The 144,179-nt window shown below is 37.9% G+C and overlaps 6 protein-coding genes and 2 pseudogenes across 13 annotated transcripts; 4 read left to right on the plus strand and 4 right to left on the minus strand.

Annotated features, from left to right (window-relative positions):
• Positions 1–2,193: 2,193 nt before the first annotated feature.
• On the plus strand, positions 2,194–32,577 carry LOC147506456 (GDSL esterase/lipase At1g31550-like). 2 transcript variants are annotated; one of them, XM_086558607.1, is made up of 5 exons: positions 2,194–3,423; positions 3,538–3,750; positions 8,596–8,744; positions 8,978–9,251; positions 10,341–10,796. In XM_086558607.1, exons 1-5 carry the CDS (start codon positions 3,162–3,164, stop codon positions 10,598–10,600), a joined length of 1,158 nt encoding a protein of 385 aa, XP_086414733.1. In that variant the 5' UTR covers positions 2,194–3,161; the 3' UTR covers positions 10,601–10,796. The 2 variants fall into 2 exon arrangements, with proteins under 2 accessions (XP_086414733.1, XP_086414734.1); XM_086558608.1 differs by lacking the exon at positions 10,341–10,796 and adding an exon at positions 32,306–32,577 and having other exon boundaries at positions 3,084–3,423.
• A 16,442-nt stretch (positions 32,578–49,019) lies between these two features.
• Positions 49,020–50,296, plus strand: LOC147506457 (COP9 signalosome complex subunit 6 pseudogene; annotated as a pseudogene).
• A 1,837-nt stretch (positions 50,297–52,133) lies between these two features.
• LOC147506458 (transducin family protein / WD-40 repeat family protein) lies at positions 52,134–73,073 on the plus strand. Its single transcript, XM_086558609.1, has 4 exons — positions 52,134–52,882; positions 66,878–66,979; positions 67,692–68,327; positions 72,572–73,073. The coding sequence occupies exons 1-4, from the start codon at positions 52,214–52,216 to the stop codon at positions 72,731–72,733; spliced, it is 1,569 nt and encodes a 522-aa protein (XP_086414735.1). The 5' UTR covers positions 52,134–52,213; the 3' UTR covers positions 72,734–73,073.
• A 1,846-nt stretch (positions 73,074–74,919) lies between these two features.
• Positions 74,920–81,335, plus strand: ALE2 (Protein kinase superfamily protein). Its single transcript, XM_086558611.1, has 9 exons — positions 74,920–75,440; positions 76,961–77,053; positions 77,139–77,252; positions 77,516–77,611; positions 77,727–78,095; positions 78,175–78,432; positions 79,421–79,810; positions 79,889–80,129; positions 80,247–81,335. Exons 1-9 carry the CDS (start codon positions 75,383–75,385, stop codon positions 80,947–80,949), a joined length of 2,322 nt encoding a protein of 773 aa, XP_086414737.1. The 5' UTR covers positions 74,920–75,382; the 3' UTR covers positions 80,950–81,335.
• Positions 81,336–81,855: 520 nt separating this feature from the next.
• Positions 81,856–88,532, minus strand: LOC147506460 (uncharacterized). Of its 4 annotated transcripts, none has more exons than XM_086558612.1 (12): positions 88,313–88,531; positions 88,142–88,231; positions 85,220–85,297; positions 84,986–85,060; positions 84,622–84,674; positions 84,296–84,446; positions 83,977–84,087; positions 83,519–83,645; positions 83,301–83,401; positions 82,524–82,662; positions 82,320–82,372; positions 81,856–82,234 (listed from the first exon to the last, which is right to left on the minus strand). In XM_086558612.1, the coding sequence occupies exons 1-12, from the start codon at positions 88,475–88,477 to the stop codon at positions 82,151–82,153; spliced, it is 1,227 nt and encodes a 408-aa protein (XP_086414738.1). In that variant the 5' UTR covers positions 88,478–88,531; the 3' UTR covers positions 81,856–82,150. The 4 variants fall into 4 exon arrangements, with proteins under 4 accessions (XP_086414738.1, XP_086414739.1, XP_086414741.1 ...); XM_086558613.1 differs by having other exon boundaries at positions 83,301–83,398; positions 88,313–88,530; XM_086558615.1 differs by having other exon boundaries at positions 82,320–82,360; positions 83,301–83,398; positions 88,313–88,507.
• A 3,075-nt stretch (positions 88,533–91,607) lies between these two features.
• Positions 91,608–98,153, minus strand: LOC147506461 (uncharacterized). Its single transcript, XM_086558619.1, has 7 exons — positions 98,080–98,153; positions 94,669–94,751; positions 94,505–94,582; positions 94,355–94,429; positions 92,324–92,406; positions 92,015–92,142; positions 91,608–91,810 (listed from the first exon to the last, which is right to left on the minus strand). Exons 2-7 carry the CDS (start codon positions 94,747–94,749, stop codon positions 91,782–91,784), a joined length of 474 nt encoding a protein of 157 aa, XP_086414745.1. The 5' UTR covers positions 94,750–94,751; positions 98,080–98,153; the 3' UTR covers positions 91,608–91,781.
• LOC147506462 (2-(3-amino-3-carboxypropyl)histidine synthase subunit 1-like) lies at positions 94,993–97,882 on the minus strand. 3 transcript variants are annotated; one of them, XM_086558616.1, is made up of 2 exons: positions 97,630–97,882; positions 94,993–96,482 (listed from the first exon to the last, which is right to left on the minus strand). In XM_086558616.1, exon 2 carries the CDS (start codon positions 96,445–96,447, stop codon positions 95,086–95,088), a length of 1,362 nt encoding a protein of 453 aa, XP_086414742.1. In that variant the 5' UTR covers positions 96,448–96,482; positions 97,630–97,882; the 3' UTR covers positions 94,993–95,085. The 3 variants fall into 3 exon arrangements, with proteins under 3 accessions (XP_086414742.1, XP_086414744.1, XP_086414743.1); XM_086558618.1 differs by having other exon boundaries at positions 97,621–97,645; XM_086558617.1 differs by lacking the exon at positions 97,630–97,882 and adding an exon at positions 96,847–97,388.
• A 26,768-nt stretch (positions 98,154–124,921) lies between the features above and the next one.
• On the minus strand, positions 124,922–132,822 carry LOC147506463 (uncharacterized; annotated as a pseudogene). Its single transcript, XR_015193761.1, has 8 exons — positions 132,699–132,822; positions 132,501–132,609; positions 132,010–132,070; positions 130,522–130,574; positions 128,803–128,895; positions 128,050–128,113; positions 127,595–127,702; positions 124,922–125,495 (listed from the first exon to the last, which is right to left on the minus strand). The product of XR_015193761.1 is annotated as an uncharacterized LOC147506463 (transcript).
• Positions 132,823–144,179: the final 11,357 nt, after the last annotated feature.

The raw sequence follows: 144,179 nt of genomic DNA on the forward strand, positions 1-144,179 counted from the left end.
TCTCCGTTCAGTTTTTGTGTTATGTTTTCTTTTTCTCTGTCGTGATTTTTCTCGTACTGTCGAATTTTCAAATTGGTTAGATATCATTATATTCATTTGCTTAATTAGTGAAACTATGGAAATTTAATCTATTGGAGCTCGGACGAGGCTGTTAATGGCGGTGCAAAGAAATCGCCAGTAAATTATGTGAACTGTTATTGTTGTTTTTTTTTGTTGATTGATGATTGGTGGTAGTAAGAGGTTGATGTTGGTTGTTGATGTTTGGTTGGGGTGCAGTTTGAAGCTTTGGATCCGGCGTTAATGGAGGTCGCGATCGAGATCTAGTTTTGATCTAGTGGTGGAGGGCACTGATGAGGAAGATGATCAGTGAGTTTTTGGTCTTGTTGGGCTTGGGCCGAAATCAGTTTATGTGGGCTTGAGTGATTTTTTTTTGGTTATTTCACTTATGGGCTTAAGTTTAGTTGGGCCTAGGAAAGACTAAACACTTTAGGCCTTAGTCTTTGGGTTTTTGGTTGGATGAGTTTAGGACTAGTTGACTATTGTTGACCCTTGGCAGGTTGACTTTGACCAGTTGACCAAGTTTGACCTTTGACTCGGCAAATGATTAGGTTTATTATGATAGGATTATGGCTATTAGCGTGCTTGGCGTTAGGCTAAGACTTTATATATATATACGTGTGTACGTGTATTAACTATTATGTGATATATCAGTCTTTTATGATATACGACGCTATAACACTTAGACATCGATATATTAATAACGCATAAACAATAATACAAGAAACAAGATACTCTTCCGTTCTTTGAAATAATATATGCAATAAAGTTCAATAGTGTTCTCAACAAATTTACCACATCCTTTTTGAATCTCTCCACGCCTCAAGTTTTGGAAATGAGATTTTATGACTGAAGATGTCATGTAATAGGTGGACATTTATTGAATGTGCCATAAATGGCCCGTTAGCGTTATAACTGGGTATTCATTGACTGTGCCATGAATGACCCGAGTATTCATTGAATGTGGCGGGAATGACCTAAGGTACATAGGTACTAAAGGGTGGGTGTATAAGAAAAGTAATTAATTAATAAGAGAAATTGATTTTGTGCTTGGACTTGCATTTGAATACTTAGTTATTAAGATGAGTTAATAGAATGGAAGTCTTGCTTGGGAAGAAACTATGCCAGTTGAAATGACGGAACTACATGTCTTCCAAGTTGATAATGATTAAGTTATGGGTACATACAAAGTGTGGTTTGGATAATTAAAGTATGGAATTATTTTTATGTTGTTAGTCTACTCATACTAGCAAATTTCATTTTGCTGACCCATATTTGCTTTGTTTTGGCAATATGAGTGTGTTCTTGAGAACATAGGTGAAAGGTGGTGGAACCACGACATTTGATTTGGATTCTTTCCTGGAGCAGTCCGTTAGTTTTTTTATTAGGTCTAATCTTTTTGGAAGTATGTAATAACGTAGTTTCATATTCAGTATGACATGAGAATACAATGTTGAAGATCTTTTATTCTTAGAGTTTTATTTTGATAATTTTTGGACGGAAGATAGTCTTTTAATAAAGTGATGGTTGAGAAATTTTGGAGATTATTGTTGTTAAGTTGATTCTTTATGATGTGGGTTTTCGATTTTGGCATGTGTTGTATTTATCCCGTCATAGCTTGAGTTTTTAGACAATTGAACATAGTGATGTTTGAGATATTTATATTTCAAATATTCACTTTGTAATTGTTTAGAAATTCGGGGTGTGACATTTATCGTAAAACCCGCATCTTTATATCTCTTGCTCTAAAGAGTTTTGGTTTTTCAAATATAAGTGGAAGATAACGTTTTTAATATATTTAAAAAGTGGGGGATTGTTGGTGTTTTTAAATATAATTAAAAATATTTGTTTCTTGAAATATATTTTAAACATTCAATTATTGAGAATTGTAACCAATTTTGTTGACTAGTAAAATTAGCCGTTAATATATATATATATATATATATATATATATATATATATATATATATCTGTTGGAAGATTATTTTTGTGATAAATCTGTTAGCCTTATATAATCGTTGGAGGTAATTTATTGTGAAAAATAAATTATTTTCTTGATCGTGATTGGAAAATAATTTCATAACTGATTTCTTTGATGTGTTATAAAAAGAGGATTAACTTGTTGAAGAATGTAATGGAATACAACAATGGAGTTTTGTATTTTCAGTTTTTTCTCTTTAAAATATTGTTTTTAGCAAGAGATCTAAGTGTAGTAATTTACCGATTTTTTCTCTGTGCAAGTGCAAGAAAGATTGAGACAGGACTACAGGAGAATTCTAGGCTGTTTGCAAAATAGAGAGCAGAGGCGTAATGTCTTAAAGAGAGCAAACTAGTCGGCGACTCAACCCAAAAATAAAATAATTTGGTTTGCATTTTCTACTGGTTTTCTCCTTTTGATAGGTGATAGGTTGATATCAAACTTGTCCACAAGTGCTGTTTGATCAGTGCATCTACTCCCTGTCTGTGGGACCTGATTTTTGACAAATATTGGTGGGTTACTTATTGCACAAACGTGGCATTTTCACCGAATTTGAACTATTGGGATTTGGGAGCAATGATTCTAAATTTCTAATCCCCGGCCTGTACTGGGTTATTGAAGATCGACTGCACGGTAAAAAGTTTTAAAAAATAACTGTGAATGAAACGAAATTATTTTTGGTGAAGAAAAAAAATTGTGCTACAAACGAAAGAAAAAATAAGACGAAACTTCGCAACTCTTACATACAAAAAAAGAAAAAGGTTTCATGCCGGGAAGTCAAGAACGAATTTGCATGGTCATGCCAAGACCAAACTTCACAACTCTATGGCACACCATTACTGGTATTTTATATTAATTACGTGAAGTTAGGTACTTAAACGCTTTCAGTCAAACACGTGAAAACCGACGTTTTAGGTGTGTGGGGTTTTTCAATGTCGTTTCTCTATTGATCAATCACCAACCGCCTTTTTTTTTTTATTTAGATAATAAACCACCACAAGTCCACAAGAGCCTTGCCCAAGTGCTTACCAAATCCGATCCACTTGGTCTATTATATATAGTCCTTCAACTTAATTTCGAACTTCACTACTGCAGTACTACTTCTACACTCTTACATTCCTCTTACATGGCTTCACCATCTGGCTCTACGATCATGTCTAAACCAACTTTGGTCACTGTTTTACTATTACTTCTAGTTCAAATTAATACAATATCAGGGTGCTACACATCCATATTCCAATTTGGGGATTCGCTTGCCGATACTGGAAACTTACTTGCCGCTCGAAATGATGAGCACTCTTTCATGCGTAACTATCCTTACGGAGAGACGTTTTTCAAGCGACCCACTGGACGTTGCTCTGATGGCCGTTTGATCGTCGACTTTATTGGTATAAATAATACACACGTCTTTTACATATAATATCGTCATATAAGTTTATGAAAATGCAAAAATATAGACTCAATGACGCTCTGTTTGTAACGAGAAATTCTTATATATGCAGCGGAAGCTTTGGGAATTTCTTTAATTCCACCATATCTAAGACACAGTAATCAAGATTTCAAGCAAGGAGTGAATTTCGCAGTGGCTGGAGCTACAGCACTTGATATTGCAGTCTTTGAGGAGAAAGGTGTTCATGCCTACACTAACTACTCTCTTGGAGTTCAGCTTGAGTGGTTCAAACAACTATTGCCTTCTCTCTGTGCTTTGCCTTCCGGTAAGCGAAACAAGTTAGACCATTTTTTTTGGTTTCATTCCCTTGGCTGAATTTGTTTTGTCGTTGAGAATGTCTTCAGTACGTTGAGACATACCAAGAACATATATAGCGTGTGTTTTTTTGCTTGGTAAGTTTAAATTCTATTAAAAGGAAAAATAGAAAGTACAAAAAGATTAGAGGGTATAGTGCAACAATATTGTAGAGAAAAAAGTATTTTTTTCTCTCTCTCACGTACGTAGGGGCCCCACCACTTTTGTTTTTGTCTTAAGCGCTACCGTAACGCCCATTTTTTAAATAACGATTTTTCTATTTATTTATTAATTAATTTAATTATTTATTTTCAAAATTCATTTGATCGATTGGATTTGGAATACGCGGGCCGGATTTCGGGCCCGAATCAATGTTGAGAACTTCGGTTTCGGACCCAAGTATATAAAACATATCGTTCTGAAAATAGGGTTGCAGAAAAATAAAATATTAAAATGGAAGCGAGCTGTAGCTTCGCTTCTTTGGAAGAGGAAGCCACGATCTTGATTAGGAGGATTCGGCCGAAATTTCGCTCATACACAGGAAGAGTAGCTATTTTGCTATTTCACCGGATTTATTACGTTTTGGGTGTCGGTGTATATTGTCTAATGTTTATGTTTTGTATGTAACCGCTTCATTATCCCGTTGTATTGACTTCGTGTCATTTGTATTATTTAACTTTGGTTGAAATTTGTTGAATCACAAACTCATTATGGGAATTAATGTCCGCAAGCCCGCCCGAAACGAGAATTGTCCGGCATATGACTTGAACCGTATAATAGGTATACCGTTGTGGTTGGTGGATGTCGGCTGAATTAGGGGTCGTTATATTGGTTGATTGGTTGAAATTAGCGGGATGTTGAACCCCCGTCAAGCATTTAACAAAGCGCAATGGAGGCGCGACCTCGACTTGGTAATCCCCTTCTTATTGTTGTTGTTTGTTTGGTGGGTTATGAGGTTTGATTGAGGGATGAGGACCGCCGATTGGGCCGGAGAGTGGGGGCGATGAAGCTTGGAGGCGCTAATGGCGCTTAGGTGTTGGCTTTTTTGGGTTTAATTGGTTGTTGTGTTTTGTGGTGATGGGTTGATGTTTGGTTGTGGGGGGTGTGTTTGGGTTGGCGTGGTCGCTGAGCTGGTCATTGGAAGCTTGAGGCCGACCATTAATGGCGGCAAGAAATTTCCGTGATCTAGATTTAAGAAGAGTTTGTGTTTTTATGATTTTCGGTTTTTTTCTTTGTTAAAGCTCTATTGGTTTTGATTTGGTGTAAAACCGATGTGATGAAGTTTGGAATGGGTGGAGGCTTGTGGTGGCCGGAAATTTGGGTCACAAAGGGAGGAGCCTGTTGGAGAAGATGACCGGCTGGGCTTGGGCCTGGGTCGGTTTCTCTTGAGGCTTGGGCTGGAGGCTTGGGCCTTAGCTTGTTTTGTTGTTGGACCGGTTTGGTTTTAAGTTTTGGGCCCGATTTTGGTTGTTTTGTTTGGGCCAGTTTCTTTTGGTTTTGTTTGGGCCCGGATTCTATTTTAAGTTGTTGGGCTCGGTTTAGATTAAGTGGTTGGGCCAAAATCTAACTAGTTTTCTTGGACCAGCTTTAATTTAAAGATTTTCGTGCCGAATCCAATTATGTTTTCGCCGCCTCAAGATAAGTTTTTGGGCCTAAACACTAGTTAGTTATTGGGCCGGATTAATCCGTTGTTTCGGACTAGTTCCATATTAATTTGTGGACCAGTTCAATATAAGGTTTGGGCTTGGTTCTTTGGGCCCGGTTTTAGTTGTGATTAGTTGGGCCTTAGTTGGTTTGTTAGCTGGGCCGAAATGTTTAAGTTGTTTGGGCCCAGTTTGTTTTAGTTGTTTGGGCCAACCTTTTATTTGTTTTGTTTGGGCTATTTTAGTTTAAGTTGTTTTGGACCGGACCACATTAGTTATTTTTTGACCGAACCGCTTAACTGTTTTTGGGCCATTTAATAGTCTTGGGGCAAGTCCATAGACTTAAAATAGATCTCTGGGTCTTTCAACTTTTAGACTTTTCGGGTTAAGGTTTGGGCTTCTTAGTCCGGTCCGAACGTTTCAGAATCATGAGCCTACGAGCCATGCATTACATTGACCTTAGCCATGAACCATGGCTATGACTCTAAACTTGTCGAACATGAAAATGCCAGTTTGATTTTGACCATGCCAGTTTGACTTTGACCGTTGACTTTGACCTTTGACCGTTGACTGTGGAATGTTGACTTTTTCAGTTTTTCACACATTTGATTATATGGACAAATATAGTAATAAAATATTGTCGGAAATTGTATAACTTGGTTGTCATTATATAAGAAAGATTTGACAGTGATGTTGTGTATTTTTGACACGTGACGATATTGAGATGTTAGAGACATTATATTCCTAATACGCCATAAAAATGTATCGCTGTACGTTTGAAGTAATTGTGACATGATATAATATCTTTGGGATATTTATATTAATGCAATATTTTGGAGAAATTTATATAAACGCTCCATTATTATATATGTGAGATGCTACTATGAGGTAGTATAAGTATTGGTGAATATTTGTCTACCTGGAGTGTGGTGTAGTCTTGATAATATATTGGCACGTGAAAGAATGAAAGTGGTTATGAGATATAATTGAGATATTTCTAAATATTGTGTGCTTTTATAATAAGGTAATTGACCGCATACGATATAGTAGAAATGATTATGAGTCATTAATGGATGACATTTGAATAAACTACGAACGAAAATCCTAGAACCTAGCTACCACAACTCATGTGATTGGCCCTTTCCGGGCGCTTCGCCAGCTAAAATTTGCGAATGGCCTTCGGGCGAAGATGTGATTGGCCCTTTCCGGGCGCTTTGAGAAAAGTTTCCAATGGCCCTCCGGGCGAGCCGAATAGTGGCTTGATTATTCCGTCGCGAAAATAGAACGATGACGCGATATTTTTTTATGCCGAATAGTGGCATTACTTACATAATTGCTTCCGCGTGAGGATTTACCCGTGTCGCGCATCCCGCCGGGGTGGTTATTACGCCGGAGTGGTTCATTATGTAAGGAGGCATGTGGATGTACATGTTCGGGTAGCGATTGTGGTAGCCGGAAACTAGGTAAGACATAGATACGACGTGATTTTAGGGACACACACAGAAAACCTTAAATAATATAATTATGGTAATATGTTGGCTATTTGTTTAGTTAGAACCTAAGGCGCCTCAATGGAGGAACTACATGCCTTATTTATGATGCGTATAGTTTGTGGTGTGGTTAGTGGGAAGTTAAGGCGCCTCAGAGAGGAACTACCTGCCTAGATTATTGTACTTAAGGATGTTGTATTAGTCGTTAAAAGTTAAAGCGCCTTCGGTCGCGGGAACTAACTACCGTATGGATTGTGTATATATATGTATATTATATGTTGTATTTTAGGATTACTCACACCAAAGATTATTTATAATGTCAATCCCGATTTGCATGTTTGTTTATCGGGTGTGTTCATTCAATGAACATAGTTGATAAGTTTTGACAGTTTAGTGTTGAAGAAGGTTAGGTCTGCTTGTGGTTTTGGTTTTTCGTTAAGCGTTGATCTCGTGATATGCTTTGTTTTCCCTCGAGGTGATATAGAGTTTCACCAAGACAAAGTTATTTGTATTTTCATTTGTAAATTTTGTAATGAAGAAGACTTTTGTTTAAGTTAAAAATTTTATTGGTTTTAATTATCCGCATATTTAAACCGCTTATGGGTTTTGGAAGTTGAGAGTCGTCACACACCTCTAGATCGAGAGTCGGAACAAATAATGTTTTTCCAGTCGCCGAATTGTGGGTGTGACACGCCACCCCCATGCTTTTCGTGACCTCCAAGCGCTTAAGCGCGACCCGCACTCAGTTTTGCTTAGCCAAAGGGCGACCAATCGCTCCACCCGTTTTCAAGATTTAAATTCACTGTTTCGGAAGTTTTTTTGAAATAGTATAAATAGATGTTTTTTCTGTAGAAACTTAACTTTTCCAAAACCAAGAAACAGAGAGATTATAAGAGAGCAATTTTTTGTGAGTTGAGTGTTCATTCTTTGTAAGTGGATTAAGAGACTTGTAATTTGTTACTCCGGACATCTAGTGAAGCTTGGAACTTGCAATGTAGAAGTAGGCAAATTGCTGAACCACGATATACCTCGTCTTGTGGTTTGTTCTTCTTTTACATTAATTGTTTGACTTTATATGCTTGTTATTTGATATTGAGAAGTGTTGGGATATTGCTTGGAGGGTGTTGAAGTCTTGTATGGTAAGAAGGATTGATCCTTGTGTAGGATTGATCTATTGTAGTGGATAACGTTGTTTCTGCAGTATTATATTCACAACAAATATGCTCCCTTCTAAGGTTCAATCTAAATAGGCACTAACTACTCTCCTTCACAAACATGGGGTAGTGACAATTAATCAAACCTAAAGAACCTTTGAAAAGGTGTTTCATATTGTGTAACCAAGAAGGTTTTCCCTCGGTGATGATTGCTGCATTTACTGGAAGAGCAGCTCCTATTTTGGCTAGCGAATCTGAACTGCCATTGCCCTCTCGCCAAATAGTGTTAAAAATGCTGTTATCATGAATAAGTCGTTATGATCTATATGTCAACTTCAATTGTGATATCGAAGGGGCTTTATTCTGTAAATAATGAAATCACTTAAGTACAATATAGTATCCAATGAAGACCTTGAATTGGTCTTGATACAATATATAAAGTGAAGACATCTTATTTTTTATTTATTTTCATATGATCGAACAGAAATTAACTAGGTGAGTGATATATTTTATTGATCTAATTTGGCAGGTTGCAAAGACATGTTGAGTACTTCTTTGTTTCTTGTGGGAGAGATCGGAGGGAACGATTACAACTACCCATTTCTTCAAGGAAAAAGTGTACAAGAGCTTCGGGCCATTGTTCCACATGTTATTGATACCATCTCTTCAACAATCACAGTAATTTTCTTTCCACAAATCTTCACTTCAATACTTCAATAAGATGTTCCCCCAATTTAGATAGAAAGAAAAACATAAGAAAAAAAATATTGGTTTTAATTTTCACTAGGCTTAAGTCTAGGATATGTGTGAATGTGTGATCATGGACTCACAACTTGTCAACATAAGGTAAATTTCAAATTAACTGTCTTTTTGATATGTCTAACTAACTAATAAATTGTGTACGAATGCAGGAGTTGATCGATGAGGGTGCTGTAACGCTCATGGTTCCGGGAAACCTACCAATCGGTTGCTCACCATCTTATTTGACTGTTCTTCAGAGCCAAAATAAGGATGATTATGACACAAACGGGTGTCTAAGTTGGTTGAACGAATTCTCCCAATTTCACAACCAACTTCTTCAGAATGAGTTAAATCGATTGCGAGAAGTTCATCCTCATGCTACCATCATCTATGCTGATTATTACAACGTTGCAATTGAATTATACCAATTTCCAAATCAATTAGGTGAGATTTTAGTCCGTTGAGTACTTACTTTTTTGTTACACGAGCCTTGTTAAACTGGTTCCAAGTCCGCGAATGAATATGGATAAAATTCAACACAATACCAAACACTATTAAGTAGTGACCTTCCAATACCATCACATGGTGGCCCATTTGACTAATCCTCCGACACCTAGCGTAGTTGGTTTGTATTGGAGAAAACGATACCAATCGATTCCCACTAAGATAATTTGCACTTAGACAATCTACTATTCCAATCCAAAAATATAAATTTTCGCTACAACCAACAACCACAACCTAAGTTATGAAATTAACTATCACAAATAAGCAATATCAATGTAAAGTAACTTACCACACAATGAGACACAAGATGTAACGTGGTTCAGCTAATGATGTCTACTTCCACAAAAACAAATCTTTTTATAAGTGTGGGAAGGAATATTATAATCACTTCTTTCAAGTCTCTCCAAACTTACTAGATCTCTTTTATCTCCTTACAAGCTTTTTCTCTTTGCAAGGGTTTCTTATCAATTTTAGTTGCTCTCAAAATTGGTTTCTCTCTCAGACTTCTATTACTAAAAACCTAACTTTGGTTTTACAGTAATATGAAATTTCAGCGCGTCTGTGAAATTTCGGTTCACTAGAGAAAAATCGGAACTCGGTATGTAGAGGCAAGGGTGTGGGCGCCCTTTAGAACAGATATAGGAGGGCGCGCACGCCTCCTTCTTGACCAAATTCCAGTCGCAAAAGGGAGAAAAAAAAACTATCTTCTTTTTCTTAGGCAAAGGTCGTCGCCCTTTGGGGCGAGATCCGGGGTTACTTCTTCTTCCTTCACACGAGCGATTACTGTTTTTCGACCCAAAACAACAAAGAGACTTGGTTTTTTCAATCTTCCTCATGTGAGAGATGATTCCCAACAATTTGTCTCAGGTACAAGTTTTATCGGGGACCCAAGATTCTGAGCAATGGTGCCACGGATAGCCCCCAAGATTCAGACAAGTAGCGAGCTGCTACATTTTGTTGTTTAGCCAGACACTATTCATAATCTACTGTTAATTATGTCATAATATCTTTGATATTATGCAAACGCAGGATTCACTGGGGGAGCTCTTACAACATGTTGTGGAGGTGGGGGTCCATACAATTACAACGTGTCCGCCAAATGTGGGTACCAGGGATCCACTGCTTGTGTTGATCCGTCATTGTTTGTGAACTGGGATGGTGTTCACTGGACGGAGAGAGCGTATAATCATATAGCTACCGGTATATTAAGTGGACCGTTCACTACTCCTCGCATCATCATTGGATGTGTATCATCAAAATCACACAATGATGATCATTCGTCTTCTTGATTGAAAGTCAATTTCAAGCCAATGTCTTTTGTTATCCTCCTTGTGAAGCTCCTTGTACATCCATACAATGCCATTTGCATTTTTCCTATACCAAAGTAAGTTAGGGATTTTTTCTTACCAAATTAATTATTTACTAGATTTCATACCCGTTCACTGAACGGGTGCTGTTAAATGAAATAATTTTTTGGACTTAAAACTATTTGTAATTAAGCCATAGCATAAGCACATATTAAAAAGGTTAAACAACACAATTTCAAACATGTTTGTTAATGTTAATAGGATCAACCTTCTCCAAGTCATATTTTTGAAAGAATAAATCCCTCCTTGATAATCAAAATTAATTCTTGTTTTTTGAATACTCAAAAAATATGAAGCCATGATGATACTACTATAGCGGATGAATTATATTAAGTATTTCATCCTAGTTAACATTCTTAGTGAATTACCATGGTTGATACTTTCTATTAGTTTAAAACTCATGCAACTTGCACAATCTATTAAACTTTAAGTAAAAAAAGCTAGTTTTTCTTGAGTTAACATTCTCTAATAGTCCATTTCATAGAATTTTTATTAGTACAATTGATGTTATATATGAGACTTTCTCTATAAAAAAATAAAATTAGCCATATACGTATATGTGTGTGTAACTCTGAATTTGGCGAGCATTTCCTAAAGTTCTTGAGCACACCAACTCCTACTTATTCAGATCTTTACACCTTCACTCATTTAAGGTAAAATCCATGCTCAGTCCCAAAGAATTGACGATCTTTCCACCTTCACCCATACTTGGAAATAAGAACCAAGTTTTTCAACCGCTTCATTTATTTTTCTTAATCTATGTAACTGAAATTGTGAACCTAATCTAGCATTTCATAGCACATATCATAATTTTTGAATATTTCATCAAATATGTCAAGGTAATGAATGCCTTAAAACCCATTAAGCCAAATAAAAAAAAATGAATTTGTACTGAATAATGAGATACAAAGACACATTCACATGGATGGTTGACTAAATTGGCATGGTTATACGCAACCACTATGATTATCTTCCAAGTTTGACTTCTTTTGTCTCCTTGGTTAGCCAAGTACTCTTGGAGTTTGAGTTCTCGGTGGCATCTGGAGTTGAAGGTTGGCTCCATTTCTTCAAGCATAAGGTACATGCTGCTCGATCTGAAGATCGTCATAGAAATCTACCGCTTAAAGAAAAGCTAATAAGAAACCTAATCAAAGGATACCAAATAAGGATATATTAAATTTAAACATAAATAATTTTATCTATGATTTACAACTGGTGAAGCACCTACAAATTTGGGTGTATATAAGCCTTATATAACTTTGTATAATGTTCAGGGTATGTCTGCTAAGAAATCAGCAACGACCTGGCCTTTGCAAGACGTTCTAGGAATGAAGTCGATGTGATGTTCTTCGAGCTCTTCAACCTATTTGGCCATATGGGCTGTTTTGTTGCTAGAACTCAAGACCTGTTTGATGGGTACATCTGTGATGACTTTGATGTTATTGGCTTGGAAGTAAGGTCGAAACTTTCGAGCTGAGTACATCAAAGACATCATCATTTTCTCCATTGGAGAGTAATGCTTTTCTGAGTCTGCCAACGTCTTGCTGGTGAAGTAGACTAGCTTTTAGATTCCTTCGTGTTCATGAAAGAGAACAGAGCTGATAGCAAAGTTGGTAGTTTCCAGGTAAAGCCCCAGTGTCTCTCCTTCTGTTGGTTTGGACAGGATGGGAAGAGTTGATAGGTAAGCCTTCAGGTCGTTGAAGGCCTGGTGGCATTCGTCTGTCCATGTGAATGTTGCACCCTTCTTCAGTATTTGCAGGAATGGTCTGCATTTGTCAAATGCACGTGAGATAAATCAGTTGAGGGCTGAGACCATGCCAGATAATTTGTAGATTTGTTGCTTGGAAGTTGGTTCTGGCATTTCGAGGAGAGCTCGCATCTGTTCTAGGTTTGCTTCGATGCGCCTTTGTGGAACGAGGTACCCTAGGAATTTCCCTGAAGCTACCCCAAATACACATTTTGTTGGGTTGAGCTTCATTTTGTTTTGGCGCAGTCTTCCGAAGGCTTCTTGTAATTGGGAAATGTGATCTTTGGCCTTTTTGCTTTTGACTGTCATGTCGTCTATGTAGACATCCATAGTGTCGCCTAGCAAGTCTTTAAACATCTTTGTGACCAGTCTTTGGTAGGTCGCGCCTGCGTTCTTCAAGCCAAATGGTAGGATGTTGTAGCATAACGTTCCTTGTTCGGTTATGAAGGACGTCTTTTCCTGGTCTTCCTCTGCAAGTGGTATTTGATTGTACCTACTGTATGCATCCATGAATGAAAGGAGTTCGTGGCCGCAAGTTTGATCTACCAGAATGTCAATTCTTGGTAGGGGGAAACTGTCCTTGGGGTAGTGCTTGTTGGCGTTGGTGAAGTCTATGCAAAGTCGTACCTGACCGTTTTTCTTGGGAACAGCTACAATGTTAGCTAGCCAGGTTAGGTGTTCGACTTCTCTGATGAATCCAACATTTTTTAGCTTTTCTATCTCTTCATTGATTGCTTTTTGAAATTTGAGTGCAAGCTTCCTAGGTCGTTGTTTGATAGGCTTTACATTTGGATTGACATTTAGTTTGTGGCAAGCAACCTGAGGGTCGATTCCTGGCATATTGATATACGACCAAGCAAAAACATCTTTATTGAGAGATAAAAATTTGGCAAGTTGCTCCTTGAGCTTAGGGTCTAAATCAGCCCCTACATAAACAAACTTTGGGTTATCATCTGTGCCCAGATTGACTTTTTCTCTTGGTTCTATTTGAGCTTATTTCCCTTTGAGCTTGTCTATTGTTATTGTTGGAGGGCTGTATGCTTGAGGATTTTACTTCTTTGGGACGTCCTTGTCTTCCACGACCTGAGGCTTGGGCGTGGTGGTTATGCTGATGTGATTGCATCGGTGAGCTTCTAGTTGGTTGCTTCTGAGCTCTATGATGCCGCGGGGTTCAAGGTACCGCAGGACTTGGTGTAGGGTTGATGGGATTGCTTGGATCTTGTGAATCCATCGGCGTCCTAAAATGGTAGTGTAGGACGACTTGACATCGATTACACTGAAGCGTGTTGATGTTTTTACCATGTTTTTTTCCCCCAATGGAGACTGGTAAGATGACATCTCCAATGGCATATGTGCAGTCTCCGTTGAACCCATTAAGTGGTGCATTTGACTCTATCATCACCAAGTCTGGCAGGTGCATGTCCTTGTATGTTTGATAGAAAAGTATGTTGCACGAGCTGCCTGGATCAATGAGGACTCTTTTAACTGTACACCCGTTGATTTTGACGTGCACTACCAGGGAATCATTGTGGGATAGGCACACCTTGTCTAGATCTTCCTCTGTGAATGAAATTAATATTGTTGTTTGAGGGTTAGTAGGATTGATCAGCTCAGCTTTGTGGGAGAGGTGGTAGATTTCTTGAAGCGCTCCTACTCTTCTGCGCTTTTTCCGACCTGAGATTTCGTCGTTAGAGGTGTCTGTAATCATATTGATTACTTTTTCCTCATCATGGTCGGAGGAGTGTTGTCTTCTGTTGTGCCTCGACAGATCTGGAGATTTAGATCGTCGGGCTGTTATGATCCTGCTTCTGTTGTTAACAGGTCGTTCATGGTTGCGGCTCCTACTTCTGTGGCGTTTGGCATCCAGCTTATGCCTGAGGTCGGTTTCTGGCAGGAATTCTTTCAATTTGCCCTCCTTGACTAAGTCTTGGAGGTAGTGCTTTAGGCTCCAACATTCATTGATGTCATGGTGGTGGAGCCTGTGGAAATGGCAGTATGGACGTTCTGGAATGGCAATCACCTTGTTGATGTTGGGCTTGAAGTATGGCGCAGTATATATCTTTTTCAAGATCTGCCTCGACGTCCTGGAGAAGTTGAAGAATTCCCTCTTTGTGTAAGAGGGTTTGTGGGAGCTGGAGCTCTTGTTGTTGTTGTTGTTGTTGTTGTGGTTACCAAAATAGTGGATGCTTTCTTTGGGCTCTTGTTTGTCGCTCACTGTGGGGACTTCTTTGCCTTTGCACTGGGCCAACCATTCTTCGTACTTGATGTACTTGTCAATTACGTAGTGGTAATTCGCCTAAGCCGTTACGGTTTGTTGGCGATCGAGAGACCACTGCTAGGTCGGAGTCGTCCACGAGAGCGTTGGTGAATGCAGAAGTTGCAAAGTTGTCCTTTAAGCATGCCTCCATTGAGAGGAGCTCCTTTGTGAAACGTCCTAGGAAAGCTCGAATCGACTCGCCTTGTGCTTGCTTGAGTTGAAACAAGAAGTCCAAGTCGGCTTGCTTCTTTCTGTTATGGACGAACTCTGCTGCGAACATCTCAGCTAGCTTGTCAAAGTTGTTGATTAAGTCAAGAGTGAGTGTGTAGAACCATTCTAGAGCTCCATCCTTCAAGCTGGCTAGAAAAAGCTTGCACTTCAGGTAGTCATATTCTAGAGCGCTGTAGAGTGTGAGGGTCTGGCTGAAATGAGCTACGTGCTGGCCTGGACACAAGCTGCCATTGTGCAGCGGAAACCTTGGTTGGATGAAATCTGAGGGAGGCTGCTTGTCCCTGATCTCAGTTGTGAATGGTGATGCCTTATATGTCTTGAGTATCCTCTGGGCGATCTGGAGTGCGCTAGCCTTGTCATTTGACTTCTCCAACCTTTGGGCGAAGTCTTCTAGCCTTTGATTTGTGGTGGTTGTGAGGGCTGTAGCAGCGTTGTTCTCCACTGCTTCTGTGGTGCCGTTGTTGGCATTGGAGGTGGCTTGGTCGCGCATTGTTTGATTCTCTTGTTATAAGGTGAGGAAAACGTCTTGTAGCGTCTTCATTTGATCTGCCAACATTTGAAGTGAGGGATTCATGATGATTTTTACCAGTTTTGTGGGCTTGAGAAAAGAGTAAGTGTGCTTTTCTTAAAGAAATGAACTGGCAGACGGCGCCAATGTAAAGATTTGGTATTCTGGAGGTGAACGACCTGAGATTCTGGTTGTTAGGGAATGACTGTCACTACAACAGAACTACCACAAAAAGACACTTTCAAAGCGTCTTTTATGGAGAAAAACCACGCTTTTTGAGTGTCGGATGGTGACCCGTTTATAGGCATGTCTTAATTTTTAAATGACGCTAACCAAAGTGTCTTTTATCTTGGAAAACACACTTGCCACTTGAAAAAAAAACCACTCCTAAGATAGCGTGGTTTTTTTATTTTAGTTTTAAAAAAAAAAGAAATTCGACTGGACATTCGAGGGCTCGCCAGAGCTTTACGAAAACAATTGATAATGCAATTTCTCAAAAAAACAATTCCCCGGAAAGTGTAGGCAAAATCATCCCACGACTCACCATTCCAAAAATGATACAATCATCGGCTATTCTAGTATATGCAAATCAACAAACAACAAACTAAATGTATATCATTGTACATCATTGACTAATAACTATCAAGTCTTGTATATCCTTGTGTGAGTATAAGATGTCAAGCTAGAAAGTGCCTCAAAGTCCCGCAAGACAAAAATATATACGTAAGTCGATTAAAGAACTTGAGTAACAACTCCACAACACCAATCATCATGAAACACAATACTGGGGTTCGCACTTTGGACAAGGTATTTGATAAGACAAGATGTTCAATGTAATCGATAACACCGAGTCAACAAAATATTCTCCCAAAGTGTTCTCATGATGCTAATATTAAGAAAGAGTGAAGTGAGACAAGATGTGTGCCAACTGTAGGAAATTCAGCCATATGTCGGAACCGCACAGAAAACAATATAGCGAGCAGGGGCTGTAGAGATAAAGAACAATGGAAACAAAGCGGTGACATAACCGTAAAAAGTAGTTGTTTGAAGACCGATCACGGTGTGGAAGTGTGGGGCACAACACTATCGAGCATGTGCCTAAATAAGAGCTATTTAGGATCCTTTGTGTTTAGAGACTTGGTCTCTTTCACCCTCATAAAAAGTTCAACTCTATTCCTCCTCTTCATATGACACCTAAATAGGAAACTGCAATTTAATTTCAAATTGAATTTACCTTCTCTAAATATTCATTCACGTAACAGTAGCTCAAGGAGTGCAACTTTGTCCCATACTCCTATAAATTACATTGTGTATGTTACATAAGATATAGGATCAAAAAGAAATTTTTTGACCTCTCAAGAACAATTTTGATATAAACATAGGAATTGCATAGAGAACTTCATGGGAGAATCCTCCTAGCTTGCAGTTCTGAAGGTGTGGTGAAAGTTTCACCGTTCTCATTTACTAAAAAGTGAATTTACAGGAAAAACTTTCTTTGTGCTATCAAACACATCCTTGAAGAAAAGATTTCTCTTGGTGTTTACTATTGAAGATTTTTCCAATAGTCCATCTCATTTTTATACATTGCTTTTCTTGCCTTAGACTTGGTTCAAAACTTATACTCGTAGCTATATCATATCACCAAAGATGAAGAATTCTAGAAGTCTACAAGAAGAAACCTAAATAGCAGTTGTACAAGTTACAACTTACAAGTAGGCTGAATATGATACAAGCTTCATTGTTAGAATAGAGTTGTCCAAGTATGCTAAGAACTAAACACGTAATAAAGTGATGCCCATAAAACGTCGGGGGATAGCAAAACCAAAGCTCAAATACAACATGGAAGCAATTAAAAACAGAGAATAAGACCATATAAACTTCCATACAGCTAAACATCCCCCTGCTAAAGTCATGGATAGAAGATAGAGATCCATGAACATCCATCACATTTAGAGAACCAACTATATAATGTGAATCCAAGACAGGGGAGAGGTAAGAAAGAGACCTTTCCCCACCAAGTTAGTGGCTCATTATAGTTTCAAGTCATATTGATGCAGGAAACAAGAAATATTATCTACCCTTTATCCGTTCTTACCAGAGAAAATTTCCTTTTATATCATAACCAAAGATATACATCAAGCACCACAAATCCACGATAAACCATACTATTATAAATTCACATAAAACAAGTTCATACTTTATTGATTTAGACTAAACTGAAAGAGGGATTACATTTACATAACATGGAAGTATTGCCCCGAAAGCACATAAACAAGCCTTATCACCAAACATTCAACAAACCCCAAAAGGGGCATTTCTTAAAATCTCATAAAAGAAGTCCAACAAAGTTCCAAAACTAAAAACAAACAGATCTGAATATAACCCAAGTAGTATGAACCAAAACAAAAGTATATATACTTTTAGTCACTTCTTAAAATACCATCTCTTTATACTTTATCACCTCACAACAGACAATAATCCATCACTCTTCTCTCGCCAAAAAAAAGAAAAAAGTCAAGAAACATATACAATTTAAAACCAACATAAAACAACCCCTTCTTCCTAAATCAAACACACACCCAAAAAATCCAAATGTAGGAAAACAAACAAACAATCCAAAATAGAAAAAATAAAAAGTATACTATTTTGTTGAGTAAAAAAAAAAGCGAGACTCACTTGTTGAGTTTGTTGAAGAGAGAAAGCGATGAAACAAAACTAATAAGGCGCTTTAAAAAAAGAAGATATTCCGAGAGAGAGAGAAAGAGACAGGGAAGAGAGGTGGCATTAATACTCCTCTCTATATAACCCTAACTAGAGGAAATGCATTAAAGTCAAATGTCTCAAATTCTATGTGTTAATGTGTGTATTTATTATATTTATGAACGGCTCCTTCCACCAAAACATTAAAAAAAAAAAAAAAAAAAAAAAAAAAAACTATTGCTCTCCAAATAAAGCGGGGTTGTTTTCATGCATTTAATATCACAGCTGAGTGAGTGAAAAACAAAATAAAGAAAATTGGTTTAGTCCTCTTTATGACAGCTGCCATTACTACTTACTCTCAATCAGTAATCTCTATTCAAGACCATATATAGCGGGACACCAAACAGAATCGAGAAAACTTAAAATTGTACCTAAACAAAACAAGTAAAGATTGTCGGCCATTTCATCACAGTGGGCAAATGAAGCTCTCAAATGTCCTTTTCGACCCAAACAATGGCTCACTACGATCAAGGATGAGAGATACTTGGACATTATACATCTCCATTGAGGAATCGACATCCGGATCAGAAAAAAATGTTTCCTTTCGTTAAACTCTTTCCCTTAGCAATCAGTTCTCTATGCATGTTGAACATTTCACACAGTTGCATACCTCGTGAAGGTTGTGTATTTACTGGTTCCCTTACCTACAAAACAAATAAAAAATTAACAACGAAAAACAAATTAAGCAGCTAAGCATAAATTTATTGCAAAAAGCAGCTCAAGTAATTCAAGAGATATAATTATATTACATTAGATGTTGTTGCATTAGCAGTAACACTCTTTTGTGAATTTGTTTGTTGGTCTTTCATTTCCACCAAGATTTGGGTGAGATTGATCATATGTTTCTCTAGACTCATAACCCGCTCTTCAACCATAGTGCGTTGTTGGTACTCTTGGTGAAGCTTCTCTTTAGCGGAGCTGATGATACAAGAGAAGTCTTCGCGATACCAAAGACTCATACCACGCACCCACCATATTTATTGAGACCAAACACTTGCGCAACCAGATCATTATCCAAGTCTAAGTCAACGCTAGATGGATCAACTTCAATTATAGCATTAATTCTAGCCTGTTACAATGACACAAAGAACAAAACGAATTATTTGTACATGCACACAAAAGCAAAACATATAATATTTAAATAGCTCACCATTCTTTCGGGAGCAATGAAAGAACCATCTTTGCGTGTATGGATAGCTATGTAAGAATCTGTTCAGGTGAACTTAGAACCAGGGATTCCTCTTTTTTCTAAAAAACAAATAATAGAAGAAAAGTTATAAGAACCAACTTACTATTTTCTCGACTTCTCATACATTAAGATGCAAAATAACATACCAACTCATGGATTGTTCTTGCTGATCCTCTTCGCTTTGATGTATGCAAAGACTTTCTTGCTTGTCTTGATTTCTTGCCAATCAACCGCGATTCGCTTCGAAAGGTTTCGATTCATTGTCTACAAATCTCTCCCACTCTTCCCGCTTTACTCCCTTAGGGACGGTTCCTTTTCCTTTTGTCATCATTTTTGTACTTGTCATAGTGTTTTAACTCTAAGGCGATGCTTGTACTCCCCGAAAGACTTACCAACCTTCTTGAGTTGACATTTCCTATATGTATCGGAAACATGGTACTCTTTCTGTATAAGAATGAAGTCGGATCAATGTTAATCTTATATACATACAAATAAATAAAATTCATTTTGATGTATTTTCAACACTAACCTTGATACTCTTCCAAATTGCATTCTTAGTTTGATCGAGAACGTTTTGTGAAACTTTCATAGAAAATTGGACAATGAGTTTTCTAATTCCACCAAGTGTACTAGAATAGCTACTTGAATTATCTCCAACTGGTTGTCCATCAGCGTCAAATTCAATAAATTTCTTTCCTATATTCAACAAAAACTAAGTCAATGAACCATAAAATAAAATGGAGGCTTAAAACAAAATGTAAAAACTCAAAGGCTAATAAATCAAAACAAAAAAGTACAAAAGATAATAAATCAAAAGTGTATTACCAGAAGGGTTTCCATCATGTTGCTCAGAACCTTGGGACGCATTTGATGATGAGCCTGAAATTAGGAACATGTATCAAAAAATCCATGCACTAACTTAATATATTAGCTTGTTTCTTACATTTGTTTCTCAAAAAGTCATTACCAGCAAGATTCTCAAATAATCGTGATATAAACAAAGGCATTGACCTTTGATGACTCACCCTAGCACTTGATCCTGAAATTGAGCATAAGAACAAGGAAATGCACATTTAACACTTAATATAGTGTAGCAGGTAAATTGTTCAAAACAAAATATTTTTTAACCTGGATCAACACTAATAGCTCTTGAATCAACAAACGTGCTCCTCCATTTGTATCTCTAGTTAACGCGGCATGTATGGAATCCTTTTCTTTCTTAATCATTTTCTTCCCTTGTTTTGAGCTCTTGAAAATAATACAAACTATTAGAAATTGACATTTTCAATGAAATTTATATACCTTTAGATTTTAGTAATGACATTACCTCCGCCATTGTAGGCATAACATCATGCATCACAGCTTTTCCCTTCTTGGCCTTTTTAAACAAATCATTAGTACACAAAAAATGCAATGAAAGTTATACACCTTAGTCATGAAATTACCTCAACCCTCGAAAGTATTTGTAGGCTTATCATCATGCATCACAAATTTTTCCCTTCTTGGCCTTTTTAAACAAATCATTAGTACACAAAAAATGCAATGAAAGTTATACACCTTAGTCATGAAATTACCTCAACCCTCGAAGTATTTGTAGGCTTATCATCATGCATCACAGCTTTTCCCTTCTTGGCCTTTTTAAACAAATCATTAGTACGCACAAAATGCAATGAAAGTTATTGTAGAGTTTTTTCTGCTTTTCATTCTCGAGGGCGCCAGCCACAAAGGAGCCGACCACCAGCCATGGTCCAAGTCTTTAAGCGACCAGCCTTCGAAAAAGGCGGCGCCAGCGCTCAGTCTTTTTTTTTTATGCCTCGCTTCGAATCGCAATTTTTGGTTTTGGTATAAAAACAAAATCAGTTTTTGGAAAACCTAACTTTTCCAAAACCAAGAAAGAGAGATTATAAAGAGAGCAATTCTCGTGAGTTGAGTGTTCATTCTTTGTAAGTGAATTGAGAGACTTGTAATCATTTACTCAAGACATCCAAAAAAGCTTAGAACTTCATGCGATTGTGGAAGTAGGCAAATTGCCCGAACCAACCATATATATCTCGCCTTGTGGTTTGTTCTTCCTTTACATTAATTGTTTTACTTTATATGCTTGTTATTTGATATTGAGAAGTGTTGGGATATTGCTTGGAGGGTGTTGAAGTCTTGTCTAGTGTGAAGGATCGATCTTTGTGTAGGATTGATCCGTTTGTTGTGGTAACGCGTTGTTTCCGCACTTATATATTCACAACAATTGGTATCGAGGCGTAGTATATCGACCTAGGATTTTGAGTTTAGTGCTCAAAATTTGTGTAGACAAGGTGTTCGATTAAATTCCGAGGTGAAACTATTTCTTTTGAGTTATTGTGTGTAACTTGAAAGATGACTCCCAAGATGTCAAACGCAAGGTTTGAAGTAGAGAAGTTTAATGGGAAGAATAACTTTGGGATTTGGCAAGTCCAAGTAAAGGACATCCTTATCCAACAAGGTTTGCACAAGGCTTTAAAGGGGATTAAATCTAAGGCGGCGAGTATGAGTAATGATGATTGGGAAGAGTTCGATCTTCAAGCTTGTTCATCAATCCGGTTATGTCTTGCTAATGAGGTTATGTATAGTGTGATGGGAGAAAATACCGCTGCCGGTATTTGGCTCAAACTAGAGTCTATGTATATGACCAAGAGCATGACGAACAAGATGTACCTTAAGAAGCGTCTTTATCGGTACATGATGGTCGATGGTTCAACGATGCAAGAGCACGTTAGTGAGTTCCGTCGATGTCTAGCGGATTATTTGAATGTTGGTATGAAGATGGATGATGAGGATCAAGCGGCATGTTTAATATTCTCCTTGCCAGAAAGCTATGAGCATCTAATGACTACATTCATGAACAGAGAAGTCGTCGATCTTGACGAAGTTCAAAGTGCACTTCTTTCTTATGAGTTGATGAAGAAGACGGTAGAGAATAGCATTGATGCGCAGTCGAGGGCTAGTGGCAAGAGGAAATTCTTATGAACAGAATTATTCAAGTAATGAGAATTCTAGGTCCAAGTCAAAGAAGCCTTTAAAACATGTACAGTGCTACAATTGCAATGAAAAGGGACATTATGCAAGTAATTGTCCTCACCCGAAGAAAGAGAACAAGAGAGATGGTCAGAAGAAAGGTAAGGCAAAAATTGAGGCAAATTATGCTTCAGGCTCTGAAGAGGATGAGTTCAGTCTCTGTGTGTCCACACAAGACTATATGACCGAAAAGTGGATTCTTGATTCCGGATGTTCCTATCATATGTGCCCGAATAGAAAGTGGTTTACTTCTTATGAGAGCATTGATGGTGGTTCCGTTTTAATGGGTAATGATGTTGCTTGTAAGACGGTAGGAATTGGAACTATACGGGTCAAGATGTATGATGGTGTAGTGAGGACTTTAACCGATGTGAGACATATTCCTGAGCTAAAGAAAAGTCTTATTTCTCTTGGTACCTTGGATTCCAAAGGCCACAAGTTTGTGGCTGGCGGTGGAGTCCTAAATATTGTTAATGGCTCTTTGTTGTTATGAAGGGTCAAAAATATGGAACCTTGTATACTCGATAGGTAGTAATGGTGATAGCGATGTAGCGATGGGTGCATGTAGTAATGATTCGAAAGTGCACTAAGATATGGCATATCGTTTAGGGCATATGAGTGAAAAGGGTTTGTCCGAGTTGTGCAAAGCGAGGGTTCTTGAAGAACTTGAAGAAGCCAAGTATGGGGTTCCGTGAGCATTGCGTCTATGGGAAGTAGTCAAGAGTCAAGTTCAAGTCAAGCAAGCACCGACAAATGACATATCCTTGATTATGTGCATACGGATGTTTGGGGACCTCCGGGTGGCTTCCAAGGAGGGTAACCGCTATTATGTCTCATTCATTGATGATCATACTCGCTATGTGTGGGTGTATATGATGAAATCGAAAGATGAAGTGTTTGAGACATTTAAGAAGTGGAAGGCAAAGGGTTGAGAATCGCATTGAGATAGGAAGGTAAAGACATTACGGTCCGACAATGGTAATGCTTGAGTATACCTATGGACCTTTCCAAGAGTTCTGGCGCGAATGACGAATTGCCGGACACCGGATGATCGAGGGCACGCCACGCCAGAATGGAATGGCGAGAGGGATGAATAGAACTTTGATTGAAAGAGCAAGATGTTTATTGTCTAATGCCGGTCCAGGCAAAGAGTATTGGGCGAATCACGGTGTCCATGGCGTGTTTACTTGCATAATAGGTCACCGCACCAGCCATAGATTGCGGGACACCTTATGAGGTGTGGTCAGTAACCCACCTGATTATAGTATTTTATGCGAGTGTTTGGATCGACAAATTACTACCATGTGAGGGACGACAAAGCTAGATCCTGTGAGCTAAGAAGGCCATATTCTTAGGCCGCGCAAATGGGGTAAAGGGATACAGATTGTGGTGTCTAGAAGACCACAAGTTCCCCGGTCGCCAGAGATGTTACCTTTGATGAGACTTCCGTGTTATCCTTGATGTTTCCAAGTAGGCGGACGAGAATGGTGAGTCTATAGAAGTTCAAGCTAATGAGCTTGAGTTGTCGATCAGCGGAGATGATCGGTTAGATTATGATGAGGTACCAAATCATGGAACCACACAAAGAAAAGTGAAGAAGAAGAGCAAGAGCATCCGCGAACTTGTAGTGGCTAACCCTAGGCCACGAGAGACAAGTTAAAGAAGTGCACAAGTATGGGCACACGAAGCCCGTGAAACACTATGGTCGTGGATTTAGTGGCATATGCACCGAATATCGAAGATGATGAGCCGGATAGCTTCAAGGAAGCTTTAGAGATGCTCATTCTGAGATTGGTTGGTAGCTATGTAAGGAGATGGAATCTCTTGATAAAAATCACACATGGGACCTAGTTTTATTGCCAAAGGGCAAAAGGACTATCGGGCGAAAATGGGTGTTCGAAAAAAAAAGGTCCTTCCCGAACCGACAAAGATCTTGGGTACAAGGCAAGAGTGGTAGCAAAGGGTTTTTCACAGAAGGAAGGAGTTGACTACAATGAGGTATTTTCCCCGGTGGTCAAACATACGTCCATTCGTGTGTTATTAAGCTTAGTTGCTCACTTCAACTTGGAGTTAGAGCAACTTGATGTGAAAACTGCTTTCTTGCATGGGGACTTGGAAGAAGAGATCTATATGAGACAACCTGAAGGGTTTGTCGTTGCTGAGAAAGAAGATTATGTATGCAAATTGAATCGGTCATTTATGCGGTTAAAGCAATCGCCTGTGCAATGGTACAAAGCCGCTTTGACACATTCATGATGCAACATGAGTACACCCGGGTAAGTATGACTCACCGTGTCTACTTTAGAAGGCTTCGTGGTAATGACTTCATCTATCTCCCCGCTTTATGTGGATGACATACTTATTGCTTCCAAAAGCATGGTGGAGATAGACAAGTTGAAATCTCAACTTAGCTCGAAGTTTGAGATGAAAGACTTAGGTGGAGCCAAGAAGATACCGGGCATGGAGATTGACAGAGATAGGAAGAAGCGGCGGATAGTTGTATCTCGGAAGAAATACATTCGAGAAAGTAATTTCGATTTGGTATGGAGAATGCAAAGTCGGTTTCTACACCTTTAGTCGGGCATTTTAGGCTTTCAGCTAAGTTCTCCTAGTTCAATTGGAGGAACAAAAGCATATGGTAAATGTTCCTTATGCAAGTGCCGTGGGCGGCGGTTGATGTATGCTATGGTGTGCATTAATGACACATTTCCGCGCAGTTAGTGTTGTCGCCAGGTATATGGCAAATCTCGGGAAGCGGCATTGGGAGGCAGTGAAATGGGTACGGGGTACTTGAAGCGGTACTTTGGATGTGGGATTAGCTTATGGTGGAGGCACTTGTTATGTCGTTGGGTTTGTGGATTCTGATTATGCAGTGATCTAGATAGACGACGATCGACTCATCGGTTATGTGTTTATGATGCATGGTGCACCGGTTAGTTGGAGGTCTATGCTACAGCTACTGATTGCTCTATCTACTACCGAGACAGCGAGTATATGGCGCTGGCAGAGGCAAAGAAAGAGGCACTATGGCTTCGAGGTCTTCTAGATGATTTGGGTATTGAGCGTAATCGTTGTTGCTGCGGTATTGTGATAGTCAGAGTGTTATTCATTTGGTGAAGAACCAAGTTCATCATGGTCGGACCAAGCATATTGATGTCTGTTATCACTTTATACGGGATGTCATTGAGGATGGTGATGTAGCACTTGAGAAAGTACACACCCATGACAACCCCGGCGATATCTTGGACGAAAGTTGTCACCGGAGTTAAGTTCCAACAATCGCTTTGGACTTGCTCCAAATGCTACATGTTTGAAAGAGCCCCCGTGGGCATAGCCCTTCGGGGCGGTTGACTGCGAGTCTTCCTTGCTGGAGGTGTTCTTACTGGATGTGATCTTGCTGGATGTGTTCGGCTTGGTTTTATGTGTTAAAACCTCACCGAGGTGGAGAATGTAGAGTTTTTTACTTTTTCATTCTCGAGCCCGCTGGCCAAAGGCGCGACCAGCCATGGTCCAGTGCTTTAAGCGACCAGCTTCGAAAAGAAGCCAGCCCAGTCTTTTTTTTTTGCGGGCCTCGCTACAATAACCGCGATTTTTGGTTTTTTGGTATAAAAACAAAATCAGTTTTTTGGAAAACCTAACTTTTCCAAAACCAAGAAAGAAAGAGATTATAAGAGAGCAATTCTTTGTGAGTTGAGTGTTCATTCTTTGTGAGTGAATTGAGAGACTTGTAATCTGTTACTCAAGACATCCAGTAAAGCTTGGAACTCGCAGTGTGGAAGTAGGCAAATTGCCGAACCACGATATATCTCGTCTTGTGGTTTGTTCTTCCTTTCCATTAATTGTTTTACTTTATATGCTTGTTATTTGATATTGAGAAGTGTTGGGATATTGCTTGGAGGGTGTTGAAGTCTTGTCTAGTGTGAAGGATCGATCTTTGTGTAGGATTGATCCGTTTGTTGTGGGTAACGTTGTTTCCGCACTTATATATTCACAACAGTTATACACCTAGTCATGAAATTACCTCAACCCTCGAAGTATTTGTAGGCATAACATCATGCATCACAACCTTTTCCTTCTTGGCCTTTTTTAACTTTTTCCTTGAGCTCTTTATATAACACAAACCATTAGAAAATAGCATATTCAATGAAACTTACACATCTTTAATCACTAAGATATACCTTTGCGTTTTCCTGGTCTGCCATATCCTAAAAAAGCAAACAAATTATTGGCTCAAATATTGTACAATGGAGAAACAAAGTCTAAAATGTCTTAATGACTATACTAGACAAAGTAATGCTAGACAAAGTATCAATCTTATAAATCTTATGACACAACATCTTATAAATCATGCATAAAAAGTGTACAATAACAAGTGCTCAAGTGTCCAGAGCAAAGTATCAATCATTGGCTAACAGAAAAATCATTCAGAAACATCCATAAAGAAAAAACATGTACTAATTTGACTGATTATAGGTTACAAATGCATATATTTCTCCTGCCTTTTACAATGTCATTGGACTAGGTTACAAATGCATATCATTCATTCACCATTTTTTTTTTTCAAAATACGAGAATTTTTTGGTACACAATCTGCACCTATTTCTCCAACATCTTCTAAATGTGATGTATGTAAAAATTCTCTAGGCACTCTATACTCAAAAGTCAAGGGGTCTTCATAAGCATCCATATCTCTAGTTAGTCTCTTTGGAGCATCTAACACCACATTCTAGCCACTCCTTGTTGGATCTTTACAATAAAATACTTGAGAGGCCTGAGATGCTAGGATAAATGGCTCATCTTCAAACTTTGAACTTCTTCGGAACTTGCTAAAATTCACAAAAACTAAATTAATATCAGGGTCAAAGTAACATCCATTCGCTTTATCCTCAATTCGAACCCAATCACAGTAAAATACAGTTTGAGTGAAGTCAAAGCAGTTCAACTCGAGAATTTGTCTTATGACCCCATAATAGGTAGCTTCTTCATCGATAAGATTCCTATCTTTAGCACTCGAGCGAAAACTGGTCATCGCGTTCATTTTAACTCCGGAATTCTGAGTTGTCTTGTTAATTTCCCATTCAGCAAGAGAAAACACATATCCACTTGCTTGATAGGAATTATAAGATGTTGCTTGAAAGTCGCGGACCATCAAAGAAGTCTCTTGATGACGCACATCTCAATTGTTTTCAAGTCATCAAAAACCAACATATATATATATATATATATGATATTAATTGAACAAAACTACCTAATATTAATTGAACTTTAAATGTTGAATTCGTTGTCAAGATGTTTTACTTGTTGCCTTAACCAAAAATAAAACTCATCGGATCAAGCTTTTACGCTTATGCATCACTGGATTTGAATCCATTGACGTATGCTTGGTATTTCCTAAATAGGAAACAAAACTAATACAAGTCAAATATATGCCTCCCCAGCTACGTAGTCACAAATTAAGATAACCTTGACTAGTTATACTTACTTTCTCCATGGAATCGCAACTTTTGAACATTGAAGCACCCATTTTCGCACTTGTTCATATTGCACATTAGTTAGTGTATGTACACCTTTTTTGTTAAGGGGTTTTTCGCTTACAAATTCACCATCATCATCAATATATCTCTCCTTGCCTCGTTTGTGGCTTCCCTTTGAGCCATCAGGCATGTGCTCCATGCAGTAAGTACATTATTGATTCTTCAATGACATAACGTTCAGCAATACAACCTTCAGGGTGTGCCGGATTCTTTACATACTTCTTATAAGATCTCAACATCCTAAGACATGTCATCACCAAAATATTATTTATAACCAATAACAAAAAATAAGCATGATTTGCTCAAAAGACTTACACTCAAAATGTACATCCACCGACTCCAAACTGGTCCACAAATTTCTGCTTCTTCTGCCAAATGCACAACAAGGTGTGTCATGATAACAAAGAACGAAGGTGGAAAATATTTCTCAAAGACACACAATGCTTCGACTACTCTTTCTTTCGCAATACGAAGCTCATCACGATAAATTACTTTGGAGCAAAGGATTTTAAAGAATGTTGACAATTGCCCAATAGCTACACGAATGGCTTGTGTTTTTAAAAAGCATGCATTAGCAAGAATGGTAATAATTGTTGCATCAAAATATGATAATCATGTGACTTCAGTCCTTTCAATTCAAAATCTACCTTGCTTGCATGTCGCCCAATTAGAGCTATATCCAATAGGTACCTTCAAAGTGGACAAAGTCTCTAAGAAGAGTTTTTTCTCAACCCGATAGAGCAAACTCGGCCTTTGGTAATAGTAACTTATCTCCCGATTCTATGGGCCACAAGTGTTGCTTAATTTTCATCTCTTTCAAATCTAGGCGTGCTTTCAACCCATCTTTACTCTTGTCCAATTCCATAATAGTTGCAATGAGATTCTCCGCGACATTCTTTTCTACATGCATCACATCCAAATTGTGAAAGACACACAAGTCCTGTGCATTATACAAACATTCAAATGACAATGACACATGATAAATCATATTCAAAATATTGTTAAAACATTACTTGCCTCCCAATATGGCAACTTAGTTAGAATTGAGCATTTGGTCCACGCACTAGGACCATTATCTGGTGCCCCCTTTCCATACACCGTTTCAAACCCTTCTACTATGCTCAACACCTGAGTATAGGTCAATCGGGATGGAGCAGTCTCAAGTTCTTCCTTTCCATCAAACGGTTTCTTTTGATGCCTAAAAGGATGATCTTCAGGAAGAAATCTTCTGTGACCCATATATGCAGTCTTAGACCCATGTTTCAATCTAATTGAACACGATTTTCGCACAAACAGACAACCACAAGTTCCACCAATTCTACAACCCGAGAAAGCATGCCATACGCGGAAAATCGTGAATAGCCCATAATAAAACTGCTTTCATGGTAAAAGTAGACCGAGTATAAGAATCACAACATGGAGTGCCCGTGGACCACAACTCTTTCAACTCTGCAATCAAAGGTCGCAAGTAAACATCAATGTTTTTCCCTGGACTACTCTTCCCGGTATCAACATAGACATCATAACAAATTGCTTATTCATGCAAAGAGATGGAGGTAAGTTATAGGGAACAACCATAACAGCCAACAAGTATACTGAATTGCTCGATGAGAAAAGGATTAAACCCATCCGTTGCAAGTCCTAGACGGACATTTCGAGGCTCAAAAAAAACTCCGGATACTTAGCATCAATTGTACTCCAATTAAGAGAGTCGACCGGATGACGATTCTATTTTCATCGACAACCACCCTCGAATGCCATGTCATTTGCTCCATGAATCCAAGGAACACTACGAAAACATAAATATCTTAATTGGCTATGTGTTAAAACCAAATGGAAATGTGTTATAAGTATTTAAACAAGAGGGTTACCTATACAATCTTTGCAACCTCGGTATCAAAGGGAAGTATCTCAATACTTTCACTTAATGAAGTTTTTCTTCTCTAAGAGATCATCACCTCTTTCATTCTTCCATCTACTTACACCACATCTTGGACAACATTGTAGACTTTCATCATCTTTCCAATATAATATGCAATCATTTGGACAAGCATCTATCGTCTCATACTCCATACCTAAGGACTTGATCAATTCTTTGGCTTTGTATGTACTGACTGGTAAGGTATTATCTTCAGGGAGAATTCCTCTTAGAGTGTTCAATAGATCGGTGAAATAGTTGTCTGACAGCTGATGTTTCGTCTTAAGGTTAACCAGCTCAACTATTACAAATAACTTCGTTTGATTGTTCCTACAAGATGAATAAATAGGCCTCTTCACATCTTCCCATAAATTGTTAAACTTCGTTTCCTTCCCTATATCATTTGGATTTTGATGACAGTGGTACTCATTATGAGAATTTGAATCATCATCCAAGCTCATCTCATCTACATTTCGATCTTCATCTGAAGTACTCCCATCCATGGACTCATCCAAACCATCAAGATGAACATATCATAACTCTTCACTAACTAAATCAATGTCTCAAGAATAGCCATCTTCATATTGGCTATGGGTGGAAGGACCAACAGTCTCAACATTGATTGCATCTTCTTCAAATGATTCCCCATGAAAATACCAAGTCGTATAGGATGGGTCTATTCCAATACGAATTAAATGGTCAGCCACTATTTTCGGATCAACCCTTCCACTCACATTACGACACCTCACACATGGACAAGAGCACCAAGTTCCTTTTCCTAATCTATCGGTCATGAACTTTAAAAAGGATTCAAGTCCATCCAAGTATTCATCGCTATTCAATGGTGTTGACATCCAATCTTTGTGTGGTGGTAATAAAGCCATTCCTTTCACACATAAATGGCTTTGGTTTGTGAGATTTATTCCTGCGTGCCTATTGAGGACACAAAAGATGTGTTGTAGTGAGGATACAAAAGATGAAACAGACCAGACACTCTCAAATTAACAGATAAGTGGACATAATAAATGCAATTATAAACAAATAATATCAAAGGACAACAACGATATCGACAATCATAGTTGTTGGGTATTAAATACAAAAAGGTGGCCATAAGCAGAAAGCTATAATCAAATCAAGTTTATCAATAGCAGCCTTCAAACTCAAAAAAACACTAACAAATGTCAAAACAGGGAGACAAACAAAGACTACTACTATGTATGGAAAATTGTGTATCCCCGACTTCCCCACTAGATAGTCCCTCTGATTATTCAAAAGCATCGATTATTTTTTTTAAAATTTTACAAAAGCATCGATTATTCAAAAATACCTAAAATATTTACAAAAGCATCGCTCATTCAAAAATATTTCTCAAATCAATGTTAAAATTCAGGTAAATAAGATAACTAAATCAAAATTATTCAAATCAACAAAATCAATGAATTTAACAATTCGATTTGAGGAGAACGAAAATATAATGATAAAACTAGGGTTTCTAATTAGATTTGAGGAGAATGAAAACTCGCCTTATTTAGTAAAACACCTTTGACAACGAAAGAGAGTGGAATCGCCTTAATCTTTTTTCGTAAATCACCTTTGAGTAAATCACCTTTCTGAGAAATGAAAAAAAGAAATGAAATGAAAAAAGAAAAAAGAGTCGGTGGTTTTTATTTCGTTTTGGGCCGTTTATATTGGGCTTTTCTTTTTTAAGTATTTCAAACAAAAAAATAAACGAGACTTTTTGTAATATAAACGGCGCTGGTTACGGGTCCAAAGATTCGGCACTAATATTCACGTCTTTTAACCTGTCTTTTATTAACCAATCTGGTGTAGTGTGCACTCTTCTCGGGATAAGAGTTGCCTACGTATCAAGTTTCTTGGAGTAAACTTGAATCAAGCCTTACGTAGTTCATCTCTCTCTACTTATAGATATTTGAGCTGACCTTCCTTATTTGCTCTAGACCGTTATGAAGTGTAGATCCACATTGTGTGCTATCTTGATGATTCGTCATTACTCTGATGTTACAAAGTAAATGGTTCCTTGATTGATGTGTTGACTGTGCTCCAGGATTGCGCTAGATGATTTGCTTCTATATATGACTGTAATTGATGTTGGGATGACCAGGGTTTGGGACATACGATACGTTATGTGGGTTTGGTACGAGCTGATGGAGAACAACCTGGTGTGTGAACAGGTGTACTGTAGTGTGGAACGGAGGGTACTTACACCAAGAGAACTTATCTGTTAAATAACTTCATTGCCAAGGAAACTAGTTGATTTCCTCCTGCCAGCTTAGGAGTCCCCTTTTATTGTTTTAATTAGTGAACTAATTGAGCATTAGACTTACTACGCAGATCAGGTTATATACCTCAACTTTTGGTACTGCGCCGTGCGGGATACTTTGTAGGAAGCAATTTGACCTTTGTATTCTCTGCAGGAGGGAGATAGTTACAGAATGAAGAACATCTATTCTTTAACGTACTGTGTCTACTCACTCAGTATGGAATATAGTGTTTAGAATGGCGAGCTATAAAGATAAAGAAGTGCAACTTGGCAAGATGAATTGAAATAGAAAGAGAATCATGGGTTAGGCAAAGTAGGCAAGCAAGAGACATGTAGACTGTTGGTTAATTCTTTTTTTTTATTGGATATGCATGGAAGGAAATAAATTAATTAAAGCCTTTTTCAGAGCACACAGAAATTGGCAAGTAAGGTGGCAGTGGTAATCTTTAAAGATGTACAAATCAAAATGCATTCTCGTAAGTTTAAAATGAAGGATGAGCACAGGAGAGAGATAGAATGATGAGGATAAAGGAAAGACAGCAATCGTGCCAACCAAAAGCTTAAAGATGAATGTCATAGATCAACTCATAGTACGTGCAGTCCACTGGGAAACATAACTCGCTATCGATCAGACGATCACTATGGAGGGAATGACATGGATCCAATTTTTTAACAAATAACTATAGAATCAAAGAAGGAAATTAACAAGAACGTACACAAGCGAAAAAACAGAAGGAATCAAGTAATATACCTGTGTAGCAATATATCAACTGGTATGAGTGACCAGAGAACCTTCAAAAGCCCGCTATATATCTTGTCAAGCTCAGACTCGATCTTGCTCTTGTACATCAGAATCATTCGGACATGTTCACTTCCTTTATTATCTTCCTCCAACTCAACAGACTATACAGCATTCCAAGATACCCACGCACCTAGCCTCAGTCACAGTCTCATACGCCACCAACAATAGGTTTAACTCGACTAATGTAAGCTCTTCAACATCCACAGATTCTGCAGCTGTTTTTATAAACTTAAGAATTTCCTCATGCCGCCCAGCCCGTCCAGCTAACTTAGCCGTGTACACATTTTGCTTGCGTGAGGACTCAACTACCATCTTAGCTATATCAAGCTTTGTCGCAACAAACTCATCGGGGAATACAAAACGACACATAACAAATACCAAAAAATCAGAAAATGCACATGCCATGGTCCAATTAATCCGGGAAGCCTAATGGGGTATTAATAAGAAACCAGTGGAAAAGGTTGAGAAGCGAGTCACATATCGTAATAGTCTGGCTATCAACATGGTCCCCAAGATATACCTACATTTTGAAGCATGCGAGCGGTATATGTATGAATTGTTTTAGGATAGAATGTTGAAGTTAAAATGGCCGAGTCGTAGTCGCGCAACTTTAATAGCTTCCAAAGACTACTACAAATTTTCCAGATCTCATAACCAATGTTATCACGATACTTGCTAATCCTTTCAACACGGTCTTGGTTTCCCATTCTTATTTCCTTTCGGTGAAGTGAACTAAGAATTTTCCAAGAAGCCCTCTTTGCCCCAATAAAATTCTTGTAAGCCACACAAAGTAGGCGCTTCTCATGTGCACTTAGTTCATTTACATCAACTGTTTTAACAACTGGATATAGAAACCGAGCCATAACTTGATACCTCATAGCCACTTTAGCCAATCCAGCTATGAGGGAGCAATATTCACATTTAATGAAAATCATTCACATTTAATGAAAATCAAGCACGCGTCCAACCTAAGCAGGGATCCTACCGACCTCATGTCATCGTCCTCCAAGCTCGCTTCATAAGCAGCTCGCCTCATATAGGTGGTCTCCTCCAGCTCGCTCCAGAGCAACGCAGGTCGAACAAACGACCTCAAGTAGAACGCTTCACCTAATGACACCATCCCTTATCCAGATACAATCATTACTAGGGCCATACATGTACTACCAATCACCGTAATGTACGAACCACTACAACCACTCCCCATCATCACAGAATTCCTACCAAAACCAACCTAACATTCATCCTTGATCTCAACCAGACATCTATACATGTCAGTACATGTCTCACGCATACCTTCACGCTCTATGGCTATAAATACCACCTACATGAACTACATCAAACCTGATTCAACTCTCCCCCCATAAGTAAGAGCTTGATACGTAGGCAGTTCGCTCAACAACAAACTCGATCTTTCCCATCTCCAAACCCATTTCCCCCCTAAACACATTTATAAGGCAGAACTAAAACACACATTTACATTGGCCCGTTTGTGGTCTCGATTTCTTGAGAAACCACTTCAAATCAACAAAAAACCTCAAGCCCACGAAGCATGGCAAGCCTCGAAGCTCAAATCCAGAGTTTAGCAAGCCAATTAGGTACAATGAACGAGCACATCACCTTGCTCAGGCAGGAAATATTGCTTTGCGCACACAAGTGGACGCGCAAATCCCACCTGGTACCTTAGCAGAGGACGAGATCAACGAAGTCTATCAGCAGATTAACGAGCTGTCGCAAATAATCGATCAGAGTGCGGTTAAGAATGACGCCTCCCAGATCGTTCAAAAAATGCTCAAGATGTACCGAAAGCATCCCCTTTCACTGCTGAGGTACTCAGTAAACCTTCTCCTCCAGATTTCATCCAACCATGCTTTGCAATGTACAATGGAAATATATGTCCTGGTCAACACGTGGCTCGCTACATTTAGAGCCTCGCACTTTATAGTGCCCAGGAGTTCGATCACCTCCACTGCCGGTTATTTCCAGCCAGTCTTAAAAATGGCACTCTCGATTGGTTCTTTTCACTCGAGCCAGACTTCGATAAAGAACTTCGAGCATCTCACCGATCTGTTCGCTAGCCAGTACATCCACAACAGGCGTAAAAAAGCAAACCTTGATTCACTTTTCCAGTTCTCATTAGGCAAAGATGAAACCATCCGCGCCTTCTTAGGTTGGTTCAAAGCCGAACTACTAGGCATGGAGAGCGACCTCAAAGAATCGTTTGCCACATTGGCATTCTCCAACACTTGCCTTATACGCAACACCGCACTCTCCAGATCACTCTTGAAAGAACGTCCATAAACGTTATCTGAGCCCTATGCTCGAGTTGACAAGTATATCAAGCTGCAAGAAGGCCTAAAACTTCAAGGCCAAGCAGAAGAACAAGAAGTGGCAGCGATCTCTGATGACGCCCCACCTTCAAAAAAGCGAACCAGACAACAAGGCCAAAAATCTGGAAACAGAACGAACAACAGCCGTGAGTTCGCTATCCTCATCCGATCTCCCAGTTACATTCTGGAGAAGATCAAGCAAGCTGCGTATTACCGGCCTGTAGTGTGACAGCCAGAAGATCGTCCAGGCAAGCCCTACTGTGCCTTCCATAGAGCAAAATGTCATGATACCAATGAGTGCTGGGGGCTCAAGCACTACCTCCAAGACCTCATCGAGTCAGGTCATATCAAGTATTACACCAACATCACTGATGGCGACCTACGCCATAAACTCATGACTCGCAAAGAGCGCAGCAGATCTCCAGCACGTCACCATAGTCAAGCTCGCTCCCGCAGCAGAGGGCATCCCAGCGACCGCTCCCGTCATGACTGTCGTCAACACTCCTCAGACAGAGATAATGATAGAACGATCCACATGGTCACGTTCCAGGACGATTCAATGACGTCCACAAGGGAAAAGCATAGACGAGTGGGCGTTCTCGAGGAAGTCTATCAATTCTCTTCGTAGGCCGCACCTGCTCAACGTACTTCAAGTCGCAGTGCAGGTGACATAACTTTCACTGAGGCCAACCTAAACAAGGTTTGCCTCCCCCACAATGACGTCATGGTTGTTCATTTCAAAATTAGTGACTGGACAGTCAAGCACGTATTGATCGATCATGGTAGCTCCTGTGACATCTTATTCTATCATACCATCAAAGAGATGAACCTGCCCAAGTCGGTCTTCATCGACCCAATTGCTCCTCTCTATGGATTCAATGGCTCTTGAGCTGACCCAATTGGTGACATCATACTCCCCGTCTCCGTTGGGTCTAGGGAGGACAAAGTTAGCTTCAACACGCGTTTCAACGTTTTAGATGTCCAGTCGTCCTACAATGCCATCCTAGGACGTCGCTAGATCCATCAGATGCAAGCAATACCATCAACATTCCATCAAGTACTCCACTTTCCGGCCCCAGAGGTCTCATGGAGCTTCGCAGCAACCAGCTCGAGGCTCACCATTGCAATCAGATCCTCTCAGGCAAACAAGCTCGCTGGGGCTTCAGTTCACCCCAGCCCATGTTAATCCACCGGTCCGGATCCTAGAAGTCGCACTAGCCCCTGTTATCATGACCATAGAGGTCGCATTAACCCCTGTTGTCATAACCACAGAGGTCGCTTCAACTCCTGTTGCAAAGATCTCCAGTCCCCAGATCGACAAAGCATCACCTGCAACCTACTCCAAAGTCGCTTCAGCTTCAAAAGCACCAGTTCAGACTGAAGAAAAGGAAAAAGTGAACTTAGGAACAGAAGATGATCCTAAGTTTGTCTATATAGGGGCTAACCTTGACCCTACACTCAAGGCCCACCTTGTAAACTTTTTATCAATGAATAAAGACGTTTTCCCTTGGTCGTACATCGATATGCCTGGTATAAATCCTAGTATTGCATGTCATAGGTTAAATGTCAACCCTAATACTAGGCCAATTTGCCAGCGACCTAGGAAGCTATCCCTGAGATTTCAAAAAGGCAATCAATGATGAGATCGACAAACTCAAACAAGTCGGCTTCATCCGGAAGGTCGATTACCCAGAGTGGACTGCTAACATAGTAGCAATCCCAAAAAAGAATGGCACAGTTCGCCTCTGCGTTGACTTCACCAATGTCAAGCAAGAAACACCTAAATATAGCTTCCCTTTACTTCGAATCGACCGACTTGTGGACCAGACTTGTGGCCACGAGCTCTTGTCATTCATGGATGCATACAATGGGTTAGAACAAGGAATCTACTGCTACAACGTCCTCTCGTTCGGCCTCAAGAACGCTGGAGCGACCTATCAACGGCTCATCACTAACATGTTCCAGGACATGTTAGGTGACATCATGGAAGTCTACATAGACTACATGGTGGTCAAGAGCAAGAAAGCGGTTGACCACCTCACTCACCTTGAGCAGGCGTTCTCCAGATTGCGCCGAACTCAAATGAAGCTGAATCCAGAAAAATGCCTTTTTGGAGCGTCCTCTGGGAAATTTCTAGGATATCAGGTATCACAACGAGGGATCGAGGCCAATCCATACCAGATCCGAGCGTTCTTGGAAATGCCCGATCCAAAGACAAAGAAGCAAATACATAAACTATCAGGAATGGTTGCAGCGTTCAACCGATTCATATCAAGGATGTTAGACAAGTGCATACCTTTCCTGCAGCTTCTCAAAAAAAGGGAATAGTTCTCATGGAGCGACCAATGCCACCAAGCGTTCTCTACTCTCAAAGAGTACTTGACAACACCGCCCGTCCTAGCAAAACCAACAAATGGTGAAACGTTGGGGCTTTACCTTGTAGTGTCTGACTTTGCTATCAGTTCAATTTTCTTCAAAGAGGACAACAACTCAGAGAAGTCGATCTACTTCACAAGTAAGACGTTAACACCAGCTGAAAAAGAACTACTCTTACATTGAAAGAGCAGTACTCACATTGCTATACTTTGCAAGGAAGTTCAGGTCTTATTTTCAAGCACATCCAATCAAAGTACTCACCGACCTCCCCACTAAAGAAGATCCTTCTCAGAGACAACAAGACAACTCGCATGGTGGCCTAGGCAGAGGAGCTCGGAGAACATCACATCAAGTTCGTCCCGTGAACTTGCCAGAAAGGACAGGTCGTTGCTGACTTCCTAGCAGACTTTCCTGTGGACGACCTGAACTGGGAACCAGAAACAGATATCATATCCACCAAATATCCCGACAAGTCAGCCTAGTCGCTTTTTGTAGATGGTTCTAGCAATCCCAGAGGAAGCGGGATAGAGTCATTCTAGTGTCTCCAGATGGCACTATGATTGAGAAAGCAGTTCGCATCGATTTCATGACCCCTAACAACGAAGCGGAGTACGAAGCCTTAATTATGGGACTGACTCGTATGGTGTTACAGCTCGGTGTGCAGGAACTTAAAGTATTTAGTAACTCACAACTGGTTGTTCGCCAGATTGCTAAAGAGTACACTACCCATGAAGGTAACCTTTCTAAATACCTTTAAATTGTTTATCAGTTACTTCCTTCTTTTAAGACAGCCACCATACATTACTTCTTGCGTGACAAGAATCGCCACGCGGACAATTTAGCCTATCTCGCTATTCAGACACCAAATCAAAACCCCCAAGACAGCTTACTCATCGGCAATCGATCGACTTCGCTTTTACATGTTGAGCACATCTTGGAAGTCACCGACCTATGCCCACTCTCTAACATTCAGATGAGTCAAACATTAATGCAACCCATTATAGAGTTCATCCAACATGGAACAATCCCAAAAGACCATGCCAAAGCCAAACAAGTTCAATATCAGGCACGTCGCTATTGCCTGGTAAACAACAAACTCTTCAGAAAGTCTGTTGGCGGTCCACACCTGAGATGCATCAGCCCTAGAACAAGGCCAGATGATCTTTGCAGAGATCCATGAGGGAGAATGCAGAAACCATGCTGGAGGTCGCTCCTTGGCTCACAAAGTGATCTCCCAAGGCTATTTTTGGCCACGAATGCAGATCGATGCCAAAAAGTAAGTCCCGAAATGCATCAAATGCCAAACATTTGGCCACAATATCATCCAGCCAGCTCGTGAATTAATCAACATCACCATCCCTTGGCCATTTCACATGTGGGGCTTGGATATCATGGGTACATTCATCCCACAAAAAAGCACTGGCTTTCAATTTGTCTTGGCAGCAACTGATTACTTCACTAAGTGGGTCGAAGCGATCCCCTTTGCTCACATCAAAGAATCACATGTTAGAAACTTCATCTAGACACACATCATCACCAGATTTGGCCTACCCCACACACTGGTGATGGACAATGGATCCTAGTTCAAAGGAAAAATAGTCAAGAAGTTTCTGGCAAAGTGGAAGGTCGTTCATGCATTCTCCACTCCCCAGTACGCCCAAAGCAATGGCCAAGCAGAGGCTAACAACAAAGCAATTCTGGAAAATTTGAAAAAGAAGATTGAAAAGAACAAGAGCCAATGGCCAAATCAATTGGAGAATATTTTATGGGCTCACCGCACTATAGCTCGCTCTAGCACAGGCGAGTCACCATTCTCACTGTTTTGGTATGGTACGGACCGTTATTCCTACCGAACTGACAGTTACAACGACTCGATCTAAGATCGTTGAATCAGGACATAATGACGCCATTCTCGCTCGAGAGGTCGATTTACTTGAAGAACACCGTGACCTAGCAGCCAACAGAGTGGCAACTTATCATCAGACTCTAAAGACCTCATATAATAAGAGAGTCAATCATCGATCTTTTCAACCTGGCGACTTAGTTCTGAAAAAAACTCAAGATGACTCTAAACTGGCACCAACATGGGAAGGCCCTTACATAGTGGAACGAGTCATCGGCAATGGAGCATACTGGATCAAGACCCAAGAGGGAAAAACATTACCATGTCCTTGGAACACTTATTTGTTAAAGAAATTTTATCAATAAAAGTGTCATGTGTTGAAATCCACACTCTTATGTACTGGCAAATTATGTATACTTTACTTATGCATATCAATACCACCTGCTCCATCCAAGTCGCACCAACAGACGCGGAACTCACTCTGAACGAGCCACCAACATATACGAACTAAAAACACTCTCATGAGTTCAAACATTCCCAAGCACATAACACGCTCTATTGAGCTCATAGGCTCCATAGCCTCTCCAATTCTCACTAGTTGAGGACCTACAACTCTAGGATCAACTACGTGAGAACGCTCTCTACGAGCAGCATGCTTTCTTAAGCTAACACGCTCTCTTGAGCTCGTAGGCTCCATAGCCTCTCCAATTTTCACTAGTTGAGGACCTACAACTCTAGAATCAACTACATGAGAACGCTTTCTACGAGCAGCACGCTTTTATAAGCTCAAACGCTCTCGACGAGTAGCACGTTTCCATAAGCTAAAACGCTCTCTACGAGCAGCACGCTTTCATAAGCTAACACGCTCTCTACGAGCAGCACACTTTTATAAGCTAAAACGCTCTCTACGAGCAGCACGCTTTCTTAAGCTAACACGCTCTCTTGAGCCCATAGGCTCCATAGCCTCTCCAATTCTTTCTAGTTATTGACCTACAACTCTAGGATCAACTCAAACGCCTCTATGAGAACGCTTTCTTAAGCTAAATCTTAGGCTTCTTAGCCTCCTCATACCTTATTTATTGTAGACCTACAACCCTAGGTTGCAACGATAAGATGACAAACCATATGTACAAGCAGATGGACATAAATAACTACATGCATTCCATATCATCCATAATTTGAACTGCCTGAACAAACTCAAGAAACCAGTTCACAAATGCACCGATCTGCTGGGCCTACCCAGAAATCCAGATCGGTCTGCTAACAACTTTTGAAACTGTCGAACTGCCACTCACGTGGAAACTAGTTCGTTCTGTATCTGCGTAAGCATAAAGAAAGGCAAACTGCCTAGGCAAGCCTAGGAAACCAATTCTAGTGTTATTACATCTCTTACTGAGATAGGAACAGACAAGACATCCAAAAGAATTCAACACTTACATTCAAGAAGCAAATCCACTAGACATAATCAAGCACCATAAACAAGATGTTTATCCTCAGCAGGCATGACAGGAGCAGCACTGGTAGAAGCAAGGTTTCTCGTATCTCTGGGTACGACAAGCACACTCGTACCCAGATCCCCACGATCGTGCTCCTCCTTCAGCTGAAAGTACTCCTCCTCCAACATGGCATAATCTTCACATACTCGGTCATATACGCCCTGTGCTTGTCGTGCAACTGCCTGACAATTCTTAACATACTCAGTTACTACAGCCAGCTTTTCCTGCAAATCAATCATGGAACTTACCAAGACTTTCCTCTCATTAACAGTGTCCTGATGTCTTTTCCTTATAGCCTTCAACTTCTTCTTGTTAGTCTCCCATGCAGCCCGTATGCATACCAACTCAGCCTTATCACTTTCACCATTGTCAGTACGTTGAACAATATCTTTCAACTTATCATACCCAATAAGGAACTACAAATAAAACACCAATGTTAGATTCGCCAATCAAATGACAAGAAACCAAACCAGATGAAGACTCACCAAACAACAAGCCTTATCCATGGTCCCCAAAATTGTCCCCATATATTCGTCTTCAAGCTTTGCTTTATCACCATTCAATACAATTCCTTCCAGAAGGCAGGTCGCTATGGGTGCCGAGTGGAAGCTACAGTCAGAACGTTTGATCATACGCTTTTTCCCCGTCCTCCCAACGTAGAAGAACTCGCTCCCCACGTCACCAACACGCTGCGCAGAGTTTTCACCAGCAGCACTTCAGCCCTAACCCAGGTCGCTATGTTCCTCAGCAGTCAAGTCGGCCCCATCCCTACGAATAGGGGACCTGAACACTATGCATCCAGTTTGCTTGCGCGACCCGGTAGCAAAGCGACCTTCAGCTTTAGCCCGTTTGCTACTCTTGGAGTCAGAAGCCACAGCCTTCTGTTTGCCATGATCGCATTAGCGATATGGCACGAATTATATATCGTCCATCACTAGTGGGAGGATTCCTCCCCCTCCATTATTAGAAGCATCTCCACGTCGTCTGGCCATTGGATATGTTAAGAGACAACTCAACGATCAACAAGGTTGTAAAACATAAAGAAAAAAACAATGAAGGACACCTAACTGAAATGATCAAAAAGCTAGCACAAAACCCTGGGAGAGTTACTCGAAGAAGATATAGAACAAATGCCCTTCAACTTCTTGCAACAGTTCAGTTTACATTCAAATGGCGCCCCTTCCCAAGACATACCATAGATGGTTGCCATAAATACATCAAAACGCCAAAAGACGCGCCACCTAGCGAATACCATTTTTGCATCTCCAACTATTCGTATTCTCACACGTGCCACGCACGTGCTAAAGTCCTCCGATATGGACAACGCTCCATACGCACAAGACGTTCTCCGACTTCCCATTATTTAATGCATTCGGAACCTACAATGCTAAGACTGACTAAAAACTAGGACGCTTGCTCAGACTCACAGGCTACTTAGCCTCATCCACTCTTACTAGAGGTTGTATACACAGCCAGACAATTACAACAATATCAGGAATATCACATTCAAAACATCAAGAAATTGAGCAAAAAGAATAAACATATACATTTCATAAAGACAAAAGAACGAACTGCCTGAACAAACTCAGGCACCAGTTCGTCTACTAACCGAGCTACTGAGTATACTCAGGAAATCCAACTCGGTCAGCCAACATTCATCACACCACAAGCTCCCCAGAACAATCTAGGAAGCCAGGTAGTTTGTAGTACAACAAAGACAAACTTACTAATTAAGACGAACTGCCCAGCAGAAACCAGTTCTATTGTTTCAAGCCCAATGGCCATACCAAAGCAATTACATATACAAGACATTTCTAAACAAGATGATCAAAACCTTCACTTTGAAGCGGAGCCAGCACTTGAAGAGAGGCAAGGTCTATGGAGGTCGCATTGCGGTGAAGTCAACAATGGCCGTTTCGGGCCACCCCCTACCTCGCGGCGATCGGTAGAGGCGAATGAGGAGGAGCTACTTCATGAACATTACTAGCATCTCCGAGCGAGTCGTTCCCTCGACCACCCAAAGCCCCACGTTCATGTTCCTCCTGTAACTCCTCATATTTTTTCTCCAGATCCTCTACCTCAAGACACATGTCATCATATGCCTCCTTCGCCAGTAGCGTGACCTTTTTGTACTTCTCAGCGAAGTCATTTGTCGTGGTCAACTTTCTCTTCAGGTCGTCCACCTCATTGACAGCCAACGTCTTCTCCAGAGTCACCGAATTGAGCTGCGCTTTCAAAGCATCTAGTTCTTTCTTCTCAGACTGTTGCACGTCTCGAAGAGACGACAAATCGTCTCTTCAAGGACTCGACATCAATCTTCTCCATCTCAGCGATCTGAGCCCCTGTTTTCAACTTTTGGTACCCAACAATGAACTGCACCAATAAGATCACAACACAACATCATTACCAAGCAACAACATGAAGCAGAACAAAGAAAAACAAACCACAACAAAAGAAGTACTTACCAAGCAGCACGCCTTATCCATTTCCCTCAGGTTCTCTTCCAGCTCCTTCGAATCTAAATCTTTCCTATCACCATCCAGTGTCATCCCCTCCAGTAAACAGGCCGCTACAGGTGCGGACTTGTAGCTACAATCCGACCTCTTAACAAGACGTTTCTTACCAGACACCTCATCTACATACACCAAGTTATGCTCTAGATCATCCGTCCCAGTACTAGCAGAGTGACCCTTCCCAGTCTCCCTAATAGCAGCATTCCCTTTCATCCTACCAGAAGTATCTCTAGCATCCCTGGTCGGAACGACCTCCGTGTTCCCATCACCCAGAACACCAAAGTCGATATGAGGCCTCGACCTAGAGCTACGAACTGCCTTCCCACCAATTCTCCCCCCACCTCCAGATCCCGAGCTACCCCCAAGTGCAGTTTCAGCTACTCTTGCGACCTTGGCATCCCTTGACTCAGGCTCATCACCCTTTCTCTTCAGCAAGCGACTCCACTCATGCGGAACAATGGAGATGTCGTCCAGATCGTAGGTGCGCTCATGCCCTCCCCACTCCAACTCAGAGCCTCCGACACCACCGGCGGTCGTTTCGACCCGACGGTTTCGATTCCTCTCTTCCCTCGTCACCAGTTCGTCATTCCTCCTCTCCATCACTGATTCACTAGAAGCTTCACGAATAACCAGGCCCCGAGCCCTTTGCTTCTGGCTTTTCCTATTCTCCCTGATAGCACGACCTCCTCTTTCTACAAAGTAACTCGCTACTTCAGGTAGTTTCCCTTTCTTTTGAGCTCGCGTAAGTTTCGCAAAGGCTTCGATCACCCCACGATTGGTTCACCTTCTGATAACGACCTCTGCAAAAACAGCAAAGAAGCAGTTCAAATACAAAATCAACAGACACAACATCAAACCAATAAGACAATACACTAGTACCCACTAGAAAAGTCACAAATCCTAGTGTTCACAACAAATCCTCCAGCACAGAAGTTTCCAACTAATAGCAACGGCCTCCTCTCCCAAGCCTTATTGCTCACACCATCCAGAACGCTAGACTTTCTCATTCGTGTTTGCAAGCTAAAGTGAAAAGCGCTAAATCGCTTTACAGAGAAGTGCTCAATAATGTCAGCAACCTCTATATGATATTCACTGCTCGCGTTCAACAAGTTGAACACCCTAAGCAGCCGCCAAGTATTACCCACGAATTGACAGAGGCGCTTTCCCACAAAAGTTCAAAAATGCACAAGCTAGCTTCGAGAACGGCATCCTCATACCAGCCCTCAGCTGCCCCTTGCAGACTATTATCCCGTAGTTCGATGGGTTGTACTTCTCACTAAACAACTTTATGTTCTGTCCTGGTTCCTGTATCTCCAGGTCGCTTTACATTTATCCCGTAAGCTTATCTCAGATCGGAGAACACCCTCACCGCACGTTTGTCTACAATCCTAGGGGGCAACCCACTAGAAGACGATCCTCATCATCGCCTAAAGTGCTAGCTACAGCAACCACAGACTCAGATCGTGCATCATCCTCTTCACCCCTGACCTTATCCTCATCATCATTTTCACTCTCACACCTCACCGACTTTTCTCTATCTTCCTCATACTCACCACAACTTAAAGATACTTCTCGAATCTCTTCAGATCGAGTATCATCAGAGTCAGACATCTCCGTTTTCTTAGCAAATACCAAACCTAAACAACAAAAGCTAAAGCCGACCTAACAACTGAACAAAACAAGCAACAGCAGAAGAAAAATGAAGAGCAACAATGACAGAAACACTAACCTAAAGAGTTTTAGTCTCTGCGTTTTCTGGAAACGAAACAAGAAATGTCTTTTTAGATCTCCAAAAGTTGTTTTATACAACTAACCCTCCAGTTCCCAATGCATCATGATTGCACCCTAAAACCCTAACCCACACGACTACCAAAGAGCTGTCTTGTCTTTTCAAATCCTAAAAAAATGGGCGGCGCATTTTCTCCTCAACTGCTCAAATTCTCCCACGTGCCCATCATGTGCCTGCTAAATTTCACACCAGTTCATTATACCACAGCATAACGATCTCTCCAGAACGACGAATATTTCTGTCCACAAACGTTCTCTATCTCACTTTTGCCAGACATGCGCTACCATTCTTTCTCAGCAGATCGCTTCTCTATATAAAGCAACCTACTAAGATGGGGCTGTGTAAGAGAGTAATATTCACATCTAATGAATATCAAGCACGCATCCAGCATAAGCAGGGATCCTTACCGACCTCATGTCATTGTCCTCCAAGGTCGCTTCATAAGCAGCTCGCCTCATGTAGCTCTTTCAACTCGCTCCAGAGTAACGCAGGTCGAACAGATGACCTCAAGCAAAACGCTTCACCTGATGACACCATCCCTTATCCAGATGCAATCATTACCAGGGCCATACCTGTACTACCAATCACCATAATATACGAACCACTACAACCACTCCCCATCATCACAGAATTCCTACCAAAACCAACCTAACATTCATCCTTGATCTCAACCACACATCTGTACATGTTAGTACACGTGTCTCACGCAGACCTTCACGCCCATGGCTATAAATACTACCTACATGAACTACGTCAGACTTGATTCAACTCTCCTCCCATAAGTGAGAGCTTGATACGTAGGCAGTTCGCTCAACAACAAACTCGGTCTTTCCCATCTCCAAACCCATTTCCCCATAAACACATTTGTAAGGCAGAACTAAAACACACCTTTACACCAGCCATGTTAAAACTATTCTCCCGAGACAACTTTGGAGCCATTTTCGTATTAAATTATACCTAAACAAACGGAGGTATAGGACAAAAAGAATAAATTATGGTTGGCTAAACAAGGCTAAAACATAAAAGCCATTCAAATCGGATTTCGATGCCGTTTTAGAAGTTAATCGATTTTAGGCCCCATATAGGCCCATACAAACCCTGCCCCATTGATAGTCCTACATTGATATATCGTGTGGCATTTTGCAATCCATCCCATTTTTTTTTTAATTTAACAACAACGAAATTTCACAGGAAAACTGACCCAGGCCAGTCACGTAATGTGGAAGTGGATAAATTAGTTATTGGGATTTGTAATTGTTTTATTATCTTTTTTACTCTTATATAACTACAAAATTAAATATTTTCACTAAAAGTAATGGAGTTCGATTATAACTACCTGCTTTGCATTTTCAAATGCATATGTATCACAAATTAAAACCACACTCACGTAATAAACTTATTTTAAAATACATATATAATGCATTTTAAAATGTAGTTGGATTTCTGCATTTTAAAATGTTCACAGATACAAAATGTATTTTATTATGCAAGGTTCGACAATGCAATGAGTTAGGTTATAAAGGGTTAGGGTTTAGTGTCTTGAGGTTTAGGGTTTATGCTTAGGGTTTAGTGTCTAAAGGTTATTAGGGTTTAGGTTTAGGGTCTAGTTTATTTTGATTCAAAGTATATGGTTTAGGCTCAGGGTCTAGTTATAGGGATTTAGGGTTTAGCGTTTAGAGGTTTAGGGTTTATGTTTAGGGTTTAGTGTCTAAAGGCTTTTAGAGTTTAAGCTTACGATCTAGTTTATTGAGATTTAGAGTTTATGGTTTAGGCTTAGGGTCTAGTTATAGGGATTTGGGGTTTAGGGTTTATATTTAGGGTTTAGTGTCTAAAGGTTTTTAGAGTTTAGGCTTAGGGTCTAGTTTATTGAGATTTAGAGTTTAGTGTTTGGGGTTTGGGGTTTAGGTTTAGGATCTAGTGTCAAAGGCCTATGGGAGACATAATACTTTTAGTTTTTACACTATATGCATTTTAAAATGCAAAGTAGCCAAGTAGGTGATTATAAGTTAATTCTATTGTTTTTAAAATGTTAATCGAGTTAAAATGCATTTTAAAGTGCAACATTTAAATAAATGATTACTGTTAAATTCTATGTTAGTGGTGATGCTAGGAGAGTTGTAACATTGATATATTAGAGAAACCAAGAATAAGATTAGAGATTGATTAGGGTTAAAGAGTTCTTAGGTTGAGAGAATTTACCTAGAGTTACATACTTATACTAACCTAAAACATGATAATAGAAACTACTAGATATGGATGTCCACACTTATAGAAACATGGGACTATCCATATTGGACATATTCTAATAGATTTATTCTAATAATTGATATATTCTAACACTTGATAATTTATTTTACAACTTGGATTACAAAAACAAAAGATAAGAATTTAAATGTAGAACCTGTCTTGAGTTGAAGAACTCGAACAACCGTTGAGACGTTTCGAGTCTAACTTTGCCGGTGTAGTAATGACCTAACCTGAATCTCAAGGTGTACCTCACTACAAACCAAATCATAACACCGGTTTAGGCTTTAGGGGCTTTAGGTTTTTAGGCTTGATTTTAGGGGATGTTTAAGTTTGCCTTGTCATGAAGAGTTCAAAGGCTTTAGGAGTTTAATAAATGCCCTCCATATTCTTTCCCCTATATACTAATGTTTCATTATCCTTATTCCCCTCTCAAGTTGGAATATACAAGGTTGTTGAAACATACAAAGGCTTGTCTATTCCGGGCTTGAACTTGAAACTAAGAAAACTAAATACCAACTTATACAACCAACCAATGCTCACTTCAAAACACAATATTTTATAGTAGAACATGCATCAAACAATTTATAGGGTGGGTCGCTGACTCTGAACTTTTGGAACCGTTTTAATTCCTTTAGGATAGAGGTTTATAATTTCAAACAAACAACTTGATCATGTTCTAGAAACTAAGAAGATGTCAAAACAATACTAGGCCTATGGAGTTAAACTATCTTCCAAAGGCTTGATACTTCAAAAATCTAAATAGGCTTTTTGAGAGTTTTGCCCTTAGAACCATTTTAAAAATTTTTTTTCCTTTTCTTATGGCATGGGCGCCAAGCATGCCTTATAAAGGCAAAATATACTTGAGGGTGCATTTTCTCTGGATGAAAAACAAACTATAATTGAAAACAACATTTGGCGATCGCCTTTAGCGTAAGGCTTAGGATCACATCCAATAGTAACTGTCAAAGGCCCTACAATACTAAGATAGAGATTTTTGGAAGAAGGAGACAGGTTTAAACAATACTTAAACCAATAGATCTTCGATTAAATTCAAGCAAACTTTAAACACTGCAAATTTAAAACTTACTTGCCAAAGAATAATGAGATGAGAGATTTCCAAATATGTCGGTGATTAATGTAAACAATGGAAATTTTAAAACTTCTTGAAAATTTTTCTTCTTGAAACTTGACTTTGAATACTATCTTTTCAAAATTAAATAAACTTGATTTTTTTCTTGGTAAAGGATTCCTCTTCTGCATACCAAGCTCGGGAATAAAGAAGAAAGACTAGATTGATTAGGGTTAAAGAGTTCTTAGGTTGAGAGTCAAAGATTGTTCTCATTTTTAAAACCTTGATAATAGAAACTTTTTAAAACATGGGACTATCCATATTGGACATATTCTAATACTGATTTATTCTAATACTGATATATTCTAACAATTACTTTCAAGCGCATTTTAAAATTCTTGAAATTTTAAGGCCTTGACACGCTTTCTCTTTCAGAAGAATGGCATCAGCTACTACTTCAAGTTCTAGCAGTGGATTGACATTCAAGCTTCATCCACTGGTCATATTGAATATCTCTGATCACTACACTAGAGTGAAATCGCAGTCGCAATTTGGACTTGTTGGCGGCACCAATGGTGCATCAGGCTCAGCTCAGCCTCCAGCACCAAGGGTTTTTGGATGTATCATTGGTATCCAGAAGGGACGTACTGTTGAGATCTTTAACAGCTTTGAGCTCCTCTATGACGAGTCCACAAATTCACTTGACCGTCCTTTTTCAGGAAAAGAAGCAAGAGCTCTGTAAGAAGGTTTTCCCAAACTTCTATATCCTTGGTTGGTATTCGACTGGAAGTGAAACACAGGAGTCAGATATGCAAATTCACAAAGCATTGATGGATATCAATGAAAGCCCACTTTATGTTCTTCTCAATCCTGCAATCAATCATGCACACAAGGATCTTCCTCTGACCATTTATGAAAGTGAATTGCATGTCATAGATGGAATCCCACAGCTAATCTTTGTTCGTTCAAGTTACACTATTGAGACTGTAGAGGCAGAACGGATCTCAGTTGATCATGTGGCACATCTTAAACCATCTGATGGAGGCTCAGCTGCAACTCAACTGGCTGCACATCTTGCAGGCATACATAGCGCCATCAAGATGCTTAATAGCAGAATCAGAGTGCTTCACCATTATCTGCTGGCTATGCAAAAAGGTGATATTCCTTATGAGAACTCATTGGTCAGGCAAGTTTCTAGTCTTGTAAGGAGATTGCCAGCTATCGAGTCTGAGAAGTTTCAAGATGATTTCCTAATGGAATACAATGACACCGTACTGGTAACTTACCTTGCTATGATCACAAACTGTTCGAGCACAATGAATGAACTGGTGGACAAATTCAACACTGCATATGACAGGCATGGCCGGAGGGGAGGGCGCTCTGCATATTTTTAAAAGCTTATTAGAAGGTTTGGGGAGTTCCTGCAGGTGTGTGTTATGCTCCAACCGATGCAGCTTCCCCGTTTTCCTTTTTGTTCAGTCTATGCTACTTATGAGGTTTTATTCAATCAGTCTTAGATGCCTTTGAGATATATTAGCAAATGGATCACTGCAATGATTCAACACAAATTTCAAGAATGTTGTAACCAGAGTTTTAAGTATTTTAAAGGGAAGTGTGATACTTTGATACATTACTTTAGCCTTACAGAATGAATTATCAAACACATTGGTTTTTGGGCAAAGACATCATCTGTCTCGATTGGTCTATTAATATTAGTTTTGCCATCATCTGTTTGTTTTCGTAGAAGTATTGCTATGGGGCATAGTAATTTGTTGTTAATAATCTAAGATACTGGAAGCATTTCTTCCGCCCCTTTCACTTAACAGATGAAAATATACCCTTCCATGTACTTATTAATTGATGTTTGCAGTTTGGAGTCATGGACGCCGCCATGCTTCATCGAGTATATTATATGTTTCTCTGATAACTGTATGTATTTACCACCTATGAACACTCGTGGATAAAATTCCTTGTAGACAGCGCTTGTTCGTAACAATTGAAATCATGTGCTAAAGTTTAGCGCTTGGAAAAATCATGTGCGTGAAGTAGTTTTTGAAACAGAGTTCTCGTGCCAGAAAGAGGACAATACCCTCCTCTAGAAAGGAGGACAAATCATACATTTGAGCTTGCGCCTTTGCGGGCTTGGGTAGGCATGACCTAAGTTGCAGCACCCACGCCTTGCTCATGCCAATTGCATACGCACACACACTTGTTCAGTGTTCTTATGTGTACTAGAACTAGAGCCTATTTGGCTGTTTGCTACATCTCTGCAAGGGATCTCACCACATAAACAGAAAAACACACAACGACAAAGTTTATGATCAAATTTATATTCATTTTAAAACTCAAGAATACAAAATCATAACATGCTCTGGTCTGCCAATTTAGAATACTTGCTGCAGGACCACTTACATAAAATCCCTAAGAAACTAAGTAATAAAAAGAACAAATAATGCTATCACTAAGAAGTAAGAAGCTAATGACTAATTAATTGCCATCTCTGGCGAGGCAAAGTGGGCATGCATTATTCTTTGACAACCGTGTATAAAGACATCTTCTATGGAACTTGTGTTCGCAAGGCATTCGTGTGATGTCTAGTTTCCCTAACAACTCCTTGAAACATATCCGACATTCAGCTTCCTCCAACTCCTTTTTTTCAAATCTTAACTCACCAGAAGAAACTTTCGAACTATCAATTCCACCGTAGAGATTGTTTTCAATTTGTTGGATAAATTCCTCTTCATCACCACAAGCTACATGGGCTTCTGTTCGAACCTCTAACTCCAAAATCAACGTGATTTTATCAGGCTTGGGCTTATTTACGGATGCTGCTTCTGCTATCTGATGGGTGAAAACGGATAGTTTTTTGTGAAAGATGTTCCAAAAAAATTTAGGGATATTGTTGGCAGATACAAACTCATCGAGCACATCACTGCGACAACCATCTATACTCAACAACTCAGTAAGGTTGAAGGGTATCTTAACCATGTCTATATCTTCATGTGTAGTAAGTAGCACCCTGGAACCGTCTTCTTGAGGAGTGGTGAACCATTCTGTGATCTGTGTAACTTCAACCTCCATGTTGAATGCTATTTCCTTGCTTTTCTCTGTATTATGATCATAGATAATGTTAAGGTTCTTGAGAGAAGGGAGACCATTATCATAACGTTGTGCTTCATTGATATCATAGAGAGGAAGAGAGAGCTTGGCAATGCGTTCACTTTGTGAAAGTAAATCCATTCTTTAGAAGAGGCAAACAAAAAGTATTTACTTGCTTATGGTCTTGCACTCTTGCACATATATTTATAGGTACGGTCTATGCCTATTTTGGTTTCCTCTCGTTACAATTCCTTTTTGTATTTGGATTACCGAAATAGAAACCAACTTTGTTTTGGTAAATACTAAATAGAAAGTGTAGTTTCTGTAGGACTTGGTTATCACTTATCACAGGATTTTAAGTTACTTTACACTGACTGTTACAATTGGGCCTCAACTATAATTGGGCCTAATATATGGTACGAGGTTGTTAACACCACATTCTAACGGTCCAAAAACCACCACCTTCCTCAGAATTTTTTTTCTGTAACAAAAATTCCCACTATGCCTTCTTCTTCACCATCCTCATTTCTTGGTTCCAAATCCCAAATAAACAAAACAGAATTCACAAGACTCATTATTTCCTATCTATATTCCTTGGGCTACAAGAAATCCGCATCATTATTAGAATCAGAATCATCTACACCTTTAAACCCACCCCAACTCCTTTCTCTCGAAACCCAAATCCTAAACAACTCTTCAAATTTCGACACTTGTATCGAAACTATACAAAATTTCGACACTTTACCTGAAGAAGTTCGTTCTTCAGCTTTATTTCTATTGTTTAAACATATATTTACCGAGTTTTTAAACACTGGGGATGATTTATCGGCATTGTCGATACTTCGGAAACGGATATCGGTGCTGGGTGTTGATAAGGAGAGAGTACATAAGTTAGCTAGTGGGATTGTTTTTAGTGGAAATGAGGATATGGGTAGTTGTTGTAGTAGTAATGAGGATTTGAGGAAGAGGAGGAGGAGGAAATTGTTGGTTGAGTTGGAAGAGTTGTTTCCGCCGCATGTTATTGTGCCGGATAGAAGGTTGGAGTGTTTGGTTGAAAGGGCAGTTCTTGCTCAGAGGGATGCTTGTGTTTATCATAATTCTAGTAATCAGATTTCTCTTTATGAGGATCATTGTTGTGGCCGTGATCAAATTCCCACAGAGACTTTGCAGGTTCGTGGTTCTTTCATTTATTATTTTTCGTTCCAAGTTATATAGTGAATTGAAATTACATACTATTAATTTTTAATACCATGCTTGAAGTGAAGATTTAGTTATGCCATACTATAAGTAACAAACACAGAATGTCAGTTACTTAGTTGTGCTTAACGTAGTTGAACTTATTTTTAAGTTAAATGTAACTAGGGTAACATTTATTGAAACAGCATGTTGACATCCACATGCATCAAGACTCGCTGCAAAATAAGTGTTGATCAAATACTATGAGTGAAAATTTCTGTCTATTTCATTGATGAGTTGATAAATGTTGATGTCATCAACAATGTTCAAAACCATACTCCGAATGTGCGCGACAAGCTTATCAAGTAGAAGCACTGGCAATTGGCATATAGGCAAACTCTAAATTTCCTGTATAAAAAGTTTACAATGGGAGAAGTAATTGTTGGCAAGCTGAGATCTTGCATAGAAAGAGACTTACAGAATGAGATTTATTTAGAAAATCGGGATATAGACAAGAGTGGAACAATTGTTTCTTGCTTATGCATATAAAGATTTCCATCATAACAACGGTATTCTTTAGTGATTCCTTCACCTTGCTCTGGGGTATCTTCTGACCCGTCTCTGCACCCATACACTAACCAAGCACAAGTTAGAGTCCATCTGGCATATGCAAGAATGCCTTTAGTATGCATTCTGTTGCTCATGTGCTGGTAATTGGATCCTTCTTTGTTAATTTGATAATCTATTAAGTATGGAGATCTGTATTCCACTCATATTAGGGTGTAAAACCAGGAACTGTAAACTTAAGCATATGCATAGCATTGGAGGTTATAATACAACCTGTATGGTGCGCATCCCAGAGGTCTTGAGTACGAATTGTCCCCTCTATCTCTGGTGAAGGAATTGTGGTAGCCCTTGTGGCCGGTTGTCAGGTGTGGGTGCCTAGAACCGGACACAGGTCTGGTTCGAACACCCTACCAAAAAAAACAAAGAGAAGAAGTTATTACTCTTTGACATGGCAGATTTTTTTTTTTTTGCTTGGTAAAAAGTGATATTCCATTAATAAAAGAAAAGTAGGCTGAGAAGGCCTACATTACAAGAGAACAACCGAAAAATAAATATTTACAAGCGATCAAACAAAACATAAGAAGAAAAAAACAAAAAAACCCAGACATGCACCGTCACCCCATGTCTACAAACATAAGACGATCCCATCTAGCAACAAAAGACTCAAAGAAACATCCTCTAAACTCTTTGAAGACTTTAGACCACCGGAATAACAAAGCTTTTATCGAGAGAATTGTCTTCGTAAGCGAAATAGAGATGCCATCAAAGTGATGACGGTTTCGCTCTAGCCAAATGCCCCACATAATCGCAAAAGGTAATAAGCTCCACATGTAATTTCCAGAAGAAGAGAAAGGACTGTGACCCCAACCTTTAAGCAAATCCAATACCCGGCCCAGGCATAGCCATTCCAAACTCAAAGAAAAAAAAACTATATTTTCCAAGAAAAAGGACACCAAAGAAGTACATGATTCACAGACTCACCATCTTTTCTACACAACTGGCAATAATTGACCAAACACATTTTACGACGCCTAAGGTTATCAATGGTAAGGATACGTTCCAAGGAAGCACACCATGCAAAGAAAGCAATCTTGGAGGGAATTGTTTCGACCAAATATGATCAAAACACCAAGTGTTGATGAAAAGACGAAGAACGTAGAAAAGTAATTAGAAAAATGATGGTGATCGGGGGAATGATGAGATCAGACCTTCGCGGTTGCCCTACGCATTCCAAATTATCGGTGGGATCAAGTCTCAAGAACGTAGTTCAATGAAAAATAGTTTGGTATTTATATAGGTAGAATAGAGAGTCCTTGTAGCTCAAGTAATCTTGTAGCTTGAGTAATTGTGATAGAATATAAATCTCAACTGATAATTATCTCTTTGATAAGAAACGAATCGACATAAATCAACGTATATTAAAATTGGCAAAGCCATGTGGCTAAGGTTCACGCGACACATGAGTTAATGGACACAATACATTGATCCATGATATTGCGAATTGGGCTTTAGCCCCTTCCGCCGATCAAAACTAATAAAGTGGAGACTCCAACCAACGGGCGTTTGCCACGATGGTGGGGGGTCGAAACACCCCTCTTTGGCATCTTAACAAAGTTCCCCTCTTTGGCATGCGAACAAAGTTCATATGGCAAAGAAAGAAAAAAAATTTGTCAATTATAAAATGTCGCGTCGAAAAGGAAATGATAGGAAAATTGATTTGTCGAAAAAAAATCGCGGAATTATCTGGAAGCGAAATGGGTGGCACAAAAAATTTCAAAAGAAATTGATTGCAAAATTTGTACCGAAATAATTACGTAATAATAATAAAATTGATTTGGACTACTTATGCCAGTGTAAGCTTTATATTAGGAGTACAATGAAAAATTAGAGCACGTAAAAACAAAAATCTATGCGTTTGACACATATTTTCTGTAAATGGCGTGGACGAATGGGAACGAAACAAAAATATTAAGGGAAACCAAGCAAAAATATTTTCTGTATGCCTTGGTTTTTGACCAAGCAAAAATCATTAATCACCACCCTTCAACCATCTGAATTGGGACGATGACGACCACTGCAACAACACGTTCATTCGAAACTCTGGAAAACATAATCAACTTAGAAGAGATCTTTATTTGCAGCACATATTAAAGACAAAGAAACTTGTCAAATGAAGAATCAGTGTATCCAATATCCACTAATATGCTATAAGATGATAAAACCATGCCTTAGGATCAAAGATATGAAAAAAAAAACGCAACAACAACAACAACAACAACAACAATTTTCTTTTCATGTGGCCCATTGGAATAAAGTCCACTAAAATATGAATAAACAATTTTTCTGTGGCAGTTTATGACCTTTAAAGGTAAATGTTGCCTTCTCCTATCCGTACAATACCGTTAATCATTTTAGGTAGACCAGCCTTCAAGAGAGCACAAAATTTTGAACAAAACAAACAACCGAATTGAGTACAATGAAAAATTAGAGCACGTAAAAACAAAAATCTATGCGTTTGACACATATTTTCTGTAAATGGCGTGGACGAATGGGAACGAAACAAAAATATTAAGGGAAACCAATAAAAATAAATGTAATATAATTTTTTTTTTTTAATTAATTTAATTTGAGTGGGATGCATAATTTAAGTTGGTGGCATTGGGCAATTAGAGAAAAGAATTGGCAAATAAAAATGTTCTTAACCAACAATGGCTTGGAATGTGATAGTAAGTGCACAAATTTAAGCAAAAACATGTGGGGCTAATAATGATTGGAATTGATGTGGCTATCAAATTAAATCGGATTTGGAAAAGAGATAAAGCTAGTAATCGCAAGTTGGACTTCATTAGTAAGTTCACATGGACTAGAATATTTGCCCCACAAAGATAAGTCCAACACTTATCTAGTCTTTCTCTCTCGAAGATTAAATGCGGCTTCAAGGATCTCATCATTTGAAGACATTGAAGAAAAAAGACTTCACGGATTTTCACCACCAACGCCAAAGAACTTCCTGCGGGGACCCTAATCACATCTCCATGTCCAAGGTTGTATGACTCCTTGTTTTGTTGGTGGATTAGGGTCGATATTTCCTCCTCCTCTAACAAGAAAACAATTTCAAAGATCAACATGGTGAGGAATCATGAAAGTGTTAGGATTTGCTTCAAAGAGGCCCAAAACGATAGTTTTCAATTCCCAAAGAAGACTTGAAATTTGAGAGAACCTCAGAAACTCGGTGTATCCATGTCGAGTCCTGAACCGATCTTCAAAGCTTTCTTCATCTAGGAAGTAAAGATTGTTTCTCTGCTCTTGTTGTTCCCATCCGCTATCTCCTTGTCGTTGTTGCTACTTTGCATCTTGCTCTTCTTCTTGTCAGGCGGCCCGGCGTTAGCATTGTTGGTACTCTTCTTGTGACAATCGACCGAAAAAAAATAGAAAGCACTAAAGAAAAGAAGTTGTTGGATCACGGAGAAATTATATAATTACTAAAAAATTACGAGCAAAAAGATGACGATGAAAAGTTTGGGACTTTTGTCGCGGGTCGAGGAAACGGCAATTATGAGCAAAAGATATCGATGAAAAGTTTGTGAAGAAAAGTTTTGAGTGGAAAGATCTCATGCCTTGTAAAAATAAAAAGCTAGAGAAAGTTTTCGCCCGAGAAAGTTGGCGTAATGTGAATTTTCGCCCGCCGCGGAAAAATCGGTGGTATTACGAGCAAAATATATTCACAAAAGAGTTGACGGAAAAAAGTTTTGCAAAAAAAAGTGTCAATTAATGTCAATTAGAAGAATTAAAGAAACCCGACATAAGTTTAGTTGAAAAGATCGCTCAACGCTTTAGAAAAAAATAATGAAATCGTTGGAAAAATTTCACTTAGAAAATTTCTTGTAGAAAGATCGTGAGAATGCTTTAGAAAAATAATGACGTATTTGCAAAAAAAATTCGCCGGAAAATTTCAGAGAAAGATCGTGAGAATGCCTTAGAAAAAAATAACGATCTTGTGAAAATTTTCGCCGGAAAATTTTTTAGAGAAAGATCGGCACAATGCCTTAGAAAAAAAGAATGAATCATGGAAAATAGTTAACCGAAGCTAAAAGCGAAATGAATGCAAATTTCGAAGAAGAAAATGAAGATTTAATCGAACAACCGTAAGACAATTGACAGAGACAATTGATTAGGTAAGATCGGCTCAATGCCTTAGAAACAATAATAAAGGCGTCGGAAAAGTTTAACTTCGGAAAGTTTTGTTCAAAAAGATTGGCATGAAGTTTGTTGAAATTTGTTGCTTTCGGAAAATTTCTCCTAGAAAGATCGAACAATGCCTTAGAAAAATAATGAAACCGAAAATTTTAAAGCTTGGAAAATTTTTCGTGAAAAAGATCGGTACAATGCCTTAAAAATAAATAAATAAGTCGTCATATAGTTTTCGCTTTGAAACGGAAAGAGTTATCTGAGTTGTATAAGCAAAAATCGATAAGGAACCATTGGCTTTTTCTCAAACCAATGATTATGTGATTGTGTGAATGTAATGCCAAAGAGCTAAAAAATGTTGTTTTTAATAAAACAAAGTATGTGTTGGCTATTGAATATCATTGTGATGTTATATAACATACATGGAAAACCGACAATGTTGTTGAATTATATAGATGACCACGAAAATAGAATGAAACGCCTTGATGCTAACTTTAAACTTGCAAAATTAGATTGAGCGAAAAATGCTCCGATCTGAATCGACGAAACGAAACGGGGCACTTCATCGATGTTGACATAAGCGCGAAGTAACCGACGAAGCGTAAAATCGTTCAATTTAGGCTATCGACGAAATTAAATGTGGTAAGTTCGTCCGGATTTTGTCGTGAGCGATAATCACGACTAAGCGGTAAAAGCGTTCATCTTAGACCGCCGCGAAATTAAACGTGGTAATTTAAATTCGGTTTTGTCGATATAGATAATACGACTAAAAGAAATAAAAGCGTTCAACTTAGGACCCGACGAAATTAAACGTGGTAATTTAAAATTCCGGTTTTGTCGTAACAATAGTAACGACTAAAAGCTTAATAAAAGCGTTCAACTTAGATTGACGAAAAATTAAACGTGGTAATTTCGCCATTTTTTGTGGAAGGCGATATTAACGACTAAGCGAGCGTAAAAGCGTTCGACTTAGACTGACGAAATTAAACGTGGTAATTTCGCCCGTTTTTTATGTAGCGATAGTAGCGACTAAAGCGCGTAAAGCGTTCAACTTAGATTGACGAAATTAAACGTGGTAATTTAAGCCATTTTTGTCGGCGATATTAACGACTAAGCGGCGTAAAAGCGTTCGACTTAGACTTCTTGAAAACGCGGTAATTTCGCCAGTTTTGTTTATAGCGATAGTAACGCGACTAAAAGCGGCGTAAAGCGTTCAACTTAGATTAACGAAATTAAACGTGGTAATTTTGCCATTTTTGTCGGCGATATTAACGACTAAAAGCGTAAAAGCGTTCGACTTAGGTCCGACGAAATTAAATGTGGTAATTTCGCGGATTTTGTTAGAGCGATCATACCATTGGGCCGGCGTGAAAGAACCGCTTCTTTATTGATTACCAAGTCTTAAAAATGCAAAGATAACAACGGAAAATACATTCCCGAACTGGAAACAAACTAAATATTGTATTATTTTATTTCTCGGGATAACGGAAAAACACAACTAAAATCTACTTATAGAACTTCAGCGGATGAAACGCGTTCCACGGCTTATCGAGAACATTGCCATCTAAATCTCGGAGAAAATAAGATCCTTTGGTGGCAGGGCGATCTATGATGTATGGACCTGTCCAGTTTTCTCCAAATTTACCGGAATCTATCAACCTCGTCTTTCGACAAAGTACCCAGTCATCTTTCTCAAACACTTTAAGTCGAACTTTCTTATCATATTTTCGTTTCATATCAGCTTGATAACTTAATTAAGCTGTTGAAGACCAACATCTCTTGTCTCATCTATCAAGGCTTTGGCGAGCAAGTGCTTGATCATTCGACTCCAATTCCACGTTAAGTTCGTGTGGTTGGTGTCATCAACTCTGTAAAGCAAGACCGCTTCCATCAGTAAGCAAGATTAAACGGAGAAAATTCAATTGAATGCTTAGGTGTGGTTCGATAAGCCCACATAACCGCGGGAAGTTTCTTAACCCAATTTCCTTTGGCTTGTTGAAGTCGTCGGCGAAAGCATTGCAAGAATGGATTTGTTAGTAGCTTCGACTTGTCCATTAAGCGAGGATGGTATGGTCTTGAAATTGTGAGTAATCTTCAAGTCGAAACAAAATTGTCGAATTTCTTGACATCAAATTGTTTGCCATTGTCGGAAGTCAATGATGTTGGAATACCGAAAACGACAAACAATGTCTCGCCATAAGAATTTTTTAACATCCGAAGCATGGATCCGGGCTAAGGGCATAGCTTCATAACTTGGTAAAATAATCGATTCGCGATGAGTAAAAAACGAACAACGCCGGGGAGCTTTGGAAGAGGACCGACGATGTCAAGACCCCACTTTGCAAGCGGCGAGGGCTCAAGATTGGATGAAGTTCCGTTCTGGAAGATTTCCCATATTAGCATATTTCTGACAAGGAACACACTTCTCAGACAAACGCTTAGCATCCTTTTGCATGTACGGCCACCAGTATCCTTGTGTCATTGCTCTATGAGCGAGACTTCACCCCCGGGAGTGGTTCCCACATAGGCTGAATGAATTTCTGCCAGACGAGCAAACCTTCAGCTTCCTGGCGAGACAACGAAGCATAGGGTTAAGACTTGTGCCTTTGCGATAAAGTTGCAACAGACCGTTCGAAGTCGATATGAGACAATATTTCCAAGCATCGCGTTTGACACGATCACCCACTTTATGATCGGGAGGCAAGATGTGATCATGTAAATATGTGATATAAGGAAGACGCCAATCATCCGCGTCCACAAGGTGTAAGTGGAAAACTTAGCTCTATATCAGGAACCTCTGGAGCATTGTCAGCTTCATGATCGTCGTCGGTATGGACCGAGACAATATCATTGATAGGATCATTGTGGTCATCCGATATAGCATAAGTTGTGGATCAAGCGTTTTTCTCGCAATGATAGCCGGATTATCAAGATCACGCCAGCGCCTTCGAAGTCGGCCACGGGAGATATCAAATTGGCATAACGTGATTCCTCGAAAATGTCTTGATGAAAAACAACTCAAAGTGATGTACATATCGGCGACATCCTCGATGGAAAGATCGATACTTGGTTCCTTTTGAAATTCAATGGTAATCTGGCGAGGCTTATCGACTTAACCTGCCGCGGATAAATAAAAGCGAGAAATCCGCGATGTCGCGACGCCATGACCATGACGACGCCGCAATCTTGATAGAATCAAAATTTGAGCAATCCGATGAATTAAGTCCACATAAGCCGCCATTCTATCGTCCACGAAATGCGATAATGATCCACCAAACCGCTAGCGACTAACTTAGAATCGGAATAATTGTAGTTTAGTCGCCCCAATGAAGAGCGGTCGCAAAGCCGCAAATGGCAACCGTATTTCGACTCGCCTCATTATTTGAAGCGTCAAAACCCAAACGCGACCGACTTCTCAATTTTTTTCTCCATTCGGTTGCAAGATTACACACCCAATACCGGAGCCATACTTATTATCACGAACCATCGGTGTAAACAATCCAACAATCGCCAGATACATCCGATAAGTTTGGCAAATCATCGCCCAAGAGGTAATGGCGTGTTGTCGATGACATTTTCTTCGCCTAGTAATCGTCGGACATAAGAATATCATCAATTGGAAAATCAGCCATTAAGCGAAGCGAAAGCTTGTCCTTTCCCGGTGTCACGAAGTTTCAAACACAATGCTATAAAGCTAAGGTAACTTTCCCATTCTCAGCGAGGCTTACTTGATTCCCGAAAGATTCACGAAAAGCTTTCGCGATGGATATTCGGTATAAACTTTGACGACTTCGTCCCCGGAAATAAAGCTTAAGGCGTCGGGCGGCATGAACCAAGGCCAATGCAATTTTCTCACTCGAGAATATCTTGTTTCAAAGAATTGTAAAGAGTTTTGCTAACAAAGAATATAGGGCGACCATCGCCACCGTTGACAAATAAGGCGACTTACGGCATGATCGATGGCGGCTAAATACGAACCTATAAATTTTGCCCGTTCTTTGGATCGGCAAGAAGGGAGGTTGGATTAAGTATGCTTTCAAATGACGAAATGCAAGTTCACAAATCCTCCGATCCAAATTCTTGCGTCTTTCAATGTTTGGAAAAAGGGCGGCATCGATCGAATCTCCGAGAGATGAAGCGATTTAGAGGCCAATGCCGTCTTGTAAGTCGTTGAATTTCTTTCTTTGACGTCGGAGAAGGCATTTCAAGGATATTTTCGAATCGATCGGATTTGCTTTCATTCAGCGTCTAGTCATCATGTATCCTAAGAATTTACGGATGATAAACCGAAAGAACACTTAAATTTGGATTCAAAACGCGTTGTTGAAATTGAGAAGTCCGTCGAAAATGCGACTTGCAAATCGATAAGATGATCAGTGCTTTTGTAGATTTGACAACCATGTCGCCGATGTATGCTTCGAATTTGTCTTTCCAAGTATATCGAAAAATAGTGTTGACTAGCTTTTGATATGTGGCTCCAGTTGGCGTTTTCAGACCGAAAGGCATTACACAGTAACGATAAATGCCTTGGTGCAGAATGAATGCAGATGAACTCTTGGTCCTCAATGAATAACGAATCGATGATAACCGAATAAGCATCCAAAAGACAAACAAATGAAACCCGGATGTTGCATCGACCATTTCGGATATCTAATGAGGCAATGGATACGGATGAACCGGACAAGCCTTATTGAGATTTGTGAAATCGATACAAACACGTAATTTGTCGTTCTTTTTAGGCACTGCGACAACATTTGACATCCATGTTGGATAAGTCACGGGCCTTATGAAGTTAACGGACAAAGAGGCGGTCGATTTCGTCTTTCACTTTCATCTTTCTATCGGGGCCATCCTTCGGGGCTTTTGTCGAACCGGGTTTTGCATTAGGATCAATGTCGAGTTTATGACAAACCAAAGGATCTATACCGTGCATTTGCTCTGTTGCCAAGCAAACACATGATTATTCTTCCTGATAACAAAATAAGCTCTTGTCTCTCCTCTTCTAGAAGTTCTACCAAATAAAAGTAGTCTCTTCCGGGAGTTGGCCAATTTGAACTTCTAAAAGTGGATCGATTTGTCGGGGTCCTTCAACATTTCTATTGGCGAGTAAACTGAAGGTCCCGATCTTTTATAATTGCTATTTGATGGCGTTGGAACTTCGAGAATAGTTAGGTCCAATAACTTCGGACTTCTTATAATCATCGAGAACATTGTCGTGGCAAATTAGAGATGCCGGTTGATCGGCAAGACCTTACGAGACTCTTTTATTGAATGGGAACTTGATGGCTTGATGATATGTTGAGACGACGGCTTCCATATAATGAATCCAATCTCGACCAAGGATGACATTGTAAGGGGATTTACAATCCATCAATAAGAAATCAATATTGACTTCATTCTCGCGATAAGAGTGGCCAAGGAGACACCTTTCCAACGAATGAGTAAGCGGTACCATCAAAACCAACGATAGCGATTTTTGGGGGTGACCAAGTTATCAATAAAAGGAATCTTGCGATAACACCCGAAAACATGACGCTTATTTGAACTACCGGTGTCGATCATTATCGTTGTACAGACACGATACGGTGATATCTGCCCGGTTATCACGACAAAGATCATAATGAGGAACATGCATTTAGATCTTGGTCGATTGAAACATAATGGTTCATCTTCAATAGTCTCCGCATGCGAAAACCTTCCACGAAATTGATCCCGATAACTTCGCATTTTCGATTAGGATGTGGATATTTGACTTTAGAGCGATCCAACGGTTTTCCGAGTATTGAATGATGAATCAATGATGGCATGTCCAACCTTAATGACATTGTGATCGATGATAGTTAAAGCTTGAGTTGTTACTTTCTTACGCACATATTGATCAAGTTTCCCATTCCGCGCAAAGCTTTTCAATTCTTTCCCGAAAAGACCAGACAATTCTCCGTCTCACACCATAATCATTATGAAATTTGCACCATAACGATTTATCGCGAGTTGATTTAATTAATCGTCGCAAAGGAAACGGCCGGAGCGAAAAAGGAGACTCTTATCCTTGATTTTGTAAGTAAACTACCGCGATATTTGGTATTAAAAGCGGGAGTTAATTCAAAATCGATAAAAGGCTTTCCAGTCCGCTTTCGTGGAGTCTTCTTTCTTATCGGAGGCTTCCGACCGGGTTCTTTGTTGATCAAAAGTCGGATTCTTACATTTATTTCACCGATCATTGAAATCCTTTCCTTTATTATCTTTGTCACGAGAAGTTCGAGCGGTAGTGTCGCCTTCAACATTGATAAATTGTTGAACTTCACGGTATAACGCCGTCGAGAAGATGGAATATCCCGAACAAAGAGAGTTGTATAACCCATCTTTATCAAACAAAATAGCTTCTTTAAAAGCGTAAACCACCATTAGATCGGATTGTTCGTAAATCTCCGGTGCGGCTTAGGCGGAAACGCTACGATAAAACTCTGGAGAGTTTCCTCACGTTGTTGCTTGATGTTGAAAAGAACTTCGGACTCCATTTGGGCGTTTGAGATTATGATGAAAACGCCTTGAAAACTTTTCGGTTAAGTCCTTGAATCGACGAATGAAGCGGAGGTAATTCGCTAAACCATACCAACGCTTCCCCTTTTAATGTAGAAGGGAAAAGTTTGCATTTTAAAGCATCATCACCTCCCGATAAAACCCGGTTTGTTTGTGAAATTAATCACATGAAGCATAGGGCAACCCTCGACATCATCATATTGATCAAACTCGGTTGTTTGAAGTCTTTGTTATGAGTAGCTCTTTGACGGGCGAGAGAAAATTTGTCCAAAATACCATCTTCAACCGCCAGATTTTCTAGTGTCGATTCAAAGGATCGGCCCGTAAGAGTTTTTAATCATTTCTCGACACGTTGAGGAGTCATCGATCCAGATCTGTTTGATCGTGGATCATAGTCACGATGGCGCCTATGGGAAATGAATCGAGCGAGAAGAAAAATAAGATTCATCGTTTCCGTGTCGAGATGATTGTGGATGGTACGTTGGGCTTCGATGCGATAATGTTGAATGATAAGAACAACGTTCTTTGAAGTATTTCACCATACCGATGGTTCACGATCATGAGTCGCGATCATTATTACGTTAAGCCATTTGAATTCCTCGGGACTTGCCGAAAATTTGTAGGACCGTGGGTGCGATCGGACGATTATGAAGCGATTACCTTGCCCTACCGAGAAACGTGACCAAGTGGGTGGAGATTTCTACGAGGTCGGGAATTAAATTAAGCCCATTACTCTTAACTTGTTGATGGGTCATTTATGCGAATATTGCGAATCTCATCCTCACCACTTAAACGATCCCACACACTATTATATCGTTGGCGTGTGACGCGTTGTGGTGTGATGAATACAACATCATCTACGAGTGGAGCTGCGTCGTTTAAGATGGCGCTTGTAGTAATTATTCCGTTTTTTGGACAGCCTTTTAACTTTTGAAGAAGTGCTTCTCCGAGACATATGACTTACATTATCCGCGACGATAATCGGAGAATCGCCGAAGCAATAACCTCACGCGAATAATTTGGCGATGGTGGAACGACAATATTTGAAGGTATTATCTTTATCCGTATTGTTGTCCTTGACCATCATGTTCGATGATCGCCGCGAATCACATCGGGACCTTGAGCTCTTCGAGTATGCGTCATAACTTTCGCAGAACGTGATCGAGGGTGTAGTATAAGAACCGCAGACGGCGCCAATTATGTTTCGACCAAATATGATCAAAACACCAAGTGTTGATGAAAAGACGAAGAACGTAGAAAAGTAATTAGAAAAATGATGGTGATCGGGGGAATGATGAGACTGTACCTTGTGGTTGCCTACGTACCCAAATTATCAGTGGGATCAAGTCTCAAGAACGTAGTTCTGAATGAAAAATAGTTTGGTATTTATATAGGTAGAATAGAGAGTCCTTGTAGCTCAAGTAATCTTGTAGCTTGAGTAATTGTGATAGAATATAAATCTCAACTGATAATTATCTCTTTGATAAGAAACGAATCCGGACATAATAATCAACGATATTCAGGCAAACCATGTGGCTAAGGTTCACCTTAGACACATGAGTTAATGGGCCCTTTACATTGATCCATGATATTGCGAATTGGGCTTTAGCCCCGGGTCAAACTGAATAAAGTGGAGACTCCTACCAATGGACGTTTGCCACGTAGGTGGGGGTCGAAACAGAATTTTAAAATCAATGATCCTAAATGGCTACAGAACCAGGCAGCGTAGCACCTCTGTTAGGCCACATTTGTAAAGTAACATTGCAACTTGTTCCTGTTAAATGCAAGAGAGGGAATTTCAGAGCTAGGATTGGAGGCCATGGAGTGAAAACTTTCAACCTCCGCATTACAACTTGGTCTTTGTGATGTGAATTACGCAGCGGAATAATGAAACAATCAATTAATAACTAGGTTAACCCTAAAATACTCTAGCTGGTCTTTTCTTCATTGAGCCGACATGGCTAATTAAACAATAAATGTAAATAAAGAAAAGGCATGCTAGAGACGCCTTTTATATCACTTTATCACTTAAGAGGAACATTCACATATCATATTTAGCAAAGTCTGACACACTTCTGGCCAGCTAGGGTTCATGGTGCTTGGGGCATTTCCCCCTTGCTGACATTATCTGTGATTGCTTGAGGAATGACATCTAGAAGGTTTTCTTTATCAATTTCCCTCTCTCTTTTTGCATGCCTACTTTCTAAGCTGTCAATTGGCTTAAGCTTGATTCACCTCCCTATTGATTGATGCATACAGCTGTCCAATGCTTACACAAGTAAATTAAAACTTAAAAAATTGAATGTACGTCAAATATTTACACCGAGGTGTCGAGAGGTTGGCTATAATTATGCAGGTTTGTATTTCTGCCCATATAATGTGATCAAACCATTATAATCCACCCAAATGACAATTATAAATCCTTCTTGGTTGGTAGATAGTAGACCGTGGATTGGCACTATAAAGTTTAAATCTATGAGGCATAATTTTCCACTGTCTGTAAAGATGTTTATAATCGTATCTATAAGTAAAGTAAATGAACATAAATAGATACATATTCATATTATTTTGTTTTGCATTATGCTTCATTCTGTGATTGTCTGCTGATCTTTGATTGTCAGTTATGCTTCACATCCTATTTGTTTTCAGGATAACTATATTTCGTGCAGCATATGACATTTTCTACAAATGCAGATACTGGACAGCCATGAGGATGAAGTTTGGTTTGTACAGTTCTCTAACAATGGGGACTACTTGGCATCATCATCCAGTGACCACACAGCTATTATATGGAAGGTATTGGCCTCTATTCTGGTGCTAATATCTCTTTATCTCTTTCCTTTTTCTGCAAGCACAAAACTGATAGCTGTGAAGGAAATTGAATGTAAGTGAAGAAAAGCTATTGGGGCTCATTGGTTCTTAAGATGAAAAAGGAACCTCATCAATTCCAAGATAATTTTGACATTTTAGATCGTATTATTTGTGATTGGGAATACGTACTTTGGTATCTCATCTTCCTACTGTTAGGAATGTGAGTTTTGATTTTGTTTTTACTAATTGGGAAGTGGTGGTGCAGCTTTGATATTTTTATGGAATCTTGTTTTGTCTACGACTAAAAAAGCTTTAATGAATTTTCTTTCAATAAGATGTTTCACTGCGGGAAGAATGGTGGATAAAGTACATAGCTTATGGTCAGAGAACTGTTTCAAGGGGTCCCCTTTGATCCCTATCTGATGGTCAAACATTTAAAGTGAAAGATTCTGCAAGACCAAATAGATTAGAGATGAAATGATAACTAGATTTGTTTTTTATGGACAGAATAATTGGGTGAGCCATAGCTTGGTGGATTGGTAATTTGGTATCCCCGCCAAGCTCGTATCGAAATTTATGCTAAACTGAACTTTAAAAGAAATAAGTTTTCATCAACTTGAAATGCATAGCAGTTGTGTAATTTCATATATGGTGGGTTTTCGTTTTTTTTTTCTCTTTACATTCTCTTTTTTCTCAGGTATCAGAAGAAGGCATCTTGTCTCTGAAACATACTCTACGCAGTCACCAAAATCCAGTTTCCTTTGTTGCATGGAGCCCTGATGATACAATGTTGCTCACATGTGGAAACGGAGAAGTCCTCAAGCTCTGGGATGTGGAGACAGGCACATGCAAACACACATTTGGTGAAAAGAGTCCCATTGTTAGCTCATGTGCTTGGTTGCCTGACTCAAAGCGTTTGGTCTGTGGCAGCTCGGACCCCAACAAGTGCATCTACATGTGGGATCTTGATGGAAATGAGCTGGAGGCTTGGAGGGGAGTGAGGATGCCCAAGGTGTCGGACCTTGCTGTAACACCGGATGGAGAACATCTTATCAGCATATGCTCAGAGAAAGATATCCGTATATACAGTTATCGTTCAAAGACTGAGCGGGTTGTTAAAGAAGATCATCCAATTACATCACTTTCTGTTTCCAAGAATAGTGAGTTTCTCATCGTAAACCTCAACAGCCAAGAGATCCATTTGTGGGAAATTGTTGAGACAGGGAACAATCCACTGAAGTATACAGGCCATAAACAGGGGAAGTATGTCATTAGGTCCTGCTTTGGTGGGGTGGATTGCATGTTCATTGCCAGTGGTAGTGAGAATTCACAGGTTTGGTTCTGCCTCTGAGCCTTTGTTTCTTTTCCTTTTATCTCGCCACCCTTTAGCAACTCTTAGTGTCCAATAGTTAATAGGTAAGAAAGAAAATATTATAAATAAATAAATAAAATAAATGAAAAACCTCCATCATAAAGTAGTAATGTGTTGAACTACTACAAGGGATGCATGAATCTGGTATACCACTCTACATTATATCTATGAACATGAGTAGGATACCAGTATACCACTCTAATAATCCATTATGGACGTATCAATCTGAACTGGTCTTTTGTAAAATAATTTTGGTGTTATTTTGGGTTTAAGCCTAAGTTACACTGTGGGAGTGGGTGCGGATGCGGGGAAGCGTGCCTTTAAAAAAATATACAAGGTTTAGAATCGTGAAGGGATATGTATATTTGATTCACAAATATATATATTTAGTAGTCTATGAACTACCTGATAGAATTTCAAACTTACCTATGGGAGTAAGAATTCTTGTCATACCCCGAAGACCATGTTGCTTTACTTGAATTATGATGAGCTGTAACCAAGTCAACTGGGTGTAAATAAATAAACAAACACATAACTTCCTTTAATCAAAAGGAGTTGCCATATTAAGGACAAAAAACCTTGGAGTGCGTTTGGCAACTCGAATTGGTCATTAGGAATATAATAGAATTGGAAACCTTTAGAATGGAATCAACTATAATAGAATTCAATTCCAACTTACAAAATTTGTGTTTGGTCAACTTTCAGAAATTATTGAATCCAATGCCAACTTAAAGTTGTGTGTTTGGTTGTTATAGAGAATCTTTAACAGAGTCAATTTTTTGGTTTCTTTCATTTTCTTTTTATGTCCCCAAGTATGTATGAAACAAGTTTCACATTTACATTGGAGGATAATAAACATGGAAGGAAATTGTAGCTAAACTTCTGACATGAGGATAACAGATCCATCATTGCAAATCAGTAAGTATATTGTTTCAATGAGAATATTCTGGCATACATGTGGCACATGTGGAAACTTCAGCAAACTCCGCCCCCACCTTGGCATACATGAGATCAAACTTGCATGTGATAAAATTGGTGGAGTTTGAAATCATGCACGCAACCCTCTGAACTATAGCCTAAGTCTCCCCAGGAAGTACTCTGTAGGATTCGAGGCTGGTAGTTAAGACCTCACTTGAAGCCAGTGGGGGCACCAGTTAAATAAAATCAATAATTGCTGAGAATAACTAAGGTAGAGGGAACCAGCATATATGGGAGTTTGGGCCAGAGTTGGAGAAGTATATAGACCCCGAGATCTTTGGCGCGAGTGGTAGATTTTTGAGGCACAGTGGAAGATTTTGGGATCAATGATGAATTGTGAGTGAGAGAGTTCAGTTGCGAGTAGGAGTGTTTGTGCGAGTAGGATTGGATATAACGAAATGGATTCAACAGTCTGTTGGATTAACAGGTCCCGCAACTAGGGCTGTCAATGGGTTTCAATAACCCGATAACCGATCCGAACCAAACCAATAAAAAACAGTTTGGGTTGGGATAATTTGATTTATTTTCTACCAACCCGAAACCGAACCGATAAGATATTGGTTTGGTTTCGGGTTTGCCCTCCACCGAACCGATATGAACCCGAACCGATAAGATGACATTTTAGTAATATTTATGATTAATTTTGTATATGTTTATCAATTATGTGATTGAAATTAATTGATTTAATTTAAGATTTAATTGATTTTATAGTTTTCGGTTCGGGTCGGTTCAGATTCGGTTTGCAATATTTCTTATCGGTTCAGTTTGGTTTCGGATTCTCAATTTTCTTATCGGTCTGGTTTGGTTTCGGGTTCCTGACTTTCTTATCGGTTCGGGTTCGGATTTTCCAGGACCCGACCCAAACCGATCCATTGACAGCCCTACCCGCAACAAAGAAGATGGAGTCTGTTTAGAATCCAGTTCTATTCAATTCCAAGCCTCCCAAACATCCCAAAAGTAGTAGTCCACCAAGAATTTTAATTAATTTCATTCCTCAAGTCCGATTCCAGGTAAGCAAACATGCTCTTCGTTCTTTTGGAAAGAGACGACAAAGGATAGCTGCTGATGTGGATTTTCACATTCAATTGGGAGATCTGATACGATTTCTTCTATTATTATGGAAAAGAAAAAGAAAAAGAAAATATACGATTTCTTCCTATAGAGATGACACGGCAGTATTGACGGAATTTCCAGTAAATTAGTTTGGAAGATTTAAATCCTGCTGAAGGTCAGATTCTTTTGTTGGTGTGTGATTTTGGGATGCACGCCTACGACAAATAATCTCATCCACATTGGGATGAACATCTCTCCAGTTTGCTCCATGTGCGGCTTCCTCAACGCATCTCATGGAACCACTGGGTCCATCATTTCCACTAACTGCACACGTGGATATGGTGGAAGAGTGGCTTAAAGCTTGGCCTAAAGTTAGAGGTGGAACCTTTGGCTACAAAAGTTGGAGGTTGACACCTTATGCGGTGTTATGGGTTCTCTGGAAATCGAGAAATAATCATGTGTTTAGAAAGAAGGTGATCTCTGTTAATAGAGCAAGTATGGAGGTTAAGGCTCTCCTTTGGTTTTGGGCACCGGCTTGGTTGGAGGGAACAAATATCTCTTCAAGGACTTCATTACTGATCGGAATGATGTCACATTCGGAAGAAGATGAGTTACTCAGGGGATTAACCAAGGGAACTGTAACTCTATTTGGGGGATGTCTTTTGTTCAACCTATTAGGTTGTACAGCATCTGAGGGCCTCCCTCATGCTTATCTAACACCTTGTGTGATCTTTCTTCATGTACATTGTTTATTCCAATAAAGAATACTTATCAAAGAAATAAAAAAATAATCTTCCTCTTTCCAGATTTAGTACGGAAATCTCTTCGATTTCAAAGTTTTAGGAATTTTATTTATATCTCATGGCTTTTTTGGGGAGCAAATCTTTTAACTGGCGAGATTCACGGTACTGCTTTGGGTAAAGCGTGATACTTAATTATTGCGATCCCAGCACAAATCTCCTTGGGATCCACAGTTCTAGAGCGGGTGCGGGTGCGGCTATGTATGTGCAGGTATCCTGCAACTAAGGTTTAAACTCGTCACTAATAGCTTTTTTGGGTTATACCCTTTGTTCAATTTTATTAGGTTTTGTCCCCTCCTCCATTGACTTCTGTTGACTAGGATGAAGTTTGTTAATTGCAATTCAACTTAAGTTGCTGACGTTTGCTATTCAAAACAACATAAAACATGGCCGTGGTCCTAATTAAATGGATCCGAGGGCTCTTCTTTATCTTCTTCCTTCATTCAACATTTCAACCACCCCTCACTTACGCTCCACCACCAACACCCAAGTATTTCTCGTTGCAGAATATTAAAAATGAGGACAAATTCATGGAAGAGTATCAAAAAACATTTCAATCCTATCCAGTTTCATGACTTCATGTAATAAAATGTTAAAATCAACAAATTCACGATTTTTATTATTTCATCAGTTAATGGGATTGGATATAATGGGGTTTGATTTTAACAAGGTTTTTGTGATTTACCTTAAGTGGTGGTAGCTGTCTAGGTTTTTAATTAGGGGTGGTGGTGGGTGATTGTTGAATTGAAATCGCAGAAATGAGCTTATGCCAAATATGATATTAGTGATAGGGGCTTTAACTTAAAACCCTGATAATTTACCAATAGAAAACGGAATGCCTACTACAGCGACACATCCAACTTTGGAGGTGCGCGGCGTCATGTAACTTTCATTCCAGAGACATGCGAATTGATTTTATGTCCTTTTTTGTTACTCCGTGTCCTTTTTCTTTCTCTGTAAAATAGGACTTCTTCTTGAACACCCACACACACACACACACACACACCCCCCAAAAAAAAAACATAATAATAAACTTTTTTCAATGAGATAAAAAGGTAATGTGTCTTAGATGTCTTCCCCTGACATCACCTATGCGATTAAAAATTGTAACATAATTTGCGATATGGGTGTTATATATCTATCGTGGATGTAAGTATTTATTTTCCAACTTCTGCTGACATCGCCTATGCAATTAATCAGGTTTTTTCAGTTTTGACATTTTGGTTTCTGACTAGATAAATCAGCCTGATAGATGACTTAATTTTGGTCTTAGGTCTATCTTACATTATGCACATTAGTATTGATGAAAATTTTACATGTGCTCCATGCTATTGTACGTGTTACCAATACTTACATATATGCATGTGTACACAGGTATACATCTGGAACAGGCAAAATCAGAAACCTCTTGAGGTTTTGACAGGGCACTCAATGACTGTGAACTGTGTGAGCTGGAACCCTACCCAACCTCAGATGTTGGCATCGGCAAGTGATGATCAGACGATTAGGATATGGGGACCAAGCCGGAAAAAGTAAAACCCAAGGAGATGGTTCTATGCATCGTCAGTGTTGATCTGGGTGAGCAGTGTAGATATGTAACAGATTCAAAAATAGTTTCTTCTCCTAGACAATCTTCTCCTTCTAGATCATTATCACCAGAAACCCATTTCTTACCTTTTAAAATGTGAAGGTTTTCTCTTCCTTTTTTGAGTTTGCACCGCTCCAGTTTTGTAAGGTGGGGCAGCCATTGTAAATCCCTGTTTAATAGTGACAAGTTCTTTCCTACTCCCACTGAACCTCTCTCAAGATGGTTACTACGTAGCTTATTTTCCTATATATACCTGTGGCTTACTTAAGCAGATTGTTTAGAACCTTATCACGTGACTTTTGTGTGTGTTATTGCTTCATATATAGTTTTGAGCTGTTACTTCAAATTTAATTTCGTGGCAATACATGGGAAGCTTCATTCCTCAAGCCTTCTATTTGAGCTCTCGGCTCCTTACTGGCTTAGTAGTACCAGTGGGGAAAAAAAGAAATTTGTACTCTGAAGTAATTTTCTGATTTTTCTCTGGAAGGATTTTTATGTCTGAGCTCATCAGTAACAGTGGTGGAAAGAAATTGGTGAATGAGATCATACCTCCACTCTAGAATTGGTCGTTGAATAAAGAACTGGATATCTTTTGTGAAATGCAGAACAGGTTTAATGGTGTGAAGACTGCCATTCAAGGACCAAATGATACCCAACTGTGTGATTACGTGCACAAATCATCGAGTGAGTGTATCACTCCGAGCATGTTGCATGGACAAGTTATACGGTATAACTTGTCCATGCAGGTAATCACACAGTTGGGTCACACCCGCAAGGTTGGAGACTCAAGGTGGATTCAAGAAAGCCCCACCAAGTATATCATAGAACATAGAAGTTGCTGAGTGTATCAAGGGTACTAAAATATACAATGCACGTGTATGCCAAAGACTTCGTTAAAAGTTAAAACTGGACGTAGCAAAAGTAAATGGGAATTCCAATTATTTAAGTTTGAAATGCCATATGGTCACCAGTACACAGAAACTAGTCTATTTGAAAATTGAAAAGTACACTAAGATGGTGATATGAGATCAACAGATGAACAGAAACTGTCATGTTAACAAACAAGAAAATCCAGCTATTTGGACAATGAGAGGTACAAGACTGGGAGTTCTATGTGCACGGGGATTGCACTCCTAATTTATAACTCAGTTTAAAATACACAATTTGATTATTATTATTATTATTTTGTTTCTTACAGTTTAAAATACACAATTTGATTCACTTATATACTCCATTAATCAATGCATATTTTTTTAACATTATATACACATGTAACTAGAAGCTGCTCAAGAATACTGATCGAAAAGATAGGAAGCACTTGAATTTCACTAAGATATTAGTATGGATCGGTGGCCAAAACAGTAAATAATGCAAGTATGAATCAGAATCACGCACCCCCTTATTAGGTCCAATAGTGCTCGACTTAGTACCAAATAATTCGTAATAACTAGACATAGCAAAAATAACTCTAAAAGGTGGTGACCCAGACACCCAATAGTCAGTTTTCAAAAGAATTGGTCTATTTGAAAATCCTTTGAAAAATACAGTAAGATAGCGATATAAGATCAACAGAAACTGCCAAATTAACAAATAATAAAATCCAATTATTTGGACAATGAGAGGTACAACACTTGTTAAAATATAGGCTTTGATGGGGAGTGTTATATGCATGGGGTTTGCGCTCTTAATTAATAGCTGCTGAGTTTAAACTTTAAAATACACAATTGGATTCACTGCTCCATTAATCAATGCACATATTTTTAACAGTATATATATATATATATACACAAGTAACAAGAGTAAACTAAGCATTTTGTCGGTTGCACCTACACACCTAGTCAACTACACACATCAACTAAGAATTTGAGGCAGTCATAAAGTATACTCTATAGTTACATGATCTTCCATACTGTTATATACCCTGCTATCCACTCCAACCTCCATGCTATGTGGACAATTAAGAAGACAAGAAAAATTGACAAGAAAAAAACAGAAAAAATGTCAAAGTATATATGTGAGAAATGCACAAAATTGCATTCCACTAAGAAAAACAAGTTACAGAAAATGAGTAAAACAAACCAAAAAAGCAGTGCAGTGCAGTGCCAACATTTAATAAAGGAAACCAACTTTCCCTACCAAAAAAATTTTCTTTCCCCACACAGCAACAACACTCCTTTCTTTCTTCCACTCTTTTCCCTTCTTCACTATACTAACTATTCCACTACTGTTTTCAGCTCATTAACATTCTTCTTCTTCTTCTTCTTCTTCTCTCTCTTTGAAGATCTGTTACATTCTTTATAGATCTAAAAAAGATTTCTTTTCTTCAAATTACTTCAAAACCACTCTATGGATCTATAGCCCCACTTCTTGCATTCCTTATTTTTTGAAAAAAATGGTGTAGAATTCCATTTTTTTGAACCATTGTTACAATGCATTGGTTTGTGTTTAAGTTTGACGAAGTTTTGAGCCAAAGTTTTCATTTTTACACAAAGCCCACCTTGAAACAACTGTCCCATGTCTTTGAATCTCATTGTTTCTTCATTGGGTGTTTGTTTTTATGATGTTTTGTATGAGTTTGTTGCAACTTGCCAAAGAAGATGCGGGTTCTGATGTTGCTGCTTCTTGTTCTGTTCAATATGGTTGCGTTGAGCTATGGTAAGGTTTCTGATATTGTTGTTTTAAAGTGATTGAAGTTGAATGTATTTGATCATTTGTGACATAGTTGCAAAAATAAGCTGTGGGCTTGTCATGTTTTAGCTTAATTGTGCATTTGTTTGAGAATTTTGGGTATGGTAAGTAAAGGTAAGCAGTTTTACAGTGTTTGAAGTTGAAATAATTGCAATACCAAGTTGTTGGTTTATCACATTTGAAGACAAATTGTTTGTAACTTTGAGACTATTGGGTGTTGAAAGCTAAATGAATTAGTAGTACTGTTTTGTCGATTTTCTCTTGAAGCTTAGATAAGGGATAAGGCTTGTAAGTTACAATGGTATCGCATTGCTGAGGATTTGAATTAAGAGGGAAAGGGGATAAAGCAAACTAGGTAGTTATAGTAACACATTGTTAGGTACTTTAGGGGGAGTTTTCTTTGTTTGAGCTTGCGTAACTACCAATGGCCCTTGCCCCTTTAATTTTGGAACCCGTACACAATTCTCACATAGCCCATGCATGTAAAATAAGAAACTAGTTAACTAGGTTTGTCTTCGACATGCATACATCACCTGCATTAATTTCACTCGTTCAGATAAACTTTGACACATGTCAGTGCACCTGTGGCTCAACCCACCTATCTCCACATTGTACTTTATCTGTGAAAACGAAGTCTGTTAGATATTGAGTACACGAAAGCATTTTGGTATCCTTCATTGCTGAATTCACTCTATAATGCATGTGTATGATCAATGCCATATGCGTAACTATATTGGCATATTACCTTTGTTGAATATGGAAGTCCAGAATTATTGTTTTCCAAAATAGCAACTTACGAAGAACCTTTTTTATCGTCGAAGGTGAAGCATCAATTATGATATGCTGCATATCTCGTTGAGCTCATATGAGCATGATTATTTCTCAACTCTTTTCAAAACTAATGTGTCTAGTAATTGAATTAAGTTCCTAATCCACAAGATCAAGCTTTTGTGTGGACACCATGTGCAAAAACATCAGCTTCTTGGAAAGACTGCTCTCTGTGGTTCCTATTGTACTTTGTGTGCGTATGCGGACCCTGATGCAGCAACTGCATACTCTCTGTTGTTTCATTCGATTGTAGATTATGTCTTGTCCTACTTGTGTAATATATTGAACCTTTGTGTAAGGATGGAATTTGGGCCAAGCGGCTCGGCCTCGGCTCGAGCTCGTTCATTTAATAAATGAGCCAAGCTTGAGCCTATATTATAGCTCGTCTAACAAACGACCTTGATGAAGCTCGGCTCGATAAGCTCAAATAGCATCATCGTACTGTAAAATAACCAAGCTACTCGGGCTCGTTCATATATTATATGAGCCAAGCTTGAGCTTTTTTCAAAGCTCGCTTAATAAACGAGCTGAGCTTGAGTATAGTGAAGCTTGGCTTGATTAGCTTGAATTCCACCCTTACCTTTGTGTCTGAAACTGCATCTTGTTTGTTGGAATCTTTGTCATTATTGTTAACATGTCTTACCAAACCTCTGTTGCAGGAAGGGACTATATAACTTATAGCTCGGCTTTAGTCAAATCCATCCTAGTACTTACTTCTGCACGTCACCAATTAGTGGTATCAGCTACTCAAGGTGTTGTTCTGGCTTATTCGATCTCTTGTTTACTTATGAACAAGGCCTCCTGGATAATGTTCTAGTGTTCTGAATTTCTGTGCAGAAATTTTGAAGTTGAGTCATTCAAGATTTTCACCATCAGAATCGCCAAGGCCATGGAGAACTGATCCTATCTCGGTTCCACTACCTGCTCCTGCTTCTTCCCCAGCATATCAAGGTAAATATGTCATATCTCTACACAGTATCATTGCAACTCCAGATTTTTTCCAAATGTGCTATCTTAGCTCACCTGTATGGACCTGAACTGAGCTTCAGGGTCCAAGCATAGCCTAGTAAGGCATGTTGCACTGAAGCTCAAATGGTCACTGAAACGGAAAATCTCTATGATTTTCCCTTGAACTCAGGTATCTTTATCTGCTTTACCAAATAAAAGAAACTCACTAATACTTATGATTCGGATTTTCAATTGATTGTATTCAGGTTCTGCTGCTAGTCCCAGAAGTGGCTTGTCATCCAGACATCATCACCGTCATTGGAAGCACCGTGCTGTCTCACCAACGCCTTCTGCCATATCAGGTAGTTAAAGAGAACTCTGATGACTTAAGATGGTTATGTCATATTGTTATTGTGTCTTCTATTTTGTGTCTGACCAGATATGTTATATGGGGTCTCATATTAGAATCTCTGGCAGGTTGTGAGCAGATAAATTGTGTGGAGCCTCTTACTTCAACGCCTATTGGTTCACCTTGTGGTTGTGTATTACCTATGCAAGTTGAAATTCATCTAGGAGTAGCACCATATGCAGTTTTTCCTTTGGTTGACCAGCTAGAAATTGAGGTTGCAGCAGGCATATATCTAAAACAAAGTCAAGTGAGTATAACGGGTGCAAGTGCTGACAGTCAAGATCAGGGAACAATAGTAAATGTTAACTTGGTCCCTTTAGGAGAGAAATTTGATAATACCACTGCGCTGTTGATTTACGAGAGATTTTGGGGAAAGAAGGTGCCGATTGATAGGTCTCTTTTTGGTGATTATGATGTAAAATATGTTCGTTACCAAGGTAGTAACTCTTATCTCACATGTCTTTTCCACAATCATGTTTTGTTATGATATGCGGTATCTGAAATTCTTTTTCTTAGGGCTTCCCTCATCACCACCATCGGGTGGTTTGAGGGGGATCAGTCCTAGTGGAAGTGAAGAAGATCCTATCATGGCAAATTTTGACAACAAGAATCAGAGGATGAATGCTAGAACAATAGCTATCATTGCTTTATCTGCATTTGTACTCCTCTTGGCCAGCATTGGAGCAATCACCATCCTTTTTAGATGCAAGAAGCATGGGAGACCATCAACAGCCGTTGGTCCTGCATTTACATCTTCCATTAATAAGAGATCTGGTAAGATCGTGAACCAAAACCATACTTTTTATACGATAGTTTATACCATACCCCACAACTTTAACTACAACATGAATTATAACCCAGTTTTTTGTGGATGTGTTCAACTAACTATGAAGATTACCTCTATAAAATTTCACCTCATTTTATAATGTTTAACTATGTCAAAAAATGATTGCAAAATCGAAAAATCTGAACCGTTAAAAAAAAATCAAAATTTATAACAACTTTTAACCAGGTTAGAGATTTCCAAATGAGATGAATTTTTGCGGAGATGTTATCTATAGTTAGTAAATCATATCCACAAATTATTAGCACTTATTTCATCTTGTAAGGGGGTGTATTATAAACTATGGTATAAAAAGTATGGTAAATGGAACCTGCTCGATATATATATATAGGGGAGGGATTCATATACAACACTTTTTATACAACAATTTATACAACACTTTTTTTTAAGTTGATCTAAGAGCTCATACTTTGTGGGTATGATCTTATCACTATATAGATCACATTTACAAAATTTTAGTTCATTTCAAAATCTCTATCCCTTTCAAAAGTAGATTTGAAAATGTGATTTTTTTTAACGGTCAAGATTTGAAATTTTGCAACCCTCTTTTGGCATATTTAGAAATTTCCAAATGAGCCCATCTTATATATAACTACCGATAAAAAAAAAAGATCATGAACCAAACTTCTGTTTTACTATAAAGTTTGTTGTGCTGATCCGTTTGTTCTTAGTTTAAAGTCTGATTGATAGGCAACTCAGAACGTAGTTTATATTGGATTCCAAAGTCCTTACTAGAAGGGCTGGAGCAAATATCTTTGTTGTTATGCCTAGAATCTGCTCCAGCCATTCTTACTAAAACCTGTATTGAGAAGGTAACTAAGAATACAGATTGTCGAGCTGATATTGTCCAACCATATTGACTATCTAAATCTGTGAAAGATATGAAGATGAATGAATTTGCACATATCTTTATCGCAGGCATTGGATCTCTGTTATCAACTGGCATGGAAAGCTCAACGTCAGTGTCCCTGGTTTCGGCCATGGCTGCTTGTATACTTTCAGTGAAAACTTTTTCCCTTGCTGAGCTTGAGAAGGCCACTGAAAAGTTCAGTTCTAAGAAGATCTTGGGTGAGGGAGGATTTGGGTGCGTCTACCATGGGATCTTGGATGATGGAACTGAAGTTGCAGTTAAGTTGCTTACAAGAGAGGACCAGAATGGAGATCGTGAGTTCATTGCAGAAGTTGAGATGCTAAGCCGATTGCATCACCGTAACCTTGTCAAACTGATTGGCATATGCGTTGAAGACTGCAGACGCTGCTTGGTATATGAAGTTGTTCACAACGGGAGTGTTGAATCTCATTTACATGGTGTCTACTCTGCTTTCCACTATTTCACTTTATCTAGCCTATGGTACTAGTAAAAAAAAACTTATATTGGTATTTCAGGGGATGACAAGAGTGAAATGCCTCTTGATTGGGAGGCTCGAATGAAGATTGCCCTTGGTGCAGCGAGGGGATTGGCATATCTTCACGAGGATTCTAATCCTCGTGTGATACACCGGGATTTCAAGGCCAGTAATGTTCTATTGGAAGCTGACTTTACTCCTAAGGTTTCAGATTTTGGTCTGGCAAGGGAAGCGACTGAAGGAAGTAACTATGTTTCCACCAGAGTCATGGGAACTTTTGGGTACGTATGGTACAGCTTTCGTGAACAAATTAGATTGTTGAACAAAGACTGATGTATCTGATTCTTTAGTTTCCAAATTTCTTCTCCTTAAGGAATGATCATGTTGTGATTTTACAGGTATGTTGCTCCAGAATATGCAATGACGGGACATCTACTTGTAAAGAGTGATGTTTATAGTTACGGTGTTGTACTGCTAGAGCTTCTTAGTGGAAGAAAGCCTGTAGATATGTCTCAACCTCAGGGACAAGAAAATCTCGTCACTTGGGCACGCCCCCTGCTGACTACTAGAGAAGGGCTGGAGCAGTTAGTTGACCCTGCATTGTGTGGCAATTTTGACTTTGATGACATGGCCCGCGTTGCATCTATTGCATCGATGTGTGTTCATCCAGAGGTGACACAGAGGCCTTTCATGGGTGAAGTTGTGCAGGCGTTGAAGCTTATATACAATGATATGGATGAGACGTGCGACAATTGCAGTAGTCAGAAAGAATCTCCCTCTGTTCATGACTCCGACTTTAAGGGCGACCTTGGCCCTTCTGATAGTTGGTGGGAAAGTGGTGGGGCTACTCCGCGTTTGAGATATGGGTATGCATCTTCTTATATAACAATGGAGTATAGTTCAGGTCCACTTGAAGAGACAGACAATAGACTGCTTTCACCAACTAGCTTAGTTGGGGAACACAACACATTTTCAACAAAGCACATAAGCCGATCAGGTCCCCTCAGAACCACAAACAAGCTTTCCTTTTTCCCTAGGGGAAGTGGTAGTGAGCCTGGAGGGCTTTCAAGGCGTAGTTGGAATGGTAGATTTTGGGTTTGAAGTGTTCTTTTCATCACATCTTCAAATGTATAGTGTGGAGGGGGCATCATCAGATACGTTCACTTTGTGCTTTTTAACATTGCCGTGGATTTCTTTGAAGTGATGTAAGAGGTGGAAGAGAGCCATGGCTGCTAATTTGTTGGAAAAATTTATTCGTTGTTATACCATGTAGATGTAATTTGGATGCTGTCTGTATTATAGATGCAGAGTTATTTTTGTTCTGCTTCTCTGCGTCAAATCTTATTGCATTGGTTTACCCACTTGTTTTCCTGGGGTAATACCATTGGTCCAATCAAAATTTGTTGTACAATTTGTTGTAACCAGCAAATCAATGAAATTTCATGTAGACAGACAGCAATTTGATTATACAACTAGATTCTCAATAAGGTACAACCATGCAAATAGTATGAGCATCACTGGCCAACAAAGGCCACAAGTGCCTTGACTTTATTTCGAGGGAACCAATGCAAAGTTTGGTTCGAGGTTCCAAGCATTTGGATGGGTCCTTTACTGAATAATAAATTTTGTTGAGCTCAGTTTGATCTTCTGATTCAGAGACACGGGGAGTTCCAGAGGAAAATTTAACTCGCACTTGTTTTATGTTGACATAGATATAAACCTAACACGGTTGAATCTTTGAACCGTAAGCAATTGTAAAATTTTAAAGCATATATAATCAGCTGAAAATAGAGTTGCTGTAAAAGTTCGGTTACCTGTGTCCGACTTTGAGCTCTACCTTTAAAATGATTAATTATTGAGAGTCACGCTAGTGTGTGGAATTCCAGACAACATGAATCCCCCTGGACCGATGACAACATTATATTAAGGCTTAAATAGCAACAGCAAAATTAATTTCATATCTGTTCAGATGTTAACTACAGAAAGCTGAAAGAAAGACGGTAAATATATATCCAAACAGTCCCCCATTCATTAGAACAAACATATCACAAGTTATGTTTCCAACTTACATATCGATCATTCAAGTCATCTTCAGTTCCTCAATCACAAGACATCCAACTTACCTCTTGCAAGTCTTTTAGTAGTACATACAGTTTGAGTGGTATAACACATGAACAAAGGGCAAGGAAGTAGTCAACTATATACACTTTCTAGAGTCTGTTTCAGTACATAAACAGAAGCTGAACTAGACACCCCCCCCCTTTTCTTTTCCCTCTCTCCCGAATACCTTATTTTACAAGTTTTAGTGTGAATACGAACTTAACCACGGATCAGTACGTCTTGGAAGACCACTGCGGGCACCCAGAGCTCTACAAGCAGCAGCTGCCTGCAATTAAAATTGCAGATTGCAGCATGGACAGGTAACCACAAAAGAATATATTTAGAAAAATGGTTTAAAAAGTGTCACTTACCACTGAAGCTGCAAATGGGAGCATTTTTTGCGGTGGTTTGTCTGCACAAATTGCTAATTAGAGAAATTGTATAAGAACCAATAAACCATCATTTGAAGGGAATTTGGTTTGTTCGGTGGAAGTAGTTACTCCCCAGAATACAGGAACATCTAAAAGCATAATCTACCATAAATAGGGAGGGGGGACTGCATGGTTTTGACATACCATATAGAACTGCTCCAATAAACGCATCTCCAGCACCAGTAGTGTCGATAAGCTCTGAAGGTGGAATCTTTTCTGCACTTCCTACATGCAATATCCCATTTACTGCTCCAAGTTTGTTTGCTTTTAGCCTCATCACCACCTGAAAGGATTCCATATGTGATGAAAAATAAGAATCAGAACATCTTCACTTTCAAATAAAAAATAAAAATCAATAACCAATGAATAATCACATCAAATAATTAAGAAAATAAAAGGAAGTTCATACTTCCAAAGCAATTAAAGAAAAAACCAAATTAAATACCAGGAACACCTACAATCAAATGTTACAGTGATCTTCGAAATGACACCTTAATAACAAGTGTGACAGAATTAGAAGTTTTCCAGTTGCAAATTATGGTCTTGGGAGTCAGTATTCGTATCTATCAACAGATATCAAAGTGAAACTTAAATGCAGAAACAGCAGAATTATGGTCTTGGGAGTCAGTATTCGTATCTATCAACAGATATCAGAATGAAACTTAAATGCAGAAACAGCAGAATTTTTTTGGTCTTCTCCAAAATAATACAAAGTTAGAAGCGTTTTCACTTTCTCAAAAAGGTATCAATCAGGATTTTAATATTATTGGTGATGACTAGGCAAAGAACTAACTTCATTTAGACAAGCCAAAAGAACAAACTAAGAACTAGCTTGGCCATTTTATTGTTGCTTAGTCGTAGTGAAAAGTCAACATAAAATAAACCTAAGTTAAGGCAATTTAAGTGTTCGATTTAATCTACCTTAGATGATATGCATAATGGCATGTTAATATTTCCATCAAGGCTCTGCTTCAATAATTCTAGCAAGCTGTCGACATCCATCTCTTCCACTAGAGAACCTGCTAGATGAAACAAACATAAAACCAATTAGAACTTTTGGTGGATAACAGAATGAACCAAAACACCTTAACAGGCCAATCCACAAAGTAGAATCTGAATAAATGCACTAGTAGGCGTACCATCTGTACTTCTTTCAAGCATAATACACCCATCCTCTCCAAGGGTTACAATCACAAATTTGACATTTGGCAGTCTAAGAAGCATGAATACAAGTGCACTTGGAATTGACGAGGCTCCTGTCCATTCCTGCCATAGACAAATTACTGAAATTAGACTAGATAAAATAATTCTTAATGGAGCTAAAAGTTATGACAGAGCTATAACGCTCAAAATCAGGCATCTGAAGCTATCAGATATTTCAGTAAAGATGAGAGAAAAAGAAAAGATTCAGCAAGTGAACCCGGACATTCACTCTATTTATATAATTATATTATGTCACCATTGCTAAAAAAAAGCTATGCTTATTCTTCTCGATTTTAAATTAGTTCTGTAAAGAAAGCATTGTAGACTGAAATAAGTTACTTCTATAGTGGAGCAAAACTAATGATTGAGCTATTGCTGAAAAGCAGTAACATGCCTGGGGAAATCTCGCAGAGCAAACAACATAATCAGCCAAATTTAGAAGATCATCTAACCCTTCCCTCTTCTTTTCTGCATCAACTAGTATAGGTATTTTCCTCTTCGTTGCCTGTACTAGAAAATTTTAGAAACTTAAGGTTAGGGTAATTTCTAAGCGGGATAAACATTGTGTACAATGAAAACAAACAATAGAGATTGCAAACATGATAGTATACTCATACTCACGGGGTGTTACAGTATGCTTGAACATCAATTTGGGCCATCAAACTTAGAAATTCATGGATCAATCAAAGACAAACAATTTAAATGATAATTACCTCATTTCCAACAACCAAAGCAGTCTCATACAATCTGCTATCAAAATATACAAGTCTTGCACTGTTTAAAGCAGAAAACAAACTTGACTGAGAAAGCTCATCTGGCACCATGGGTGGGTATAAAGGCGTGTGTATACAAGTGCGAGTTTTCCTGAAATATTAACAAAATATTTTTTTAAATCAAAATATAAAAATGTGATACACTCAAGAATAGAGGACAAAAACACATATGCTGCTTCCATATCGACAATCTTTGATATGTTATATACGCATCGAAATTGAATAATTTGAAACTTGGATTCACCGCACAAAGCATCAAGCCTCACGTTTGTTTGTCAACAATTACATACGTAAATGGTGAATTTCCATCCTTTGAAACCTGTAAAAGTAAGACAGACTTTGAAAACCTCATTTTCTAGGTTTATCTAAATAGAGTATAGACAGTAAACACTAGCAGTAATCTTATGGACATCTCTGGATTCTAGTATACCGCTTAGCAGTGAGGAACAAGCAGGTGAAATTCTGAAACGATTCAGAATTCGAAGATACAAACCGGTTTAACACTTAAGGGTAAATACTAAATAGAAGAAGGTCACAGATAGCAACGTTTCACCCTACGATTACAAAAGCGAAACAACGGCCTGACTACTTTTGGATGGTTCATAATTCATGAGCAAATCAGAGTCTTACCACAAGATAAGAAGTATCTACACCGTCAGCTTCCAATTCTTCAAGAATACCTCTCCCTTGAGCATCATCAGCAACCTAGAGAAAAGAAATTTCTTGTACTATTAACAAAAGAGTTAATGCAATTGGTTATATGAAAAACTTACTCTTGAATATTGGACCAGTAAAAAGTACACATACAAAAGAATATAATCATACAGGGAAAAAACAAGTTATAGTAAAAAAAAAATTATAAACCTTAGAAATCAGCCTTGGATTCAAACCCAAACGAGCTGCACATGTTAAAGCATTTCCAGCATTTCCCCCTCCTTGAATCTGCAGTACCCAAGGGTCAAATGAAGAAACCATTTGTAAAAAATTTGAGCAGGCACAAAAAGCTACAGCCTACAAGTAGACTCTAAGACTCTAAGTTAGTAACTTTTGTAACTTGAATGAATGTGTAACTATTCAATGACTAAGTGCCTCTCTTTTGCAACGTATACACGAAAAGTATCACCCCTATCACAATCTTTAAAATGGTTTAGTTGTAAATGATGGTCTTTTTGTTTGAAGCACAGTGTCACAAGCATTTTTTGGATATCAGGATCTGAAATTTGGACGTTGTGAATATACACACTCTGACAAAAATCATAGAGAAAAGAAAACCTTTCTAGACAGAGCTATTTTACTGGTAGCATGACTAAGGTACCTCCTCCCTCTTTTTAAGTATTTGAATTGCTATCAGAGAATCTGAGTGCCTTGGTATGGCCCATTTTCTCCACGCAAATTTGTACAATTTGGTGCTTCTAGCTTCCTTCTTTAAGGCTTTATAATCCGACTTCGTTGAGTACTTTCCATTGTTAGTGCATTTCCAGTACATGAGTAAGAATTCAAGTTAGTGTATCTTGTGCCTTCAAGCCTCCAGTGTCCAGTCAGTATAAGTAAGCTCACCTTAGCATTGTCTGCAATTTCCAAAACATTTCTTTGAAGAGGAGAAACAACTTGTGCAAAAAGCTTGTTATCCAACCAGAGATTGTGCCAGAAAGTAGTGGTACTACCATCTTTAAAACAGTTTTTAATCATTTTTCATTCAATTTTCCTGTTCTCCAAACCCAAGAGAAATCTTGAGGAATATCCATGGATCAAAAGTTTTTCTGTTTGATATGGTCCTTCCACACCCATCCCCCATATGTTACTTTGATTTGTTGCACCCTTGAAAACCAAACCACAAATGGCAGCTTGTGTTCCACCCATGCAGGTCTGTGGTGCCCAGTCCCCCATACTTCATAGTATGGTGCAACTACATCTTCGTAGTAGGCCCTGACCACAGAAAAATTGTACATGATGCTTGTAACTTTTTTGTTCTTGTTCTAGGTGAGATTAGTGTTCGAGCCCAATAAACTTGAATGCTTGTTATAACAAACCTCACCAGTTCGACCCTCCCTGCAAGTGATAGAAGTTTAGCCTTCCAGGAAGTAATTCTTATCAATATAGTATCAATAAGTGGCTGGCATGCCTTTATCCCCAATCTAGAAGAAACTAAGGGCATCCCCAAGTACTTGACAGAGAGGTGTGCTTGAGAGATTCCCATGATATCTGCCAGTACTGCAGCTGCCTCCTCCTCCACATCACCATAATAATATGTTCTTTATGGGAAACACTGAGCCTCTCGTTGCCTTAAAAAAGATCATTCTATCATCTGCAATGCAGAGATGAGTTATTTCAGGATCTTTACATTTCGGGTGGAGCTTAAACAGGTTATCTTGTTTCTTTTTTTTAACATACCTCCTAGCACTTCCATTACAAGAACAAATAGATAGGGTGAAAAAGAGTCTTCTTTATTTTCTCCTCCCTTACATCTGTTTGTACTTCTTCTATCTGGTCTTGCTCTAGAGTTTTCCAAAGTTTGTAATCTTCTAAGGAGTTTTCTGGAATAACATTGTGATGTTCTAACCTTAAGAGTCCCTTGAAATACATTTCAATTTTATCTAGCACGGTAGCACCTCTTGTTCAGACGTTTGCTCCTGTTCAGATGGTTAAGATTCTATTAGGTGCTTCTCTTCTACAACTAGCCGATTGTCATGAGGTTGTTGTTGAATTAGATGTTGAACATCTTTCACTCTATCCCTTACACTGTCTGCTTGAGTTGATGATTATGAAATTTGATCTGGACCACTTCAACACTTTCTTCAAGCATTTAAATCTGCTCAACATTACACACATTGGATTACCAGTGAACTGTTCCATACTGTTTCCACCAAATGTCTTAGTTCTTCATCCTCCACCCATGCATTATAAAAACCTGAAGGAGGTTGCTTGCTTCGGGTTTGTCGTTGTCCAAGTAATAAAACGAGGATTGTGATCAGATACTGTAGGTACTAGGAATTCAGCCAGTGTATTAAACCATACATCTTAGCCATTTTCAATTAGTAGGACATCTATCCATCTTATTAATATTTCTTTGATCGACTTCTGAGCTGTCAACCAAGTAAATTGACAACCTTGACTTACAGCCCTACTCTGAGTCTCACAACAAATATTCTTCCAGCAATGAACACAGGCCCCAATTTGAGTAACGTTGATCTATTTTTTCCATTGGGAATTTTAAATAGAAGAAGTCTTCATCTCTTACAATTTCATAGACCGCCCCCTGTTTCTAATGATGCCTTTACCACAGGTTAAGCAATGCGCCTATCCATGAAGAACCCAATCAGGTACTACTCCCATTCCATAACCCCTTTCTGCAAAATTCCCTCTGGACACTTTTTTACGCCATTCTCCGTCTGAGGTATTTATCATTTAACTTCTCCCTGTGCACCATTGTTCTTTGTGACAGCTCCATTCACAATTTCAGAAGAGACTTTTATTAACTTGGCATTGCGTTAACGTGGTTAATGACATGGAAGATGCAAAGTCAACTTCCATGGCTCATCTTTGAGCACACGTTTAGATAAACAAACAAGCCTGCAGACTACTGAGCTTCCTTAATAGCCCCTTTGGATGGTCTATTGCACAGTTTGTGTATGAAGATAAGTCTAATGTAAGTTATCTTAGAACTAGATATGTATTAATGCATGCTTGTATTGGGCTATTATTTTATGAGCCAATAAACCAATTCAGTTCAGACTGGTAAACTTAATCTTCTCATTTACAAAGTGAGCAGAAAAGAAGAGAACATACCTTCAAACTAGTGCTCCTAATCTTGTCATCCGGCTTAGGATAAGAATCAACTGTAGCCAAGTAATCTATGCACGTTGCTCCACAACCCAACTGCTCATGCCAACACACTTAAAAGTCTCAAACACCATAATGAATAAACAAAAAAAAAAAAAAAAAAGGAAATGCACGTACCACTATACGGTTTTCTGGGACAGGAAAAGAATGAGGAGACGTTTCTGAAGAAGCCCGGATGGAAGAAGAAGAAGACATGTTTGTTCTGGTTGTTGTTGTTGTTAACGAGGTGGTGAAAGGAAAGAGAGTGAAGCGTAAACAAGAAGAAGAGTGAAGCGGTTGCATTGGAATTGTCGTTAGTAGTTTGAGATCACTGAGTGTGAGAACGTAGTTAGATGTGCCACATCAATAGTGGGCCTCGATATATACAGAAATATCAGTTTTTTAAGTCCCAAATATTTTACCCAGGTACAATCTTTTGATCTAGTGCAACACTGCAACATGCCATAAGAATTGGAATGGCACGATTCCCTCACACATTCCGCGTACAAGGCGTTATATAGTTACACTAGTATGCGATCCCGTGCTACTAAAACTCTTCCAACCCGCCTCCACTACAATCTTTATTGGGGCGAAATGGAATCTGGTATTACTAGATATTGAGAAAAGATTTAAAAAATTATTGAATCGGATATAATAACAAGGTGTTAAAACATGCAATAACTTGATTTAGAGTATAAAATGACATCATCTACTTAAAAAATTATATTATTTGAAATATAAAAATTATCTATACTAATGCATCACACTCTATAATATTGTTTAATATTAAAATTTATTAAATAGACACCATCATTAAATTTTATAAATTATTTATAAAATTAATTAAAGTTGTTATTTGCACATGTGGCAAACATAGGTTGGATGGGCAGTATGGGCAACATGGGTAGCTAGTATAGAGTATAAAGTGACCCTTCATAAGGCAAACCAAATTCTATATTGGGGGGCAAAATAGAGTGTGATGAATAGAACTGAAAATAAATAAAATCAAATAATTAGTTAAGTCATTTGAAGCAATTGTAATCGCTTAGATTCCTCAAAATTAAAAGACACTTTCAATTAGTTGTAATAGAAGGATTGGTGAAACGAAGTCGCCTCTGATCTCCAAATTTAAAAATGGTTAACTTTGTTACTATCTTTACCAAACAAAATCGTCTCTGGAATAAACGATTTTGTTACAAAAAACAAATAGTAAAACTATCACCTTTACCCATAAAACGTTGGCCCTAAAACTTTCTATTTCTCTCTAGAAAACATTTTATTGATAAGTTTTTTTATTCATATTTCCACAAAACAATTTTTGGCAAGTATTTGCTAAACCTTTTAATTCACTAAGAAGTTGAAAAAGAAAAAATTAAATTAAGAGAAACAACACAACTACATAAGTTTCTCATATTTTTTCATTGATTTCATTATTAAGTTTTCTAAACTCTAATTCCTTGATATATTTATATATATTTTTTTTTGTTATATAAATTCTATTGATTTTTGAATGTTTTATTAGTTTTTGAATCTTTATTGTAATGAATTTAGTTTTTGAATATACTTAATTAAGGTGTTGATTAGAATTTGGAGATAGAATGAAAACAATAATATAACCACCAAGCGGAAACAAAGAGAAATATACTATGGTCGAAATATACCAAGGTCTATATATTGTAAAATGTTATTGATGTTGTTGTTAGTGGTATCAAAAACTAATTTTCGTTTCCCAATTCTCTTGTCGCTCTTGTCTTTTACCATTCAAATATTTTATTTATATGAAACACTTATGCTTTTAATCTCATAATTTTCCAAGGCATTTAGCTCGTGTGAATGTGTATCCTTATTTTTTATTTTTCTATTAAACTAAGCTCTTTTTGTGATTTGGAGATGAGTTCTTATGATAGTATTCAGAATATTAGTGAAAAGATAAAATGCGGTATATTTATTTATTTATTTATTTATTTATTATTATTATTATTTATTATATATATATATTCCATTCAAGTGACTTGTTTCTTGATGTAGCTAACTCTCACCCAAATTCCTTAGGGTAGCAATAGCGAAGTAATTTATGAGTTTTTCTGATATATGGAGCGGCTTGTAGCCTTCTATAGTGGAATTGTGTGATTTGTAGGATTTGCCACTTATTTATTCTTTTTAGTCGGTGATTTGGTCTTTGATTTTTTTTTTTTGATTTGCAAGCGTGTTTTAAACAAGATCAGTAACTCTTTGGTGTTTGCCTTAGATCTCTGATATCATCACCTAAAGATTTTACCAACTTTGCTTCTATAAAAATCGTTCTCAACTTTAATCTCTTCTTCAACTCCGACTTTAATTTTCTTAGTTATTTATGGTGACATTCTCATGTACAATCTTAGAAAAACATAAGAAATCTTACCAAAGTTGAGGCAAAATAGGAAGTATTTTGTAGACAAAATCAGAATATTATTTGAGAACTTACTATGCCATATGCTTTTTGCATGGTTTTCAGTTTCCATATATAGTATGTAAAATCTAGCAATTATTTTTGGAATTCCAATCGTGGTTGTGCACCCCGAAGGTCGGAGATCAATGCAAAGTAGTTTAAAGTTTCAACCCAAGGTTGCCGTTGTTGGGTTGGGCCAATATGCATGTATCTTAGCCACACAACAAACGATTCAGAAGTATAAAATAGTCCAAAGACATAACAAAATTTAGTACTAAAAAAGGTACACCCTTGAGAAGGTGTCCGCCACACCGTGTTGTGCAAAACAAGTTCTAGGATGGTGTAGCTTGAAACGGTGGTCTCTGAGAAGTGAACATTCAGCTATTGTAGACCGTAACAAATGTAGAAATACCATATTTGAGATGCACGTCAATGGGTCATTGTTATCGATAAGAATTGCCAAGGGTTACGATGAAATAAACTTCTCCGCCCGCCTTGAGGTATTATGGCATCAATTGAATCAATTTTGTACGTTGGCTTGTCAACAACTCTGAATCTCTGATAGAGAATGCAGTTGTCCAAAATGTCATACACCTAGAATGACTAAAAGACAAGTAATTGCATTCATCACAATCTTGTTCTAGTAAATATAATGTTTGGTTATTTCCTTTCTCTTTTACAAAAAGGTTGTAGTGGCAATAATGCTGAATTAATAAACAACTTACACAATTGATAGCAAAACGTTTAGTGTCAAGTTGAATTATAAGAGAAAAACACAGGTACAGGTTTGAGAGTATCTAAGCAGCTTATATTTCAAATGGAGTCTCCACCATGAATAATTCGGTACAGCAGAAAGGAACAGAGTCGTGTATGAGAAGGTAACATTGCTTTTCTCCTCGCTGTTACAACTTACAACAAAGAAATAATAGAATCATAAAAGCCTAGTATGTAGAATTATATAGTACCTTAGCAAATTTGGTAAAGTTAATTAATTATAGAATCAAAGAATCTCTAAAAGTTTAATATGGCCAAAGAATAGAAAAGTCTAACCTGGAGGAACTCATAAACCTCTGAGATCATTTCTTAGCAGAAACAAAGGAACAAGAGCTGTACATTGTAACATTAACTTGGATTAACTGATTTATATGCTATCTTCGATCTTTGTTGGAATTTGAGATATCAACAGCTTTGTAGTTTGACCTTACATGCTGCAAAATTAAAGAACTTCAAAGTCAACTGCGTATATAGCTAACACAGCAATAACAAATGACGCTTAAAGAGAAGAAGAAGAATAACAAGTAGCGAAACCATAACTTTAGAATGATAATTGGTTACCATTAAAAACTAGGGAGCATATATATTGTATAACAACAATTAGGAAGTAAACTTTGGATAAACGTACAAGGATATACCTCTAGCAGTGTGATATATATAATAGAAGTCCTCCATATGCTGCATAAGTGCACTTCCATCTCTAATAGAAGGAAAGATATTTATATCTGTCTGCAAAATCTTTTCAAGTAGTTCCTTTTCTCTTTTCATCTGTGCAAAACGTTCACATATTAAATTCAAGTCAGAATTTGTGCGGGTTCATCTTTTCCCTTTGGCCTCTTGGTATGCCTGTAAATATTTCTTTTAGGGATAGGTTAAGTAATGGTTGTGCTAAAGCATACGAATTAATATCCTGAAGCAAGAAACACGTCAAAAAGGTTGAGAAGCATATGAATTCGCCAACAAGAATGTCTGGTGTGTATTCAACAATCACATCTCCTTGGTAGCCATCTCCCAAGAGCTCCATATTTTCCTGAGATGTCAGGCTTCTAACATATAAATGACTGTTATATCTTGAGAAGTGTAATAATAGGTACTGATAGTTGACTAGTTGAGAGCCACCAAGAACCGTGGCTTTTGAGATTGATTACAAAACAATATGAGTAACTAATAATACACAGATCAATTTACGACAGTATAGATTGAAACATGAACACCATTAACATTAATACAGAACCATTGAAGATAGATAACTTATAGACAACCTAAAGTTCAGAGCGTCGAATGAGCTTCCATATTGGACACAAATACATGTTTACACATATTTGACAGATTGCATATGAATATGAATATATGATTAAGTTCAATACACTAGAACCTACTAGCTAGCTTCCCATGAATTAAAATATAAAGGTGAACGATGAGTTTGTTGCCATTCATTGCCATTCATAGATACTGAAGTAATGAGAAGAAGAAAGTTTTGAAGCATAAAGACATTCTTCACTAAGTGGTGTAGGGCACATGCATATGGACGAAAGATACACTAAATGTTATATTCCAACAACATGAACCAAACATGTTATCCCTAGAGTTGGTGTGGCGTATGAATCTCATTGGGTAACTGGCTTCCAATCTTACAAGTATACATATACACAGAAACAGAGTTTAACCAAATGTATATAATAAGAAAATCCCATTGATAGAACAATAATTTCATTCTCCTTCGTCTCCTTCCTTTATGATGTCAGTCAACTGAGCACTCAAAATAGACTAGAAGTCCAGTGTAGGCACTTTTTACATCCTAAAATTGAAGTGGTAGGGCTTCTAACTCATCCTCATCCAAAACTATTTTTCAGGTGACTTTTACACGCATAGGATCCTTCGGGCTAGTGTCTATTGATTAAGCATTATTCAACTTAAGTGAACAGCAGTAGGATGGCTTAGTGCTTGAATCTATTTGATCCAAAAACATAGATATTAGGAGAAGATTTTAATAGTCTTCCTTGCTCCTTCCCACCTTAGTCACTGTACTACAAAAGACTAGAGATTCCTACAATTTATATTATTATGTTATGATATTTACTTCTAAGGATTTTTGTGTTTCAACGGCACAATTCCTCAATAAGTATGGATCTGTACAACCTGCTCCGTGAAAAAATTTACCCAATACATTGTCTCACGTTGTCCACCAATACATAAACAAGTGACGTGACTGCTCATCTTGCATACTCTCTTCTTGAATCTTAACTATTTTACAATATTGTGCCATTCACAACATCTCCATTTTTATTGTTGTATAGTCTCACATGAACATATTTTTGAGATTGTAAATATCGAGCAAAGACTCTAAGAGAGGGACCTTACCCCAAAATGGCCTTTTCCTAGAGTGTGAGAGCAATGCCATAATCAGCATTGCCTCTAGGTAGCATGATAACTGTTGCAGCGTGTTCCCCTAAATAATTAATCATTTACCTTTTGATTAAACAAAACTCAACCATTTACCTAATAAACACTAAAGTGTTGTACCTTCGAGCAAAAGGCAGAAGCATTATCTGCCGCAGGGCATTATATTATCTACCGAGGGTAACGTTAACAAAAATAATCACATTATTTCCCTATCCATTACGTTATGCATTCTTTCATCAAAAGAAAATTGAATAATTCAACTAATACAGAACACACAAACGCAATCAAAGGGAGGCAAAACAAAAGCCAATTGGACACTTTCCCATATGGGATAAAATGTCTACTAGACTAACCTTACTTCTTATTCAAGAGGGGCTATTACTTCCAGAAGATTCGCATGGATGGTTACAATACGTGAACCAAAGGACTATATAGTATATACTTTCTTTTAGGTTATTACTAGTATTAGTTTATGGCACAAGTTTGATTTTAGTACCAGCCACTTATTATATCTATCTTATGAACAAATACAACATGATCCATCCACTCAACAAACGGGGTGAAATTGCGCTAACCTGTGACGCAGCAGTTCCCACCAATGACGGCGTTAATCCACCGTACAATCTCTCCCATCCTTCATTTTTTACCACCTGCAAAAGCAAAACTCAGTCAGATAAAAAAAATATATAAAAGATGCAATAATAAAAAATAATAATAATAATAACCTGACACATTTGTTCAATAGTCCCAAGTTTCCTTTTAGCCTTCTTCGGATCTCTGTCAGTATGTTGCCGTGTATTAACCTAAAGATCCCATCCAAAAAAAAGAAAGTGAGAAAACTAAAAAAAATAATAAACATGAAGAAGTGGTTAGAGAAATGATTTATTACAGTTTGAAGAGGATAAGTAATGAGCTGAGCAATGATTCCACCGCCAGCTCCAGATAATCCATTGATCAAAGCGTCTGACATCACTTTTTATTTTTATGGGAACATAAAATGAAATGGGGAAATTGTTAGAGAAAAATAGAGAGAGAGAGAGAGAGAGAGAGAGAGATTAGTTTGGTAAAAGGAATGTGCAGGGAGACAGGTTGCGTCTCATAGTTCATATCCACGCTGATGGACAAATATAAGTTGCTAATAAGTTTGAAAGAAATAGGGAACAATTTCAACAAATATAACTAAAGGAAAGAATAAATGATAGACAACAAGAAATATCTTCAAAAATCTCCATTTCTAGTTCTTTTAAGATGCAAGTCAAAATAATTTACAACGGATTGCTTAAGAGTTCACATTAACATTACAAGATCAAAGGTTTCTTCTTGGAGGATGAGATGAGTTTCTTCTTGGAGGATGAGATGATTTATTGGAGTAAGCACTATTCCATTCCCCTCCATTCTTAGCATAATAATCCATTGGATAATCTGTGGCAGCATCAGCGACTACAATCTTTTCTTCATTGCTGCTGCAACAAGATTTGCTCCCACACTCCGTACCATTCATGCAATTTGAGTTTAAAGAGGATTTCTCCCACCAACCAGGAATAAACCCAAGCGCAATTTCAGCCTCGAATGGAGTCAAGAGAGGCTTTTCAAATGCCTCCCCCCAATCAATGGAAAGACGGGGACAAGCAATCTGAATCCAGGCATCTATAGAATCGGCAAACAATGCAATCCTAGCAGGAGAAATCTCTGACATCAAAATGGTGGTCCACGTAAAACCTTTTTCTTTCATTTTACTCTGCAACCGTTTGAGAATTCTAGGGTTCCCCTGCCTTCCCAACGTCCCAAGAATAATTCCCCAGCGGCTCGCCTCCCTAGCTTTAATGATTGCATTCTTCCTCACTTTCTTCATTCCATCGTGATCATACTCCTCCAAGAACAAAACCCCAAGGTATGGATCATATCGAAAAGCCTTAATTCCAGGATTTGCTATCATAAATGCTTCAAGATGGAACCTCCCATCAGCGACAAATATAAGAACATCCGCAGACCCTTTAGGTATTGTTGGGGAAGTGCACCCAAGAACTTCTCCAGCTGATAAGGGTTTAGACTGTGGGACCAAAACCTCAAAGCCAGCATTTTCTAATGCAGGCTTTGCAGCTCGAATTGCCGAAGAAAACTGAATAGTCCCTGCCAGGGCTAGCTTCTTTGTTTTGGTCTGTTCTTCATCAATGTTCAATCTAACTGTATCGATTAAACGTTCAACATCAATTTTGATTTCAACAAAAACATAGAGAGAAGGAATCTTCGTGGAGTCGATGGGGATGAGACAACTGTGCCCATAATGGATGAGGAGATCAGCACCCAAAGCAGTGGCAGAGAAGTCATCAACACAACAGGCACCGTAGGTGACATCACCAAGGACAAAGCAGTCATCAAGCTTTCCATAGGTCGTAAAGATGTCAGAGAGAACAAGGGAATACATTAGGAGTCCTTCAGGGAACTGCAGAGCAACGCGTTTGGCACCAGATGTTAGGATGCGCCAGATGCATTTGTGGACCTCAAAACTGTAATTAGAGGGGAGGACAGAGAGAGACGCATTAAGGGCTGGATCGTTGGTTATGGAGTCTGGGATTTGGTTTTTGATGAACCGTTTAGGAGACGGACGAGGTTTATTACTTTTAGGTTCTTGAGAGAACACCTGAAGATCCACACTTGATTTCTCCATTTACTAAACAATTTGAGCAGAACCAACTTGATCAGCTGAAACAGGATGACATTATTATTAATAAGTATAACCTGGTGTAACACTCAACCTAAGGTACAAAAACAACACTACACATTATGGCCAAAATAAAAAGTATCTGTATCACTTTTATAATATAAAAAAAACAAGAATTAACAATATCACGTTAAAGCATAGTTCGTGATTCCGAACGAAACTCCGGAATTCCTCTCGGAATTTCGGTTTTCAAAAATCGAAATTTTAAACATAGTGTCGAAATATTCGAAATTCCGAATGAATTCGAAATTCCGAATTTTATAGGGTCGAAATTTGCTGGATTTCGGTTTTTGGATTTACCGGAATTCCGAGAATTCCGAAATCCCGAACTATGCGTTAAAGTACCAAGTAATGGTAGTCCACGAGTTCCAAGAAACTTTAGGCTCACAGCCTTTACATTCATATATTTTAAAGGCTAGACGCGTGGAGCAGGAAAACTGGAAAACACACACAGGCACACAGATGAGAGAAAGTAAAAGGTGTTTCTGTTTTCTTTTTTGTTTGCTCCACTTCACACCTTTAAAATCTGTGAATTTGAGGACTGAGAGCCTAAAATTTCTTGCCTTTTCATAGCAGTATATTGTATTTGAAAGTAGTCTGAGCTCTTAGAACATCCATACAGGATTGTACATTTGTACACACATGTCTGAACTCCTTTGTTAGTCTAACATTCTTAATGGTTAAATCATTCCCAACTACTTCAGGCACTCAATCACGCTTAAAATTCTATCGATGAGGCCAAATCTTCTCATACATCTCCAATTAGTTAAATTTGATTACTCATGTTTCTCATTTGCCTCCACCATCTCGGGATTCGCTTCAGAAGACTTCACTACTTCACTAGTAATTACTGAAACAAAGAAATCAAATCTTGACTCCACAATCTCAATTTGCACCAGATCTCCCACTCTGCTTTATAGTTTCAAAACCCACGGGGTTTTGACCGCACTAGACCTTCCTATCGCTTAGTTTGCTACTCTGGGGCTACTTACCTCGTGTTTACCGCTGACTACAGTTTACTGCTTTCTGGTCAACTCAAACAGGGATGATTAGCTGTATTTACTAACTCTAGTTACTGGGATATTTTTTATCCTATAATAAAGGGTATTCTCAGCTTACGTTTCTTACCGGACTACTTTCTGCTGAAAATCAGGACTAGCCGCCTGTGCTGTTTCCTGCCTTGCTTCCCATATAGCTAACGACTATGCCTTATGGTACCGCGGCTTACCTTACTGCTTTCCCGATCTGGAGCTCCAGCTTGTTTTAAATATCAATAAAAAAAATTATATCCTTTCTTCTATTCTTTCTCTCCATTTGTCTTTTAATTGATTGGCTCATTATTAGTTTACCTCCACATCATCATATGATTCATATCCTGACCCTAACAGCAAGCATGAGCATTTTATAACTTCTTCTAGTGCTATGTGGAAATAATTATTTTATCAGACTGGAAAGACAGGGAAAAAAAATTATCTCAATTAAATACAAATCTAACGGCCACCCACAGGCTACAACCTAACTATGAAATTTAACTTAAACAATATAAAATTCTACCAGATAATAAATATGAATATTTACCTCTTAATCTCGTACTCACCAACTTTACACGAGCTAAAGAAGATAATAGAAAGCGGCTAAAGAAGCACCCTGCTATTATGGCGCTTAATTAAACTAACAAAGAACTCTACTTTGTATCTCGTACGTGGGCGTGGGCTTGGGCTCAGCGAATCAGAAACTTGGGTTTGGGCTAATGGGCCTGGACCAATCCAACCGACCTAAGTTACAACCCAGCACCGGGGGTAGAATGTGGGTCGGGTTAGCACAAGCCCAATGGGCTAAAACCCGATTTTTGTTGATCCTAGACTAACATTTCAGATCTGTAGTCTGGGCTTGGTCTTGTAAAATCAATGCCCGACTCAGTTTCGAGTTAGGCTCGGGTTAAAATATCAAATAACCAAAAAACCCGAGCCCGAATGCATATATGTACATATATATTTCATTCATTATATTTTGTTATATTGTTTCCTTATACGAATTTATTCTTGTTAAAAATAAAGTTGAGAACATCAATTTAAGAGAATAATTGAATCAATCAGATTAGTCTCCCCTTCAAATAATCAAATCCCTTTGATTTAGTTAGAACTAGATTTTGGACCCGGGCATATGCCCGAGATCTATTAAATATTTTGCGTGCTTACAAATTCTCTCACACAAATTTCCAAATCATCAATCATAACATATATTTATTGGAAATAAATCGAAATACGTTAATGAGCAGTAATTCATGTGATGCTTAAGTAATTGACATTGAATAACCTCTTCACTTTGTGGTTTAGGATATTAATCCGTAATTTTCTAATTTTCAAATAGAATTATCTTAAACTCTAATGTGTATAATAGTTTTTTTTTTTTTTTTTTTTTTTTTAATCCCAGTGATTTAGCAATCACCATGTAACGCCCGTATTTTTAAAATACGTTTTTATCTATTTAATTAATTAATTTAATTATTTATTTTCAAAATTCACTGGATTAAATTCAGGATACGTGGGCCTGGTTTTTGGGCCCGAGTCGGTGTTGGGCTTGGGTTTCAAACCCAAGTTTATAAACACATTTTTCTAGAGAATAGGGTTTTTGAAGATAATAAAAATAATGAAAATGGAGGCAGAGCTTGAAGCTTGTTTGCTCGAGCATTGGAGCATGACGATTCGGCTAAGAGGATTCGTGGAGCTTGGGTTTAAGGTGAGTAGCTATTTTGCTATTTCACCGGAATACAGAAACCGTTTTATTGTCCTATGTTTTCACTAAATTTTACTGTTCATTACTCAGCGTCCTGTCATGTTGTTAAAACTCTGTTGAAATCTGTCGTGTTGTTAAAACCATAGTTCGGAATTTCGGAATTTTTGAAATTCTGACAAATTCAAAAACCGGAATTCATTAAATTTCGACCCTTGGTATATTCGGAATTTCGGATAATTTCGGAATTTCGGATATTTCGACTCTATATTCAGAATTCCGTTTTTTTTAAAAACCGAAATTCCGGGCGGAATTCCGGAGTTTCGTTCGGAATCACGAACTATGGTTAAAACTCGAAACTCGGAAAATTGAGATTGAACTGTCGAAGCTTTATGTGCGTTAAGGGCAGTTAAAGCCCAATAGAGAAATCGTCATTTTTCCTTGTTTTCTCTGTTTGCACTCTTTTTGATTTACTGTGGTTTGGAATTGGTGATTGAACTGTCGGGGGGTTGTCGGGATTGAAACGTGGTGGGGGCTGTCGAAGCTATGAAGCAGACAAACAGTTTTTCGTCTCCTGCCCGAATTGATGGGGGTTGAACTCGTATAGCCGTGGTTAAGATTGGTTTGGGTTTATGTTTGAGTGTGTGAGGACGTCGAGATGGAGATTAGAGTGTGCTGTTGGAGCTTGAGAAGGCTTTAATGGCGCCGAACGCCATTACTGTGATACTGGGACTTGGGTTTTTATGCGTTTTTAAACTAGTTTGAACGGTTTTTGTTTGATTTGGTGGGTTGTTGATGTATGTTTGATGTTGGATTGAGTGGGGGCTGTCGAGTGGAGCTTGAAGCACCATTAATGGTGGCCGAAATTTGTAGATCTAGTTTTGGGGGAAGTTTGGATTGTAGGATTTGAGGTTTTAGCTTTTATTAAAGTGGTGGGGGTTTGTACCCTCTCCATTTTCGGTTTGTTGAAATTGGGGGTTGTGTGGAGGTTTGTGGTGGTCGATTTTGGGTGGTGGTGGAGGAGAGAAACTGTTGGAGAAGATGAACAGTAATCCGAATTGGGCTTGGGCCTTAGCTGTTTGGTTGGGCCAAAACTTTATATGTTATGTTAGGCCCGATTCTATTTTAGTTGTTGGGCCCGATTTTATTTGGTTTAGTTTGGGCCCAGTTTAAGTTAAGTTTTGGGACAGTTCTCTTTGTTTTGTTTGGGCTAACCTTTTATTTGTTTGAATGGGCCGGATTCTATTGTAGTTGGTTTGGTCCATTTTTTATTTTCTTTTAAGTCTTTGGGCCAGAACTTAGATTGTTTTGTTGGGTCGGTTTCAGTTTAATTTTTGGGCCGAATCCAATTATGTTTTGGGCCAGTTCAGTACAAGTTTTTGGGCCAATTTCTAATATTGTTTGGGGCCAGTCCATAGGACTTAAAATAGATCTTTTTGGGTCTTTCAATATTTAGACTTTCGGGTTCTAAGGTTTGGGCTTGGCCAGTTGGGTCCGAACCATGACTTTAGTCATGAGCCCATGAGCCATGCACTTTGACCTTAGCCATGAACCATGGCTATGACCCTGAACCTGTCGAACACGGAAACGACAGTTTGACTTTGACCTTTGACCATTGATGGTTGACTTTGACCTTTGACCATGGCATGTTGACTTTGACCATGACATGTTGAGTTTGACTTTGATCATGATATGTTGACTTTGACCGTTGACTGTGGAATGTTGACTTTTTCCAGTTTTTCACATGTTTGATTATATGGACAAATAGAGTAATAAAATATTGTCAAAATTGTATAACTTGGTTGGTCATTATCTAATTTAGATTTGACGTGAGTAGTGTGTAAAGCATATATATATATTGGGCTTTGATTGTGGACTGTGGACTGTTTAATTGTGCTACGTTTTATGTTGTAAATTGTATGGACAAATCAACTGCTAAAATGTTGTGGAAGCTAGTATAAATTTAGTTGTCATTATCTAAGAAAGATTTGACATTGATGTTGTGTATTGTGACATGATATAATATGTTGGGATATATATATATATATATATATATATATATATATTATATATATATATATATATTAATGCAATATCTTGGAGAAATTTATATAAACGCTCTATTATGATATATGTGAGATGCTACTATGAGGTAGCATAGTACTGGTGAATATTTTCCCACGGGATTGTGGCTTAGTGCAATAATATATTGGCACGTGAAAGAATGAAAGTGGTTATGAGATATAATTGAGATATTTCTAAATATTGTGGCTTAGTGCAATAAGGTAATTGACCTGCACGTGACAAAGTGGAATGATTATGAGTCATTAATGGATGACATTTGAATAAATTACGTAACGAAAATCCTAGAACCTAGCTACCACAACTCATGTGATTTGCCCTGTGTGGGCGTGTGCAATTTGATTGACCCTTCTGGCGTTTGAAGAATCTGAATGGCCTTGGGCGTAGTAATGTGATTGGCCCTTCCGGCGTTTCAAGAAAGCTGAATGGCCCTTTCTACGAATAATAATGGCTTGATTATTCCGTTCGCAAAATAGAACGAGACGCGCGATATTTTATGCCGAATAGTGGCACTACTTACATATATTTGGCTTCCGTGTGAGGATTTATCCGTCGCGGCATCCCGCCAGGGGTGGTTACGCACGCGAGTGGTTCATTATGTAAGGGAGGCATGTGGATGTACATGTTCGGCGTTGGGTAGCGATTGTGGTAGCCAGGGAAACTAGGTAAGACATAGATACGACGTGATTTTAGGGACACGCAAAGAAAGTCTTAAATAATCTAATTATGGTAACATGCTTGGTTGGTTATTTGTTTAGTTAGAATCTAAGGCGCCTCGATGGAGGAACTACATGCCTTATTTATTATGAGTATAGTTTGTTGTGTGGTTAGTGGGAAGTTAAGGCGCCTCAGTGGAGGAACTACCTGCCTTAATTATTGTACGTAAGGATGTTGTATTAGTCGTTGAAAGTTAAGGCGCCTCGGTGGAGGAACTAACTGCCGCATAGATTGTGTATATATATGTATAATTATATGTTGTATTTTAGAGCTACTCACACCAACATTTTTATAATGCTGACCCGATTTGCATGTTTGCTTATCGGGTGTGTTCATTAAATGAACATAGTTGATAAGTCTTGATAGGTTTAGTGTGGAAGAAGATTGGTTGCTGCTCGTGGTTTGCGTTAGCGTCGCATTTCAAGATAGGCTTTGTTTTCCTTTGAGGTGATATAGATTTTCAGTCTAGACAATGTTTTTGTATTTTCATTTGTAAATTTTTATAATGAAGATGACTCTTTGTTAATTTGAAATTTTTATTGGTTTTAATTATCCGCATATTTAATCTGTTTATGGGCTTTTGGAAGTTGAGAGTGCGTCACACCTCGGAGATCGAAGAGTCGGGAACAAATAATGTTTTTTCCAAATTCTGTCAAAATTCGGGGTGTGACACACCACCTCACGACTTACTAATAACAAATCACTAAAACATCTATCAAATCACTAAAACAAATTTAGTAGTTCCCTATCCTCAAATAATACACTACTCCTCCTTGAAAATATTTAATTATCGCATGATCATGATCTTCGATGAATTGGTGAATACAAAGAAAATTCTCTTTCAAGAGCCTTCGCTTGCTCCCCCAAGTATCTTTTCTTTTCCGAGATTGATTATTATTTGTATACATATACACAATACACTTAAATGAACGTAAACAAAACCTATTCAATTACAACATGAATAGCGAATAAGATCATGTCGTTCTATGTCTTTTGCCAATGTGAACATGTTAAAGTATTAACGTTAGATTGAGTGGGTAAAATGAGTAATGGTTCATATTTGAACAATCTAATAATCAAATGGATGGAAGAAAAGTGTGCCTTTCTAATAATCAAATGGATGGAAACCCCCTATAGTCGATGGAGCAAAACTTCCAAGATGATGATCATTTGATCATTTAACACTCGAATCATTGAAGAAACTACTCCGACATATATTACGTTGGAAGAAAACAGCCCATTAAAATCATTGTGCAACCCAAATGGCTACCAGTTTAAAAAACAATATTCATGTATAAGGAAAAACAGAGCATGTATTAAGTACGTCAGAGATAGGGATCAACATTTGAATTTTATTGCTTTCTATCAGATCAATCCAAAAACCATGTCAAACACCACCTAATCAAAATATATATGGAACAAACAAAATAACTAATCACGACCTACCTCACCAAAGCCGTTGAGAACTCTACATGAAAAAAAACTCACGCTTCTATGAGAACTCTGAAAAGAATAATAATCAATACCGAGTCAATCACCAATTGGATTTAATGTGTTAGTGGATTATCTACAGTACCATTGAAGATTTTAGCCTAACTGTATCGGTAGTTTGGCTCACTTGATTCTGAAAAACGTAATTTTATTTTTGGAATAGTTACAACCTCTTGCTTATCTGTCTAGATCTAGGTGAACTGTGAGTATACACTAACAGGCTTGGTACAATTTTGCCAAACTCTGTAAGTCTTGATATCCATGTCTTTTACCTACACTGCCAAACTTCATGAGTTTGTTATATTTTTGTCCGTTTTTACATTTTGTATCTCCCCCATAGAGTTTGGTCAATTTAATTTCAAGTGCTCTGTGTTGTGTGGTACATAGTGTTATAGGCCTATTGCAAGGTTTCAAACTTTCAAATGCTTCCTTTACTTGATACTACAAAGTTATATATATATAGAAGCAGTGGATCAGTTACTCACAGTAGTTTGTTAGATAATTCTCTAAAGAATATGTTTTGAACTCACCCTAGATACTATTGCAGAAACAACTCCAAATTTAAGTTAAATGCAATGTTTTCTGATATTTAGCATAGAATGTTTACCTACATGTTGCATGTAGCCATGCATGTACATTGATTTGCTTCTTAATTTGTTTGTTTAATAATGTGCTCGATTCAATTGGACAGGGAAACCTTGGATGGGCTTACATGTAACAAACAAACAAACTACGTTGCTGTATAAGTTATGTACCGAAAAGCTCAAATAATTTATCCTAATGCCAATAAAGCCTGCAACTTAGGCCTTTGTTTAATGAAGTAGGGGAGGCACAATGAGGCCCGGTCTATCCTTGAGGACGTCTTGCAAAGAAGATTAGCAGGATTTGATGACTGCAAGTCTAGAACCGTGCAAGTAGAGGAATTGCTCCATGAACTCAAATCTCGTAGACCTTTTTAGTATGTTTTTTCCCTAGACTATTTTGTAGAAATAGAAATACAATCAAACTCTCGGGTTATATCTTTAGAAATACACCTAAAAAAATACCTAAAAGTTATCTCTTTAGATCGTAGAGAATTGAAATTGGTTTGCTCAAGGAAAGATCCACGTGCCAATGTGCCATAGCTAGACTAAAACTCTGAACTTTCGTTAAGAGATCAACCTGTAGTCAAACTCTCTAAAGAAAATATATTAGAAAGCTACCTAGGCGAGAGCAAAGGCTATCTCTCGTATTAGAGTGCCATATAGGAAAGAAAATTCTCTTTTAGATATGGCACATTGTGCAAGTAGAGAGTTGACCTAAACAAGGGAGAGATTGTTGTGCATATAGTGAATGGAGTGGTCATGGATGCTGAGTTTGAGCAGTCAGTCCAACCTGATGACGAAGCTGAAGACTGAACCAAGGCAGCAAACTTCTCTTTCAGCTGCTCATTTGCAAGGTCAAAACCTCACCATTGACGTAGAACCATCGAGGTACAATTTGTAATTTCCCAACCTGTATAACACATGTTATAATTTGTCTCCATATATAGAGATATTTCTTGAAAGTGCAACTGTTATCTGTCACTGTTCTGATCATCACTTATCAAGTTTGTTTATAGTGATCCTGGCCTTGCTGAACATTGCAATTGTAAATGTTTGCAAGTAGAATTGATGGAGGTTAATATTTCTATGTTATATGTATTCTTGCTCAAAACATAACATAATAGGGAGTTATTATTCTTTAAATAAGTTAGGAGGGGTTAAGTAGTAAAAAATATGGAAAAAAGAGAAAAAGAAAAATCGCTAAACCCTTACCTCAAGAGTCTTAAGGCTCAGTGCATTTACCTTTGGGTGTATACTTGTTTGACTGAAGAATTTGTGTTAGAAAGTCACTACTTACTAAGCCTCCTTTCTGGGCTACTCAACATGGGATCTATGAATGAAGCTTTCGTGAAGTTTAGACCATGGGTATTCTGAAGGAGTACCTACTGTTTTTGTTTATTTGAGTCTTTGAGATGGCACATCCCGCCCTATTCACCACCTTGTTTTTCACCATTTCCCATTAGAACTACAAAGATTGTTTGCTAAGAGTCGCAAGCACATCGGACATAAGTTTGTTAGGGTTGCTAAGAGTCACAAGCATGTCGGACATAAGCTTGTTAGCATCATTCTTTGAACAGGGACTCAGCTGAAATCTTCTAAGTGGAATTGGCTATAGGACTGTTGCATGTCTTCTCTAGGCAGGATTGGTGGTGTATTAATCTGTAAATTGAAAATTCATATTTCGAAGGCACGTTTGAGATGCTGTATCAGACACTTCTCGAGTCTCTCTGTCTGAGCTACTATAATATTGATCTCATTATGGACGAAGTCCTGGACTCATGGTATTGGGGAGTAATCAGTTTGGACCCAGTCCGAAGGGATTATTTCCTCCACATATTTTGTTAAATAGGTACTTCTCCGGACTGTAATTTGTTTGGTTCACAATGTAACGTTTTGATCCCTAGCCACACCCCTTTAGGAGGAGAAAGAAGAAAAAACAGAAACAATTTACATGCCCTTATGGTCTGATCTGCACAGAAACCGTTAGAAACTAAGCAGTTAAAATCAGTTTTCGGAGCTAATCCATCGATGAGCTACATGCAATTAATCAGTGATTATGTAACAATAGATATCAAATTCATCGGTATCAAATCCAAGTTTAGAAATTCATCGGGATCCCTCTCGACTGAACTGTTATCCCTTGAGTAGAAAATAAAGAATCGTTTAGACTTAAATAAGATAAGGCAAGCGGGGTAAGCAATTACTTACTTAATTTGTACATAACCATCAAAATGGTTGTCGGTTTATGAGCTCTACTTTTTAGTCCCTTAACTTTACTGGCGCACATAGTTTTGTCAGTTTTCTAGTTTTATTATCTTTTTAGTCCCTTAACTGTTAATGCATATAAAAATACTTCATTGTCCTTTGCCATTTTAATAGTTTTCTAGCTTTACCACCCACCCACCCAATTCTTTCATTTAGAGGTTTACCCCTTTTAGAACTTATGCCAATTAGCTTTACACCCCCCCCAAGACCACAACACATCCAAATTAATTGAGTTTGACCGTGATGTTTTTGGTCAAGACAAATGAAAAGACTCTAATGCCTTTTTCTAGACATAATTACATAAATATCTTGTGACTTTGGCAAATACAAAATTGGAATTCAAATCATCTAAGACACATGTTATGATCTTGTGAACTCTATCTGACGGCTACCACCAATCCTTACCAAATGACATCCACACCCTTAACATTATGAAATTACATAATTACCTTCACGGTTGTTAAAAGCTACATGTATGTTAGGAGAAAACCAACCGTAAAAGGGCAATGAAGTCTTTTTATGTGGTAGTGGTGTATGGCTTGGAGAAGATAATGTTACAGTGATGGTAGTGGTGTAATTTCATAATGTTAAGAGTGTAGATGTCATTTGATAAGGATTGGTAGTAGCCGTCGAATAGAGTTCACAAGATCATGACATGTGTCCTAGATGATTTGAATTTGAATTTTATATTTGCCAAAGTCACAGAATATTTATGTAATTATACCTAGAAAAGGGCATTAGAGTCTTTTCATTTGTCTTGACAAAAAAACATCACAATCAAAAAGGCAATTGACTTTTGTGTTGTGGTGGTCTTGGTTTAAAGATAATGAAAACTAATTGGCCTAAGTTATGGGGGTAAATCCCTGGGGGTTTTAAAACTAATTGGCCTAAGGTTTGTTGTGGGGTCGATAGGGATAAAGCTAGAAAATTATTAAAATGGCAAAAGGCAATAAAGTTTTTTAACATGCATTGACCAAAAAGATAACAATCAAACATGGTTGACTTGGATGTGGTGTGGTCTTTGGGGGGGGGGGGTTAAACCTCTAGATGAAAGAACTGGGGAATAAAGCTAATTGGCCTAAGTTTGGGGTAAAGCTAGAAAACCACTTTATTTAGGTCTAAGTTTTATAGCGGTAAAAAATTGGCCTAAGTTAGTTGCAATATTTAGGTCCATTGGTTGACTTGTCGGTCGATAGTGATTTCTTTAGAGCATTCCCAATGCAAGCCACTCTTATTCACTTCCACATTAGCTATATTTCTCCCCTTTTCCACCGTTTTGGTGAAAAGCAAGGTAAGGCTGCCCAATGCAAATGTGAGTATTATTTTCGGATGGGATGTTTGATTCTGTCTGAATGTAAAAATCGAAAAAACGCGCCGGACGGAATGAAACATTCCGTCTGAAAAAAAAAACCGAAAAAATTTAAAAAACAGAAAAAAAAAAACATCCCGTCTGAAGTTTAAAAAAAAACAGAAAAAAAATCAAAAAAATATGTGAGATGGAATGAAACATTCCATCCAAAAAAAAAAACGAAAAAATTAAAAAAAACACACGAGACAGAATAAAACATCCCATCCGAAGTTCCCAACTCAACTACTATCTCAGTTGAAGATTTCACTCTCGTTTTGACTTGGGAAAATAGTCACCTTAATATTCATCTTTGCATTGGGCAAATGTTTTTGACCATTTAGAAGTGAATATTGTTACATCCCCTTGATATTCATCTGCATTGGGAATGCTTGCTCTTAAAAGGAGCCATGGTCGATAGTGCTCACTCTTTAAATTTGTTTTTCATCTAGAGGGTACTTACCGTCTTGGTCCTGTAATGATACACAACGATTGATTAGAAGTTTATTACATTATCTGCATAGAGAATTATTGTAGCCATAGATGGAGACAGGGACCAAGAATAGAAGTAAGTCAAGTAACACACAATTAAGTCGAGCAGAAAATCCTTGCAAAGTCACGACTTACTTTCTCTCTCCAAATATCAAAAAGTAAAGCCTTATTAGGCATCTCCAATAAGGGGTGTAAACCGTATATAGTGTAAAATTTACACTCCAAATGTCAAAAACTCTTTCCAATCGGGGTAGTATATCGTAGATAATAGAGTATTAGTTGATAGAGGAAGTGGGGAATTCCCCATCTCGCTATCAATTGATAAATAACTCGGGCAACACTTTAACCAACGTCCGAACAAAAAAAAATTTGGGCGTCACTTTAAGTAACGTCCCTTTCTAATTCTAAAGTCATAATTTGTAATTTTTTTAACTCGGCCGTCACTTAAAGTGACGTCCCAGTTTAAATTAAAGAGAGACGCCACTTTAAGTGACGTCCGAGTTTAAAATCCATTTTTTTTTCAATGCTCCATTGGAGAGTATAGAGTGTGAATATTTATAGGCTATATAATATTATGCAATTAGAGTTGTAAAATCCTAATGACACCTAGGTGGAGGTGTAATTTTACACCCCATTGGAGATGCCTTTATACCATTTATTGATACCCTTTCTTTAATAAGGTCTTATTTTGTCTTCACTTTTCACTTTACCTTTCTGAGTTTTGAAAAAAAGGGAGAAAATCACTCATTTTAATCCTTCCATAGCTTCTTAAACCAATTTATTTCAATTCACAGCAAGGATTTGCTAATTATGATGGAAAGAAGTCAAGAAATGATGTTAGAAGAAGATGTAAGCATTTTAAAACCTTGATATTAAACTATTTTTTTCAATTTTACGATCTGGCTGAGTTTTTTGGAGACGAAAGAGCTCAGAGTGCACTTAATATATGGAACATACCTCTTAAAACAGTCTATATAAGTGACTGTGGGGAGCTTAAAGTGGCCAAGGCTTTGCTTTCTCCTAGTCTGCCTTGATTGTTTCTTTTCGAGATCCATGGGGTATGTTCATAATTTGAATGTTTTACTTCATCTACTAATACGTTTTGTTATCCCTTGTTAATTACATGGTCAAAGTGGTAAACACGCTTCATGCTATTTCATTTTCTGAAATAGCTAGTATAAGCACTCTCCCACTAGATCAGATTTCTGGCTCCGTCCAGCCGTCCCTATATTTAGGTAAGATTCCTGGCTCCGTCCAATAGGAATCCCATTTACCCAAGCGTAAAAGGCAGAATCAACAGTTTCAAAGTGAAGCAAGATGCGATGACCTATCCATACCAATTGAAAATGAGAACAAAGAAGAAAATGCTGAGATGAATGAGTGGTAAGATAGGGAAACACAAACAATCAATAAGTATTAGCGCCGTTTCAGAAGATAAAGAACCGAAGGGTTTATTGGAAAAGAATTCGTACTAATTAATTACTCAATAATTATTTTCTAATTTTGTTCCCATACGCCTTTGGTTTCGACCTTCGATTTATACCCCTTGAAACTCAATTCTAGCCGCGAGTCAGGAAACAACTCTATTTTGTTAGATTGATGGTCAAAGTGGTAAACACCCTTCATGCTATTTCATTTTCTGAAATAGCTAGTATAAGCACTCTCCCCCTAGGTCAGATTTCTTGCTCCATCCAGCCGTCCCTGTATTTTGATTATGTGTTACACTCCCCCTAGGTCAGATTCCTGGCTCGAATTTAGCACCCCATAATACCGTTTGTGATGTTATTCACACTTATTACTGCGAAGTCCTTAATTGCTTTTTGTAGGTAATTAGGTAATGATGCTAGGTTGCTATCATTCTTTTAAAAGTTTATTACTTGTTATAGTAGATACTAGTAGTGATCTTTACCAAAAAAACAGATACTAGTAATGATATGCAATGGGTTCCGAATTTAAAACACCACATGATTATTCCCTGTTTAGCAAGAGTGGGTTTCTCGAAGATGCGATGGAAACTGGCGACTTTCTAAGAAAGAGAATTTGGCATGTCTTGTTAGAATATTACGCGACAAAGAAAGGAGAAACTACAGAAGGAATAATCATTGGGAACTTGGCTTGAATATTAGGATAGTGCTAGCTCCTTCATCTTTCCTCTCTTTTGACAAATAAAAAGCGTTCAACTGTCTGGTAGAATTTCTTTTCTTTTTCCTCAAGACAAACATTGCATCCCTCTCTCCTACATTCAAAGTAATGGAATCCTGACACTATAAAAAACAGCTGAGTGGCGTGTGAGAACCTTGAAAGCATTGCTGATGAGAAATGATAGCACCACCCATTGTCTGTTCCTCTTGTTCTGCACCCATTCAAGTTCACTAGTCATAACTTCCTTTCAACGGCTCCACCCCATGTCATTCACATTTTTGTCCAACCCAACTAATCCTTCTAACACACCTAATCCTTAACTGTTTACACCTAACCTTCCAAGACTTGCACTCAAAATACTAATCGTCTCGTTAATCATTACTTTTCAAAACCATCAAAAGGTTGGTTCTGCACAAATGAGTTTCAAAATTAACAAATATTTAATTATGGTCCTTTTCTTTGAGCACACCAAGGTGTGCGCTATTAGGAAAAGTAACGTAATCACAAAATATCACGACCTAATTAAAATTAAAATTAAAATTTATGGATCCAGAAAAACAAATGATTCGACCTATTTCGCACCCTGGCGAGCGATGATGTAGGAAGTAGGAAACAACATATAATTGTTCAAATTCAAAGTTCAGAACGTTACATGTGAAATAAGCCAGTCTCTGATGCAAGCATATGATTGTGATTGACTGACTAAGTAGTAAACGTAAAACAAACGCCCACCTATTCTTCAGTCAAGTTATTGACTTGGAATTTTTTTCTTCCTAAATTCTCATTTTATCAGACGTTTTTATAAAGACCAACTATTGAGGAAACTTTGCTGTATTCCAAGGCTTCAAAGTTTCAGACGTTCCTTAGCTCCTGGACAACTAGTAAATAAAGAAAAGACATAAAAGAAATTGATAGCAGTAGATTATGTTGAGAATTTGAGAACTACTAATAGACGTACATAACACAGGCGAACCTTTGTTGCGTAGGGTGCACCATAGTTCATCTCACATTCTTTATTTGTACTCTGCACATTATATCTCCTTTTACTTTTCTCTTACCCTTGTTTATTGGTTTTACTCTTTTTATCTATAAATTCGTCCATATATATGACCTCTCTTGGAATCTCTTGTGTATTTCTAAATATTAGTGTGTATGCAAAGTAGAGGAGATGAACAAAGGGTGTTCTCTCCACTTTAGTGCATAGTAGATAGTTTCACATTGGTTATCCACCACATCGGATAAAGTTCGGGCTTTGGCTTGGGCTTACTGTTGTGGTAGTGGTTTGACCAATAGCCTAAACTTGTTTTGCTTTTTTTCTTGAGCAGCAAGTTTCGGTGTTCTATTAAGAGTTGATCTCTCTTTCTTATCTGTTTGAAAAAAAATGACTAAAAAGGGTATCAAACTTTATACGTTTTGACAATATGGGGACCAAACTGTTTGATTTTTACAATGTAGGAACTTCCGTCAAATTTCTCTAACAACGTTTATAATTTGTATTAATTTTCATTTTATAAATTAATACAAATGAAAATTAATTTGTAATGTTGAAAAAAAATTAATATAAATTAATTTGTAATGTTAAAAAAAATTAATATAAATTTTCTAATTTGCAATGTTGAAAAAAAAAATACAAATTAATACAAATTAGAAACGGTGTTAGAGAAATTTAACGAAAGTTCCTACATTGCAAAAATCAAACAGTTTGGTCCCCAAACTATCAGGAAAAAAAGTTTGGTCCCCATATTGTCAAAAAGTGTAAAGTTTGATACCCTTTTTAGTCGTTTTTCGTATCTGTTTAGGAGACCGACCTAACCTCTATAAATAGGACTGTGAGTCCATAGAGGGAATTGACTTTATCAGAAACTCAACTCAGAGAAACAAAAACTCACACCAGTCCTTTTCTTCTTCTCTTCTTCCTGTAGCCGCCATAGAGAGTTATATTATTGTTCTAAAGGGTAGTCTGTTCTAGTGCAAAATCGGGATCATTGTAACCATTGAATCTCGTGGAGGAAGACGCCATCACGCCCTTTCACCAATCTGGAAGAGGGTGAAATCTTTCCTTAAGGACAGCCTAATCCGCGCCTTGGTTATTCCTAGTTACTGTTGTCTTTGTCTCTTCATTGCTACTGCTGTCTACTGTTCCTTATGTTATACTTTAGTTGATGTTTCAATACAAATATTCTAACAATCTTAAGGAAAGAATTTCGTAGTAGAACAAAGGAGAGTGCTTTAATACGACAATCAAAAGATAAGTCTTTTACTTTGAGTTATTGTTTGTGTTATTGGGTTATGACTTTAGAAATTTTCTAATAATTTCATTTTTGTTAGGAAAACCAATTAAAGATTGAATATTTATTGATCTTTTATGGTTTATCAAACCCTATATGGTTGTAGACCTTTCTCCTACGTTTGTGGGAGTCAAATATGAGATTTCTATCAAGAAAAACGTCAAAGTTTGTCTTTTTGGCAATTTGCGTCATTAAATTACTTAAAACTACTATAACTTTCATCTCAGAGCTTGGTTTTGCAATTCGCTTCTTGTGTTCTACTTTAGTTGATGTTTCAATACAAATATTCTAACAATTTTGAGAAAAGAATTTCGTAGTAGAACAAAGGACAGTGCTTTAATACGACAATCAAAAGATAAGTCTTTTACTTTGAGTTATTGTTTGTGTTATTGGGTTATGACTTTAGAAATTTTCTAATAATTTCGTTTTTGTTAGGGAAACCAATTAAAGATTGAATATTTATTGATCTTTTGTGGTTTATCAAACCCTATATGGTTGTAGACCTTTCTCCTACGTTTGTGGGAGTCAAATATGAGATTTCTATCAAGAAAAACGTCAAAGTTCGTCTTTTTGATAACTGCATCATTCGTTACGGAAACTGCTGTAACTTTCAGTTCAGAGCTCGGTTTTGCAATCCGCTTCTTGTGTTGGATAGCTGATTCAAAGAGCTTTCCAGTGGTATAAGGGTTGATACCCAATTCGTCCTGAGCTAGTTCAGAATTACAGCTCTTTTGAACTGTTTTTCTAGAAGGAGGAAAATATGGTAATCCGGTTTTTCAATCGGTTAGGTATACATTCTTTTCACTCTTTGCAATTATTTTGGTTTGATTATATGGTGATATTATTGCCTTGAGTTGCATGCTCATTTTTCTTAGGAGGGAAATCCCTAAGCTTAAACTTCTTTAATAACCTAGTCAACAAATTATACGTGTTTATCACTAAGATATTAATTGGTTTGACTAGAAATTGTTTGATATTAATTTTCTTTGTACATATGTAGATGTATGTAGATGGTCTAAGCGAGATCTTAAGATAGTTAATATCAACCACACTCAAATCTTGGATAGTAATTATAATGTATTCAATGCATAATTGCTTACCTCTATTGAGTGTACGTGTTGTTAGATGATAGTTATAATTGTACTATTGTGAAAATACATGTTAGATGAAGTAACTTGTAGCTTATATCCAATATAGCATATGTTAAAGTTGTATAACATGCTAGTTTTGGATATTAATTATCGTGGATTTACTTTGAACTTGATCGATGATAGTTTATTGGTAAATTTTTTCTAGTTTAAGACATTAATGGGTTGAGCCATTAGATGTTGTGGTAGTACTTGAGGTTTTGTTGATAGGGTATCCTATCTTGCTTGAGCTCATGTAAGGAGAGGAGGTGGAGTCCTTAGTTGTTTTGCATATTCAGTGGCTAGATTTGCTTAATATCATATACATTTTGTTGTGAGGGGTACAGTTAAAATTTATTTTTCCTGAACCTATGATATGATATTAACCATGTTTGGCATGAATGCATTATTTAACATTGACATGAAGCTTAACCATGTCATATATTATTAAGTAATGAGCATCATTGTCTACGAGAGAAAACAATATGGAAAACAATCAATATCCTCCTAAACCTAATTTAGTCAAGGAGATGTAAGGTTATGGATTGTCTTCTTAGAAAATATCTTCCAGTGACTATTTTAGACAAGGAGATGTAACAGTTGTGGATTGTCTTATTAGGCATTATCCTCCTATGACTATGAATAAATAGCCAAGGTGATGTACAAGTGCGTGGATTGTCTCTCTATGTAAGTTGGAATGTTGAATGATGAAAAGAAGAATGATAATGATATTATCTTGGGTAAAACCTTTTTCATCTAATTCTTCTATTCTTTAAAATTTATTTGAATCACTTGTGGATTTCCTTTCATATAGATAGCATAAACATAATATGACTATGTTTAATATGATCCATAATCATAGACTTGAGTAAAGTATATTCTTGTCATAAGAGTGCATATTGTTGTTATTGTTTCTTTTAGTGTTTATAGCGGCATACTATGTTTTGCATATAAGTTTGATTAGGTTGAGTAACCATTGAACTGTGGGGGGTTGTGACCCATATGCATGACACTGTTTTACCAAAGTTTACCTCAAAGATTTTGGGCCTATCCAAAAATGCTTCAAAATGGGTGTGTGTGTGTGTGTGTGTGTGTTTGGGGTTTGTTTTGCCAAGACTATTGTGAATGAATCTAAAAGAAATATTTTTTTTGAGACCTAGAACTATCTAGTAGATGTTCATTGGTAAAACTCATAATAGTGATGTTTGTTTTAGTTGTCATGCGTGATAACAATCTTGTAGATACCACAATATTATTGAATGTCTTATATGCTAATTTTATTTTGAGGATGTGCTTTATGTAAAATTGGCATAGAGTGGTTGGATGTTCATAATGAACTACGTAAGAGGATCCCATAATTTCTTAACAAGAAATTTGGAAGACTATCAGTGAGTATATCCACCATTCACGGTGATGATATTTATATGTTTCTTGAGGAAGATTCATTAACCTATAAGGAAGTTGTCTATCTATGAGAAGTGTCATTTTTGAAGGATACAACTCCTATAAACTGGACTCTTAATTTATTGGGGGATCTATATGTTGAATTGAATCTTCAAGAGAAAACTAAAATGTGATAGTTGTATTGCAAAATACAAGGCTAATAATAATAGCCAATGGGTTTCAATCAGAGACAAGATTTATACTACTTTGAAACCTTGCTCATGTAACTAGAATTTCTTCTATAGAATTCTAAAGACTCTAGTTGAGTAGTTGTGCGGAACTACAATACCAAGTAGTACCAGGTGATGAGCTTAAGGTATACAATTTAGTTAAATCTTTGTATGAGTTGATTCAAGCACCTATAAATGGCATGAGCAATTCAACAACATATTGGTGTCATATGGATGTCAAAGTACCGTTGTTGATAAAAAATGTGTACTTTCTTTAGAGTAAAGCAAGACATATGTGTTAATCTCTCTTTATTTAGATGATTTAATATCATGAGTGCTAGCATTGAGAATGTATGAGACAGAGAAATTCCTATTTGAAATACATAATAGACCATCATTGAAAACGATAGTTCATTATGTTGTTAAACTCATTTATGTAACTGCTATATTCAGTTGTCAAGATGTTGACGTTTGAATATGGTTGAAGCCCACAACGTACCTTAAACCATACCGGCCGGATGGTATAGGGAAATTTCGGGCACTACAGAATTGAATGACTAGTGAATATAGGAATTAAAACTCATGTTGGTCTCATTATATTGTTATAGCACTTAGTAAAAATATTTTTCATTGAAAAGTATGGGTATTATAATAGTAAGCATGTGTTAACACCTTTTGTGGCAAACTGGCAAATATCTATCTTATGAAAAATAATCTCTTTGTGTTTTTTCATACTAAATATGTTAATATCATTGGTAGCCTATTGTACTTTATGGATAATGTATGTGAGACATGACATTGCCTACATTAATAGCATACTGAGCTGATAACCCATTGTGTCCTTATAAGAAACTTTGATGTATATTGTCAGATTATCCAAGTATTATAGCAGAGCCATTGATTATGGACTGATATTTAGTAGATTTCCATCATTGTTGGAAGGGTAATATGTTATAAACTTGATCTAATAATGTTTATGTGTTTACCTTTGGTGGAAATTGAGTGTCTTGGATATCATCCAAGCTAATCGCCTTATAAAAGGCATGTGATGATGTTGAGTGGGTTAGCAACCTCTTGGCAAATCTTCTCATTGGCTCTAAACAACCTCCTGATGTGTATATGCTTTGAAACTATCTCATTGCAATAGTTAAGACATGTTACCCTATGTGCAATGGGAAAAGAATACATGTAAGTTTGAGATATAATTTAATCAAGCAGCTGCTAGAGATTATGTTAGGTTATACTTAGTTTGGCCATATGTCTGACCGCACCACTTCTTTGGAGGCAAGTGGTTATACGTCGAGGGGGATGGGACTTATGCCCATATATAGGGCGACACTGACAGCAACCCTACCTATGTGATTGGAGATCCCATGAAGTAGGTTCAAAGGGAAAAACAAGTCACTTCGTCGTCTCTGCTGTACTATCGTCTTCTTTATTTATGAGACGTCCCACCCTATGGCGAGATGGTACTTAGTATACATTGTATAACTAGAATTGCAATGAGTAAGAATGAGTTCTTTAACTCTTATTGGATTCCATAGCCCATATTTTAATGAGGTGGTGTATTTAAACTGCAATGTACACCTGATGGAAATCCACCTACGTGAATGTAGAACTGGGTCGGTTCTTATGAGTATTCGGGCAAGTACTTGGAATGTTGGTTCAAAGATTTTTTAATCCACCACTTTCACGTATTATAAGACATGTAACCCTATGACTGATTCAAGCCCGTAAAGCACCAGTATCTTATGCATTGTTTTTTTTATTCTCTCTGGCATTTCATTAACTCATTTCTTTTGTAATATCCTACTCCAAAATAGTGGGGGACTATTAGTATTTTGAAATAGTGGGGGATTGTTGGAATCTCTTGTGTATTTCTAAATACTAGTGTGTGTGTGCAAAGTGGAGGAGATGAACAAAGGGTGTTCTCTCCACTTTAGTGCATAGTAGATAGTCCCACATTGGTTATCCACCACATCGGGTAGGGTTCGGGCTTGGGCTTGGGCTTATTGTTGTGGGTAGTGGTTTGACCAATGCTTTAAACTTGTTTTGCTTTTTTTTCTTAAGCAAAGAAGTTTTAGGTGTTCTATTAGGAGTTGGTCTCTTCCTTTATCTGTTTAGGAGACCGACCTAACCTCTATAAATAGGACTGTGAGTCCATAGAGGGAATTGACTTTATCAGAAACTCAACTCAGAGAAACAAAAACTCAAACCAATCATTTTCTTCTTCTCTTCTTCCTATAGCCGTCAGAGAAAGTTATATTGTTGTTCTAGAGGGTAGTCTGTTATAGTACAAAGTCAGATTGATGTTAACCATTGAATCCTGTGAGGGGTTGTAACCCATATGCATGACACTGTTTTACCAAAGTTTACCTTACAAGATAACTGGAAAAACACTGAACTACAAAGTATATGGCAAGTCTTGGGCCTATCCAAAAATGCTTCTCTGCCACTGCCTCCCCATCCCTCCCTTTCAAGTTCACATTTCTTTCATTCCTCTCATTCCAAAAGAAACACACCCTCTCTCTCTCTCTCTCTCTCTCTTCTTCGTCCTAAGTATGTTGAGAAAAAACAGTAAAAGAGTTAGTTTCAATCCAGACATCAACGACAAGACTGAGATGTTTCACAAGCACAAGAATGGATCAAGAGTTGGTGGTGGAAAAAAGATAAGGGTGGTAGTTGGAATTTTATCTTTCCGACTACCAAAAACGTCGAGACTCTCAGCGATGAATAAGTTTCTAGATAGTCTCAGTACTAAGGTAGCAAGGGCCTTACGTATAATTACAGTAACAAGGAGAAGATCATCTTCAAAAGTTTCTTCTCCCAACATGGGAAGATCAAGGTCATACACATCTCAAGTTGATTCTCATCATACAGAAGCTATTGAAGATTGCATTGAGTTCATCAACTCTTCTTCATCTTTCCAGAGATCCAGTTCTGTTTGTGATAGTTCTTGTGATTAACTTTCTTGTTAGTAGACTTTGTAGAGATTTCTCGTGTAAAGGAAAGAACCATATGAAGGAGATTTCTTAAAGAAACTACAGTGGTTGAGAATTTGAGATAAAACATTTTTCTTACTATACTTGTTTGCTTCAACATTTTGCTATTACATAATCTAAAAGTAAAACTGCCTGTGCTTAATTATGGCCTTATGCCATGTAAAAAGATGAGGGAATTGAAGGGAAATGCTTGTGGTGAAGCACAATCTCCTTTGACCAGAAAGCTGGATATCTCCGGCCATCCCCATTTCATGGAATGTTGGCTTCTGCTCGATATTTACAATTGTACAGGGAAAACAGTTCAAGGTCTACCCATATGTTTCTGGCCCCATTCCCATTGTGCAGTATATAGTTTTCAAAGGGTGCTCACAAAGTCAGAACACACATTAATTCTTCATGATAAAATATCAACTTCTCTCTTCATAATAACCACTGGGATCAAATTCTTCTCGTCATAAATTCATCATAGACTTAAATGATATGAATGCAATGTAAAAGAATCACTTAAAATATACTTAATTGAGTCAAGTTGTACAAATCAACAGAAAATACGACAATATAGTTAGGAAGAACATCTTTTAAAATTATTGAACTATAGGAGAACAAAACTGATGATAATAAATATCTTTAATACTTATATAGTAGTTCAGCGACTGCAAAGAAATCAATCAAAATTTTTCCTTCCATCTCGATGCGTACTTTATTGATCAGCACGACAGGACCTCTTGTATGTATGTTTCGTATGTATTAGTTCATATCTACCAAAAATGAAGACAAGGCAGAAAAACATACTGAGGTCACAAGTTTTTCCTGCTCGCGTCTTTGCACGTCTCATAATATTTGGAAAACAGAAAGTGCCCAGAAAAACAATAACACTGACACTAAAATAAAATATTGGCTGATCCAGCCTTCTAATTATCCAATTATTCATCATGAATCTTTTGAATATTTAAAAATGGGTTAGACATGCTGGCCCAGGAACTCTGGTCATTGCGGGGTAGTTTAGTGCGCGAAGCACCTTGAATTAAGAAGCAAATTAGGGACACAGTTCGATCTCTGCGAAAGAACTGGGCTAATAGTTAGCCAGCACATCTAAAATCAAAATCTCACCAACCAACGTCATCAACAAAAATCATGCAACTGAACAAAGGTTACAGTGTTGCACGCTTAAACAGAAAATGAAAATATAAAAAGCATAACACATATTTCGAGATTTTGGTCTCTTGATGACGCGCGTCAACTTCCAATTGTTATTGTACTGCTCACTTACATTTCTAACGCAATTTTTTTAGTGTTTTAGGCAATGTTTTGAAAACCGAACCGGTGATCGAACCGATTTTTTGTTAAAATGGTTCAACCAGGTTCAATCATGGTTCGACTCGGTCGGACCGATTGATGTTTATTTAGCAAATTTTTTAATAATTACAATAATAAAATGAATAAATACATATTTTAATTCAATATTAATTGGTATTATATATCAAAATAAATTTATTATACAAGAAATACATAGTAGTATGTTGGCTTGGAGTTTGGATTATCTTGTTTAGATGTTAGGTTAAACTGTTCAACTCTCCACATTATCAATTTTTCAAAAAAAAATTAAAAAAAAAAAAAAAATTATATAAGGGTGATCCGGTTTAGAGCTGAACCGGTTCAACCGGTTCGCCGGTTCAACCGGTTCGCCGGTTCAACCACAGTTTAAGTTTAGACCGAGAGTCCAACTATAAACTCAAATTTTAACTGAACCAAACCGAAAATTTACCGGTTCCAATCGGACTCCGGTTCAACTACCGGTCTGGTCCGATTTTCTAAACACTGGTTTTAGGCAGTCCAATGGTTTGGTGCCATCCACCAAAACACAATATAATATAGTACATAGAGTTAGCGGGTTAGCAGGTTGGCGTCGAGGCCAAATGGTTTTTATTGCACCCGCCAGTGCTATAAGCCTATAGAAAAGAAAACAAAAAATATAAATAATAAATAATAAAATAAATCACAACTCTTAGCCGCCATTGACATTGACTAGGTGTGTGGGAAAAAGTAAAAAGATAGAAATCAAAATTATAGCCCCACTCCCCGTATGCTAAATTAGTACATCTTTCTCTCCCCATTTTAGCCTTTCTCACATCTTTCTCTTTATTAGTCACCTAAAATAGTATGATATAATAGTAATTGTACAAATTAATTCTTTCAAAATAGCTTAAAATAACTTTGGTAGGGACACATTGTTCTAGTTGCTGTTGTGAGTGGCTGGCAGAAATGTTGAACTAAAATTCTAGCCGCGGAGTAATTTATTCGTCCATAGTGGTAGGCTGGTAGCGTTAGGGCAGGGAATCGGGTCGGGTAGACCCGAATTCGACCAAACCCAATTACCGAATATATTGGGTTCGGGTCGATTTTCATATCCGTTTATGTATTCAGGTTGGGTTTGGGTTTGGGTTTAGATATAATTTTTGGGTTTTTTTTTTTAATTTTTAGTGTTATCCGATCGGGTTAATCGGGTTCGGGTCGGATTCAGATATTAAATTTTGGATTTAATCGGGTTCGGATTAGGATATTGTGAAACTATTCGGATTCGGATTCGGATATAGCCATATCCGACCCGATCCCTGTCCTAGGTAGTGTCAACCAGAAGCACAGGGAGGTATAAAAAATCTTTCTGCTTCTTCAATTACTAGATTCAACAAAAGGGATTCAGAGAAGTAATTCAGGAGGCATGAGACATTCTTGTTGTGGGCAACCCAATATTCACGTTTATGAAGAAATTGAAACATGCGAAAGATGCACTGATCAAATGAAATGGGGAGAGAGGAAGGATAACATATGAGAAAGAGGAAACAGAGAAGGCACTAGCTAAAATCCAGAGGAGACTACAAACTCAGCCCCTCACCCATGAGTACAACATACATGAGAAAGTGCAGTTAAACTAGGTATGTTAAACCAGCGGTGGCTGAGGAGTCAGAATGCAAACAAAAGTCGAGAGATCAAGTGGTGACTCTAGGGGACAACAATACAACATATTTCTTCAACTCTATCAAGGTTAGAAGGATGACAAATAAGATCAACTATGTTAAAGATGAGCGGTACAGTGTATGAAAACTTAGCTGACATCGAAAATGAATGCGTCAAGTACTACCAAAAGATGTACATCTCTAAGGTGTTAGAGGAATTGGATTTCACATAAATGGGGGATATTCAGTTGCCCAATTGGATGAGAATACTAAGAATATGCTGGTTCGGGAGGTAACCGAGATGAGATCATTGAGTGTCTTGCCAACATAGAAGATGACAAGGCTCCGGGCAGTGATGGGTTTTCTGCACTATTTTTCAAAGCGGCTTGGAGAATAGTGAGAGATGACTTTGTAAAGGCAGTCAGGAATTTCTTCAGATCGAGCAGGATTCTACAGGAAGTGAATGCCACATGCATAACCTTGATACCGAAAGTGCTATCTCCTAATTCACTAGCGGATTATAGACCCATTGCATGATGCAATGTGATCTACAAGTGCATAACCAAGATAATTACATGCGGGTGAAGGCATTTATGCCTTAGGTGATATCTCTCAATTAGTCCTCATTTATTGCTGGGCGATGCATTCAGGATAATGTGTTACTGTCACATAAGTTGCTACACAATTATCATAGAGACAAGGGCCCCTCGAGATGTGCAACAAGATTGACTTAAGGAAGGTGTATGATACAGTGAGATGGGAAGCAGTGAGATATGCCCTCGACAAAATTGGAATTCCTCCAATGTTTGTCAGTTGGATACAAAATTGCATCGAAACCCCCAATTATAGCATAATGATCAACAAAACACCGTTTGGGTATTTTAGAGGCAGGAGAGGAATCATGCAAGGAGATCCTATGTCACCATATTTGTTTGTGCTCGTCATGGATTTTTTCACCCAAATTATTCGGAAACGAGTTGAAGAAGGAGTTACCGCCTACACCCCAAGTGCTCCAACCCGATAGTAACGCACTTATCCTTTGATGATGACGTCATTGCCTTCATGAATGGGGATCTAAATACAATGAGCACTCTAAAAATACCCTTCATAGCTTAGCCAGATGCACGGGGCTACAAGTGAATTTCTAGAAGAGTCAAATGTTCTACTCGGGCATTTCAGACACTGTTGATGTTCAAATAGGGGAGATACTACAGTTTCCGAGAAGGGCACTTCCAGTCAAGTATCTCGGGCTCCCGTTGATTACCACAAGACTGAAAGCCAGAGACTGTACTCCATTGATAGAGAAGGTGAGACAGAGAAGTTAGGCGTGGAAAGGTAGAGTGTTGTCCTATGCAGGAAGACTCCAACTTCTTAAGGTAGTTCTAAATGGAATGAGTATATATTGGACAACATCTTTTGTGTTACCTCAATCGACAATCGATGCCATCAATCAACTGTGCAAAAACTTTCTATGGAATGGACCCAAGTGTTCCACGTCTCATGCACTAATTAGTTGGGATGACATTTGTTTTCCTTATGAAGAAGGGGGGCTTGGGATTCGAAGTTTAAAATTGTTGAATGTAGCAGCGAAACCTCAAGCATCTCTAGAACCTTGTCCACTTGAGCAACACCTTATGGACCAAATGGGTTACAAGGAATTTGATCCGTGATAGAAATATTTGGTAGCTCAATGCAAGATCCCCAATGACTGCTCCTGGGTATGGCGCAATATATTGAAGAATAGGAAATAAGCTCAGAACATAGTTCAACACCAAATTGGTGATGACAGAGGTACTCAGTTCTGATTGGATCCATGGCACCCCAAAGGTATTTTGAAAGACTTCCCCTATCTCTCACATATAACTCAACGTGTCGACTAGATGCACGTGTGAGTAATATAATAGTGGATGGACAATGGAGTATACCCACACGTGTCAGAGCTCACATACCTGAGATTGCCCTAGCCATTGAAGAAGACCTAAAAGTGGGACATGGGACTGACAAGGTGATATGGACAGCTACAAAGCGAGGTGATTATAATCGCACAGAGACCTATGACAGCGTAAGAACCACCAAAGCTTCAAACTCTTGGCACCATCTCGTCTAGTTTGCTAATAGAATTCCGCGGCATTCGTTTATTGCATGGCTCACGCTCAAGGGGGGATTGAAAACAACAAGCAAGTTGAAAGAGTGGGGTACTGTAACTGATGACACATGTGTGCTATGCTGGAGGGAAAGGGAAACCGAAACCGAGGAACATATGTTCTTTCAATGCACATTTGCTCAATTCATATGGCAACACAGTTTGAAGCAAGCAGGCTATGATAAACTAAGAAGTGCGAATTGGCAGCAGACTGAACTTGAGTGGGTGGAACTGAGAATGAAGGGAAAAGCAGTGCAGCAAGACATATTAAAGCTTCTATTTAATGGGTTCATTTATTGTGTGTGGCAAGAAAGGAACAGACGCATCTTCCAGCACAAAAACACGATAGCTCTGCAGGTTAATTAGTAAATTACTTATTCAAGATGTTTCCACAAAACTCCATTCTCTCAAACTGGAAATGGAAAAAGGGCCCGAAAGAAACAAGATCATGTAGATGTGGGGTTTATATGTGGAACCGAGACAGCATAAACAAAGGCAGTGTATATGGGAGAAACCACCCACAGGAATGGGTACACTCAACACAGATGGGTCTCTGCGGGTACATTAGGTGGGTGGGCAACAATGATTCGAAATTGTCAAGGGGAAGTGATTGTGGCTGCACAGGGAAGATCAGAGTACATGACAATCAATCTTATTGAGCTACAAGGCCTCAAACTTGTTGTGGATCACAAGTGTCTCAGAATTCAAGCCCAAACAGACTGCTACAGTTTTCTCGTATTTGAAGGATAAGGACAAACACCCATGGTGCGACAGACTCTACTACAGTTGTCTCGTATTTGAAAGACAAGGACAAACACCCATGGTGCGCCAACCATATGATGGGGAAGATTAATAGCTTAACAACACAATTACAAATGTTTACTCTCAAATATGTAGTCCGAGAAGCGAACAAGTTGGCCGACATTTTGGCAGAAAATATACCATCCATAAGTTACGTGGTAATTATACCTAACTCTTTTTCAGAGGATGTATGGAAAATTGTGTACAATGATGCCTAGGGCAAAATATATGTAAGACTCTAATCCATGTAACCAAGTGTTTTCATTTTAATAAAAGAGATCCGATAAGGAGAGATCATTTTCTCTAAATTTTGGAGAGATCAAGGCAAATAACCGTTGGATGAAGAAATTTCTTCTCAAGATCGAGGTTGTTGCATGGCCCACAACTGACAAACCACACCAAACCGTATGATCATGTCATCCAACGGCCGATATGAAGTGCGCACTAAATTTAAAGAGAATGATCTCTCCTTATCATTTGCCTTAATAAAATAGGAGTAAGAGACCTCTCAAAAACCCTACTTGCCTTTCAAAAACAAATTCTAGCCGCCACTATGTGAAGCGTGTAGGTAGATTTTTTCTCTACCCACCATTCGTACTGGCGTACACATCATACGCTATATCGCTAAAACTAACTACATAGATAGGTAATAGTGTTGGCGGGTTAGCGTTTTGACACACCATTGGATTACAATTTCCGTTATATTTGGTATTTGGTGGGATAGCGCACCAGTGGACTTAGCCTTACATATCAAAGACGCTTCTGGCGGTTTTCAGCCTTAAAAGTAACTATTTTTTCCCTAGGTAAATCTTTCATCTTCCTCTAAGCAAAACAATGGACAAAAGAAAAAGGTTGATCACCTCATACAACAAAATGAGATGTCTGAAGAACTACTTAATTCAGTTCCATCTAAGAGAATATTGCAGCTGATCAGTTTCTATCTCTCAATCTTCAAACATAAAAGTTAAGGAATCTAGAGAGAGCTTTTCAAGCTCGCTGACCCCATGACTAGAAGCTTTCTTCATTTCCAGTGCTCTTTTGTAAGGGGGGGCAATGGGGGGCTGCACAGGATCCAAACTCTGGTAAGTGCCGTCAGCAACTTTGGGGAGTGGGTATGAAGTTATGAACGATCTGAGTCAAAACCACTGAGGTCTCCACATGCTAAAAATCGTATATATACCTTGTTTGGTCCTTCTAGCCATCCGCTACTGCAATCTGGCATGCAAAAATTCAATGAGTGTGTACTTAAATCCAGTCAAAATATTTTTAGAACAAAAACAAAAACAAAATCCAATCAGAAGAAAAGCAATAGGAAGAGATGACATACAATACAACAAAACGGACAACAACAGAAATTATAACAAACAAACACAACAAACGAGCTCTCCCCCTCTCTCATCCGTCCGCCCATACATATCTCATTTTGATACAAAACAATCAAAACGGATATCCTTGCGCACTTTCATCCAAAGGTAATAGACACGACTATCTCCTCCAAAAGAGAGACCTTTGAGGTTTATTTACCAAGTCAAGTAAAAATATTGGTGCCAAGTAAACACTAAAATACTGGCGCCACTTGCCAGTTCCATTGAATCCATATAAGCACAATGATATATTATGGAGTAGTACCGGAGCTCCTTCCACGCTTTCATCCAGTCAAAAGAGACCATTTATCAACATGAGCATCTCCTCCAAAGACAAGACCATAGAGGGTCTATTTACCAAGCCAATCATAATAACTACTTAACGGTGCTACTTCAATACTTGGTCCAATAATCTGCGCACTCTGAATGGGTATGGAAATAAAAGAATGATAAATTATAGTGTAATCCATGAGCTCCTTTCACAATTCCGTCCGAAGGAAAATGACCCTTGACCGACAGGACCATCTTCCCCAAAAACAAGAACCTTGATACTACTTACCAAGTCAATCATATATACTACTTACTGGTCCACTTACATACATAATCCAATCTCCTCAGTTCCACTTCATCCAAAAAAGAACAATGATAACTAATAGAATAATCCATGAGATCCTTCCGCACTTTGTCCAAAGGCAAATAAGACCCTTGATCGGCATGAGCATCATCTCCAAAAAAGATATCTGTGAGGTCTATTTACCAAGTCAATCACAGAAAATACTTGGTGGTGCCACTTACAAACTTAACCCAATCATTTCCACCAAAAACAAAACCCTTGATGACTATTAACCAAGTCAACCATCTCCCCAGTTCCATTGGGTCCAGAAAAGCTAAACGGCAAATTACAGAGTAATCCATGAGCTCCTTCCACAATTTTGTCCAAAGCCATATGAGACCCTTGATCAACATGGCCATCTCCTCCAAAAACAAAACCTTTAGGTCTATTTACCAAGTCAACCATATACTACTTCTGGTGCCAATTACCAAATCCAATCTCACCAGTTTCATTGGGTCCACAAAAAGAACAACAATAAACTATGGAGTAATCATAATTTGAAATGCTGAGGGCAAGCAAAGTTCTAAGTATGAATACATATAAGGAAAGAACTTGCAGTCGATTTGCATTCGAGGGGGATAAAATGATAAAGATAAACGAACAGTTGAGAGGTTCCTACCAAAGAGTGAGATTCTGAACATAGACTCTAAGCCACTAACTAAATATATATCAATAAAAAGGGATATCAATGCTTCAAAAGCGTACACCTCGAGGCGCGCCTGAAGCCTCATAGAGGTAAAGCACACCGACGATGTAGCCTCTATGCTAGTTGAAGAGGCTTACAACTTACACTAATTAGGCATACGCCTCGAGGCTAAAGCCTCAATGAAGCCCTTTTTTCAGCTCTTTCTAAATACAAAAATTTTAAATTTTCTTTTAACAAACCTATCCTTATAAATTTAGAAATCACGTATATGTCCCAATCTATAAATAGCCTATGTTTATACTATTCTTGTTACTGTCAACTTTTGGTTAGGAATTAGAATGGGAAACTTTTGTTGCTTGCTAAGATGTGTCTTGCTTATTTGTATATAGCACTGCTATTATTGCCAAGTAATTAGTATTTTTGGTTTTGTGATATACTAATATTATTTGTTGAGTATCTAAGACCTCAGAAATATTTATTGTTTCTAACAAGGCTATGCCTCTTCCAGTGTTCAAGCTTTCTTCTATGCAACTCGACAGTTCATAAGACTCAGTAACTTTATGCTTGTCTAAGTAAATTTCTTCATATGACATCACCTAAATATTATATCTTCGAGGCTCAAAGGCTTAAAGGCATGTTTTAAACACTGAGTGAAATACAGTCTAAATTGTAAATTAAGATGAGACATTACCTAAGTCATCCACTCCAGTGGGGCTGCCAACTTTTTCCAGAAGGCGATGTAAATCTTCTGGATTAAATCCTTCAGGAGGGGAATAATTTTCACAAACAGCAAAGGCCTCTGCACCAAATAGAAAACAATTCCAATGAGGACAATATTACTAACCAGACATATAAAACTATTATAATTTTTTTTACTACAACTGTTGACCCTTTATTATTCAACAGCTCTACTTATTCTTGAGTATTTAATATCAATATTATTTTCATTTTTCATTTTTTATTATTTGTTTCTAGAATCTTAATTCTCCCAGTAATATCTATCTCTGAGAAGACTGAAAGTCTGAAACCACTATGTAACACAACAAGATTTTAGAATCACGACAAGTTCTTGAACATTGAAGCCAAAAGAGTTGGAGTCACGATGCATATTAGCATGAGAAGGAAACTAAAACAAGAAATAATCACCTATGCTTGAATTGCGACTGCTTTTTGGTTTTGCAAATGTAACTACCAAGAAAAATAGTTTGAGCTGCAAAGACAAAACACGAAAGAGATTGACGAGTCAGAAACTTTCTGAGAGGAAACAGCACAAATAAATTATGTATCTTTTTAGAGCACATTTCATATGATGTGAGTTTCCGGTGTATAATGCGTTGCTATGTTATGTTACTGCAACCCTCTTCCAAGAAATTACTGTACTACAATTCAAGACTCGTGAGCAAAATTAAACCAAACACAGATGACCAGATAAGATTTGCATAGAGGTAGAACTGTAGAAGTACAGAGAACATCAAAGTGGTGATATAACTTAGATACATTTAAGGAAATTAGATAGTCTGTCTCTCAATCAAAACTATTGAAAGTCTGAAGTATCTATATGAAGCACTGATAACGCGAAAGGAGGAACTACAGATTTAAGGACCTTGTGTTGGACTGGTCCAATGTTGTACAGGGATTATGATATTGTCGGCAGTTGTTGAGAGAATGAGAGGAGGTTGCTCTTTTGGGTTTTTGTTTTCTCCTTTTTTATTCCTGTTGTTAGTGAGGACCTTACTCACTCGTTGTATCTGTTTGTGCTATGCACTTTTCTTTCCATTAATAAAAACTACTTATCAAAAAGAAAAAAAAACACTGATAACGAAGTGATCAACGTTCATGAGAATTACTAACTGGGTCAAGGCTTTATTTCTAAATGAAATGAAGAAAATTACTACTCACCTGGCAATAAAGTAAACTTGTATCTTTCCCACGGAATATCTTCGCAATAAACTTCCCACCCACTCTAAGTATATGACTAACAATGGTTAAACCCTGCATACACGTTGGTTCTCCATATATTAGTTTCTAGAGGGATTAATACAAACTTCCACACAATTAACACCCCGCATAACACATTCAAGATTCAACCAAGGAGTGAAAATAAAAAAAAACTAGATCACAAACATTTTCTATGAAGTTACCAATTGAGAGAATTTGTAAATGTTCAATTACGGCAAGTAAGCTGGGATTTCCACGTGGGCTTCAATATTTAATATCAATAAATCATGAACTAGGAGCTCCTTAATGAATAGTTGTGGAAAATCTGGGAAGATCCGCAGTCTCTCCACATAGAAGTCATTGAGGCTAGATTTGACAGAAAAGGTTTAGGTTGAGAAAGCTTTGTGTTTGAAGCCTGAAGGTTGCATTAAATGCTTCGGAGATGGAGTGGCTAACCTATTGGAAAGGGCAGCTGTTGCGTTAATCCAATATCAGACTAGGATATTTTGGTAAGGCTGCTTTTCCATCAAGTCCTAGATCTCTTGCCAGCATCTTATTTGAAAAAAAAATCACAAGTACTCTTGAGTCTTGATGTCCATGATGTCTTTTGGGAATCTAAAGCTGCATTTGCAATTAAGTTGCTTTCCTCGAAATCTATAGAATTTATATCTCAATTTTAGCTCGGTAATATCAACAGAAAATTCACTTTAGATGCTTCTGCTGCTTTTTAATACTCCAATTCTTTGGGTATACACCTAGTCAAGTAGATAACATGGTATAGAAGTTATAGAATAAAGTACTTCACAATTAGACAATATGAAATGCCACACAGAAGGGAGTGCTCTTCTTTTGGTGTGCTAGCATCGAGCCATTAATTGCATCCCCACTATCGATATCTGTGAAGATTATAGATCATTGGTCATTAGTCCGTTTTATCTTTCTTCTAAGATGGTCCACATCATGCATTCTTTCGGTGTTAAGAGTTGCTAGCAAAAAGTCGACTCAAGGTAGATGAATATAGTGAGGTGGTCCAATTTTGCATTACTGCCAGCTATTGACTGGAGCACAACACAGGAACTTCCATGCATTGTGTGGATGTTCTCTGAGACTCTGACATTAATTTGTAAGAAAATTCATATACGAGGTCTAAACTTCTATAATGGCACAGTTTTCTACTCAAAGACTAACATCGTACAGCTTCGAGCACATAATGTGATTCATAGCCTAACACCAGCTAATACATAATTAGCATATCAACAATGAAAAGACTATTGATTGATTTAGGAACCTTATCATAATGCAACTATGCAAGCCTCCTATGGAGGAAATGACTCTAAGTTCTAACTTAGCTTGTAACTGCTGAGATAATAAACAATTCACATTTACTACCTATGAGCACAGCTATTGCTACACAGAAGAATCAAGAGTCTGCAATTTAATATTGTTTCAATAAGAGTATAGAAGTTTCCAAGAGGTAGCATCTTAAAAGCAATGCAAGTTTTCATCATTCAAAAGGCTCTTCACGAAATTATCTGTCTACGAATCAGTACGATCAAAGTCTTCAGGCAATCCTACCTAACATTTTTCGGGACATGTCAGTTTTCTGAAGTACACAATAAAAACTGATATCATCATCCACAACTACTATAAAAGCATCAAAATAAAAAATCTTGTACTCACCGCTAGTATAAGTTGCGACTGAACAAATTCGTCCATATCATGAAGTCCGGTAACTGCAATCATCATGGTGATGAAGTAAACTGGTAAGTCGTGATTGTTGCTTTACTTCTTATGATACGTATCATTCATCTCAACAATAAAACATAATCGCAAAGGAGAACCACGGTTCATAAAGAGTAAATTCCTTGTGATTTTTTTTACAAGAAATTGGGCCTAAGGGCATCACCAATTTTGGAGAAAATTAAGGGCCTCTATCTTTAAATTTGAGGGACAATGATTTTTGGTGAGGTGAGTAACTCACAAAGACAAATTAAATACCAATTAGTAACTCTTTATATTTACCCACAATTTTTAAATTTAGTAACCCGGCCCGTCAAAGACAAAATAAATTGGCTCAACCATTTTTTTTTTAAATCTCATCACCTAACACAGGACCTTTTGTGAAAATAACTCAAAAAACACAAATAATCCAATTTAAAATAAATATTTTTAAATTTTTCCAGGAGCTATTCTTCATTTTACTATGAAGTTCGGCACTGTAGAACCCCTCAACATAAGCCCTTCTGTATGAATAATGATTGTTCATATCCAAATATGTGAATGTACCTTATACAATATATTGATGTATTTAACATTGAATTTGGAAAAACCAAAGTCTATGAACATTTAATGTTCATACCCAATCAATGTTCATATTAGTAAAGACTCAACATCCCACAATTTTCAAATTTAAAGGACTATGAACATTGAATGTTCATTTCCAATTTTTTATGAACATTTAATGTTTTAAATACCCAAGGACCAAGGACTATGAACATCGAATGTTCATACTTAAAGGACTATGAACATTGAATGTTCATACTCAATCAATGTTAAGGTTCATACCTAAGGACTATAAACATTGAATGTTCACTATGAACATTGAATGTTCATATCCAAAGACTATGAACATCGAATGTTCATATCTAAAAGACTATAAACATTGAATGTTCATACCCAAAGGACTATGAACATTGAATGTTTATACCCAAAAGACTATGAACATTGAATGTTCATACCCAATCAATATTCATACCCAAAGGACTATGAACATTGAATGTTCACTATGAATATTGAATGGTCATATCCAAGGACTATGAACATTTGATGTTCATACCCAAAAGATTATGAACATTGAATGTTCATACCCAATCAATATTCATACTCAAGGACTGTGAACATTCAATGTTCATACTAAATACACCAGGTCATTTCGCCTGGGCCGGGACGTTAATTATTTCGCGTCAGGGGTATACTTGACATTTCATCTACCCGATCCGTTTTTTATTTCGCGTCAAGAGTATATTTGACCTTCCATCTATCCGGTCCTTGAGAATTACAAAAATAAAAAGGTGTTTTTGAGAGTTATTTTTTTGGCATTTTTGTCCTTGAGAATTACTCACTGTTTTTTTTATCTGATAAATGAACTCATTAATATATTCTTCTAACCATCTGGAGCACCATCGCAGACCACCAGATCAGCTTTGCATCCATCAAAATGCTTAATGACCTGACAAGAAATCCACTCAATATAAATTAAGCAACTAATTAAAAACTATAACTATGTATCCAATAAAAACTCGCAGGTATCAGTTTTGTTATTACTAAATTGAGATTACGACCACCATAACCCCTCAGTGAAATTGTATTTATGTTAATGGAGAAGAAGTTTGAAGAAAAAGAGGATACGGCCTAATTAGGTTTGGCCTTTTATCACTTCAATATATATATGAAAATCTGGGTTTACAACAATAGCAATTGCCCTAGTCCGCCTCTTGGGAGATGTCCTCCTAGAACTCTAACAACCTCCGTACATCATTAAACAGGACGGTAAGGAATGGAATTCAGGAGTTACTTTCAGAAAAAGTATCATCCAAGAATTATAACATGAGGTTTTGAATTGAAAAGGCATAAGAAACTTATGCACCATTAAGTTTTACCACTTCTGCGGTTCGAGCATTTGTGTTGTCACCTTGCACTTGAATAACTCCTTCGATTGGAGCCATGTGCTGCAAATCAATAGCAACAATAAGAGGAAGATCTTCGTCCCTGTAAAAACACAGACTGGTTAAAAACTCATGGCGCTCACATGAATGGAAAAATGACATTTGCACATGTGACACAATATTTATCATTACCATCCAACCATTGAAAATTTGAAACAAATCCATACAATTTGAGATTTTGAGCTAGGAGAATATTCTATTGCATTATGCTCAGCTCTGTCTTTTCTAAGGCAGTCCTATGTCTTACTTTACACTGCAACATTGATAAACATATATGGCTTTAAAGTGGCTCAAGGTCATGTTTGACAGACTAAAAGCTTAATGAGTCTCACATCAGCTTAACTCATTTTTGCTAACAGAAGTGGTGTATGTGTTGATATTCAAAATAGGGGGCAGCTCAATTGTAGATTCGTAGGCCAGGCCATGGCACACAAAGAGGGTTATAAGCTCCTCTCCTCATATCTTCACACACAAACTATAACAGTAGACCATCCGAAGGAAGTACAATAAGTTGTCACTATTGGTCTGTAGTAATAAGCTGCCCCTGTTTTACCATGTTATCCATGTGAGGGCACATGATCCACTCATGAAAGTGAAAAATGAAGAAAACACACGACTCTCTCTTAACCCAATTCTTACTGAATATATCTCTAAGAGCTCACAAATTATTCTCCACACTTCATCGTCTCCTTGCAAGAGTTCCATCCACTTCTTCTTACCCCTTCTCCCAACGTAGAAGATATGTCGCACTAAACCATTTCTCCTTTTACGGCATTCACCCACTTGCTCTACCACGGTTCATATGGTAAAGGAAAACTCTTAAATTGGCACTTGGATAACCGCATTAGTTATTTTTTGTCCAAAACATCGTATAGATGGGATTCCTCATTAGTTATTTGAGATTTAAAAAGACTTTCTAGAATGATGTTTTTTATCATTGTAAAAATAAATTCGAAGCTCATCAGAATGAAGAGATTGTATCATTGTATCCAAACGGACAGTTATATCTGCATCAGACTCAAAATTCGAGTTTCATTACTTAAACACAATAACAAAAATGACAGAAGTACGCCAGCAAACTGTACTTGGTTGAATTTGAAGAATTAAAGTTAATTCCTACCACGACTTGCACAATATTTACGCAAATATCTATATATTAATTGTCGTGTGTCAAAGGGGATTTAGCACATCAATATAAGCAGAAACGTAATAACAAGATTGGGCTCAACCTTTGTTCCAGTGAAAATAATTTTTTTAAAACAAACGAAAATACGTATAGTTAAGACAAACGAAAATTTAAATTTTTTTAAAACAAACGAAAATAATTAAGAGCAAAAGTTAAGTATAATGAAATTAATATATAGAGTAAAAAAGAAAAATAAATATACCCTCTTATCTCTTGACGCTTTCCCATGTCTTTATTGACACATTATTCATGCAAATACGTATAAAAGAATGGGACATCACACAGTCGTCAAAGTGTTCTGTACAAGTAGAAATGTAGAATGGTTGGTAGATTTCTGAACTTTCTACTGAAAACTAGATACTCATGATAAACCGTTTTCTTGGAACATTATATATATGTCATTTTTGAATTCTTCTTCCGTTAAGTGTAATATTTTGAGTTATAATGATCTGTTCTCTTATCCACTATCTCTTTGTGAGCTGGAAGCGTGCGTAACAAAAATTTTCATTAGAGACATCTTTTTAGTTTATGTGGTAATATTGGAGTTGACCCTAAATACAAATTTATAAAGAAAGGCCGAAACCTATATCACGATTTACATACATTTTACATATACCTTTTACTTTTGGATGTAGCATAGATTTTTGAAATATTTTCTATACTAATACCTTTTTCCACCACTATTTATATGTTAATTCGTTTCTGAAACTATAATGCTGGCCGTGTGCATATTTTTTATTTGAATGATTTGATGGAAGAAACCAAGTCGTATGGTGATCTTTACTTCTATCTTCCATGTCTGAGGGCATATGAAATAAGTTTCCACTTTTCACAAATTACAAAAGAGAAATTTACAAGTAATAATTGATTGTTGGATTTGCACATGGATTTATTGTAACTTATATATATTATGGTATCTAAAGATTTTTACCCATCTTTTACCAATCAAATATACATATCAAAATCTGGGATTTGATTTATTGGTGGATTGATATATTTGCTGTACAGCAAGGAGAACCTTTTTCCTTTCTAATCGTCCTAATTTTTTTCTTGCGCTTAAATCATCAAGGAATATCATATATTTCTATGGGAATGTGGGGATAAATAGAATTTGTTTATCTCATCTGCATCCCAGACTTTTAGTCTATAGTTTGCTGTTGCCGATGGTTTAGTAATTTGAAAAATAAGTAGTATACATCCTAAATTGAAAAATATGCTAACACAAGATAGTATTAACAAAAACATGCATTTCAGGAGCCTAAAATGAGAGCTCATATGCCTTCCTTGTATAGTTGTGTCCATCAAACCTTTACTGACATTAGTGACATACTGACATGTTCACTCACAAGTTCTCCAATTGTTTGCCATAAAACGTTAAGATAAAGAACCAATTTGACAATTTAATTTAATGGAATATTTAAAAAGCTGATGGTTGACCACTATATGGCATTTCACTCCGTTAGTTGCAGGTAGATTACGTCTTGAAACGAGAATCAAGGAATTAAATCGATACTTTAATAAACCATTCCAACATCCCCCTGAAGTACCATATGTAAACAAGAGTGAAAGGCATGAATGCCTTCTCCATTGGATTAATGAATTAATTTCTGTCTTAATCAGAAGTTATAAATGTTAATCAATTCATAAAGAATAGATATTAGTAGCTGCTCTAAGAATAAATTATTAACAACGTAAGATGTAAGGTCTTGGCTAGAGGCAGAATGTGGAGTTTAACACTTAATTAGAGTTAGGTAGTAATCCCAATTAATTGATACTCCCGGCACACTGATGAAGGACACAACGGCAACAATATGTGCCTATATAAGATAGGACCGAGAACGTATTTACTCATCTACATTGTACCTTAATCCTAAGTCGAACTACAAATCATGGCAAACTATTCATCTCGCCAATCTAAATGTTTACATGCAATTTTGTTCGTTTTGGTCATCTGTGCATACCAAGGTATGTCATTGCGCACACTTCGTGACCAACATGAGGGCTTCCCACTGTCTATGGACGATAGACATGAGCAATGGATGACTGTTTATGGAAGAACCTACAAGGACAGTGCTGAGAAACAGATGCGCTTCCAAATATTCAAGACCAACATCGAGTTTATTGACACTTTCAACAAGAAAGATCGAGGATATATACAGTAAGTGTCGATGAATTTGCAGATCAGACTAATGAAGAGTTCACTGCATCTCGTAATGGATTCAAGAAGCCATCATCTCAACCCAAAAACTCGGCATCCTTCAGGTACGAAAATGTAACTGCTGTGCCATCTACCATGGATTGGCGTACAAAGGGAGCTCTTACAGTCATCAAGGACCAAGGCCAATGTGTATAAAACCTTAAAAGTACCTCGCATCAGTGGATGTGACTCTGTAAGTACCATTCAACTTGAGAAAAGGGCATTCATCGTTAATAGATATTTCTCCACCATGGGATGAAGATTAACACCCTTTAAAATCCACCGTAAGGTTGGGAATTTCAATAAAGTGGATTATTGGTTAATAAAATATGTTGGGCCATTAGAGTTTGGACAATAGATTGTAGACAATACTAATATGTTACTTTAAAAATAGTAGTGTTGAGAAGATATTAGAAAAGATCTTATGTTGCATGTATTTTGGGTTTAAGGAAAGATGTTATATTATATCCCACATATTCTATAAATGTGGGTAGGGTCTTACTTACTTCCTGTTTTGTACATTGGGTATCTTGACATCCAAGGAAGTAGTACTTATAAGTAGACGTGTCATGTGTAGTAGAGATGATATAACTCTCTCCAATCCTAACCAGTTTATTATTCCATTATTCTTCTCCTTCACCATTTCTTACTAGTTTACTTATCATTGTGTTGTTTATACTCTCGATCTTAGTATTGCCATTGAGATATACGATATGCATAGAGAAGGGAATATATTAAGGAATATTAGGATGTTAGAATATTATGTAGAATGATAGAGGTGGTTGATGATACAAAAATTTTATCAACCTTTTATAAAATGATAGAGGTGGTACTAAGGGAATCCCCAAGTACTTGACAGAGAGGTGTGCTTGAGAGATTCCCATGATATCTGCCAGTACTGCAGCCTCCTCCTCCACATCACCTATAGTAATATGTTCTTTATGGGCAACACTGAGTCTCTCGTTGCCTTAAAAAAGATCATTCTATCATCTGCAACGCAGAGATGAATTATTTCATGATCTTTACATTTCGTGCGGAGCTTAAACAGGTTATCTTGTTTCTTTTTTTTTAACGTACCTCCTAGCACTTCCATTACAAGAACAAATAGATAGGGTGAAATAGATCACCTAATGTTGGAATCTCTAGGAGTATTTCTAAATACTAGTTTCGTGTCTAGTTGGTTTCTTCTTATCCATCCGACTTGAGTTTGAAACCTTTTATCTCTTTAGAGTTTGAGGATGAGGATGAGTCTTTATCTCTTTAGAGTTTGAAATGAGTCTTTATCTCTTAGAGTTTGAAAACGACTTAGAGTGGAAGTGTGAGTCCTTATCCTATCCGGAACCGACCACCTTACCTCTATAAATCACAGGACCTTTAAGGTCCATATAGAGGATCTTCAGAGAAAAACAAAGAACTCACACCTTCGAGAAACGTAACTTCGACCCCATCCTATTCTTCTTCTCTTCTTACCTGTCACACCGCCAGAGAGAGTTATCTTTGGCCGCTTCTAGAGGGTAGTTTGTTCTAGTGCAAAATCAAATTGCTGTTAACCATTGAATCCTGTGGAAGAAGCCACACCTTGCCTTTCGCACCATTGGAAGGGGCTTAAATCTTTCCTTACTTTATTAACCTAATCCGCGCTTGGTTATTACACGCTACTTCGTCCTTGTCTCTTATTGTTTTTCTTTATTCGGTACAACAATCTTAAGGAAAGAATTAGATGTCTACACTGTTGACACCACACCCAATCAAAGAATCCAATTCTAGAGTCATGGAAGTTACTTTGACTATGAGAGATGTTGCACCTCTATTGAATGCTGCTCATGAACTTACCCAATGTGTCAAAGATTGAATCCTTCAACGGTTCACACTTCAAGCGATGGAAAGAAAGGGTATTCACAGCCCTAGATGTACTTTCAACTATGCAAAGTATCTCACCGATCACGGACGACGGTAGAAGGTATCTAATGATTTCGAAAGAAATCAAAGCCGCTCAATCAATGGGAATAAGGTATGTCGTCATGCTATTTTGAGTACCTTGTCCAATGAAATTTTTGATATTTATTATTCAAATAAGAATGCACATGATATATGGGAGAGTTTGAACAAAAATACATAATAGAGGATCTTTGGTACTTTCGAAATATGCTATTGGGACTTTTCTAAAGTTCCGGATGAGAGAGGGATAGAGATGTCACATCTCAAATCCATGATTTTCATGTCTTTGATTAATGATTTGAAAACCGAAGGTATTGATTTACCAAACCTTTGTTCTTTGGATGTTTGATTGAGAAACTCCCCGAGTCTTGGAAACACTATAAAAATAGTATGAAGCATAAGCGCAAGTAGATAACTCTTGAGGATGTGATCATACACATTCACATAGAGGAAAAGAACAAAACTCGAGATGATGTGTTGTCTAAGGAATTCCATTCTAAAGCCAACATCATTGAAGGTAATCCCAGCAAATCTAACAAAACCTCTAAAAAGCAGAAGTACAACAAAAATAAGAATTTCAAGGTCAAAGACACTTCTTTTAAAAGGAGTGGTACTGGCAATGGAAATTGTTATGTTTGTGGTAAACTTGGACATAGGGCTTTTCAGTGCAGGCACAAGAAAGACACTGATGATCCTCCCAATGCTAATATGGTTGAGGGAGATGATATTATTGTTGCTATGGTGTCACAAGTGTTCATGGCCACTGGGAAGAAGAACTGGGTACTAGATTCTGGTGCCACCCGCCACATCTGTGGTGATGTTGAAGCCTTCTCAGACTACATACTAGTGAAAGATGAAAAGGTCTATATGGGTGACTCAAGCTCGTTCTGTGTTGAGGGAACAAGCAAGATTCTTTTGAAGTTAACTTAAGGAAAACCCTTTCACTTAGTAATAATGTCTTGCATGTTCCCGAGATTAAGTCGAGAATCTGATTTACGTGTCCTTCTTGGGAAAAGTTGGGGTCAAGGTGACTTTTGAGAGTGACAAGTTCGTTCTGACGAAGAATGAGGGTTTTGTTGGGAAAGGTTATTGTAATAACATTGGTCTTTTCATGTTGAATGTACTTAACAACATTATTATTAATAAAGATGAATCTGCTTCTGCTTACTTGCTTGACTCTTTTAATATATGGCATGGTAGACTAGGACATGTGAATGTTCAGTATATGAAAAGAATGAAAGCATGTGGTTTATTGTTTGATATTTCTGACTTTTCTAATGATAAATGTGAGATATGTGCTGAGACTAAAGCCACAAAGAAACCTTGTAGAACTATTTCTAGAGATAAAACTGGATTGCTAACTCTTATTCATACGGATTTGGGTGAATTCAGAAGTACCATGTCTAGAGGGGGGAAGTTTTATTATATTACATTCAAAGATGACTTCTCTAAGTACACCATGGTATATTTACTTAAAACAAGCATGAGGCGGTGAGATGTTTCTCAAGTACAAAGTCGGAAGTTGAAAACCCGGTTTAACTCAGAAGATTAAAAAACTTGGTCCGGATAGGGGTGGAGAATATGAGTCTAACCCCTTCCGGGACTTTTGTGACAAGAATGGCATTATTCATGAGACTACTCTACCATACTCTCCTGAGTCAAATGGAGTAGCCGAACGGAAAAACAGAATACTAAAAGAGATGATGAATGCTATGCTTGTAAGTTCTGGAGCTTCCCTGAACTTGTGGGGGGAAACAATCTTATCTGCTTGCCATATACAGAATATAATACCCAACAAGAAAACAGGGAATAAGACACCATATGAATTATGGAAAGGTCATGTACCTAACCTGAAATACTTCAAAATGTGGGGGTGTCTTGCAAAGGTTCTAGTGAACGAACCTAAAAAAAGAAAATTGGGACCTAGAACTGTTGATTGTATGTTCATTGGTTATGCTCATAATAGTGCCGCATATAGATTTTTAGTAGTAAAATCTGATAATAACCTTGTCGATGCTAACACTATTATAGAGAGTAAAAATGCTGATTTCTTTAAGAATTTGTTTCCTTTGAAAATTGGCATTGAGAGGTTGGTTGCTCCTAGTGAACAACAATTAACAGATCCTGAAATTTCTGAACAAGAAATTCGGAAGAGTAAAAGAGACAGAAAATCCACCAATTTTGGTGATGACTTTTACACGTTTCTTCTTGATGATGATCTTGTGACGTATAATGAGGTAATCAATTCTCAAGATGCACTTTTTTGAAAGGATGCTATAAACTCAGAACTAGATTCGATTGTAGCTAATCACACATGGGAGATAGTTGATCTACCTCCTGGGGCGAAACCTATACGTTACAAGTGGATCTTCAAAAAGAAACTGAAGCTAGATGATTCCATTGAAAAATACAAGGCTAGACTAGTAGTCAAGGGATTCTCCCAGAAAAAAGGCATTGACTATTTTGATACTTATGTTCCTGTAACTAGGATTTCTTCTATAAGAGTTCTAATGGCTCATTTGCTATTCATAATTTATTTATTCATCAAATGGATGTAAAAGCTGCATTTTGAATGGTGATTTTGATGAAGAAATATATATGATGTAGCTTTGATACTATAGTACCGAGGGAATGAGCAAAAAGTATGCAAATTGGTTAAGTCTTTATATGGGTTGAAACAAAGCCAAAAACAATGGCATGAAAAGTTTGATGTCATGATGTCTAATGGATATCACATAAATGATCTTTGATAAATGTATTTATTTTAAAATCTTTTGATGTGAATACATATGTGATTATCTGTCTATATGTGGATGACATGTTAATCATGAGTCCTAGCCTTGATGTTGTGAGAAACACCAAGATGTTCTTATCCTCCCAATTTGAAATAAAGGATTTGGGAGAAGGCGATGTGATTCTTGGAATCAAAATTATCGAGAAATAGTGATGGCTATCACGATTTCACAAGAGCATTATGTTGAGAAGTTTTGAAGAAGTTTAACTTTTATGATAGTAAGCACGTGTAACGACACCTTATGAGGCAACTAGTGAACTTCGAGAAAAAAATCAACATAGTGTCCTTCGATCTAGATATGCCCAAATTATTGGTAGTCTCATATACTTGATGAATTGCACTAGACCTACATTGCTTATGCGGTTAGCGGGTTAAGCGGATACACTCATTGTCTAGCTAGGAACATTGGAGTCGTTAGAGAGACTAGCCAAGTATTTGAGAGAACAATGAATTACGGCATCGTTTTAGACAAACTCCACCCGTGATAGAGGGTTATTGTGATGCAAACCGGATATCGATTCTCATGATATCAAGTCCACTAGTGGTTATATTTTCACCCTTGGTGGAGGTGCGATCGCTTGGAAATCTTCTAAGCGGACCTTGATAGCTCGTTGACCATGGAGTCCGAGCTTATTGTTTTAGATAAAGCAAGTCTTTGGTGAGTGGCTTAGAAACCTCTTGGTAGATCTTCCTATTGGTACAAAACCGCCTCCAGTATTGCATATGCATTGTGACTATCGGTATGATAGCAAAGGCAAAGAGCAAATTGTATAATGGGAAAAGCGGGCATATCCGTGCGAGACTACGTCTATAAAGCATTTCTTTGAATCTCGAGTTGTGGCTCTAGATTATGTGAGGTCAGAGTTAAATTTGGCCGATCCTCTGACAAAACCGCTTAACAAGAGACAAGTGGTTGAAACGTCGAGGGGGATGAGACTTTTGCCTTAGATAGAGAGCGACACTAACGACAACCCCACCTATGTGATTGGAGATCCCATAAAGTAGGTTCAAAGGGGAAAACAAGTCACCTCGTCGCTCTGGTATACTATTGTCTTTCTTTGAAACGTCCCACCCTATGACTAGATAGCATTTTTTGTATACTTTGTATAACTTGAATTGCAATGAGAAAAGGATGAGTTATTTTACTTTTATTGGAATCCATAGTCCATTTGTTTATGAGATAGTGTATTTTAACTGCAATGTACACTTGATGGATATCCACCTACGTGAATGTAGAACTGGGTCGGTTCTTATGAGTATTCGTGCAAGTACTTTGTAGCATTCATTCATGGAACAATAGGGGGGCCAAAAAAAGCAACAATAATCGAAAACATATATAATGAAAGAGAAATGTGGGTGCATGTGATCTATTTTACTATAAGGGAATGTTGGTTCAAAGATTTTTTAATCCACCACTTTCACGTATTATAAGACATGTTATCCTATGACTAGTTTAAGCCCGTAAAACACCAGTATCTTATGCATTGTTTTTTCGATTCTCTCTGGCATTTCGTTAACCCATTTCTTTTGTAATATCCTATTCCAAAATAGTGAGGGACTATTAGTATTTTGAAATAGTGGGGGATTGTTGGAATCTCTAGGAGTATTTCTAAATACTAGTTTCGGTGTCTAGTTGGTTTCTTCTTATCTGTTGGTGAAACCGACTTAGAGTTTGAGGATGAGTCTTTATCTCTTAGAGTTTGAAACCGACTTAGAGTGGAAGTGTGAGTCCTTATCCTATCTGGAACCGACCACCTTACCTCTATAAATACAGGACCTTGCGTCCATATAGAGGATCTTCAGAGAAAACAGCAACTCACACCTTCAGAGAAACAGAACTCGACCCCATCCTATTCTTCTTCTCTTCTTCTTTCACCACCACCGAGAGAGAGTTATCTTGCCGCTCTAGAGGTAATTTGTTCTAGTGCAAAGTCAAACTGGCATTAACCATTGAATCCTCATGAGGAAGACGCATCACTGCCTTTTCTGCACCATTGGAAAGGGCGAAATCTTTCCTTAAGGACAGCCTAATCCGCGCCTTGGTTATTACCTGTTACTTCTGTCCTTGTCTCTTATTGTTTTCTTTATTCGGGTACAACACCTAATTCCAAAAGCTGCGGCAACATAGAATTGGTCGAAAAGTAGGTCGCCTCTTACCTGGAAAGTACTCCACAGGAGCTCCATTAATTAATATAGAATAACTAGGAGTTGATTTACAAGAGTGCACCCACTGAATAGAGAAAAGTTGCGGCAACATGGAATTGGTCGAAAAGTAGGTTGCCTCTTACCTGGAAAGTACTCCACAGGAGCTCCATTAATTAATATAGAATAACTAGGAGTTGATTTACAAGTGCACCCACTGAATAAAGTTTTCAGGATCTCCCAACTTCTGTAATATCTAAATAAGTAGCTCTGTAATATCGAAAAAAAAAAATAAGTAGCTCTTATCTCACATTATCATAGGCCTTTTTGAGGACTATTTTCATTGTTGCTCTTGGAAAGATTCATTTCCCTTGGTAACTTCTCATTAGTTCATGAGACATGAGCAAATTGTTTTAAATATTCCATCCTGGCACAAATGCAGACTGGTTTCCACAGACAAGTTGATCTATCATTGTCTTTAATCGATTGTACATCGCCTTAGAAATTGTTTTGTGCAAGACATTACAATAAGCTATTGGTCTGAAATTGAAAACCCTCGAAGGGTTCCCGCTTTTTGGAACAAGGGCTATATATTCGTTGAGTTGACAGACCTTGGTATTCTTGAGGGTCTGAACAAGTTCTTATTTGGTTTGGTGAAATCAGTTCCTATTATGTCAAACCCACCTCGTCCCGGGGACTTATCATCCCCTTTTTTTTGGTAATCTTGACTTACCATCCCTATAGAGAACAAAGCCTTCTTATTTTCTCCTCCCTTACATGAGTTTGTAATTCTTCTATCTGGTCTTGCTCTAGAGTTTTCCTCAGTTCGTAATCTTCTGAGTTTTCTTGTATAACTTTCTGATGTTCTAACCCTAAAGAGTCCCTTGAAATACAGCTCAATTTCTTCTAGCACGGTAGCACCTCCTGTTCAGATGTTTGCTATTGTGTTCAAATGGTTAAGATTGTTGTTGAATTAGAAGTTGAACATCTCTCACTCTATCCCTTACACTGTCTGCTTGAGTTGATGATTATGAAATTTGATCTGGACTACTTCAACACTTTCTTCAAGCATTTAAATCTGTTCAACATTACACACATTGGATTACCAGTGAACTGTTCCATACTGCTTCCACCAAATGTCTTAGTTCTTCATCCTCCACCCATGCATTATAAAAACCTGAAGGAGGGAGCTTGCCTCGGGTTTGTCGTTGTCCAAGTAATAAAACGAGGATTGTGATCAGATACTGGAGGTACTAGGAATTCAGCCAGTGTATTAAACCATACATCTTAGCCATTTTCAATTAGTAGGACATCTATCCATCTTATTTTAAATTGACAACCTTGACTTGCTTCCTT

Source organism: Coptis chinensis, chromosome 4 (genome assembly GCF_015680905.1).
Source record: "Coptis chinensis isolate HL-2020 chromosome 4, ASM1568090v1, whole genome shotgun sequence".
Lineage (NCBI taxonomy): Eukaryota > Viridiplantae > Streptophyta > Magnoliopsida > Ranunculales > Ranunculaceae > Coptis > Coptis chinensis.

Coding starts and splice junctions, on each gene's coding strand:
- LOC147506458 (XM_086558609.1), top strand. CDS start 52,214: ATGCCTTCTTCTTCACCATCCTCATTTCTTGGTTCCAAATCCCAAATA. Junction 66,980..67,691: donor ACACAGCTATTATATGGAAG/GTATTGGCCTCT, acceptor CTTTTTTCTCAG/GTATCAGAAGAAGGCATCTT. Junction 68,328..72,571: donor GTGGTAGTGAGAATTCACAG/GTTTGGTTCTGC, acceptor ATGTGTACACAG/GTATACATCTGGAACAGGCA.
- LOC147506456 (XM_086558607.1), top strand. CDS start 3,162: ATGGCTTCACCATCTGGCTCTACGATCATGTCTAAACCAACTTTGGTC. Junction 8,745..8,977: donor CCATCTCTTCAACAATCACA/GTAATTTTCTTT, acceptor GTACGAATGCAG/GAGTTGATCGATGAGGGTGC. Junction 9,252..10,340: donor CCAATTTCCAAATCAATTAG/GTGAGATTTTAG, acceptor ATGCAAACGCAG/GATTCACTGGGGGAGCTCTT.
- LOC147506460 (XM_086558612.1), bottom strand. CDS start 88,477: ATGCAACCGCTTCACTCTTCTTCTTGTTTACGCTTCACTCTCTTTCCT. Junction 84,088..84,295: donor CTTTGGTTGTTGGAAATGAG/GTAATTATCATT, acceptor TTTCTAGTACAG/GCAACGAAGAGGAAAATACC. Junction 83,402..83,518: donor GCTTGAAAGAAGTACAGATG/GTACGCCTACTA, acceptor TGTTTCATCTAG/CAGGTTCTCTAGTGGAAGAG.
- ALE2 (XM_086558611.1), top strand. CDS start 75,383: ATGCGGGTTCTGATGTTGCTGCTTCTTGTTCTGTTCAATATGGTTGCG. Junction 77,253..77,515: donor TTCTTCCCCAGCATATCAAG/GTAAATATGTCA, acceptor GATTGTATTCAG/GTTCTGCTGCTAGTCCCAGA. Junction 80,130..80,246: donor AGAGTCATGGGAACTTTTGG/GTACGTATGGTA, acceptor GTGATTTTACAG/GTATGTTGCTCCAGAATATG.
- LOC147506462 (XM_086558616.1), bottom strand. CDS start 96,447: ATGGAGAAATCAAGTGTGGATCTTCAGGTGTTCTCTCAAGAACCTAAA.
- LOC147506461 (XM_086558619.1), bottom strand. CDS start 94,749: ATGTCAGACGCTTTGATCAATGGATTATCTGGAGCTGGCGGTGGAATC. Junction 94,430..94,504: donor CTATTGAACAAATGTGTCAG/GTTATTATTATT, acceptor TTGCTTTTGCAG/GTGGTAAAAAATGAAGGATG. Junction 92,143..92,323: donor ATTCTTGTTGGCGAATTCAT/ATGCTTCTCAAC, acceptor TTTTGCACAGAT/GAAAAGAGAAAAGGAACTAC.